The sequence below is a fragment of the Dasypus novemcinctus genome, chromosome 18 (genome assembly GCF_030445035.2).
Source record: "Dasypus novemcinctus isolate mDasNov1 chromosome 18, mDasNov1.1.hap2, whole genome shotgun sequence".
Classification (NCBI taxonomy): Eukaryota; Metazoa; Chordata; class Mammalia; order Cingulata; family Dasypodidae; genus Dasypus; species Dasypus novemcinctus.
The window spans coordinates 65,048,772-65,183,694 of record NC_080690.1 but is presented as its reverse complement, the minus strand read 5'-3'; the positions used below and the strand labels follow the sequence as shown (position 1 = coordinate 65,183,694).

Sequence of the window (134,923 nt, the reverse complement as noted above, 5' to 3'; positions counted from 1 at the left end):
GCGACAGCCATGCCTTTGGCCCTGCTGCTCCTTTGCCTGCAGCGCCCCTCTCCCCTTCTCCAGCTGTCAAAAGGGTACCCACCGTGTCTGCTCTCAGCCCCCAGTGCCTGCCCTCTAGAGAGCTGGTCAGAGCCCTAACAAGTGGGGCCACGGGAAGAGCTCGGATCCTTTAAGACGTGCTCAGGGTACCCTCTGCTCTTCGTCCAGAGGCTCAGAGTGGCCTCCAACTGGCCTCCCTGTTCCCCCACCTCTAGTCCACCTTCCGCTTGCTACAAAATTCTTCCTGTTGCCTGACTCCCGTCATGCAGGCTGCAACGCGTGATACATGGACACTGCTGTTATCATCATCCCGCCCATACCACCCTGCCACATCTTTCTGTGGAAGCTCATACGGGGGGACACACCTCCTTCGTCCAGGTCTCACACCCTTCAGCCCCTCCCCCCCAGCCCCATTGGGATGCCGGCAGGATCAGGACACCCGGCCACCTCGCACAACTCCACAGCCGCCGTTCGCGCTGAGCGCCGTGAGTGGCGCCCTCTGGTGGTGGAGGTGTCTATAGGATAAGGGCGGGGTGAGCTTGTCCGAAAGGACGTCAGGGCCCGGCGTCCTTCTCTGGGGAGTGCCAGAGATCAGGCCCCCACCCGATTACAGCTCCTGCGGATGACAGGTTAGCACACTCGGTGACCTCCTCCGGGAGAATTGACACTGGCTCCCAGCAGGTGGGGCAGGGACCTTGTCCTGGGTGGGGCTGGGAGGTTCCCTCTCTTGGTAGGAAGGGACGAGGCGGGGCTCTTGGAGATTAACAGCTAATGTCACTTCCCGGGTCACCACCTCCCCCACTGGCCCGCTGCATAGAGACCCTCAGGGGCCGAAGATTTAGGGTGCCTACTGTCTCTACAGAAGGGGGTGCACTTGGTAATCTGCTTTTTTTAGAAAATTGATTTTAATGTCTATTAATACAGATTCTTTCTTTTTTTACTCCCCTCCCCCCATGGCTTCCATATCTGTCAGCTCATTGTCTGCTGTCTTCTTCAGGAGGCACCAGGAACCGAACCCAGGACCTCCCATGTGAGAGGCGGGTGCTCAATGGCTTGAGCCACATCCGCTCCCCAGTAACCTGCTTTCTGTCCCTGCAGATTAGTTTGCATTTCCTAGAGGTTTTTTTTTTTTTTTTAAAGATTTATTTTTATTTATTTAATTCCCCTCCCCTCCCCCGGTTGTCTGTTTTCTGTGTCTTTTTGCTGTGTCTTGTTTCTTTGTCGGCTTCTGTTGTCGTCAGCGGCACGGGAAGTGTGGGCGGCGCCATTCCTCGGCAGGCTGCTCCCTCCTTTGCACTGGGCGGCTCTCCTTACGGGTGCACTCCTTGCGCGTGGGGCTCCCCTACGCGGGGGACACCCCTACGCGGGGGACACCCCTGTGTGGCACGGCACCCCTTGCGCGCATCAGCACTGCGCATGGGCCAGCTCCACACGGGTCAAGGAGGCCCGGGGCTTGAACCGCGGACCTCCCATGTGGTAGACGGACGCCCTAACCACTGGGCCAAAGTCCGTTTCCCTCCTAGAGTTTTATATAAAAGAAATGACACCATAGGCACTCTTGACCGGCTGCTTTTATTTTGGCATAATCATTTTGAGATGCATCCATGTGGTTATCAATAGCCCCTTTCCTGGCATTGCTGAGTAGTAGAACATTGAGCGGCTCTGCTTTCTGTATTGGTTTTCATCCATTCCCTTGGTGGTGGGCACCTGGGTTGCTCCAGTTTTGGGGAACGGGAGACACCCTGGCCTGGCGCTATCACCTCTTCTCTGGGTCAGGGCCGTGGCCTCCCCACTGGTCTCCCTGTGCCTGCCCTCTACCCTGCAGTTTTTTGCCCACACCTGGCCACAGGGATTCTGCTAAAACCTCAACCATATCTTGTCCCTTCTTGACTCAAAGCCCTCCCGAGGCTACCTTCTTCCCGGGGAGGGCCTCCTGACTTCCCAGCATGCCAACACTTCTCACCGCCTTTCCTGCTTTCTTTTCTCCATAGCCCTGATCGTCAGCTGGCAGAGCCTACCATTTACCTGTTTTCTAGGTTTGTTGTCTGTCTCCCATAGGTGTCAGCTCCCCGAGGGTGGGGACTTTGTCTTCTTCCCTGCTGTATGCCCAGCATCTGACTCAGTGCCTGGCACATAGTAAGTGCTCACTTAATACTTGTTGAATGGATGGGCCTGTCCAGCATTCCAACTCTGTCAGCCTGTCCTCAGCCCCAGCCAAATCTTCCCTCTCCTCCAAAGGCAGCCCTTCTCATCTCTTCTGGCGATCCCTGACTCGCCCCTCTCTACCCAGCTCCAGTGACTTCTCCTAAAAGGGCCCCAAGCACCTACGTGCTCCCCTCTCTGTGCTCCATGCCACTTTGTTAATAACCATGCCTCCCAATTAAAGCATATTTTCATACTGTAGAACAGCAAACCACAAAACTCCCTCCCAGGAAATGCCAAAGCTAGGTGAAACAGGCTAGTAAGATAGGGAATTAATAGACCGATCTGGAACCTGGCGAGAATCCACATGGACATCAGTAACCCCCAGGATGGCTGCTGGAAGACCCCACCCCCAAGATTCCCAGAACAAAGACTTCTTCTGGGAGCCAGGAAAAGCCCTGGGTATTCCCTGAGGACTTTCTCATTGGGTCCTCCCTGGGGGGTTGATGGCTGGGTGAGCAATCAAAACAGCAAAGAGCTGGAGCCCCTCCCCTGCCATTAGCAAAGGGGTGGAATAATGAAGAGTTTATAAAGCAAACTACAAGGTCTGAGCACACTCTCACCCTGCTCTCTTGCCTCTGGACCCGTTCCTGCCCTCTCTGCGCTGCTCTTGCCATTTTTCCTCTGCCACGTGGCCATGCAAGTAAGCCTGGGCATTTGTTACCTATTATGGGGAATTGTAGCCTATAAACAGACTGCTTTATCACTTTTCAGCCCCTTCCTCTCTGCCTGGGACCCCGTTTCTTGTCCCTCCCTGTCTGAATAAATTACTGGCCTAACACCCTGTGTGCTCTTGAATTCACTTCTGCAGCATAGCCAAGAACCTAGACAAAATCTGGTAACACAGGGACTCTACCCTTGTTCTCCAGGGGCTCAGACTTTGGCCTCACTTGGCTGACCACAGCTTCTCTCTCTCTCTCTTCCCCTCTCTCGGCCTGGGGCAAATACCTCGGCACTTCAGATCCTGTTTCTCCTTCTGTGGAATGGTGAATAGCTCCAACTTCACTCTGTGGTATTGTGAGGATGCAGTTATACAGGACACAGAAAGTCCCTGGCACAGAGGAATATCGTCAGTTCCCTCCCCAGCAGGGGACATCCTGGTGGCGTCAGGCCTGGCTGTGCCTGGGGAATGTGCCGCCCAGTAAAGAGATAAGAGCCCTGTACTTCAGGCGGAAGAGGTGGGAAACTGCTGGGCGACGGAGAGGCGGGGCTGCTTCCTGCTTGGAGAGGGGTCAGAAAGGAGGGCTTGGTTGATTCGTCCATCCACGCCCGGTTCAGCCTCGAAGCGTCAGCGTCAGCATCGGCTGCCTTTCAGCTGGCGGGGGTGGGAGGGCCGGGGAGCTGAGAGGGCGGAGGGTCGGTATTTGAGTGGGTGGGAGCCAGTCTGGACATTTGGCAGATCTGCAGACTGAGTCGCCGGCAGCAGAGGGAATTCTCGAATGCAGAACAAATGGTCTTGTTCTTCTGCTGGAAACCCTTCCGAGGCTCGCCTTGGCCTTCAGCGTTGGGTCCCTGCAGGCCCCTCGCTCGTTCCACAGCACCGGACAGACAGAACGTCCTCTAGCTGTCCCCTGGTGCTCCTACAGCCTCGGCTCCTGCGCTCTCCCCGTTTTCCGGCCCCTTCAGGCCTGGGAGTGGGGGTGACTGTGACCTTTCACCCCTTGTCAGTCCCTAGATGCCAGGACAACCACCGCTGGTTTCCTGAACTCTGCTGGCACCCCTGCAAGCCATGCCCTGCTTTCTCTTTGCACAAGCCTTCCATTTCCTGCCAGAACACTGATTCAGATCCCCAGCCCCACCCCGAGGGCGAGAGTTCCTCTTTCTCCAGGGGGCTCTCTGTGCGCCCCCAGCCCTGACACAGGTACAGAAACGTGCCTATGCCGTAAATACACAGCTTGCTGAATTTCCCCCAACTGCCCACACCCGTTTAGCCAGGACCCAGATAAAAAACCAGAACATTATCCCAGTCCCGCCAAGCGCCCCCTGCCTCCCCCTCCCAGTCATCATCCCCCGCCCCGGGGGCCGCCCCTACTCTTAAGTTTTGCCTGCCTTTGCATTTGCTTGCAAACGGAATCAGACATTGCAGACTCTTAATTTCCCTCATCGGTACGTGGGTGAGACCCTTTCTTGTGGCTGCGTGGATTGCGTTAAGTCTAACCGCACGAAGTTGCTGAAAGTCAGTCATTCCACAGGGTCACCCTCATCGCGTGCAGAATGTCATTGTCGGAGCAGAGCACAGCGTGCTGACCCGGGGGGACTCCGGGTGGCATCTGGGTCGTGTCCTGACGTTTGTGCTGCGCTTCCCTTGCAACAGACTTAAGAGGAAAGAGAAATATTTCTTGAAGCCTTGTCCTTATCAAGAGTGTGGAAACAAACACAGCAGCCAGAGGGCCACGCGCTTCATGACAAATGTGAGAGGGCGAGCTTCTTTGGGCAACTGAAGAATATTCTCGGAATGGATCCTACAGACTGTGACCGGCTGGCTTTGCTTCTTTATGCCCCCTGGCTGGAGAGGGAGCTCGTGATAGCTGCTGCCTTGACCTCTGCACTCCTCGCCAATAGCGGCCCACAGCAGGAAGAGCACACGCACGCGTGCACTTACACACAGGCTCTCTGCAGGTGCGAGGACCACCTGGGGCGCACACGTCTTATAGTGGGTGCTGTGTTTCTCCCCAGATCCCCTCTTCAGGGCTCGCTCACCCACCTCGGGCTCCCAGGAATGCCAGCTGCTGGGGGCTCCCTGCTGAGTCCCTCTGGACTGAACCTGCCTTGCCCAAAGTCGCGCCCCTCCCAGGGGACAAATGATGGGCTGGAACAGGGATGCAGAGGCCGCCCCTTTGCTGCAGTTGGGGACAGCCCAGTCTCGCGGCTCCCCGTGGGGTCTCAGGGTGGCCTCGGTGCAGTCCCGGTACAGGTCAGCTTCTCCCGCTGCCCAGTCCTGCCCTCCCCACCCCCCTGCAAATGTGGACTCAAGACTGCCCCCAGGTGAACTTCCTGCTTGCAGTTCCCTGTCTCAGAGTCTGTTTCTAGGGAACCTAAGACGTTGGGCAGACACAGGGACACAGAAACACCCAGAACCAGCTTTGCTTGACGTCATGTCCTCCCAAGAGGCCACTGGCTTGGCACGCACATTGTGATGACAACCTGAAGACAGGCTGTGCCCTGCCCTGCCCAGATGGTAAAGACCTGCATCCTGGTGGGATGGCCACGGTTCAAAACCCAGTCCCGCCATCTATTGGTGGTATGGCCTTGTGAAATTACTGACCCTCTCTGTGCCTCAGTTTCCCCATGTATAATGGGGATGATAATAATACCTTTTTCTTAGGGTTGATTAAATAAATGAGTCCATAAAGTTCAAATATCTGGGGCTGAGCTGGTCCACAGGCAGGTGTCTCCACACTTCCAAAGAAGGCAGGTCTCTGGGGCCCAAATCTTAGGCCACTTCTAATGACCAGCCAGTCTTAAAGTCAACTCTTTTAAACATATTTACACCTGTCAGAGTGTCATAAAGTTTCACATCACATTTCATGGGTAGTTAAAAATAAATTTAATTTTGTTTCAAAAAGAAAGTGTGCTTAGGCAAATTGCCTCAGAAGTCCACAGAATCTGGCAAAAGTTGCTAAAATACAACAGGAGGGCCATGGGTGTACAAAAACATCCCATCATTCATAACAGCCTGCAAACTGGAAGAAATGTTTATTGTAAATGCAAAATTAAGTCTGAGGGTCACATGGGTTTTTTTTTTTTTTTTGGCAACAGCTTTGTTGAGCTGTAATTCATATGCCATACACTGTCAATTAAAGTGTGCCTTTTCAGTGGTTTTAGTATATTCACAGAGTTGTGTAGCCATCGCCACAATCCACTTTAAAACATTTTCATCATTTAAAAAGAAACTCCTTACAATTTCGCTCTCGCCTCAAACCTCCACTGCTCCCTCAGCCAGAGGCCAGGTCATTTTCTATTCCCACCAGTCGAGTGGGAGAGTTCCTGTTTCTCCACGTCCTTACCACAGGCTGGCCTCAGCATCAAACACTCTGATGTGATCACGCCAGCATTGCATCCCATTTCTCCACTGCCCGGGGCCCGTTCTTTCTAGCCTTGTTTACTTTTCTCTAAAAAAAGCAAAGAAAAATCCTTTCTGCCTAATTTTTTGGGGTCAGCCTGTATCTTTTGACTGGGGAGATTAATCCATTCACATCCAATGATATCACGGTAACTACTTCCACCATTTAATTCTTGGGCTTTCACGTGTCGAATCTTATTTTCGTCTGTCTTTTTATTCTGGTTACCCTTTCTGCTAGCTCTCTCGTCTACACCTTCTGCCTATCTCTTGAGACACTGCAGACCTTATGGTTAAGAGTTTACCTCCCTGCTGCGGTGGCCCTCCTCCCCACTGCAATCGTTCCTTCTTCCCCTTGCAAGAGAGGAGACTCAGGGAGGACCCAGTTACTGTTAAGATTACTCGGACGTGTATTCATTCAACAAACATTTAATGTGCACCTTTTAAATAAAGTCTCTCCTTGCCAAGTCCGGAATTGTTTTTTTGATAGAGAATAAACGGGGTGATGGATTATCTTCTGTTTTCTCTTCTTTTTTTTTTTTTTTAAGATTTATTTATTTATTTAATTTCCCCCCTTCCCCTGGTTGTCTGTTCTTGGTGTCTATTTGCTGCGTCTTGTTTCTTTGTCCGCTTCTGTTGTCGTCAGCGGCAGGGGAAGTGTGTGCGGCGCCATTCCTGGGCAGGCTGCTCTTTCTTTTCACGCTGGGCGGCTCTCCTCACGGGAGCACTCCTTGTACGTGGGGCTACCCTACATGGGGGACACCCCTGTGTGGCAGGGCACTCCTTGCGCGCATCAGCACTGTGCATGGGCCAGCTCCACACGGATCAAGGAGGCCCGGGGTTTGAACCGCGGACCTCCCATGTGGTAGACGGACGCCCTAACCACTGGGGCGAAGTCCATTTCCCTGTTTTCTCTTCTTGGGCTTCTACCCCTCTTCCTCTTTAGGTCCCAGCTGCGGAGGCACCAGCACGACTCTCCAGGGGTGGGCCCAGGTGGAGCGGGCCCCAGCCCTGTGTTCTCCCCTCAGTGGGGGCGTTGCGGGCCTCGGAACACCACGGGGAGCATCTTGCCTGGGGCCTCGCCTCTCCCTCGCCAACCTTCACCCCCTTGATTGCCCCTCCGTGGCTATCTCCTTGGCTCATGCACTGGCAGGCTCTTCTCACTGCCCTGGGAGCTCCATGGGCCAAGGACCGGGTCCCTTTTGTTCCTTGCTGTTTCTTGGGCCTGTAACAGAGCCCGGGACACAGCAGGTGCTCATTACATGTTTTTGAATGAACGCACGTATGAGTAAACATTGAGAGTAACCGGGCGCGCCCTGCGCCGCCTCTCTAGCGGCTGAATGCTCCCGGGCCCTAAAGCTCTTGTTCCCGCTTTCTGTTCCCGTTCCTCTTCCCCCAAGGCGGCCCAGCCGTGTAGTCATTTATTTAGTCCAGAGCATGGAAAGGGCGCTGAGGGGAGGAGGCTCCAGCGCTTGAGCGCCCGCTTCCCGCTTACGAAGTCCGGGATTCAACCCCCTCCCCGGTACCTCAAAAAAAAAAACACACAAAAACAAAACAAAACAAAAAACAAGTGCCTGAGTTACTCGATGGTATCGCCGGGCATCGCCGGGTCCGGGTCCCACCCGGGTCCACAGTGTCCGGAGAGTGAGGCGTCGCTCACCCGAACCGACTAGCCAGTTCATTGGCCTCCTGGCTTGTCAATCATCCTGTCCGCTCACCACCGCCCACAATTCCCTTCGGTCCTTTGCCTCCCAGTGAGGGCTCGCGTGCGCTCCGACTGTCCCTCGGATCTCCAAGGGCCCGCCCACCCCGGCGCCCATTGGCCAGTTCCCATGACTTGAAACTCCCACTTGCAATTCCGTTCCAGTCTGGCGGGTGGGGTCACCGTGCTGAGAAAGGTGCAGGGTCTGTACCTAAAGGTGCCCACCGCCTGCTGCTTCTCTTTGCCCGCTCTGATCCCTGCCTGTCCCCAGCTGCCCCCCGGGAGCTTGCCCCTGGCTGGGGAGACCAGGACTCCAGTGCAGGCAGACGCGGACCCTGGGCAAGCAAAAGCGCTGTCTGTAGACCTCCCACCCTCGCCACCACCCCCCCGCCCCCACCGCGGGCCGTCAAGCCGCGGGCCCGCGCCGCACGCTACCTGGCGCCCTCCTGGTACCGGGTCCCGGCTCCCTCCTGTGCGGTGAGCTGCAGTGGGCGATATGGCCACCAGGAGGCACTGCTGCTGGGAAGCTCGGCTGGGGCCGTAAGCCAAAAAACGAAGACTTTCCATTTTGTTCTCTGCACTGGTTTGTAAAACTGATCTCTCTATGCCATGATTATTTTATAAACTGCACACGCGCCTTACACAACCTCCGTGGGTATGAACTCGATCATAATAAAACAGGGAGGGAAGCGGACTTGGCCCAGTGGTTAGGGCGTCCGTCTACCACATGGGAGGTCCGCGGTTCAAACCCCGGGCCTCCTTGACCCGTGTGGAGCTGGCCCATGCGCAGTGCTGATGCGCGCAAGGAGTGCCCTGCCACGCAGGGGTATCCCCCGCGTAGGGAAGCCCCACGCGCAAGGAGTGCACCCATAAGGAGAGCCGCCCAGCGCGAAGGAGCAGCCTGCCCAGGAATGGCGCAGCCCACAGGGAGAGCTGACACAAGATGATGCAACAAAAAGAAACACAGATTCCCGGTGCTGCTAAGGATAGACGTGGTCACAGAAGAACACACAGCAAATGGACACAGAGAGCAGACAACTGGGGGGAAGGGGAGAGAAATAAAAAATAAATCTTAAAAAAATAATAATAAAACGGGGAACTGAAGCAGATGAGGTTGGCGTTGAGCGTCTCTGGAACCGTCCTCATCCCGGTGCACGCTCCTCCCTGTCTTTACCTCCTGAGGGTTAGAGAAAATGCCGGGTGTTATATTAAAATCAATTCTAATTTTGCGATGGAGATTTTTCCAGTTACTATGACTACCTAACCAATTATCTCAAAATTCAGTGATGTAAAACAACAGCCGTTTTATTTTGCTCACCCTTTGTGGGTCGGGTTTAGAAAGAGCCCCGGAGGGCAGCGCTGGCTTGGGGCCTCTCATGCAGTTGCAGTGCGATGGTGGCCACAGCCACGTCACCTGACGTCTTGGCTGGGCTGGATGTCCACATGGCTGCAGCCGTGCTGGCTGTGGGCCGGGAGCTCAGGGAGGCTGACGCCGTAGCACCTACTCCTGACCTCGCCCGCAGAGCAGCGTCCAGACAGGGCCTTCTTACTTGGCTTCCTCCGGAAAGAAGTCCAAGTGTGGTAGGCACGCGAGGACACGTCTAGGACCTCACCCCAAGAACCTGTGAATATGTTACCTTACACGGCAAAAGGGACTTTGCAAATGTGGTTCAATTAAGGATCTTGAGACAGGAGATGATCCTGGATTACTCAGGTGGGACCAACATAACAAGCATCTTTATGAGAGGGAGGCTGGAGGGTCATGGAAGGAGATATAATGATGGAAGCAGAGGTCAGAGTGATGCAAGGAAAGGGCCACAAGCCAAGGAATGTGCATGGGGGGGGCTTCTAAAACCTGGAAAAATGAGGAAATCGACTCTCCCCGATGCCTCCAGTAGGAACCAGCCCTCCCAAATCTGTGATTTTAGACTTCTGATCTCCAGAACAGTAAGACAGTAAATTTGTGTTGTTTTATGCCGCTAGGTTTGTGGTCATTTGTTAGAGCAGCTGTAGGAAACTAATACATCCTGAGAACCAGATGGAAGCTACACGGCCAGGTATAGACCTCACCAGGGAAGATGCGCTGTGTCGCTTCTGTCTCATTCTATTGGTCCAAGCAAGCTGAAACCCACCCACATTCTAGGTGGGGGGGCGCTCTTCGACCCCATCTCCCCTGGGGTAAGTGTCAAAGACTTTGCAACTGTTTTGCAAAACCCACCAGAGAGATTAATCAAGTGTGTACATTTTCCTACATTGCCATTAAGATCTTGAGAGAAACAGAAAAGAAAGGGATAAGAACGATCATTCTGTGAAAATGCTTTGCTTCTAGAAGCTTAACGGGGCTCCTTGGAGGAGTCTAAGCCCACTTTGAACGTTTAAGAAATTTCTTATTGGACAAATTGGCTTTAAGAAAATAAAAATAGATGAAAAGTTAAAACCATTCAGAAGAAGTGGCTCCTGTAAAGTTCTGGTCCTGCTGACAAGTCAGCGGACATCTCATGACCTGCCAGTCATTATCTGGACTAAAGATACTTTGGTGAGGACTTGGCCATGAAAGAGGGAAGCTGCTGGGAGACCTGAGAAGGTCAATCCAGTTTTTTCAGGGGTTCTGAAGGTCTCTCAGAAACTGCAGGATGGGCCTGGGAACTGGTCTTGACCTTGCTCTCACTTTTCGGCAAAAGCAGCTCCCCACCATCTTTACCTAGAAGATAACCCTGGAGTCTGTCACCCAGCTTTTCCATGTGCCAGTAAGCTGCCCAGCCTTCTGAGCAAATCCAGTTTTGCTTAGGCTAACTAGAGCGGACCTTGTCTGCAACTGAGAATTCCGATTTATATGGTAAAGAAGTCACAAAGTCAGGAGGACAGGCCGGACCATGCCATGAAGCTCAGTGCCACTGAGCCTGTGACATTAGCATGGACAGCCTGTTAAGTCCCAGTGCTGGACTCTGGACAGCACTGGTGGGACTGCTGCCTTAACTCCCCAAATGAAGGATTCATTGCTCTGCTTCTTTGTGGCTCCCAGGGAGCATGAGTGTGGTTGACTGAGCCTAGATCATGTGTCTGTTTTCTAAACTCGAGGGAGGCTGGGAAAATGAGCATCTGGGCTTTGGGGCTTCTATTGGAAAGGGTGAGCTCAGCTTACTTCCTGTGTTTGGAGAAGGGGTTTCAGATGCTAAAAATCCCAACAAATGCCCACTATATCATAGATCAGATTGGTTTGAGTCTTTCCAGAACTCTTAAAATACATTCACATAATCCCTTGGGGTTTTTGTTTGTTTCTTTGCTTGTTTGTTTGTTACTTCAAACTTCCCTCCAATCAGTAGTATGCTTTTATTACATTAGTCCACATAGACCTACCTTGTACTTTGTAATGACTTTCTAATATTTTACATTAGAAACTTAGTGAAGTTTATTTAGCCACTCTGCTTGCCACTGATCCATATTTAGCTTGTTTCTGATCCTTTGCAATTATTAACAATACTTCAGGGATACTGGTACCTATATGTTTGTCCATGTGTATGACTATTTCTGTAGGCTAGACTCTCAGGAGGGGAATTCTGGTTCAAAGGGGGCATGCATTTTAAATTTTTATAATTGTTATTCTAAAGATTTTTATTAGTTTACTTCCTGTGTTTGAAAAAGCTGCTTTCCCCAATGCTGGATATAATGAATATTTCATACATTTTTGCCCATCTGCATATGAGTATTGGTCCCTCAACATTGTTTTTATATGCGTTTCTATCGCTAATAAAGCTAAATATCTCTTCCTAAGTTTATTGGTCATTTGAGGATGATGCCCTTTGCGAATTGCCAATCTGTATATCGTGCCCATTTAAAATATTGGGTTGTTTTTCCTTTTCTTATTGCTTTGTAGGAACTCTTCGTGTTTTGTGGATTTTAAGCATTTGCCCATTTTAAGTGTTACCCAAGCTTGTCAACTCCAGGGCCCTGGGACCTAGGGGGGGCAGTTTCCATGAATGGCCACTAGGCGGCGGAGCTGCTCTCCCCAAGTTGGAAACACTCCATCTTGGAGGTGGCGGATGTTCAAGGAGAGTTCTCCCCTGGCTCGCTCTCGGCTCCTTCCATCCTTTGCTTCCTCCCTTTGAGAGAGTCCCTGGCTTGCTAAAGGGACACCAGTGGGGATGGCCCCTGTCATGTTTCCCTCATCAGGAAAATCCCCCAGTTTAGGGGCAGAACAGTGTAGAGATTAAGAACACAGGATCTGGCGTCAGACACGGGTTCAAGTCCCAGCTCTTCCCCTTCTGAGCTGTGCATCTGGGCAAAGCGGATGAGAATCCACACTGGATTAGGATTAAGTTAACCACTTATCACAGGGGCCGGCTAGCCATCCATTCATGAACTATTGACTGAGCACCTACTAGGCTCTGGGCGTACAACAGTGAGCGAAACAGACAAATCCCTCCCCTCGTGGAGCTGACACGCAGCAGAGACCGATAAAGCACAAACCAAACACAGGGCAGCAGAGAGTACGTCAGACAGGGATGGGTCTGCAAAGAAAAACAAAAAAGAGAGGTGATGCGTATATGGGGTAGTTGGGGAAGGCCTGTCGGTAGAGGTGACAGATGAACCAAGAGCCAAATAAAGGGAGAGGGGTTGCCATGTGCATATTTTGGGAAGAGTGTTGGGAGCAGCAGGAACAGCACATGCAAAGGCCCTGAGGCAGGGCTCTGCCTGGTGTATTTACAAAACAGTGAAGGGACAGGTGAGGTTGGAGCGGAGTGAGTGAGGGGCAGAGGTGGGAGCTGAGGCCAGAGACTTGACGGGGCCAGTTCCTGCGGGTGACGGTGGGGACTTTGGCTTTTATGCGGAGTGAGACGGGAGCCAGGGAGGGCCCTGAGCTGACTTAGGTTTTGACAGGGTCTCTCTGGCCGCGGTGTCGGGGAACGGGCTGCGGGGGTCAGCAGAGAGCCCAGGGGGGAGGCCACTGCCAGGTCCAGGCGGGGTGATGAGGGTGGTGGTGGAGCTGGTGGGAAGCGGTCAGATTCTGAAGAGACCGGGGGCTGAGCCGCGGGATTTGCTGTTGCATCGGCCAAGCGGGGCTCTCGGTCAGTATGAGTGTCCTCTTTGCCACCGGCCCACCCGAGGACGCTGAAGGAAGCTTTCACTCCCCGTCTCTCACCTGGACCCCCACGCTCCGGGCTCCCTGTGCCGTCCTGGGGAAGCTGCTGGCGCTCTCGGGCTTCTGGAGCCAGGGCGGGGCATCCAGCAGCCCCCCCACATCCGCCCCCTGCAGGGATGACCTGGATTAGCCGGGTCGTGAGTCCCGGGCCCCCGAGGTGGTCGAAGTGAGCGGATAACGGGAAACGGAGCAGTGGTAAAGCGAGGAGGGCTGTGCCCCTCTCCCCGGGCCAGTGCCAGTGCCCGCTGGGAGCAGCCGGGCTGTGGGAGCTGACTCAGGAGCCCAGGACCGAGGCTTCGCGCGGGGCTCGCCAGCCAGTTCTTTCTGGGAGGAATGGGGGTGGGAGGCCCTGGGGTTTTGGGGGGCTGTTCTTTGCAGACCAAGGTCCTTCAGGAGGAAGTATCCCCCGGGCTCAAGGACCGTGGCTCGGCACCTGGACGCCCCCCACGGCGCAGGCGAGCCCTGGCCGGGGCCCCTGCTGGCAGGTGAGGGAGCGGCGGCCGGCGACTGAGGGCTGGGGTGGAGCGAGGACCTTTCTCAGGGCTCTGGGCGGCCTTTGAGGCCTGGCTGCCCCCATTTATGACTTGACGAATCTCCCTTGCGCTAAGCAACCATGTCTAAAAGCACGGCGGCAGGACAGGGTGGCTTTGAGTGGCACCAGCCAAGGGAGCTTCCTCCTCCACCCTTGTTAGCTCTGTGACCTGAGGCAAGACACACAACCACTCTGATCCACGCCAGTTCCTTTTACCTGTGAAATGTGCCAGTGAAGTACCTACCTCTTAGAGCTGCGGGGAAGAGCAAAGAGCAGCGCTTAGAATGCTGGGGATGTCGCAGGGAGGGAGTTTGAGGCTGTGATTAGCAGAGGTGGTAAAAGACAGTTATGGAAGGCAGTCCCGGGGCCGGTAACCCTCCGTCCCTCAAGCGCTGCTCGGCTCCGTGGGCTCGGCGTGGGTCAGCTCAGCGTCCTCGCGGCCCTTCCACCAGGGGGCACTGTGACCACGAGCTCCATTTCCGGATGAAGAGAGACGCTGGGAGGCAGCGCCGCGCAGTTGCTGCCCGTTCGGAGTCAGATCCGGTTCTGCGGTGTGCACTGCGCCAGCTTCAGCAACACTTTAACCTCTCAGGGCCTCTGGAAATTTAACCTCTGGAAAATCGAATCTGGAAAATGGATAATCATAACCCCTGCCTTGTGGGCTTGCTGTGAGGTTGAATGGGTTGCTATTTGTAGAACACACCCGGCAGTGCCTGGCACATTCCTAAGTGTTAAAAAAGAAACAACCATACTGCAGGGACAGTTGCTGGACATTGTCTGTCCTGCCATGGTCCACTGGATGGACTGGGGGAGAGTGTAAACTCTAATGTAAACCATTATCCATGTGGTGCAGCAGTGCTCCAAAATGTATTCAGCAAATGCAACGAATGTCCCATGATGATGAAAGAGGTTGTTGATAGGGAGGAGAGGGGTGAGGGGGATGGGGGGTAAATGGGGACCTCATATTTTCTTAATGTAACATTACAAAAAATAAACACACACAAAAGAGATGAAAACAAAAACAAACACAAACAAACAAAAAGAAACAACCCACGAGGTGGTAACTTGCCCAGAATCACACAGCCATGTGAAGCAGGTGCTAGAATCAGAGGTTGTCTCTAGAATCTTCCCCGTTAATCACCACATGGCTTTGCCCATCAAGATCTTGGGGAGCCTGAGAAAATACCCAATCTGCTCCTACAGGTCAGGAAACTTGCTGGAGGAGGTGATGTCGGAATTCAGCCTTGGAGGCTGAGCAGGTGTTAGCCAGGCAAGGGAAGGGATGGCTGGAGGAATGGTGCACAGGCAGAGAAGGAAAGCTCTGGGGAAAAAAAGCATACACACCCCCCTGGCATGGGTTTCATCTGGTTGGCCCGTGGTGTTCCAGAGAGTGATCAGCAAAAGGTGGGGCTGGGGAGCGAGATGAAGGCCAGGTCACCAAGGGCCGTGTGTGTAAAAACGGCACAGATTATTCTCTTAGGTTGAATTCCTGAGAGTAGAATAGTGGGAACATTCATTTATTTTAAACTGTGGTGACGGTTTATAACATAAACATCATTCTAATCATTTTAAACAAACAGTATATTGACAGTGCTGTGTAATTTTCACCACTGTCTGTTTCCAGACTATTTTCCTCATCCCCAACCAAAACTCGTACTAATTTAGCAATTACTTCTCATTCCTGTCTTCCCTCACCCCTCTTAACCACTATTATGCTTTCTGTCTCTATGAATTTGCTTATTCTAACTATTTCGTATAAGAGAAATCAGACAATATTTGTCCTTTTGTGTCTAACTTATTTTACCCAACATGATGTCTTCAAGGTTTATCCAGGTAGTAGCATGTGCCAGAATTTCATTTATTTTTATGGCTGAATAATATTCCGTTGTATGGCTATAATGCATTTTCTTTATCCATTCATCTGTTGATAGACACCTGGTTTGCTATTGGAAATAATGCTGCAGTATACAAATATCTGTCTGAGTCCTTGCTTTAAAATATTTTGGGTATATACTTAAGAGTGGAATTGCTGGGTCATATTGTAAGCCTATGTTTAACTTTCTGAGGAACCACCACAATGTTTTCCACAGTGGCTGTACTATTTTACATTGCCACCAGCAATGTGTGCCTCCTCACTCACCAACACTTGCTGTTTTCAGATTTTAAAATGATAGTTACCCTAGTGGATGTAAAGTGGTATCTCCTTGCATTTCTCTAATGATGAGTGATGCTGAGCATCTTTTCATATACTTATTGGCCATTTGGATGTCTTATTTGGAGAAATGTCTATTCAAATCATTTTTTAATTGTTGTTGAGTTATAGGAGTTCTTTATGTATTCTGATATTAAGCCCTTATCAGATATATGATTTCCAAATATTTTCTCCCATTCAGGAGGTTGTTGTTTCATTTTCTTGATAATGTCCTTTGATGTATAACAGTTTTTAATTTTGATAAAATCCATTTTTATCTGTTTTTTCTTTTGTTGCTTGTGCTTTTGGTTTAAAAACTAAAATTCCATTTCCTATTACAAGGTCCTGAAGATATTTTCCCATATTTTCTTGTAATAGTTTTATAGAATTAGCTCTTATAGTTAGGTCATTGATCTATTTTTGAATGAATTTTTGTATACGGTGAGAAGTAGGAGTCCACATTAATTCTTTTGAATGTGGATTTACTGTTGACTCAGCACCGTTTGTTGAAGAGACTATTCTTTCCTCATTGAATGGAGTGGATTTACCTCTGAACTCTCAGTTCTATTCCATTGGTTTACATGTCCATCCTTATGCCAGGACCATGGTGTTTTTGTTTGTTTGTTTGTTTTTAAAGATTTATTTATTTTAAAATTTCTCTCCCCTTTCTCCCACTGCCCAGCCCCACCCTGCCCCAGTTGTCTGTTCTCTGTGTCCATTCGCTGTGTGTCCTTCTGTGTCCACTTCTATTCTTGTCAGCAGCACCGGGAATCTGTGTCTCTTTTTGTTGTGTCATCTTTCTGTGTCAGCTCTCCGTGTGTGCAGCGCCACTCCTGGGCAGGCTGCACTTTCTTTTGCGCTGGTCCGCTCTCTTTATGGGGCGCACTCCTTATGCGTGGGGCTCCCCTAAGCGGGGGACACCCCTGCATGGCAGGGCACTCCTTGCGCGCATCAGCACTGCGCGTGGGCCAGCTCCACACGGGTCAAGGAGGCCCTGGGTTTGAACCATGGACCTCCCATGTGGTAGGCGGACACTCTACCCATTGAGCCAAGTCCGCTTCCCCATGATGTTTTAATTACTGTAGCTTTGTGGTAAGTTTTGAAATCAGGAAGTGTGAGTCCACCAACTTTGTTCTTTCTCAAGGTTGTGTTGGCTATTCAGGGTCCCTTGCAATTTCATATGAATTTGAGAATCAAGGTTTTCATTACTGCAAAGAAGATTGCTGAGATTTTAATAGGAGTGCACTGAATTTGTAGATAGTTTCAGGTAGTATTGACATGCTAACCATATTAAGTCTTCTAATCCAGGGACAAGGATGTCTTTCCATTTATTTAGGCCTTCTTAAAACATTTTTCAGCAATTTTGTGTGTTGTATGTATGTATGTGAGGTACTGGGGCCAGGGATTGAACCTGTGACCCTGTATGTGGGAAGCCGGCACTCAACCACTGAGCCACATCAGCTCCCCTGAGTTGGTTCCTTTGTTTGCTTAGTTTTTTTGTTTGTTTGTTTTTGTTTTGCTTTGTTTTTAGGAGGCACTGGGAACCCAACCCGGGACTCCCATGTGGGAAGTGGGTGCTCAACCGCTTGAGCCATATCCTTTCCCAGCAATATTTTGGGATTTTCAGTGTACAAGTCTTTTACCTCCTTGGTTAAATTTATTCCTCGGTATAATATTCTTTTAGATGCTATTGTTAAAGGAATTATTTTCTGGATTTTACGTTTCAGATTGTTCTTTACTGCTGTATAGAAACCATCTGACCACTGTATCTTGTATCCTGCATCTTTGCTGAATTTGTGTATTAGTTCTAGTAGCTGTCTTGTGGATTCTTTGGGATTTTCTATATATAGGATAATGTCATCTGTGAATAGGTACAAGTTTACTTCTTCCCTTCTAATGTGGATACCTTCTCTTTCTTTCTCTTGCCTGACTGCTCTGGCTAGAACTTCCAGTACAACGTTGAATACAGTTGTGATAGCAGGCATCCTTATCTTATTCCTGACCACAAGGGGAAAGCTTTCAGACTTTCACCATTGTGTATGATATTTACTGTGGACTTTTCCACAAATGTCCTTTATCATATTGAAAAAGTTCCTTTCTAGTTCTAGTCTTCTGAGTGTTTTTATCATAAAAGGATGTTGGGTTTTGTCAAATGCCTTTTCTATGTCAGTGGAGATGATCATGTGTTTTTCCCCCTTCATTCTAGAAATGTGGTATATTACATCAACTGATCTTCTTATGTTGAACATCTCTGCATTCCCAGACTATATCTCACTTGGACAAGGTGTATAATCCCTTAATGTATTGTTGGATTTGGTTTTGCTAGTATTTTGCTGAGGATTTTTACATCTATATTCATGGGGGATATTGGTCTATAATTTTCAGTTTTTGCACAGTCCTTACCTGGCTTTGGTATCAGGGTAATTCTGGCTTCATAGAATGAGTTAAGAAGTAATCCCTCCTCTTCTAATTTTTTTTCTGGGGGTGGGGGTGGGGGTGGGGGAGATTTTGTGAAGGATTGGTGTTAAATCTTCTTTAAATATTTGGTGGAACTCAGCAGTGAAAAGATCTGATCATGGACTTTTCTTTGTTGGGAAGTTTTAATGTACTGATTCAATCACTTACTATAGGTCTCTTGAGATTTTCTATTTCTTATTGTGTTAGACTAGGTAATTTGTATGTTTCCAGAAATTTGTCCATTTCATACAGGCTTTCTTGTTCAGAGAAATAATTTAATTAAGAATTAATCAATTTAATTAAGAATTATAATTCTTTTAATTTTTGTAAAGTTGAAAATAATGTCCCCATTGTAGTCCTGGTTTTAGTTATGTATGTCCTCTCTCTCTTTTTCTTTATCAGTCTGCTAAAGGTTTGCTGATCTTATTGATCTTTTCAAAAAACCAATTTTTGGTTTTGTTGATTCTCTTGTTTTTCTAGCCTCTATTTCATTCATCTCTTCTCTAATCTTTATTATTTCCTTGCTTTTACTAACTTTAGGTTTAATGTGTTCTTCTTGTTCTAGTTTCTTTAGATATGAAGTTAGGTTCTTGATTTGTGATCTTTCTTTTTTAATGTAGTCATTTAGAACTATAAATTTCTCTCTGAGCACTGCCTTTGTTGTATCCCATAAATTTTTTTAAATTTTATTTTTTTAAATTCATTTAAAAAATATTACATTAAAAAAAATGAGGTCCCCATTCATCCACCACCATCCCCACCCCACGACTCCCCCCACAGCAACACTCTCCCCATCATCATGACACGTCCATTCCATTTGGTGAATACATCTCTGGGCATTGCTGCACCTTGTGGTCAATGGTCCACATCATAGCCCACACTCTCCCACGTTCCATCCAGTGGGCCATAGGAGGATCTACAATGTCCAGTAATTGTCCCTGCAGCACCACCCAGGACAACTCCAAGTCCCGAAAATGCCTCCACATGTCATCTCTTCCTCCCATTCCCCACATCCAGCAGCCACCATGGTCACTTTTTCCACACCAATGCCACATTTTCTCGATTACTAACCACAATAGTTCATGAATAGAATATCAGTAAGTCCACTCTAATCCTTACTGTATTCCTCCATCCTGTGGACGTTGGATTGGTTGTATCCATTCCATATCTATGTCAAGAGGGGGCTTAGATTCCACATGGATACTGGAGGCAATCCTCCTGCTTTCAGTTGTAAGCACTCTTGGTTCCATGATGTGGTGGTTGACATTCTTCAACTCCATGTTAGCTGAGTAGGGTAAGTCCAATAAATCAGAGTGTAGGAGCTGAAGTCTGTTGAGGCTCAGGGCCTGGTGATCATATTGTCAGTCCAGAGATTCAGATCCCCTAGATATATCTTAAATCCCAGCACCAACTATAATTCTGGTAGAGTAACAGGAGAGGCTTGTGAAAAGAGATCACATCTGAGTCCAGCTCCATCACGCAGAAACACCAACTCCAAAGAAGGGCCAAATGACATGGCAGTGAACTCCATCTGCCATGGCCATAAAACCTGTGGGTCTCTTCAGCCCTCAGAAGAACCAATACCCGGGGTTGTATCTATTTTATCTGTCTCTGAGACTCTGCTCAGGTGTGCATAAGGGCAATCCTTCTGGTAACCTCCAGACTCTTTTTTAGAGACTCATAGCCATGTAAACTCATTTGTCCTTTCCATTTCCCCCTTGATTTAGCTCAAAAAGCATTTTTAACTCCTGTTATTATATGTAGACAGGGATATTCTGCTGGTCCGAGTTGAACCTTTTATTCAAGGTCGTTTTCTAGTTACGTCATCAGCTGGTACTTGGTAGTGATCCCTCAGCGCCAGGGAGGCTTATCCCTGGGTGTCATGTCCCACACTGGGGGAAAGGCAGTGCATTTACATGCTGAGTTTGGCTTTGAGACTGGCCACATTTGAGTAACATGGGGGCTCTCAGGAGGGAACTCTTAGGCACAGTGCTGCTCTAGGCCTTGTTCTTATTTCAGGTGTATAGGCTCACAAGCATAGTCATTAGTATCAGGGGCTCACTGTTGGACCCTCATTCCTTCCTGGTCCTTGCCGTTGCACCTGGGGGACTGCTGCTGCTCCCCTAGGGACCATGACAGAGCCCCCCCAGCCAGGAACCCAGCACGCCCCCAGCTGTTGTTTTTAATTGTTTCCACTATGAATATATCCAAACATTTCCATGCACCCTGGACATATGCCCTGTATAACTCCCTGTCATCCATATGTCCCCTGTCAATAACATCCCATACCAGTATTCCTCTGCTGCCATTGTTGAACCACTCTGTGATCCAAAACTTCCTGAAACGTGAAGCCCAATATAATGTCAGGTTCCCTTAATAGTAAAATGGAATATAGCGATGAGTTTAAAGGTTAGATATAGAATACATATTAATTTGGAAAAATTCTACATCCTATCTTTTTCTTTTCTTTTTTCCTAATTATTAAGCTTCTCTTCACAAGAGTTATAGATCACAGTAATTCATATATACAATATACAGTACTCCCACATATCCAACATAAAACCTTTTCCCTTCCACAGCAATAATCTTTTAACATATTCATACCATATTTACAGAAACTGATGCACAGATATTGAGACAATAGCTTTCAAACAAGGTAACATTTGTGTTTACATTGTGGTTTATACTTTAGGCTATATAATTTTCTAAATTTTTAGTTATCCTATGTTTTACATTATGATTTACATTATTAGTCTGTCGGCCCCTATATGTTTTTGGTGTAATATTATATGTTTTATATCCATCCTTGCATACTCTTGTGAAACACTTCTATTGCCCTCACAGTTACGTTGGTTCCATCTATTCAATATCTATTTCTCCCTCCCCTTGGGCCCCACAGTGACAGTCAATCTTCATTTCTTGAGGAGCCATGTTCAGCGATACTTGCAACAGTGTTGAGGGCTTGACTTGCTCAACTGCCCTAATGCCCTGGGAGCCACCATTTCTCTTGAGAGATACAGTTCCCTCTATTTGATGGCATTAGTCCTCCCCAGGATGTGGGTATACCTTCCCTCTCATTATATGGGTCTCTACCCAATGGTATAACCCACTCTGGCAAAATGAGCATTCACATATTCCCTAGGAGCCTGTCCTACATCAGATTATCCCCTGTAAGTATCTTAAACAGGTAACTTTCCTAATTATATTTTGAAAAGGTTTTCTCAGCATTATACTCTCAACCAACACCTGACAATCTCCTATGTTCGTATGTTGCCCCACCCTCCCCCCAATTTCTTGGGCAATATTACCCATCCGCCCATCCCTAACCCCCCTCAAGCCCGCAAAGCCCCACCAAAAGGTAACCCTATGCCCCCATTTTATCCCTTCCTTGTACAAATACTTACCTCCACTTTATCATAGATTTCACCCATGTAGGTGTCAGCTTACATCCTTCCTCTACCCCCCAATTTCCTGTAAGCCTATCATCCAGTCTCTAGCTCTCTGAGGCAGCTTGGTTTACTTATTTCATATCATTGAGGTCATGTAGTATTTGTCCTTCAATGCCTGGGTTGCTTCACTCAACATAAGGTTGTCAAGATTCATCCATGTTATCACGTGTGTTTGTAGTGTATTTGTTCTCAAAGCCGAGTAGTATTCCATTGTATGTATATACCGCATTTTATTGATCCATTCATCTGTTGGTGAGCATTTGGGTTGATTCCAACTTTTGGTGATAGTGAACAATGCTGCTATGAACATTGGTGTGCATATATCGGTTTGTGTCCTTGTTTTCAGTTCTACTGGGTATATACCCAGCAGTGGAATTGCTGGGTCATATGGCAAATCTATGGTTAGTTTTTTGAGAAACCACCAAATTGTCCTCCAGAATGGTTGGATCCTTCTGCATTCCCACCAGCAGTGGATGAGTGTTCCCATTTCTCCACATCCTCTCCAGCATTTGTATTCTGTTTTTTTCATAGCTGCCAATCTTATAGGAGTAAGATTGTATCTCATTGTAGTTTTGATTTGCATTTCCCTGATAGCTAAAGATTTGGAGCATTTTTTCATGTGCTTTTTAGCCATTTGTATTTCTTCTTTGGAGAAGTGTCTGTTTAAATCTTTTTCCCATTTTTTAAATGGGTTGCTTATCTTTTTATTTTCAAGATATAGGAGTTCTTCATATATGCAAGTTATGTCTCTTATCCAATATATGGTTGCCAAATATTTTCTCCCATTGTTTAGGCTCCCTTTTTACTTTCTTGACAAACTCCTTTGAGGTGCAGAAGGCTTTGAGGAAGTCCCATTTATCTATTCTTTTGCTGCTTGTGCTTTTGGTGTGATGTTCATGAAGCCATTTCCTATTACAAGGTCCTGTAGATGTTTCCCTACACTGCTTTCCAAAGTCTTTATGGTCTTGGCTCCCCATAAATTTTTGTATGTTGAGTTTTTGTTTTCATTTATCTCAAGACAAATTTCCTAATTTTCCTTGTGATTTCCTCTTGGACCTATTGGTTGTCTAATAATGTATTGTTTAACTTCCTCATATTTATAAATTATCCAGTTTTCCTTCCATTATTGATTTCTAGCTTTATTCCATTGTGCTTTGAGAATATATTTTGCATCATCTCAATATTTAACTTAATTTCCTAAACTTAATAAGATATTTGTGGGTTAGCAGATGGTTTATCCTGGAAAATGTTCTATGTACACTTGAGAAGAGTGTGTAATCTAAAGCTTCTTTAAAAATAAACATTAAAAATTAAAAAGAATGTGTATTCTGATGTTGCTGTTGTCCATTAGGTCTAATTGGTTAACAGTGTTTTCAAATCTTCTATTTCATTATTGATCTTCTCTGTAGATCTTTTTTTTAAAGATTTATTTATTTATTTATTTATTTAATTTCCCCCCCTCCCCCCGTTGTGTGTTCTCTGTGTCTATTTGCTGCATCTTGTTTCTTTGTCCGCTTCTGTTGTCGTCAGTGGCACAGGAAGTGTGGGCGGTGCTATTCCTGGGCAGGCTGCACTTTCTTTCGCGCTGGGCGGCTCTCCTTACGGGTGCACTCCTTGTGTGTGGGGCTCCCCCACGCGGGGGACACCCCTGCGTGGCGTGGCACTCCTTGCACGCATGAGCGCTGCACATGGGCCAGCTCCACACGGGTCAAGGAGGCCTGGGGTTTGAACCGCGGACCTCCCATGTGGTAGACGGACGACCCAACCACTGGGCCAAGTCCTTTTCCCATTGATCTTATATCAGTTAATGAAAATGGTGTATTGAGGTCTTCAACTATTATTGTAAACTATGTATTTCTTCCTGCAATTCTGTCCATGTTTTTTTAAGGAGGTACGTATTATTGAACCCAGGACCTTGTATATGAGAAGAAGGCACTCACCCACTTACCTACATCTGCTTCCCAATTTTATCAATTTTTGCTGCACAGGTTTTAGAGCTCTGTTGTAAAGTGCATAGATGTTTATAGTCATTATATCTTTTGGTTGAATTGAACCTTTTTATCAATATATAATATCTTTGTCTCTTATAACCTTTTTTTACCTTTTTGACTTATTCTGTTTTATCTTTGCAACTTTTAATAAAAATTATTGTTGATAATAATATAGCCACTCAGCTCTCTTTTTTTAAAATATATTTTTAATTAATTTTTAAAGATACATAGATCACACAAAAAGTTACATTAAAATTATAAAGGGGACCAGCTCTCTTTTATTGTTTCCATGGAATATTTTTCCACCCTTTTACTTTGTCTTTGTACCTTGAGTGAGTCTCTTGTAGACAACATAGAGATGGATCATGCTTTTTCATTTAATCTGCCAATCTCTGCCTTTGATAGGGGAGTTTAATCCATTGAAATTTAAGATAATAACTGAAAGGAAGGATTTACTTCTGCCATTTAATTATTTGTTTTCTGTATGTTGTGCATGATTTTTATTCCTTTACTTCATTACCTCTTTTTTTAAATTTAGTTTCTTTTTTTGTAGTGTAACACTTTGATTCCTTTCCTCTTTACTTTTCTCTATATTTTTAGTCATTTTCATAGTGGTTACCTTTGTAATTACACTTGGCCTCATAAACTAATAACAACCTAGTTCTTCTAGTACCAAACTGGTTTCAGTAGTATACAAGTTCTCTACTGCCATATATCTCCGTTCCTACTATTTTGTATTGTTAATGTTTCAGATTACATCTTTATACATTGTCTGCCCATTAACATAGATTTTAAGTGTTATTCTACACATTTGTATGTTAAGTCATTGTATTAGTCAGCCAAAGGGATGCTGATGCAAAGTACTAGAACTCTATTGGCTTTTATAAAGGGTATTTCTTGGGGTAGAAGCTTACAGTCACAAGGCCCTAAAGAGCCCAACTCAAGGTACCATTAGAGGTTTGTTCTCACCCAAAGTAATTTGCCATGTGTTGAAGCAAGATGATGGGCAACGTCTGTGAGAGTTCAACCTTCCTTCTTCCTCTAAGGCTCAGTGGTCCCAGCTTCTTCTGATCTCAGCTGTAGACTGGCATAAGGCTCATCTCTATCCCTGGAGCTCATTTCTTCCCAGGCTCAGCTGCTCTGTTCTCTTCACAAGGTCAGGTGTAGACTATCAAACTCATCTCTCTTCCTGGGGCGTCTGCCATGTCTAATGAATTGTCTCTTTCTCTGTGTTCTTTTTCTTTGTGTATCTACTTCTGTGTGAGAACCTGTTTTATCACCCCACCAAGGGACTGGGGACCCAAACCCGCATGCCCTAATGATGTGATAGAATCAAATCCCTAATCTTAACATAATTTATTCAAAGACATCTCAGTTGAATCTAATACAATCAAAGGGTATCATGCCCAGAGGAACACACCCATAATCTCTCTCTTTTTTTTGGAATTTAAAAATAATATAGAACTGCTACAGTCATACAGAAGGGGGAAAAAGCAGGTAAAAACCGAAAGTACAATATAGGATTTTATATTTTCCTATTTACTTACTTTTACCAATGTTTGTTATTTCTTTTTATGGCTTCAGGTTACTAACTGGTATCCTTTCATTTTAGGGGACTTCCTTTAGCATTTCTTGTAGGGCAGGTCTTCTGGTAATGAACTCTTTCTATTTCTGTTTATCTGAAAATGTCTTAATTTCTCTTTCATTTTTGAACAATAATATTGCTGGATATAGAATTCTTGGTTAACTTAAAGTGCTTTAAATATGCTATCCCACTGTCTTCTGACCTTAATGGCTTCTGATGAGAAATCTGCTATTAATCTAATTGGGAATCCCTTGTATGTAACCAGTCACTTCTCTCATGCTAATTTCAAAATCCTCTTTTTGTCTTTAGATTTTGACAATTTCACTATAATGTGTCTTCGTATAGCTTTTACAGTCTATTCTGCTTGGAGTGTGTTGCATGTCCTGGATGCGTATATTTATATCTTTCATCAGATTGGTGTCATTACTTCTTCAAATACTTTTTCTGCCCTTTTCTCTCTCTTGTCCTTCTGGGACTCCAATATTCCATACATTGGAATGCTTGATGGTGTCCCCCCAATTTTTTATTAATTATTTCCTCTTTATGCTCCACACCCTGGATAATTTTGATCATCTTGTCTTCAAGTTTGCTGATATTTTCTACTGCCTTTTCAAATCTGCTGTTGGAATCATTAAGTGTGTTTTTTATTTCAATTTCTCAAAAATTTCTATATTTGCAGCTCCAAAATTTCTGTTTAGTTCCTTTTTAAAGTTTCTATCTCCTTATTTTGTTCCTAATTTTTAAGTTTTTTTGTATACAGATCCTTTAATTCCCGGAGCATTTTAAGACAGTTGGTTAAAATCTTTGACTAGTAGTTTCAATATGTGACCTTCCTCAGAGATGGTTTCTGGCAAATTATTATTTTTTTCTGTGAATGGGCCATACTTTCCTGTCTCTTTGTGTGTTTTGTAATTTTTTTAATTGAGTACTTGACATTGAGTATTTTTTAAAAATTTATTTTAAAAATTTTAACTTTATTTTATACATTTAATAACTGGAAATACAAACAATTAAAAAATAAAAAGGAAACATGGTTGAATAAAAACATCCATTTCTCAATTAATGTACTGGATACATACAAAAAATTTTTTGAATCATACAATATGTTACTCAATATATTTGGCTCATGTTAATGCAATCATACAGTATTGTCTTTTTGTGCCTGGCTTGCTTTACTCAGTGTAATGTCCTCCAGGTTCACCCATGTTGTCATATGCTTTACAACTTCATTTCTTCTTACAGCAGCATAATATTCCATTGTGTGAATACAATACAATTTGTTTATCCATTCTTCCATTGATGGACACCTGGGTTGTTTCCAACATTTTGCAAATGTGAATAATGCTGCTATGAACATTGGTGTGCAGATGTCTGTTCATGTCCCTGCTGTCAGTTTCTCTGGGTATATACCTAGTAGTGGTATTGCAAGGTCACATGGCAAGTATATTTTAAGCTTCTTTAGGAACTGTCAAACAGTCCTCTGCAGCGGCTGTACCATTTTGCATTCCCAACAACAGTGAATAGTGTTCCTATCTCTCTACATCCTCTCACCTGTAGTTCTTTTTTTAACATTTAAAAACAAGATTTATTTATTATTCCCCCCCCCCAGTTGTCTGCTCTCTGTGTCCATTCACTGTGTTCTTCTGTGTCTGCTTATCTTCTCTTTAGGCAGCACCAGGAACCAATCCTGGTACCTTCTGGAGTGGGAGAGAGATGCTCAATCTCTTGTGCCACCTCAACTCCCTGGTCTGCTGCACTATCTCTTCTCTGTATCTCTTTTTGTTGTGTCATCTTGTTAGAAAGAAAGCTGAACCTGAAAGAGAATAAATGCTCATCTGATTGTGGAGGAGAAAAGAATTTATTTACAAGCTTGCAAGAATGGGCAAGCAGCCAAAGTGTGATGTCTGGCTGGCACGCTGAATGGCATAGCACAGCAAAATTATTTCCTTAGCCTAGCATGCAGATCCCTCCCCTATTTCTCCATTGGCTGGATACTCCAGAGGTTACAGCTTAACCTGTAAGAAACAAAGGTTAGTTTAGTTTTCACATAAAGGAATGTAACCTGGCAGCCTACTGCCTCAGTCTCCCACTCCCGGGGGTTAAACAGCAACAAAGGACACCAGCTTAAGCCAGTCCTATAGGGAGTAAAAAACAAAAAAGGAAGATGCCCCAGAAAGAGCTAAGCCAATACCAATTCAGTACCACACTCCATTCCTTATTTGGCAGAGGGGAGCAGGTAAAAACAAAAATGGTTGGAATGTGATGAGGGAAGCGGTTAATCACAAACTTTTGCCGGGAAAGTTAGATCTTCTCGGATAGGCTGTAACTTCTGAAGTATCCAATCTATGGAGAAACAGAGGAAGGGCTTGCGTGCTAGGCTTAGGGGTATAAATTGTGTCATTTTTCTTTGTTCGGGGCGCCAGCCATGTTTTCTGGTTGTGCGCCCCTTCTTGCAAGATTGAGAATAAATTCTTTTCTTCTCCACAATCGGGTGAGCCTTATTTTCTTCCAGAAGAAGAAGATTTATTTCTAACAGCTTTGGGGGCTCGTCTGGAATTTTGAGGCTTCAGAGAGCGGACCCCTGGGGTGGACGACGGGGAGGTGCGCCCGCTGTTTAAGGGGTCTTGGACTCCACCGGGGGGGGCCTCGCCTCTGGCAGCCAGGAGGCCCGAGAACAGACACTTAGATCTGCTGATTGTGGACGAGAAAAAGGGAAGGGAAAATCTGCCTCTTGTTGACCAGGTGACTCCATGCATGGACCAAGGTAAGAACAAAGGCTGTTAAGTATTACCTTGGTGGTTGGGAATTCTGATGAGTCTGAGGTTCACTGTGTGTGCATGAGACTCATGACATACAGTGTGGAGTGAGTGCGGAGTCCCAATTTGCATTTCCCTTCTCCCGTGAGGGAAAGGGCCTGAGACGGACAAAGCAAAAGATTCAAAAGAAAGAGACCCAGACAAGATTCAGAATGGGAAATAGAGGCAGTCAGTCGACTGGGAAAAAGGGGAAGGGGGTATCTGTAGGATCCCCCAGAGACATTCCTCCAGATAGTCCACTAGGGAGGATGTTAAAGCATTGGACCGATAGTAATTGGACCAAGGGAAAAGACAAGCAGAGAATGGTTAAATACCGCTGTTGTATCTGGACCAAGGAAAGTATTTTACTGCCTGGCATCTTCTGGCCAAAATACGGGGCAGATGAGGATTGGCTTTGTGCTGACCTTGTACTTGTGTTAATGGAAAAACACCCTCCTCCAAAGAAGAGCCTGGCTATGCCATGTGCTGGTTAAAGGGAAAGGGGCCACTTTCTATCCTATGAAAGCTGAGAATCCAGGCCCCAAGACTAAGCTTGCAGAAACTGAGGCTGCAGAAACAAAAGCTGCAGAAACTAAACCCTGGGACCCCCTGTCTAATCTCCCTCCTCCTTATGTTCCCCCTCCCCTCCCAGGAGAAGGGCTGTTAGACTTGGAGGGCCCGATAGAACCCATTGTAAGCCCTGGGGAACTGGAGAATCAAGCGGGGCCAACAGCCCCACCGGTTACAACCCACCAACAGCTGAGGAAAGAATTGGAACAGTGTAAGAGAGATATACAAAATTTTCCATTCCCCAGAGCATCTGAGGAAAAGGGAGTGAAAGAACAAAACTCCATTGAGCCTTTGTATCCACTGAGGGAAGTACCAGTGGGGCCAGGGGAGATTGGCTATGTAAATGCCCCACTGACAAGTACTGAAGTAAGAAACTTCAAAAAGGAGATGAAATCTCTAATGCAGTGGGGCTGGCTGAACAAGTAGATCAATTCCTAGGTCCTCGTTTATACACCTGGCCTGAACTTATGTCCATACTGAATATCCTCTTCACGGGAGAAGAAAGAGGAATGGTGCAGAGGCCAGCTATGAAGGAGTGGGAAAGGCAGCATCCACCCTGACAGGGGGTAACCACAGCAGAACAGAAGTTCCCAAACACAGGCCCTAATTGGGATAATAATGACCTGGGGGACAGAGCACAGATGAAAGATCTTAGAGACCTCATTCTACAGGGGATCAAATTGGCTCTACCCAAATCTCAAAACTTGAGTAAGGCCTTTGAAGTAGCCCAGGAGAAGGATGAAACTCCCTCTGCTTACCTGCAAAGATTGAGAGACCAAGTGAGGAAATACTCAGGGATGGACCCTGATGATCCTGTGGCTCAGGGAATGTTGTCAGCTATGTGAAGGGGTCTTGGCCTAACATTCAGAAGAAGATTCAGAAACTAGAAGGATGGATGGATAAGCCATTGGAAGAGTTATTGAGAGAGTCCCAGAAAGTGTTTATAAGGAGAGAGGAGGAAAAGCAGAAACAGAAAGCAAAGGTTATGATTAGCACAATCGGTCAAGTGGTTAGGAAAAGACTGAAGATGAGTCAGGGAGGGGAGAGTCAGGGAGGGGACAGGCAGAGGCAAGATAAAGAAGCAAAATGGGCCTATTTAGATAAGGGGACAAGGAGAAGGCAAGGCTCTGCAGGGTGCTATCACTGTGCGATGCCAGGTCATTTCAAAAGGGAATGCCAGAGTTTAATGAAAGAGAGTCAGGTAATTCCCCTCATGAATTTTGAGGATTAGGGGGGTCTGAGGCTCCTTACTTCTAAAACCCACTGAGAGCCTTTAGTAAATCTAAGGCTGGACCCATTTCAGGAAGAAATTACATTTCTAGTGGACACTGGTGCAGCCTGATCCTCTGTGAATCAACTCCCCAGAGGAACCAAATTCCCTGGAAGTTCCCTTACAGTCTCAGGGGTAAAAGGAGAAAGATTTGAGGTCCCCATTCTTTCTCCCACTGATATTTGTTGGGCAGACAATCGAATTGTAAGCCCTTTGTTGAACATGCCAGAAGCCAGGAGTAATTTGTTGGGAAGGGACTTAGTAGTCTTCATGGGTCTGGATTTGGAAGTAAGGGATGGGCTGATAGAAGTAGTCTTAGCCATGCTCACTGAAGAAGATGAAAAAGATATCAGAGAGGAAGTGTGGTAAGAGAAGGGAATAGAGGGGGTTTGCAGGTACGCCCTATAAAAATCAAATTGAAAAAGGAAGGGGAAATTATTTGTCAAAGACAATATCCCATTCCCCTTAAGGGGAGGCAGGGACTTCAACCCATCATCGAAGGCCTCCTTCAGGATGAACTCCTAAAACCCTGCCTGTCTCCCGTCGATTCTCCTATCTTGCCTGTTCAGAAATTAAACAGTAGTTAGAGGTTGGTACAGGATCTAAGGGCCATTAATCAAATCATTCAGGTTCGACACCCAGTAGTCCCAAATCCATACACTCTCCTTAGTAAGATCCCCTGCCATCATGAATGGTTTAGTGTAATAGATCTAAAGGATGCCTTCTGAGCCTGTCCCCTTGACCCAGAGAGTAGAGACTTGTTTGCCTTTGAGTGGGAGGATCCCTCTACAGGAAGAAAACAGCAGTGTAGGTGGACGGTTTTACCCCAAGGCTTCACAGAATCCCCCAACCTCTTTGGGCAGGAACTGAAAAAAGTATTGGAGAAATTTGCAGTCCCACCTGAAGTTTCCCTTTTACAATATGTAGATGAGATGCTATTATCAGGTGAAGAAAGGCAGATAGTGGTCCAAACCAAAAAGAGCTTATTGAATTTCCTGGGGCATCAAGGGCTAAGAGTGTCAAAAGGTAAGCTACAATTTGTAGAAAAGGAAGTCAAATACCTGGGTCATCTCATTAGTGAGGGAAGGAGGGAGATAAATCCAGAAAGAATTCAGGCCATTACTGAATTACCTCTTCCCCAGATAAAAAGAGAACTAAGAAGATTGTTGGGATTGGTGGGATATTGTAGATTATGGATAGATTCTTATGCATCCCAAACCAAAGGGTTATACCAAAAACTGTTGGAGGAGGAGCCTGACAAGTTAGAAGGGAAGGAGGAGGAAGTAAAGGCCTTAGAGGGGCTCAAGCAGGCATTGGTGCAAGCCCCTGTTCTAGCCCTTCCTTCCCTGGAGAGACCTTTCCATCTGTTTGTGACAGTAGAGAAGGGGACAGCCTTGGGAGTCCTAACCCAGATCTGGGGAGGCCAAAGGAAGCCTGTGTCCTTCCTTTCCAGAATCCTGGACCCTGTCTCCAGGGCATGGCCAGGCTGTGCTCAGGCCGTGGCAGCAACTGCTCTCTTCATAGAAGAAAGCAGGACACTGACCTTTGGAGCGGCCTTAGTTGTCAGCATCCCTCATCAGCTCAGGACTATTTTGTCTCAAAAAGCAGGAAGATGGTTAACAGATGCCCGAATTCTGAAATATGAGGCAATTCTAATGGAAAAAGATGATTTAATACTGACAGTTGATCATAGTCTGAACCCAGCTTCTTTCCTTTGGAAAGGCCCCAACCAAGTAGAAACTCCTGAACTTTACATTCAGGGGAAAAATTGTTTATAGATGGGTCTTCTAGGGTCCTGGAAGAAAAAAGGCATAATGGATATGCTGCTGTTGATGGACTAACTTGTGAGGTGAAAGAAGCTGGCCAACTGCCCAATGATTGGTCAGCTCAAACTTGTGAGCTGTATGCATTAAATCAAGCCCTTAAATTGTTAGAGGAAAAAGATGGTACAGTCTACACAGATTCTAAATATGCCTTTGGCATGGTCCACATCTTTAAAAAAATTTGGAAAGAAAGGGGATTGATCAATAGCAGAGGGAAGGAATTAGTCCCCGTGGAACTGGTAAAACAAGTGCTAGCCAGTCTGCTTTTACCAAGGGAAATATCTGTGGTGCATGTAAATGGGCATCAGAAGTGTCACACTTTTAAAGTAAAAGGCAACAGAATTGGTGGATGAAAAGGCCAAAGAGGCTCCCCTCTGTTCCCCGCTGGAACTAATGGTCCTGATACCCTCCATCCCCAAAGAAATTGGAATCCCTGTATTCTCTGAAAAGGAAGTAAAAGAACTAGAACAACTGAGGGCAACCTTAGGTAGCCAAGGGAAGTGGCTCCTCCCAGATGGCGGGCAGATGTTGAATAAGCAAATAATGAGGGAAGCACTAGCGGTTTTGCACCAAGGGAGTCGCTGGGGGTACAGGCCATGTGTGACCTGGTTCTCAAGCATTTTGGGTGTATGGGCCTTTATACTATAGCTAAGCAAATAAGTGAACGGTGCATAATCTGTCAGAAAGTTACTAAGAAAGTTTTAAGAAAGCAAGTGCCAGGGGGCGGGAGCCTGGCCTCAGACCATTCCAGAGCATTCAGGTTGATCACACTGAAATGCCCCCTGTAGGTCGATTAAAGTATGTTCCGGTTATTGTGGATCACCTGACAGGGTGAGTAGAAGCAGACCCTCTTGCTTCAGCTACAGCATCAGGGACTTCAAAAATAATCCTTGAACAACTCATTCCCCGATACGGGTTAGTAGAAAACATAGATTCAGACAATGGTAGTCACTTTACATCCAGGGTGTTGCAAACTATTCTGCAGGGTCTAGGTGTCACATGGGACTTCCATACACCCTGGCACCCACCAGCCTCAGGGAAAGTGGAAAGAATGAATCAAACCTTAAAAAAAGCATCTCTTGAAGTTGGTCTTAGAAACCAAATTACCATGCGTTAAATGTTTACCTATAGCTCTGTTAAGGATCCGAACTGCCCCTAGGAGGGAACTGGGAATTTCTCCCTATGAAATGCTTTTTGGCCTGCCCTTCCCTGGGAAGTCTGGAGAACTCCCCTCCTTTGAGTCGAAGGATCTCTTTCTTCAAAATTATATACTGGCCTTGTGTTCTACTTTGTCATCCCTCAAACATCGGGGTTTGCTGGCTCAGACTCTGCCTCTTGAATTTGCAGTCCACCAACACCAACTTGGCAGCTCGGTCCTAATCAAGTCGTGGAAAGAGTCCAAACTCCAACCGACCTGGGAAGGATCTTATCAAGTCTTGCTGACAACTGAAACAGCAGTCCGAACAGCAAAAAAAGGCTGGACTCATTACACCCGAGTAAAGGGACCAGTACCTGAACTGGACGATAAGTATCCAAAACTTCATCTGAGTCTTGGAAAATAATTTCAGCCCCAGATCCCTTAAAGATTACACTGAGAAAACAATAACTGGGGGGGAGGGGGGGAGGAGGCTGAGCTGGGTATTGTCCTGGTCAACAGTAGCCCTAGTCCTATCAGAACACCAAAGGAAAAATTTAGATTTTAAGTTACAGGTGAAAATAATCTTACTAGCCATGATATTTCAAACCCTAGAAGCAACTAGCCCCATCAAATTAGTCCCATCAAAATAGTCCCAGACGGTGCAGTTTGATGCCTGCCAAGTAATAGACTGTGGGAATTTAGAGCACCAGCGAAGGCTGAGTGGGGAAAACAAATACCTATGCCCAGAGCCAGTGGGGAATGGTTACAGTCGAGCCCCCCCCTTGCCCCTCCTGGGATGATGTATGGTGGACTACCCAGTATAAGGGATGGACCATAAATATGGGATGGGTCTCACCGAGTTCAAGGCCATTAAAGAGTAAGATAACCTTTTATAAAAGTAATACCCCACCAGACTGCAAAAGTCTTTAGTGCAATCCAGTAGTAATGACTATTAAGAAAGCAGACAACGTAGAAACCAGGAGCAGCGGCAGGGACCAAGTGGTGGATAGAGTCTATGGAATGGGAGCAGGTGTTACAAGTAAAGATCCTCTGGGGAGGTTCCCTATCCGAGTCCTTCCTCCCCCTGTAGATATGACATCGACAACACCCTCTCCAGCTGACCCTTCAGAAACACCACAGGAAAACCCACCAAAGGCCAGTTCCCCAATTCAAAATGATCCCAAAGCAGTTAGGATACTTAAGGCAGAAGATTGAAAGCAAACCATAGAAATAGAGACAGGATATGGGGTCATAAATGCCTGGGTAGAATGGATCAAATATATGTCCAGAGTCTAAACAAAAGCAACTGTTATGCTTGTGCAACAGGCCGCCCCACAGCTCATATTGTACCCTTTCCACTCGGAAAAGCATGAAAAGGAGTTTAAGTGTATGATACTCCTCTTTCAAAATGCTACTCCTGGTGAAAATTGTAGTATGTTGTCCTCTCTCTTCCCACCAGTCAAAAACGGAAACATCAAGGCCATACCTGCCTCACGTCTGGGCCCAGGGAATCACTCTGTTTGTCTCTCTAGACAGGGGAAAGGATTCCAAGACCTTGGAACTATGGCCTCGTGTACACAAGGGTGGAGTGTAAGCAGTGATCGTACTGGCAATTTCTCCAGTTTGGTCAGACCTCAAGCAGACCTGTGGTGGTCCTGTGGAAAGGGTGTTCTTCGGCCAATACTGCCTGAGAAGTGGGGGGGGGGGGGGGAACCTGTGCTCTGGTCCAATTGGCTATCCCATTCACCCTGGCATTTGAAAAAGAAGCGAGAATATCATCCCAGGGAGGGAGAGAGAAAAGAAGTTTACTTGGTTCTTTTAATGAGCGGATCTATTTAGACAATATAGGAGTTCCCCAAGGAGTCCCAGATGAGTTTAAGGCTAGAAATCAGGTAGCAGCTCGGTTTGAGTCATTCTTGTTCTGGTGGGTCACCATTAATAAAAATGTAGACTGGATTAATTATATCTATTATAACCAACAGAGATTTATTAATTACACCAGGAATGCAGTTAAAGGAATTGCAGAACAATTAGATGCTATTAGCAGCATGGCATGGGAAAATAGAATGGCCTTAGCTATGATGCTAGCTGAGAAAGGGGGAGTCTGTATTGTGATTGGAGGTAGTTGCTGTACATCATCCTCAATAACACTGCCCCTGACAGAACTATCACTAAAGCTTTACAAGGCCTAGCAGCCCTATCTGAGGAATTAGCAGAGAATTCTGGCATTAGTAATTCACTCACAAAATGGCTTGAAAATTGGTTTGGAAAATGTAAAGGGGTTGCACTGTCCATCTTAACTTCCCTCTTTATCTCAGCTGGGGTGCTTACCACAGTCGGATGCTGGATCATTCCATGTGCCCGAGGGCTAGTTCAAAGACTCACTGAAACTGCCCTAACCAAACAAATGCCCATACGGTGTAGGCAAAATGATCTGTACCCCCTTCAAGAAAGAGATTCTTATGATAAAGAGTGTGAGATAGCACTTAGAAAATTTAAAGAATGGAAATGTGAAAACTTAAAAAAAAAAAAAGGAATTTAAAAAGAAAGAGGGGTAATTGTAAGAAACAAAGATTAGTTTAGTTTTCACATAAAGGAATGTAACCTGGCAGCCTACTGCCTCAGTCTCCCACTCCCGGGGGTTAAACAGCAACAAAGGACACCAGCTTAAGCCAGTCCTATAGGCAGTAAAAAAAAAAAAAAAGGAAGATGCCCCAGAAAGAGTTAAGCCAATACCAATTCAGCACCACACTCCATTCCTTATTTGGCAGAGGGGAGCAGGTAAAAACAAAAATGGTTGGAATGTGATGGGGGAAGCGGTTAATCACAAACTTTTGCCGGGAAAGTTAGATCTTCTCGGATAGGCTGTAACTTGTGAAGTATCCAATCTACGGAGAAACAGAGGAAGAGCTTGTGTGCTAGGCTTCGGGGTATAAATTGTGTCATTTTTCTTTGTTCGGGGCGCCGGCCATGTTTTCTGGTTGTGCGTCCCTTCTTGCAAGATTGAGAATAAATTCTTTTCTTCTCCACAATCGGGTAAGCCTTATTTTCTTCCAGAAGAAGAAGATTTATTTCTAACAAACCCACATGAGTTCCATTCCCCACATCCTGGCCTTTCCTCACCTAAGGGATTGGCGTCAGTTTTAGGCTTTTGTTGGAGGCCTCCCCTCCCCCCACCCCTTTCTAACTGCAGAGCTTTTACAACAGTTCAAAACTAGCTGAGTTAGTTTTTAACCCGGCTGAGATAATAGATCACCAGGCCATTCCGGGGACTTTCTACATCACTTTTATGTGAAAGCTAAACTTAACCCTTTCCTTACAATGTCCCTCCCTCTTTCTTTTAGACTCTTCTTTCACATTCTAGTTTCTCAAATTTGTTAAGAGCTTTTTCATATTCTTCATCATAGGAATCTGCTTCTTTAAGGCGGTACAAGTTGGTCTGTTTATACTGTATGGGCATTTGCTTGGGTAGGGCAGTCTTAATGAGACTTTGGGCTAACCCTCGGGCACATGGGATGATGTATCATCTAAATGTTGTGAGTACCCCAGCTACAATGATAATGGACGTTAAGACAGACAGTGCAATACCTTTTCATTTCTCAAACCATGGAGGATATATATGCCAGTACACAATAAAAAATGATCTCATTTCCCCCCAGTTTGTATAGTTTGAGGCATAGGCAGCAACGAATTATTATTACTCCCCCGTTTTTGGGCCATGGGGCAGCTGGCACTTTAACTCATAATTTCAATGTCTGCATTGGTCTTGCTATTAGCATCTTAACTGGACCTGGGGCTACAACCCACAGGGTGGAATTTAAATTTAGTCCATTGTAAGGATTTGTTATAGACCAGCAATATCAACAGGACTCAGATTCTGAATAAAGTTCCAATTGAGAGCTTTATTAGCTGCGGGGTGACTGCATCCTACACAGAGGATAGAGCAGCCCTGGGTCGTGGGGGGAGTTTGCTTATATAGGCCTTTAGGTTCAGGGTGGGGGAGGCAGTAGCTCAGCAAGCAAGCACGTACAGAAGCAGGTGTTTGCAGTTCATCAAGCGCTGGGAATTCCATCAGGAGACAAGCGGTCATGGAGTTCTTGTTATTTACAAGGGTCTGGGTGGGGTTGGTCTTTTGGCAGGGCTGACGAGACTTTCTACAGGAGGAGGCCTTGAGATAAGGTTTTACAGTTGAGCAAGCTTGTTACAGAAGCGAGATATATGCGGTTAGGGGGCTGTGGAATTTTCCTCTCGGGTGGGGGTGGTCACAGGCTCCTACTTCTCCACAGATTCATTTTCTAGGCAGAAAATAGCTGGCTGGTTACAAGAGTCCCAGTGCAGTGTCTGCAGCAGTGAAAGCATACCTTGCCCTTCCAAGAGCAGGACTGATGTTGCAGTCATTGGAGTGAGCACAAAGGACACTTGGAGGTGATGTCTATGAGTCGTTAGCAAGTAACAGGCAGTTGGAACTACTGGGCTAGGCACCACTGATGTGGGCTATGGTGGAGGCTCTTGGTCTCTTCGGAGATAACCTTAACCTAAGCTGTCTGTCCTGACTTGTGAGTGTGGGATGGTAAGAGGCTGCAGTCCTGCCCTTGGTAACCATGGCAATGACTCCAGTCCCAGGAAACAGTTTAACAATGCAAAGTCTATAAGCTTTAAATATTCAGGGAAAATACAAACCAAATGTGCTAAAAGCTTATCTAGAATGTATGAAGTCCATGCTAAAAGCTTACCTAGGATGTGGAAGATATATGCTAATTCAAGTCTATTGAGAACTGAAACAAAAGGACCATTTGGCCTTTCCTCTCTGTATAAAAGGGACTCAAAAATCTTGTTGAGGGCTTGGGTTTGAAACAGAAAGCTCCCGAGTCCAGCCGTCCATCAATAAACCATTTTTCCTTCTCAAAATCATTCCTGAGTCCTGGCCTTTCTACATGAAAATAATTGAACCTCTCTCAAATTCTACAACATTTTGGGGGGCTCTCCTGGGATAGCATTTTGCTGCCCCTCCCAAATCCCTGAGAAAGCCAGGAGGACTCGGGTGAACCCCAAATCTGGGCGCCCCTGGATTAAGTTTAATCCAGAAAAGATGTGGGCTCTACCAGAATTTTCCCAATGAAAATCAAGGGCAATGGAAAGTCTGAAAAGAAAGATTCTGGGAATGAAAAAGAACTCTGAATGTGGAAAAAGGTAAGACTCCCCGGGTGAACACAGTCTGGAAGGCCCTAGCTTTAATTGCTAGGAAGGGAGGCTGATCACCTCCCAAGAGAACCCTAGTAGCCCCAGAAAATTGGGGGGAAGCCATTTTCTCTAGGTCTGGATAAAGGAGAAAAACCAGGAGAAAGCCTGGTGTTTTGGGTTTGTTTAACTGCATGTTAGAATCTGGTACTGGTCTTATATCCACTGAAGGAGTGGAGGCTTGATTTTAATAGGAAGGGCTTTTTATAGGTTCGAGTCCTAACGTCCTAGAAATTGGTCTGGATTTTAAAAAACGTGGTTACAGGAAAATAGATCGGCTTTTCTAGTGAAGCTTGGTCTGGGTGTAAAGTTAAACAGTGAAAAAGGTCTAGCTGGCATCTTTTGTTATGGTGCTGAATTGCGAATGAATTGTCTTTATACCAGATGTTACTGTTAAGTGTTCTCTCTAAGGTTTGTGATGGCTGTGGGGGCAGCCATGCTGAAAAACATATATAAAGAACTTGTGGGTCAGATTAGTGACCTTTGTGCTTCTGTCTGTGTCAGCTCAATGCTGGTGTTGGAGTTGTTTGGTTATGTAAGGTGGTGGAACTTAGTTGAGCTGGAACCCTCCCTTGCCATTGGTAAGGGGGAGAATTGTTTATGAGGCAAAACTGCGCAGTCTGGATGAAGTCTGGATGTTTGTGGAGTCTGGATGTTTGCGCACGCTCTGCTGTCTTGTCTGAGTCTGCACATTTGCTAGGGCTTGGAGGCCATCTGTGTCTGTGCCACGCACCCGGGTCTGTTGGAGCTGCCCCAGTCAAGGTGGCTGGATCCTGGGAGGGGTGCGGAATTTGAGTAGGTTCTGTCTGCCCATTTTGGCTGAAAGCCGGAAAGGGGGGAGCGGCTTGCCTCTTTCCAATGAGTCCACACCTTCTATTCATAAGCCCCATTCCTATTTGATTATTGTGCACCCGACTGCCTGGAAGTGGGGGAAATGAAGGGTATGAAAAGCAGAATCAAAATAAATGCAGTAAAGTTCCCTCCCTAGGGTGTCAAGGCCAAAATATATTTGCATTCTACCCAGGTTCTTTACTTTTCCGAATCTCCCTCTCTGTAAGACTGTAGAAATACTTTGGAAAGTTTTAGAACTGTAAACTTGCCTAAAGAAAGGAGGCTATAGATTGAAACAATAGACCTATAATCACTTGATAGCCTTTTTAGTGGTCTGGCTGGGAACTTCAGGGTAGTGAGACTACCAAGGAAAAAGAAAAAAAGGAATGAAATGCCACTTTGAAATCTATGTTTGGCTTTTGTCAGATGCTGGTGCCTAAGAATTCACAGTAAAAAGGTAAAAACATAGTTTAAAATGAATCTTTACATGCCAGTACTCTCTTGCTGGTGAATTAAATGCATAACTTGCAGATGAGAATTTGTTCCATTACAAGAAAAGGCAGGACTTCACAGAATTGTTACTAATAAAATTCTTGTAGCTTAATTAATAAAGGTATCCAATTCACCTTAAGGTTAAAACATTAATGAAAACTGTAACTAAGAGTTAAGATCATTTATAGATGCATTTATATTATAAAACAGCATAAAAATAATAACTGAAATTATAGCTGAGTGAATTTAGCCTGAAACTATTATTGTAAGTGTAAATTCTAAACTAAACTTTCCTTCGTTTATGGTTACTTCAAGCCTAACCTCACCCCTTGCCTTTGCCTAGGGTTATTTCACAATAGCTTCTGCCCCTACAGTCCAGAAAAGAGCTGGGACATCCCTGTCTCCTGTCCTGGTATTAGTAACCCTACTTTCTCTCATGAATCCAAGTGTAAACTAAATTGCTACCTGGTGGAATTCTTAGCCCTTAGGGTTAAATGACCACTGGAGTTTTATTATCTCCAAGGACTGGGGGGAATAAAGGAAGTCTCCTGCTTTAACTGTCAGTGTTCCTAAGAGTGGCAATTCATGAGAGAAACCAGTCTGTCTCCCTCAGCAAATGTACATAGAATTAATCTTGTTGCTTATCCAAAATTCTCCTAAATTCAAGGTAAAATATAAAGTTCTGAAACAAAAGAGAATTGTATTAAAACATTAGGAATATTTTGGTTACAAGCCATTAGTTAAACAATTCTTTTTTTTTTAAAGATTTTTTATTTTTATTTATTTAATTCCCCTCCCCTCCCCCGGTTGTCTGTTTTCTGTGTCTTTTTGCTGCGTCTTGTTTCTTTGTCCACTTCTGTTGTCGTCAGCGGCACGGGAAGTGTGGGCGGCGCCATTCCTCGGCAGGCTGCTCCCTCCTTCGCGCTGGGCGGCTCTCCTTATGGGTGCACTCCTTGCGCGTGGGGCTCCCCTACGCGGGGGACACCCCTGTGTGGCACTGCACTCCTTGCACGCATCAGCACTGCACATGGGCCAGCTCCACACAGGTCAAGGAGGCCCGGGGCTTGAACCGCAGACCTCCCATGTGGTAGACGGATGCCCTAACCACTGGGCCAAAGTCCGTTTCCCTAAACAATTCTTGTGTAAAACTGCATGGTCATAGTGTAAAATTGCACAGTCATAGTGCAAATTAAAAAAAGTTTCAGGAGTCTTTGAAATGTTTGCAGTTACACGTATTTTGTAAAAAATGGAAGTTTTAAGTAACTAAAGTTATGTTTTTGTGTCAAACTATTCATGTCTGCCTATTTGCTCAAATTGTGGAGGTTAAATATGCAGTTATATAAGTAATATGTATTTCTGGAACCCAAATTAAGCTAAACATTATATAAAATAATGCAAATTATAAGTAACATCAATGAGTTGTGTTTCTGTGTCTAACTATTTGTGTCTGCCCATTTGCTCAGTGTATGTCTTCATACATCAGGATATCAAATTAACAAGTGAAAATTCCTAAAAGAGCTCTATTCAAATTGTTAAAAATTAAATATGCAGTTATATATGTGAATAAATATTCTTGGAGCCCAAATTAGACTAAGCAGGATGAAAAAGTCATATAAAAATCTGATTATAGGAACTATTGGGAAAGGGCCTCCTCTTTGCAGGAGCTTTAAAGGCAAGAGTAGGTGTAGCAGATTAAACCTATCTACTAGGCTGGAAATTAAGAATCACTTTGCCCTGTAATTTCCCAGTTTAAACCTTTTGCCAGCCATAAAATAAAGATAATTAGTGGCTTTGTTGACAAATTTCAGTAAGTAAAAAAAGTCTATAAAAACAATGGAGAATCTTTCCTGGATTATGATTAAACAGATTAGGTAATTGTGTAATGTGTTTTGAAACCTGGTAGTCAGTATGCTTTTAAAATTATTCATTTTTATAACTTAAACAACAAAAAAAAAGTTTTAGCTTCCTGTAAAGAAAAAAGAAAACATTCCTTGCATAAACTATAATGGTTTCAATTTTATTTAGCTTGAGTGTAATCTCCCATAGTTAACTTATCAACTAAATTAACATTATATGTACAAAATCTTTAGAGTAATAAAAATTGTAAGTTCACATTAATAAAACTCAGCTAAAGAAAAAAGATTGTAGATATGCTCTCTTAAATAAATAAAGTAAATTTCTTTGGTTAGAAATTGTAATTTAATAAGTTTACTGAAACATAAAGTAACTAGTCAATGTGGTTGTAGTCAATTATAAAGAGTTTGTAAAACATCTTCCAAACTGAAAATATTTAAATAATTTTAATTCTAGAAGTCATTGTTAACTAAAAACTTGGATTGGTATTGGTGGCAAGGAATAACTTCGTGATAATAAAACCTGTCTGAAGGCCACTGCAAAGTGCATATTTAAGTAAATGGTAATAAAAAGCTATCTTGGTTCTATGGAATCTTCTGTTTTCAAATTAACTATGAAATATAGTTTTCCCCCCTCTATCACTAAAGTAAAATACCTACTATTATCTTAATGGTAAAATTGTATAAGTAAACAGTCAATTGATATATGATGTGTTGCATTAAATTGTTTAAAATATATATAAAAACAAGGATAAACTTTAATATTGTCAAACTCTTTTGTGCATTCAAACCAGGCCTTGAATACATTACAGGTTGCCTCTCCATGTGAGTTATTGGCTAGGCTGGTCACTGACCCCTCAATTAGAAATATTTGCTATATCAGCCTCTGGTTCTGCTCCTGAAATTGATGGGAACTACATTGCAGTTTCAAGCTCCTGCAGCAGCCAATGGTGACTTGGTACAGCCAAGTGTATAATGGATATCACCTCCAGACTGGCACTTTTCCATAGTGCCAGAGAGCACTATGCGCCAGGCTGGTAGAATACTGGAAACTCTCTCTAGGATCAATGATGCTATGACTTGCTCACTGTGAAGAACATGCTAAGTGGAGCCATGATACCAGGATACTGTAAGTAAAACTTAAACACAATTGGCATTATGGCCTGCTCCCATGGAGAGATAACATGTAAAGTATAACAATCCTGAAATTTAAAACTATTAATTACAACTCAGAATCCTTATGCATTAAGTAATACATTAATTAATATTAAAGGCTGTACTTTTATCCTATACTAAATATATGCTTAATAATTATAACATTATCTTTTCTATTCTGGATCAGGTACAAAAGTATATTAGACATGTTAAAATCCTGGTAACTTTATTTTCTAAATAATTAATAAACATGTCTATAAAATAAGGCAATAGTCTTTGCCAGGCTCAGCCAACTTACTATTCTAATGTACTCTACTATGTTATTGCATTTTGTGTTGTCATTCAACTCTCTGAGCCCTTGCAAATCTTTTCCCATTCTTTTCTCTCTTCAATTTCAGCTGTTCTGCCTTCTGTATCACTTATTCTTTCTTCTATCATGTTGAGCCTGCTGTTTTATGCCTCTCATGTGTTTTTTGTTTGTTTTACATGTGTACTATTGATTTTATTTTTATTTTTTTTCCCTTCCCCCTACCCCACCCTGCTGTTTTTGCTATCTGTGTCCATTTGCTGTATGATCTTCTGTATCTATTTTGTCTTCTCTTCTCATCTTTCTCCTCTAGGATTCACTGGGATTCGATCCTGGGACCTCTGATGTGGAGAGAGGTTCCCTGTCAGTTTCACCACCTCATTCCTAGTCTCTGTTGTGCTTCACCTTGACTCCCCTTTGTCTTTCTTTTGTTGTGTCATCATCTTGCTGTGTGACTCAGTTGTGCGGGCACTGGGTCACCACATGGGCACTCAGCTCGCCACATGGGCACTGGCTTGCCATGTAGGTTCTGGCTCATCAAGTGGTCACTGGCTCACCACACAGGCACTCAGCTTGCCATGTAGGCACTGGGTTCACCACGTGGGCACTCGCTTGGGCACCCAGCTCACTATGTGGGCACTCAGCTCACCATGCAAGCACTCATGCAGGCACTTAGCTCACCTTGCGGGCACTTGGCTTGCTGCATGGGCATTTGCGTGGGAACTTGGCTTACTGCTTGGGCACTCAGCTCACTGCATAGGCACGCAGTTTGCCATGTGGGCACTGGCTCACCATACAGGCACACTTTCCCTTCTTTTTCACCAGGAGGACCCAGGGGTAGGCAGAGGCCCTATCACTTGAGAAATGTCTGCTTCCCTCTAATGTGTTTATCTCACCTATTGTGTTTTTCATTCTGTTACTTTTCTGTTCAGGATTTCAAATTCTTCTTTGTGCTTGCTCAATATCTTCTTGATGTCCTTTATCTCTTTAACCACATTGTCTTTCAACTCATTTATTTGATTTTGGAAGTTTGTGCGCCTCTTGTTGATTAGATCTCTCAAATCCCGCATCTCTTCTGGGGCTTGGGTCCAAGAAAAGAAATATATTCTTGGACCATGTCTTCTATTTTCTTAGTATGTCTTATAATTTTTCCTTATGTCTAGGCATCTGATTGGGATGTAGTTTACTCAGATGCTCAATTTCTTTTGTAGGGATTTAGTGGCAGGAGGCTGTGTGGTACCTCTGCTCTTTGATTCTTGACTTGAGCTGGATTGTTAGGATTTTCCCTGCCAGTTGCTCAAAACTGGGCACTGGACCCAGTAACTGGTTGTAGACTTGCTTCCTTAGGCCTTGGGGAGGAAGACTATAGAGGTGGGAAAAAGCCTTTCCTACTTATTTTTAATTTTCTCAAGTGCACTTCCTTGGTTGGCCAGCAGATGGTGCTCTCTAGCAACTCTCAGTTCAGTGCCTGGTTGGAGTGTATTTGTTACAACACAGACTGGATCAGTGTGACAGAGCTTCCTGCTTGGAGGCTAAGAGCCGTGTAATGCAGACTTTCTCAGTGACAGTTCTCCAGCCTTCTCTGGAGCCCCCTCCCTTTTCCCAGTCAGAAATATTTCCACTCCCCTCTGAGTTCTCAACATTTAGTCCCTGTTGGTAGAGGAGGAAATTGGGAGGGTCATGTATCTTTAGCCCTTGCTGGCTCCAGGGCAAGCAATGGTGCAGCCCACCCAGCCTGGAAGGGCTCCTGGGACACAGCAGACCAAATTTGTCAGTCAGAAGCTGAGTCAGCCTTAGGCTGTGTCCTCTCGCTCCCCTTTCCTGGGTGGTGGATTCCTGGAGCCCCCTTTTGTCTGTAGTCACAGGCTCAGAGCCCTGAGTATTCTGAAGTGTCTTTAGTGTGGGGGACGGTGCCGGCAGCGGCAGCCGCTGGTTTCAACTCAAAGTTCTGTCATCCCAATTCCCCTCCTTTTCAGTCTCCCCCCTGGGCAGTGTCCAGCCTTCATATGCTGTCCTAAACCCTAGAAGATCTTTTTCTAGACTGTTTCAGTCTGTCCTCTAGCTATTTTTCTGGAGAAGAGAGTTCCATGTGTTTCTAGTCTGGCATCTTCCCAGAAATCTCTAAGTATTATATTGTTACAACTCTGGAAAACTTATTCTTCCCCACCTCTGGGATTTCCAGGTTTTGTTTGTTTGTTTTTGTTGAACTCTGGAGTCATCAATTTGTGATTTTCCAAATCGTTTTTGCTCCTCAACAGGAATGGAAAGAGGAAAGAGAAAAGAGAGATAAAAAAGGATTTATTTTTTCTAACCCCACCCTTCATTCATTGTCTGCTCTCTGTGTCCATTCACTGTGTGTTCTTCTGTGTCTGCTTGTATTCTCATTAGGTGGCTCTGAGAACCGATCCTGGGGTTTTCCAGAATGGGAGAGAGGCGATCATTTTCTTGTGCCACCTCAGCTCCCTGGTTTGCTAAGTCTCTTATTGTATCTTCTCTGTGTCTCTTTTTGTTACGTCACCTTGCTGTGTCAGCTCTCCTCATTGGCTGGCACTCCTGTGCAGGGCGGTACCCCTGTGTGGGGCAGCATCACTGGGCAGGCCAGCACTCCATGTGGGTCAGCTCACCACGCAGGCCAGGTGCCTTCACCAGGAGGCCCTGGGGATCGAACCCTGGACCTCCTATATGGTAGATGGGAGCCCAATTGCTTGACCCACATCTGCTTCCCAAGATACTGCCTCTTTCAGACTCTTTTGATGCTTTTGCCCAAAGGGGGTTAGAACAATGGCCACCCTCAGAGCTGCCCTCCATGGAGATCTTGAAGTGACTGATCAAAAGCAGAGATCAGTGATCAGACCACATAACTCCAGATTTTGGAGGACTTAGTCCTTATATCTCCTCCTGGCACTAGCCTGGACCCTGAGCTACAGTCCCACAGCTGCCTGCTATGCATCTGGGCATGGTGGACGGAAGCTGCTGTATGGGATGAAAATCACCCCTATCTACCACAATTTACCAGCCTCTTCCTCCGGCTACTCCCTGAATGCTGCACATGTTCCACTAGATTCCAGAGTTTCAAAATAATTGATTCAGACCGTTTTTGCCAGTTCAAACATTGTTTGGGTGGAGGGACTGATTCCTGGAGCCTCCTACTCTGTCATGTTCCCCACGGTATTCTCCATCATCAATTTTTAAATTCCTGTATTTGGAAATAATTTCGAATTTGCAAAAAATTGCAAAAATAAAAATAATGCAAGAACACACATATGCCCTTTATCCAGTTTCATCTATTGTTATCATTTACCCTATTTATATTATTTATTTGTACTCTCCCCACCTTGGTAAATTACATTATGGTTCTTTATCCTTAAATACTTTGGTGTGTATTTCTTAAGAACAGGTATAGCCGCTCTTATCAACTTAATAAGTTTACAGCTACCTTTATCTAATCTATCACTGTATATTCCAACTTCGTTGATTGACACAATACAGTTCTTTGTAGTATATTTTCCCCACCCAGTACAAGATCCAGGCTCCTTTCCTTCTTCTTTCCTTTCTTCCTCTACTCCTTCTCCCTCCCTCCCTCCTGGTCTGCCTCCCTCCCTTCCTTTCTTTTCCCTTCAGTATGGTTATAGTATTCATTGGAAATACAGTTAGGCTCATTTGCTTTGGTTTGCTTTTCAATTTCAGCTCCCCCCTTTCCAATCTTATTGATTTATTCTATTTTTTTTTATAGACTAGTACCCTACATTCAAAAGTCAAAACTATGCATAAAGGTATACTCAGGGAAGTGTCATTCCCTTCAGTATCTCGAGCACTTCATTTCCTCCCACTCCCTGTGGGGTAGTCAACTTCATTGTTTTCTGGTTTATCTCCCTGGATTTCTTTTTTGTAAAAAGAAACAGATATGCGTGTATTTTCTTATTGCCCCCATCTTTCTTACGCAACAGACAGCATCCCGTATATGCTCTTCTGCACTTTTTTTTTTCACTTTACCGACTATCCTGGAAATCACTTCATGTCAGTTCATATACACCTTCCCCGTTCTTTTTTTTTTTTTTTTTTACAGCTGCATAGTACTCCATTGTGTGGGGGTACCATAATGTATCCAACCACCCTCCTAGGCTTGGAAATTTAGGTGGTTCCAAGATTTTACAATAACAAACAATGCTGTAATGGATACCTTTGTGCACACATATTGTTGGAGATGTATCTTTAAGGTTATTTCCTAGAGACAGGACGGCTGGTTTCAAAAGTAAATGCATACAGTGATTGTCAGATACCGCCAAATTCCCCTGCCTACCACTTTTACCATTTTGTATCCCTACCAGCTATGTAAGAGAATATTTACCACGTTTCCTGTCACAAATGATTGCCACTTGCCTTACTAGTCAGAGGTCCCCAGTTAGGAGATGCTTTGCATTCTCCACACCTTTCCACCTGTAAGGACATTCTCACTGGGCTGTGCCCTGAGATGCCTAACTGCCCATTACTGGAGGGGGATATGCAGCAGCTGGGTGGACCTGTCATGACATGGGGTGGGGGAGAGGCTTAAAACGAGTATGATAAAAACTGAAGTAGTATGTGTTCATTGTGGAAAATGCTTGCATGCAAAAAAAAAAAAAAGAAAAGAAAAGAAAAGAAAAAAAAATCTCTTATGCTCCTACCCCCAAGATAGGCAATTATTAAGATTTTGGTATATTTCCAGATTTAAAAAAAATTCTAAATTTTTACTTTGCTTTTATTATTATTTTTTCACTTTGAAATAATTACATATTCACGACGTTGGAAGGATAGTACAGAGAGGTCCCAATTTCCCCCAGTGGGTACATTTTCCACAAATAACTATAGCACAGTATCAGAACATAGCTCTGTGTATAGATCTGTGCCAACTTACCACAAGTGTAGGTCCACGTGGGCTCCACTGCAGTCAAAACGCACAGGTCTGTCATCACCGCTCTTCCCCGAGTACTCCTCTGTGGTCACGCTCACTCCTCCCCGCACCGTCCCGCAATCCCAGCACCCGCTGATTTGTTCTCCATCTCTTCAATTTTGTCATTTCAAGAATGTTAGAGAACACATATGAGCGGCCTTGGCTGCTTGTTAAAATTAAGCTCCCCGAGCCCCCCAGACCTAGCACATCGGAGGGAATGAGCGCGTGAAGGCGGAGCGTTCTCACGGGCTGCCGAGCTTGCAGCGCCCCAGGCCGCCGCTTGCCCCGCCCGGGCTGCTCCGAGCACTGCGCCTGCGCCGGCGCGTTCGAGCCTCACCACTGCCTCGTGAGAGGCACGGCGGCTTCTCGAACCTGCAGATGGAGGAAACGGAAGCACAGGCAGGCGACGTCACTTTCCCGGGGGCCTGACGCGGAGACCCGTAAGAGGTAAAGCGGTCGTCTTACAGCTCGCGCAAGCGGGCCGGGGAGGACTACGGCTACACGGAGCGCAAGTGGAGGGGCCGGGATTCGAACCCCTGCCGCCTGGCACCCGAGCCAGCTTGCTTGGCCTTCGTGCTTTACTGGAGCGAGCACGCGGTGACAGTCTTAGTTTGCTAGGGCTACTGTGACAAAGTACCACAGACTCATGGCTTCAGCAACAGAAATTTATTATCTCCCGGCTCTGGAGGCTGGAAGTCCGCAAACAAGTTTTCAGCAGGGCCGTGCTTCCCCTGAAGCCCCTAGGGTTCTGGCGGTGGCCGGCCATCCACACCTCAGTCACTTGGCCATCTCTCTCTCTCTCTCTGTCTCTGCATCGGTTGCCTGTGTTGCTGTCCAGATTTCTTCTCCTTGAAGTACTCTAGACACATTGGATCTTTCTCTCACTTCCCCTAGTCTGGAGCCAGTGAACATCCTTCTGTGCCTCAAACTCAGCAACTTCTCCCATACCTCCCCCTCTGCTTATCAGACTCCTCCCTAGGCCAAGCTCTTCATTCTCCAAGGCCCAGCTTTGATGCCCCCTCCTCTAGGAAGCCCTCTGCGGTGCCCCCACAGGGCTCCCACTCTGTGTCTTCACTGTCTGGGGATGGGTGTGTCTTTCCAGATGGACTGGGGGCCCCATGTGGACAGGGCCAAGACAGTCTTGATTACCACTGGGTCCCTAGCACCAGTTGGCACAGAGGAGGAGTTCAGGGAGCACTTGTTAAATGAATGACTTGTGGATGCATGGCTTAATGGTAGTTCACTATGTTAAATCTCCTTGGCCGTATGTTTCCAAAGACCAGCAGATTGTCTTGCCTATAGAGAATTAAAAAATATATATATATATTGAATCTTGACCATGTTCCTTCCTCCAGGAAGCCCTCCTTGCTCCCCCAAGGTACCTCAGGTGCTCCCTGGTGCTCTCCAGCCTTGCCAACTCTGTTCTTCCCACCCGTCTGACTCCAGAGCCTTTGTAACCAGATTCCATATCACATGCATCATTTCAGGTCACTTAATATTTATAGGCAGCTCACTGTGAGCCCAGCACAGGGCCTGTCTTTATTAAGTGCGCATAACCTGAGAGCCGCTTTCATTGTTTCATTATATTATCACTGCCCTTGACCATCCTAGGCCCGCTTCCCGGTCTCATCGAACTCTAACATTCTGGAATTGTCCCTCCATGGAGCTGCTTCTCTCCAGGCTGCTCACGCACCCGGTCCAGGAGGCAGGGCAGGGAGCGCGGGTGTTTTGGGGGGCTTTTAAGTGGACCCAAGGGCCAAAGGGCGGAGCTTTCTTTCTCCTTTCCTGCCCTCTGGGGAAACTCCTGGGTTCCTGGAGTTCCTGCTTTCTGTGCCAAGCAGAGGCCAGTGAGCCAAGAAGAAGGCAGAGGTGAGGCCAGAGTCCCCCATCCCCACCCGGCCTGTCCTGTGAGCTGCCACATCACAGGGCACCTAAGTCTGCAGCGGGCAAAGGGCAAGAGACCGGGCTGGCAGGGCCACGGCCGGAGCGGAGGACAGTGCCAGCTGGGCAGGCAGGTGACCCGCTGGAGCCAGGACCCATGGGGCCCGCTGACGTCCACGGTCCCCTCTGGACGGGCATCCTGCTCTCGGGTGAGCACCCAGCTCCTTCAGAACGGGGAGGGGAGGGGAGTGGGTATGTCCGTTTCTCAGTGATGTGTGTGTGACAGAGGGACAGAAATACAGCGGCAGACAGAAAGAGATTGACAGAGACCAGAGACAGAGAAAGGAAGACACAGGCACAGAGACAGAAGGAGGGAGAGACGAAGAGTGAAAAACAGCAAAACAGGTGCAAGAGAGAGAGGGGGCGGCAGGAGCCTGTGTGGCCAGGTCCACGCATCAGGAGCGGCTGGGGCTGGCGGTGAAATTTATGCCTAAAGGGCATCCGAGGCAAAAGGGAGAAACTAGCATATTTGGATGAGAAAAGCGTTTTGGAGGAGAAGAAATGATTTTGCAATACGTAATGTGCAGAGATGAGGGTTCAGCCCAGCCCCGCTGTGTGGCCCCAAGGCCCGCTTCTCCCTCTCTGGGCCGGAGCTTCCTGGCTGACCCTGGAAGACTGGAGGAGCTCTGGGGCCCTTCCCGGGGGAGAGGGTTGCTGAGAGTTATTAGCTGTGTCTGCAGGCATCTCTGCAAGATTTGCCTCCTCCTGGTGGGACCGAAGGCAGGACCCCTCTGGGGAGGGGGACTTCGTGTCTCAGGAGGGCGTGAGGAGATTGTTGATGATGTCACTGCAGTATTTCCCATGGTCCCCCACTCCAGCTGTTGACCATCATAAGCCGGGTTCCTGGGCCAGTCTAACTCTAATATTCTGGAGCTGTCCCTCCACGGAACCACTTCTTCCCAGGCTGCTCACACGTCCCATCATCGAGGAAGGGACGGGAGCTCGGTGTGTAATTCTCAAGAACGACCCAAGGGCTAAAGAACAAGGTTTTCTTTCTCCAGGGGCAGGAATGGTTATTATCCCATTTTAACAAATGGGGAAACTGAGGCTCAGACAGGGGACATGATAAATGGCATAGCAGAGGTTCCATGGTAGTCAGGCTCTGAGCTAAGGCGCTAACCCCTAACAGCATTGGAGGCAGAGAAATAGAGATCCAGGAAAGAATAATAATTATGATAATGATGCTAATCATCCTGATAATAGCAGTGACCACAGTGACTAGCAGTTACTGCTTAGGCACATTCCATCTCATATTTCAGGCGGACCTCACAGTAACCCGATGAGCTAAATTCTCTTATTCACCCCATTTTGCCGATGAAGAGACTGCGGCTCCTGGAGGGAAAGCCCTCAGCCTGTGAATAGAGTCAGTCAGTCCATATTTGCTCCCAAACATCCTGAGAGCTCAGGCCCTTAACTACTGACTGAGTGGGGGCGGAGGCAATGTCTGGACCCAACTGGGGACCTTTGTGGGGTGGAGAGGGGTGTGATTGCCAGCCTCGGTGAACTGGCCTGGAGAGCACTGAGGGCCTAAATGGCCCGCTGCCTGTGCACTTGACTTCTGGGGCTGAGGACCCCTCTCCCCCATTCCCGCAGGCTCTTCCAGCCTCTAACTGTCAGCAGCAGGACCAAATGGAAAACTGGGAACTTCTGCTACCTTACTCCCCTTTCCTCCCCCATCCGGGAATCTCTGTCTGAGGGCAAACCTGAGAAAGTACCAAGGGTCATTTCTCCTACCAGAGAAGCTCCCGGTTATTGGGGCTGACTCTGTGCTCATCACCGGGCTGACAGGAGGAAGACTGTCAAGTGCAGTCTTTGGGGGCTGGTGGGTCAGGTTCAGGTTTAGCTTCTGCTAAACTGTGGCGTTCTAGCAAACTGCTTCACCACTCTGAGCACCCATTGCCCCTCTACGAAATGGGTGGGGGCACGTACATACCTCACCTGTGGGGCGGCATGATTTAAGAGAGCACAGGGACCACCGGGGGCCCCAATGAAAGCTTGCCAATGGTCCTTCCTGCCCTCACAACCCCGGGGTGCAGGGGATATTATGCCCATTTTACAGCCGATAAAATCGAGGCACAGAGAGCATAAGAGTCATGCCCCAAGCCACACAGTCAACAAGTAGCAGATAGAAATTGCGCCTCCAGGGACAGAGCAGCACATCCATGACCTTAGACCTCCTTGGAAGACCGTAAGGGACACACACTCATGTCCCTGAACGCCTTCTCTCTCCCTCCCAGCCTCACTCCTGATCGTGTGGAGTCCCTTGGCTGCAGCCCAGTTCACCCTAGACCCCAGTCTGCAGAACATGACCCCACGTGGTAAGGACTTGTTCCGTTTATGTTCGGGAACCCCAGACACCCCAGACTCATGGCAGAATCAGAGGCGAGGCACAGACTACAAAGCTGCCAGTCCGATCTCTGCCTTCACACCTCAAGCACCCCCCAGGGCTCCATGCCCGAAGTCCCAGTGGTCTGGCAACAATGGACCCAGTCAGTTGTGTTGGGGGTGGGGGGGAGGGGGGACTGTGGCTCTCTCATGGTGGGAGAAGAACTGGATAGGGGGACGCGTCTGGCATCCCCGTTACAAGTTTGATTCTCTTTGCAACTGATATTAATTGGTGCCTTGTCATGCCCAGGATCCTTTGCTTTACTCTGACAATCTCATTTAATGGGGCTCAGAGAGGGGACATAATTTGCCCAAGATCACACCAAGAATGAGCCATAAATCAAGGGTTTGAGCTCAGGCAGCTCACCTCTAGCGTGTCTTCTGGCAATTCCAACCCATTCCTGTCTGTCTGGTCTCTCTGGGGACCTGGCTTTGTCTTCCTCTGCATCTGTGTCCCTTTCTCTCTCTCCCTTTGCAGAGTCTCTGGCCAAGCCCAACATTTCCGTCAGCCAGAGCAGTGTCATAGAGCAGAGGGCCACGGTGTACTTCTCCTGTGTCACCAGCGATGTCAACATCACCATCCACTGGGTCTTCAACAACGCCTTCCTCGTGCTCCAGGAGGGGATGCACCTGTCCGCGGATGGCAAGACCCTCACCATCCTCACAGTCCAACGGAAGGACTCCGGGCCTTATCAGTGTGAAGTCCGGGGTTTCCTTCAGGTTCAGAGAAGTGAACCCACCTTCCTGGATGTGTACTGTGAGTCCCTTGTCATTCTGCCCAACCTCTCACTGACACCTACTTCCTGGGTGATCGCATTCTGTCTTTTTTTTTTTTTTTTTTTTTAAAGATTTATTTTTATTTATTTAATTCCCCTCCCCTGGTTGTCTGTTTTCTGTGTCTTTTTGCTGCGTCTTGTTTCTTTGTCCGCTTCTGTTGTCAGCGGCACAGGAAGTGTGGGCGGCGCCATTCCTCGGCAGGCTGCTCCCTCCTTCGCACTGGGCGGCTCTCCTTATGGGTACACTCCTTGCGCGAGGGGCTCCCCTACAAGGGGGACACCCTTGCGTGGCACGGCACTCCTTGCATGCATCAGCACTGCACATGGCCAGCTCCACACGGGTCAAGGAGGCCCGGGGCTTGAACCGCCGACCTCCCATGTGGTAGTCGGACGCCCTAACCACTGGGCCAAAGTCCGTTTCCCCGCATTCTGTCTTGTAGCTTTAAGTACCATTCAAATGCAGACACGTCTATCCTTGAACTCCAGAATGTAACGGTCCATTTAACATCTTCACGTGGATTCTACTGGACACTTCCAACCTAATGTAGCTAAAATTGAACTCCAGAGACTCCAGATCATTGGATGGTTGATCAAATCTTGCCTGGGAAGGGGTGACAAAGAGCATTAGACTGCATACTTGAGATGTGTCTTCTAAATCCTGCTTTATCCAGGAATAAGGCTGCCATTTTTTAAAAAGATTTATTTTATATATTTCTCTCCCCTTCCCGCCTGTTGTCTGCTCTCTGTGTCCATTTGCTGTGTGTCTTCTGTGTCTGCTTGCATTATCAGGCAGCACTGGGAATCTGGGTCTCTTTTTTGTTGTGTCATCTTGCTGCACCAGCTCTGTGTGTGTGTGGTGCCAGTCCTGGGTGGGCTGCGCCTTCTTCATACAGGGTGGCTCTCCTTGTGGGGTGCACTCCTTGTGCGTGGAGCACCCCTACGTGGGGGCGCCCCTGCATGGCATGGCATTCCTTGTGTGTGGCAGCACTACATGTGGGCCAGCTCACCACACGGGTCAGGAGGCCCTGGATTTGAACCCTGGACCCTCCATATGCTAGGCAGACACTCTCTCCATTGAGCCACATCTGCTTGCCAAGGCTGCCATTTTAATCTCCAATAGATTCCTGCATCTTCCTTGCAACTCATCCAGAGTGGAGGTGGGGAAGTGGGAAATATTAGCATTTACTGACCCCCTAAGATCCTTATCAGAGAGCAGTTGCTAGTATTATTGTTAAGCTATGATTGTTCCTGTTCTCCCAGATGGTCCTGATTCTGTTCAAGTCAAGTTGGAGCCTGGCCTACCAAGCGGGGAGGTGGTCAATGTGATAGAGAACTCTACGGTGAACTTCTGGGTGGAGACGGAAACCCACCCACTCCCTGACTATTCCTGGTTTTTCCCCAATGGCTCCGTCTCATCTTCCATCAAGAGATTCACCATCAATGCCATATCCAGGGAACATGAGGGCTTGTACAGATGCTTGGTGTCCAACAGTGTCACCGACCTCTCCCTTGTGGGTGCTGTGGAAGTCCGAGTCGTCGGTGAGTTTCCTTTCCTGGTTTTGCTCTGTTGTTCCTTTGAGAGTCAGGAGCTGTCAAGGGCAGAAGGGACCAGGGATTCTTAACCTGGGGCATTTGGACAAGCTGGGAGTGAGGAGGGTCCCCGGAAGGGTGCCAAGTTGCATGGAAAATGTTTGTGCTATTTTCTGGAGAAAGGGTCCACGGTGGTCATGGGATTCTCAAAGGGGTTTGGAACTCTGAAAAAAGTTAAAAGCCACGGGGCTACACCAATAACCTGGTCTGGAGGAGGACCCAGAGAAGGGCCAAGGGAAGGGCTGGGGACTTCCAAGTGACTGGTGGCAGAGCAGGTTCCGATCCCGGGGAAGGACCTGGCCCCTCTCGGCACATCTCCACAAGAGCACCTGGGCTCTGGATGCGGTGGCCCTGGCTTGACTCCCTAGGGGTGGGAGTTGGTTCTCCCCACATCACACACTAACGCAACACACACACATTTCACGTACAGAGACTCACACATGAACAGCCCACTCACACACATGTATGGCACTGTAGACACATATAACTCACACAACATGCAATGCTACATACAACAATATACTCACATGTGCAGAACATAAACATGACACATAGTACATGACATGCATACAACAGATGCTCACAAATATGCAACACACAGTGTCCCATGTATCACAGACACCTGCCACACCTAGAAAATACACATACTCACATATACCATACACACAAAACCCACAATAATATATACCATCCTCTCACAAATATGCACAACATAAATACATATCACATAGCACACACATGCATGTCTTATGTATAACACATGCAAGCATGTAACACCACAGGCACAGAATACACTCTCACACAAAATACATATAGATGCACAACATATACCATGCACACAATACATACATATACACAATACACACAGTGCATACACACATCACCCTCAACAGCCTTCCATACATTATATTCTCAAACAGAAAATGCATATACCATGTCCATGCATTCAATAATACCATTAACACATATATACACTCACATGCAATACACACTCACAATACTACACATACCACACACACAACATAGGCATCCACAAAGTACATATACCACAAACCATGTACACAAAACACATATGATATCACGCACAACTCACTCTCATAGTGTATTAGTCAGCCAAAAGGGGTGCTGATGCAAAGTACCAGAAATCTGTTGGTTGTTACAAAGGGCATTTATTTTGGGTAGAAACTTACAGTTACAAGGCCCTAACGAGTTCACCTCAAGGTTAATTCCTCACCCACATCTGTTGTCCCGTGTTGAAGCAAGAGGGTGGGCAACATCTGCTGGCCTTCAGCCTTCTCCTCTCCTCTTCAGGCTCTGTGGGCCCATCTTCTTCTGATCTCTGCTGTAGCCTGGGGGGCTCGTTTCTTTCCAGGCCTGCTCAGCTGCTCAGGGCTCTGGTCTCTTCAGCTGCAAACTACCAGGCAAATGGCTTGTCTCTCTTCCTGGGCCCACAGGATCAAAGCTGACAAAGTTCTCCCCTCTGGCATCTACGGAGCTCTCTCTATCTGTATGTGTATCTACTTCTATTTATCTCCTTGCTTGAGTGTCCATTTATATAGCCCACGAAGCAGGCAGGGACTCAAACTGAGTTGCCCTAATGATGTGATTGAATCAAAGCCCTAATCTTAACATAATGTAATCAAAGACATCTCAGCTGAATCTAATACAATCAAGGGGTATCACACCCAGAGGAACAGACCAGTTTACAAACATTCTGTCCTTTTGGAATTCATAAATAACATCACACATAGTATATTCACATAATCGACACAATACACACTCATACACAATAGACATACCGGTATCATACACACACGAAGCCCCCACCCACACACCACATGCACATACATTCCCGGAAGAACTTTGTGGGTCCCACACGGGCAGGAGACGGGGATATGGTCCTTGACCTTGACCCTGTATCTCCACGTGTTTCCAGGAATACTGAAGCCCCACATCGTGTTCCCAAACCTGACTCTCGTGGAGAATGCCAGCTCCGTGAGCCTGACCTGCCAGTCCGGCTTCCAGGAGGTGGGCGTCCAGTGGTTCCTGAGCAGCCAGCCCCTGCTGCCCAGCGAGCGTCTGGAGCTGTCAGCCAACAACAGGACCCTGGCCATCCACGGCCTCCGGAGGGATGACACAGGACCCTACGAGTGCGAGGTCTGGAACTTGGGCAACCGGGCGCGGAGCGACCCCGTCAGGCTGAACATCAGCTGTGAGTCGTCCTGGGCCTGGACCTGCTCCTCCACGGCCCTCCCCCCCCCCCCCCCCCCACCTTTTAGCTTCTTCCTTTCAGTCATTCATTGCAGGTATCTATTCCTTGCTCTGTGCCAGGCATGAATCTGGGCCCTGGGCAAGAAAAAGTGCCTGTCCTCATGGAGCTTGCATTCCAGCGGGGGGCAGGCCGTGATCGGATAAGCAAGTGAGAGATGCGGTGCATCGGATGGGACTGCGTGCAGAGAGGGAGCGTGAGGCCGGGGAGAGGGTCCGGGGGGGGGTGCCGAGCGCGCGCTGTGCTGCCCTCCCAGCTCTGCACAGATGAGAAGGAGGCGAGGGGGAGCCCTGCAGACAGCTGAGGGAAGGGCACTCCGGGCTGGGAGCAGCACCAAGACAGAGGCATGTGGCCGGAGCTGCAGGGAGGCCAGGCGGCTGGAGAGGGGTGGGCTAGGGGAAGAGTGAAGGGAGAGGTGGGGGAGGTTGGGGAGGGGGGAGCCGGACCCCACAGGGCCTTGTGGGTCAAGGTGGGAGCCCTGGGAGCCCCAGGAAGACTCTGTGTGTTGGAGGGACAGGGTGGGATTTAAATGTTTGCAGAATTTCTCTGGACCTTGTTTCTGGGGCAGGGAGGGAGGAAGCGGGGCATGGGGTTTTGCAGTGGGCTCATTGGTCCAGGGCCTCCGAGAAGCAGGCCCTGAGAAGTGCCTGGACAGGATCGTTTTGCTTTCCTAGGGCTACGGTAGCAAATTACCACCTGGGTGGCTTAACACAATAGGAATTTCTTGGCTCACGGCTCTGGAAGCCTCAAGTCCAAAATCAAGGTGTGGTCAGGGCCGTGCCCCGCTGGAGCTCAGGGAGCGCCTTCCAGGCCTGCTCCAGCGTCTGGGTCGCAGGGTGTCCTGGGCTCGGGGTGCCTCGCTCTGCCTGTCTCACAGCCCTCGTCTCTTGTGAGAACACTTGCTGTGGGATGCAGGCCCCCCCCACCCCCGGGTGCTGCCGGAAGCTCCCAGCCCTGCTGCCTCACTGAGCTCCACCTGCACAGACCTTCCTGGATGAGGCCACAGGCACAGATTCTGGGCATTAGGACGAGGGCGTGTCTCTTTGGGGGCCGCCTTTCACCCCACTACGGGGATTAGAAATGCACGGGTTCTGGTAGGCGGATCACTTCTGTGGGAAACACGAGGGCGGAGGCTGGGGAGAGCTGGGAGAGCCGCAGACCTTGCTGCAAGTCTGACGGGGAGAGGGAGGGAGGCCGGTGGGGGCGCCCTAGACCACCGTGGGGCCTCAGGGATGTCCACTAAGGTGCCTGGGGGAGCCCGCGTCCCCCGTCGGGCACTGGCAGGAGCACCCACAGGAGCTGGGGGGCTGGGTCCCGGGCAGTTCTGCTGTGGTGGGAGGTCACAAGGCACCTGCTCGGGGCCCCCCCGAATAGCCCAGAGGAGACGATGGGGCCAGGCTGGGGCGGCGGCTCAGGTGGCAATGAGAAGGGGTGGGACAGGGGTATGTTTGAACGTCGAATTCCCAGGATTTGCTGCTGACTGACGTGAGGTGAGGGAGAGGAGCCACGAGAGGTCCAGGTTTCTCGCCTGGGCTCCTCAAAGGCCGTGGGCACGGGGACCGAGTGGGAGGGGGCTGGGGAGGAGAGGTTTCGGCGGCGAGAGAAGTGCAGGTTGGGGAGCAGGAGGCTATAGAGACGGGCTCGGTCTCTCTCTTCTCTCGCCTTCCTCCTTCAGTCATTAAATTAAAAATGCTCACGCTGTGCTCACCCAGCGCCAGGCTCTAGGGCGGGCCCTTGAAAATGGCCGTGACTTGAGACCCACAGTCTGCTTGGAGGAAAGGAGGCAATACTCAGGCAAATAAAATACAGCATTGTAAGTGCTGCCTTGGAGAACGAAGACAGGATTTGGGGAGCTTGAAGGCAGCCCCTTGCCCAGTCTGACAGATGTGAGAAATGGTGTCTGCAATGAGAACCAATGGATGAGTGGGAGTTAGCTGGGTAGAGCAGGCTCAGGGAAAAGCACGCCAGGCAGAAGGAAGAGAGTGCACAATGGCTCTGAGGCACAAGAGAGCCTGGACATCCAATAGATTTTATTCCTGGCTTGTGAGTAGGAGGTATATAGAGGGGAGGGTGGGGCTGGAGGGCCAGATTGTGAATGGCCTTAGCTTTGTTGCAAGGGTACTGCGGAGCCATGGAAGGTTCTGAGCAGGGGAGGGACAGTGCCAGGTTTGTGCTAAGGAAGACCCCTCTGGCTGCCATGCAGAGAAGGCAGGGAGCCCAAGAGGCAGCCAGAATGCGGGTGAGGGATCCCGGTGGCCATGGGATTGGGGTGGGAGAAGCGAACAGATTCCGAGGAGGTTTGGGAGGGGGCACAGGTGAGGACTTTCCTCCTCTCCTGGTGTGACCCAACTAGACAGCTTTTGCATCTTTCTTTCCAGAAGTTCACGTTAATTTAAATCAGACAAGACTCTCAAACTCTTTTTGTTTGAAAGAGAGATCCAGCACCCATTTGGTTTGTTTCCCTCATGAGCGTGCATGGGACGAGAGCCAAGCACCGGTGGTCTCCTTCTGGCTTTACAAATACATACAGGAAAGGCTCCTGCCACGGCCAGGGGCTGTTAAGTAAGATTTCCCATCAGAAGGCGCAGCTCTTTCAAGGTTCAGGGCGATGTTCACCAGGCACGGCTACCACGTCTGAAGCCTGGGTCCTTCCGAGACTCCTTTGTTGGCATTCACTTTCGCAAGAGCAAGGTTTTAAGTTTTTGCTTATTCCTCCATGATGTGGAATACAATCCGCTTGCCGTGCAAGTAAGGAGGAGGAGGGAACCTTTCCCCCTCCTTTGTCTCGCTGAGGTTTCTTTCACCAGCAGTTAGAAAAGCCTTTGCTTTCCGGGCTGCAGTCTGGAATTCCATTAGTTAGAACCGAGGAGAAGAAAAAAGGCAAACCTTCCAATGTGGAAGCGAAGGGGGTGGAACTGGATAATTTGGTGATGTTTGGCCTCTGCACACAGATGGGCCGGACCAAGTGGACATCACCAGAGACCCGGCATCTGGGGCAGTCAGCGCCGTCGAGGCGGGGCTCGGCTCCAGCCTGACCCTCAAGTGTTGGGCTGAGGCCGAGCCGGTCGCCGAGTACCTCTGGAGCTTTGAACACAACGCCTCGGTGTCCGAGCAGGAGCAGCTGGTCATCGAGCCTCTGTCCTGGGAACACCAGGGGCTCTACACCTGCACGGCCGTCAACCCTCTGACCCGCTTGACCCGCTCTGCCTTGGTCCTGGTCACGGTGGTAGGTGAGTCCCGAGGTCCAAGTGGCTTTCCCAAGGCGGGCTGCAGCCAGCTGTTCTTCCCCTCCCACAGGCTGGAGTGCGGCCACAGTGTCCCATGCAATTCCCAAGCCCCGCCCCCTCACCCCCAGGCCCTCGAACCTCTACTTCCCGGCTGTGAGCCCTGGCAAACTGTCCTGACTGCTCTGAGCCTCAGTTTTCTGACTTGTAAATGAGGTTTAGGATGCCTGCCTTTCAGGGTTGTAGAGAATATCAAATAATGTTTATTTTATTTTTAAAGCCATCAATTTCTTTATTTTTTATTTATTTTTATTTCTCTACCCTTCCCTCTCCCCCTGTTGTCTGCTCTCTGTGTCCATTGGCTCTGTGTTAGTCTGTGTCTGCTTGCGTTCTTGTCAGCGGCACTGAGAATCTGTCTCTTTTTTGTTGTGTCATCTTGTTCTGTCAACTCTCCATGTGTGCGACGCCACTCCTGGGCAGGCTGCACTTTTTTTTTCACGCGGGGCAGCTCTCCCTACAGGGTGCACTCCTTGCATGTGCGGCTCCCCTATGCAGGGGACACCTCTGTGGCACTCCTTGTGCGCATCAGCACTGCACATGGGGCAGCTCCACATAGGTCACGAGGCCTGGGGTTTGAACCTGGACCTCCCGTGTGGTAGGCAGACACGCTATCAAGTGAGCCAAATCCGCTTCCCCAAATAATGTTTAGAAGGACAATTGTCAGGAGGCTAGCCAGTGAGGGAAGGAGGTGGGGGCAGCCAGCAACCATACAAAGAACAACTGGCCAGGGGTCTCTGCATTTCTGTCTCAGATTCTTGAGAGTGTGACAGAGTCTTGCTGTCAGCCAGAGATCACGTCCTGGCTCTAGTGATGATCTGCTGTGTGACCTTGGGTAAATTACTTAACCTCTTTGTGCTTCTGATTCCTTATCTACAAAATAAACATAATGGTTGTGTGTATGTTATAGGATTGTTGGAGAAATTAACATTTGTAACATTCTTAGTGCAGTGCCTGGCATATTGTGTTTGACACATAAGCAAATAAAATGACTCTTTATTGAGTCCTCACCGTGTGCTGGGACCAAGCCTTTCTGGATGGAACATCAGCAAACATTTCTTGGGTCCTCTCTGCCAGCCAGCTCTGAGATGCTCCTGTTTGTACCTCCATGGTGTAGAAAGAGAGGGACCCGGAGCCTCCAGCCCTTGTGCTGGGGCGTGAAACCAAGCTGGCCACTTAAGAGCAATGTTCTTAACTGTTGGCTGAGCAGAGCACCCAGTGTGGCTGCCCAAATGGCTCATTAGATCTTCAGAACAATCCTCTGGTCTGGTTAAGCGCATTTGATGGAGAGAGAAACAGGTTCAGAGCAAGAAGCAACCAGATCAGTTGATTCTCCTAGGGAGGTAGGATTTGTATCAGATTGTGGGGGGGTGGGGGGCTCTGGGCACGTAGAAAGAGCTTGGTAGATGGCACTTCCATCATCAGCAGCATCTTTCATCCTCATCGTCATCTTTCATCAAGCAACTATTACGTGCCAGGCACTGTGCTGGTACTTTTCCTTGTCATCTCATTTAATGCCTTCAAAGGCCTATTGGGCTAGGAGTTACTGTCCTCCTTTGGCACATAAAGAAATGGAGGCTCAGAGAATGAAACCGAGGCCATCTTAGTCCTGTGGCCCATTTGCCCCTTTGAGCAAGGTCCTGGGCAGAAGCGGGCTGACCAAGCAGCAGGCCCGTGTGAGTGCTGGCGCCTGGCCAGACGTTACACTCGGGGTCTCCTCCCCATCTCACAACACTTTGCAGATGAGGAAATGAAGTGCAGAAAGGGAAGTCGCTTGTCTGGGCACAATGCCAGAAAGCCTGGTTTCTGGCTGCCTGTTCCTTTGGCCAATGTCTCCCCTACAAGGCGGTGTGAAAGTCAAAGCCGGGCCTGACCTGTCATCCTAGTCAGCATTGACATCACGGCTGGCACTTACTGCTCGCTTCCCCTGGGCCTCAATGCTTTACATATATTAACATGCTTGGTCTTTCCAGCAACTCTGTGAAGTTGGTTCCAAGAGAAAATGGAAGCACAGAGAGGTCAAGTAGCATGCCAAGGTCACACAGCTGAAATTTGAATCCAGGCCATTTGACACCAGAAACTGCTGCCTCCCAGTGTCTGGAAAACAAGCGCTTCTCAAATGACACTGGAGATAAAACCAAAAGCTTGAAGATGGGGTTGGGGGCTGGGGTGAGGCTCTGCCAGGCCTGGGTCCTGATTCTTTCTCTCTCTGCCCAGGTCCCCAGTCCTCCCTCTCTGCAGGGGCCATAGCTGGCATCGTCCTTGGGGTCCTGGCTGTGATTGCCCTGGGCACAGGCCTGGGCTACTTCCTCTTCACCAGAATGGCCAGACGGTAATCCTGGGGTAGGGCAGGGGGTGTGTCCGGCAGAGGGGCCCCCACTTTTGGGGGTATGTGTTGCTGACCTTGGTGCTGAGTTGTGTCCTGGGTAATTTAGAGGGCTTGGGGCATGGGGTATTTGTAGAGCCTGTGGAGATGGCCAGAAGCACCAAAGAATGAGGACTTTGGGGTTTCAGGCCCTCAAGGAATACAAGAGAGGACCCCATCCAGAAGAAGGAGAAACCCACCTCTGAGGAGCATCACCCTGCCGAGTCCACTTCCAGTAAGTGACTCCTTAGCTGATCCTGGGGCAGCAGCAAGGGCTGGGGAAGAGGCTGTCATCGGGAACCCTGGCCTCCAGCCCCAACTCTGCCTCCGCTGTGTGACCTGGGCAAGCCCACACTTCTCTGGGCCTCAGTGTCCCCATCTGGAAAAAGGGTAAGAGCTGAGGGGCTCTGCCTGTTCCAACAGCACTTGGATGGCAAAACAGGACCACATGTGTCTCTACAATAGTAGTGGGAGACTTCAATACACCACTCTAAGCATTGGCTAGAATATCTGGGCAGAGGATCAATAAAGAAACAGAGCCTGAATTATATGATAAACGGACTAAACCTTATAGACATGCACAGAACATGGCATCCTCAAACAGCAGGGTATACATTCTTCTCAAGTGCACTTGGATTGTTCTCCAGGATACACTGTATGTTAGGTCACAAAGCAGATCTCCATAAATTCAACAAGATCAAAATTATACAAAACACTTCCTCTGATCATAATGGAATAAAGTTGGAAATCAACAACAGGAAGAAAAAGGGAAAATTCACAAACATATGGAGATTAAACAACACACATTTAATAATCAGTGGGTCAAAGAAGAAATTGTGAGAGAAATCAATAAATATCTCAAGACAAAAGAAAATGAGAACACAGTATTTCAAACCTATGGGATGCAGTGAAGGCAGTACTGTGAGAGAAATTTATAGCCCTCAATGCTTACATTAAAAAGAAGAAAGAGGTAAAATCAATGACCTAGCAACACAGCTGGAGGAACTAGAGAAAGAATAGCAATTTTTCCCCAGCAAGCAGAAAGAATGAAATAATGATCAGAGAATGACCAGAGCAGAAATAAATGAAATTGAAAGAAAAATATAGAGAGAATTAACAAAACCAAAGTTGGTTCTTTGAGAAGATGAACAAAATTGACAAGCCCTTAGCTAGACTGACAAAGAAAAAAAGAGAGAAGATGCAAATAAATAAAATAAAAATAAAAATGGAGGCATTACTACTGAACCCACAGAAATAAAGAGATCACAGGAGAATACTATGAACAAACTAGACAATGTATGAAATGGAAAACTTCCTAGGAACATACAAACAACCTGACACTGACCCTAAAAGAAATAGAAGACCTCAACAAACCAATCACAATTAAAGAGGTTGAAACAGTCATTAAACAACTCCCAAAACAAAAAGCCCAGGACCAGCTGATTTGACAGGTGAGTTTTACCAAGCATTCAAAGATTTAATAGCAATCTTACTCAAAGTCTTCAAAAAAACGGTGTAAGAAGAAACACTATCAAACTCATTCTATGTAGCTAATATTACCCTAATACCAAAGCCAGGTGAAGATATTATGAAAAAAGAAAATTACAGACCCATTTCTCTAGTGAATATGAATGCAAAAATCTTCAGCAAAATACTGACTAATCAAATCCAACAACACATGAAAAGAATTATTCATCATGATCAAGTTTTATAACAAGCATGTAAGGGTGGTTCAACACAAAAAAAATCAATCAGCATAATATAGCACATTAATAAATCAAAGAAGAAAAATCACGTGACCGTACTGATTGATGCAGAAAAGGCATTTGACAAAATACAGCATCCTTCCTTGATAAAAATTCTACAGAAGATATAAAAGATAGGAATTGAAGGGAAGTTTCTCAATATGATAATGCCTGTATATGAAAAACGTACAGCTAACATTGTACTTGATGGTGAAAGACTGAAAGCTTTCCCATTGAGATTGGGAACAAGACGAAGATGCCCACTGTCACCACTGTTGTTCGATATGTGCTAGAAGGTCTAGCTAGAGCAATCAGGCAAGAAAAATAAATAAAAGGTATTCAGATTGGAAAGGAAGAAGGAAAAGTTTGCTATTCACAGATGACATAATCCTATACTTAGAAAGTCCTGAAAAACTACAACAAAGATGCTAGAGCTAATAAATGATTTCAGCAGTGGCAGGATACAAGATTAATACATAAAATCAGTAGTGTTACTATACACTAGTAATGTGCAGTATGAGGAGGAAATCAGGGAAAAAAGTCCATTTATACTAGCAACTGAAAGAATCAAATATTTAGGAATAAACTTAACCGAGGATGTAAAGCACTTGTATTCAGAAAACTACAATACGTTGCTAAAAGAAAATTTTTGTATTCAAAAATAAATGGAAGAACATTCCGTACTCTTAGATTGGAAGCTAAATATCAAGCTGTCAATTCTACAGCTGATATACAGATTCAATACAATTCTGATAAAAATTCCACCAGCATTTTTTAAAGAAATGGAAAACACAATTATCAAATTTATTTGGATGGGTAAGGGGTCCCAAATAGGCAGAATTCTCTTAAAAAGGAAGGGTAAGGGGCCCCGAATAGCCAGAAATCTTTTAAAAAGGAAGAGTGAAGTTGGAGGACTCTCACTTCCAGACTTTAAATCATATTACCTAGCTATAGTGGTGAAAACAGCATGGTATTGGCATAAAGACAGACACATAGACCAATGGAAATGAATTGATGGTTCAGAAACAGACCCTCATATCCATGGTCAAGTGATGTTTTGCTTTGTTTTGCTTTGTTTTGTTTCATTTTGTATGGTCAAGTGATTTTTTGATAAGTCTGTCAATTCCACACAGCTGGGGCAGAACAATCTATTCAACCAATGATGCTGGGAGAACTGGATATCCATATCCAAAAGAAAGAGAGAGGACCCTTATCTCCCACCTTATAAAAAATTTAACTCAAAATGCATCAAAGACCTAAATATAAAAGCTAGAACCACAAAGCTTCTAGAAGAAAATCTAGGGAAACATCTTCAAGACCTGGTGGTAGGTGGTGGATTTTTAAACCTTACTCTGAAAGCATGAGCAATGAAAGAAAACATGCATAAATGGGACCTCCTCAAACTTAAATACTTTTGTGATTCAAAGGACTTTGTCAAGAAGGTGAAAAGGCAGTCCACTCAATGGGAGAAAATATTTGGAAACCACATGTCTAATAAGGGTTTGATTTCCATTCTATATAAAGAGATTATACAACTCAAAAATAAAAGAGCGAGCAATCCAATTTGAAAATGGGCAAAAGACTTAAATAGACCTTTTTCCAAGGAGAAAATACAAATGGCCAAAAAAGCACATGAAAATGTTCAATATCACTAGTTATTAGGTCAATGCAAATCAAAATGACAATGAGATATCATCTCACACCACACAGAATGGCCATAATTAAAAACAACAAGAAGTGCTGGAGAGGATGTGGATAAATAGGAACACTCCTTCACTGTTGGTGGGAATGTAAAATAGTGCATCCTTTGTGGAAGACCATTTGGTGGTTCCTCATGAACCTTAATGTACAATTGCTGTATGATCCAGCAATTCTTCTACTAGGAATATACCCAAAGAACTGAAAACTGTGATATGAGCAGACATTTGCACACCAATGTTCATAGCACTGTTATTCGCAATTGCCAAAGGATGGAAACAACCCAAGTGTTCATCAACGGAAGAATGGATAAACAAAATGTGGTATATACATATGATGGAATTCTATGCTGCAGTAAGAGGAAATGAAATTGGGACACATATGATAACATGAATGAATCTTGAAGACACTATGCTAAGTGAAATAAGCCAGACACAAAAGGACAATTATTGCATGGTCTCGCTAATATGAACTCAATACAACAAATAAGTGCATGGGGTTAAAACCTAGAGTATAGTTTATTAGGAGATAAGAGGAGGGCTGAGAAGGCAGCAGTTTTAATTAACTTGACTGTAAAAGTCTGGAAATGGATAGAGTTGATGGTAACACACAGTGAGTATAAATGGGGTTGTGGCTGAAAAGGCTAGTCTAGGGATGTAAATGTCAATTGAAAGAAAGCTAGAGAATAATCTAGGGACTGAATTATGTACGGAACCCAGAGGTGGATGAGAATTGTGGTTAATAGTACAAATACAAGAATGCCCTTCTATGGACTAGAACAAATGTATATCACTATTGCAAGGTGGTAAGAATGTGGAGAAGCATGGGAAAAATACAATTAATATAACCTATGGACTATAGTTAACAGCAGTACTGAAATATTCTTGCATCATTATTAAAGATGTACTGTGGTAATAATAGGGGGGTATGGAAAAAATATTACAAATGTATGCTATAGGCCATAGTTAGTGGTAATAGTCTGATGATATTATCTCATAATCTGTAATAAATGTTCCACAACAGTGCCGTATGTTGGTAAAGGGATGTTGTATGGGAATTCCACACATATACACGATTGTTTTGTATGTTCACAACTTCTCTAATAAAAACAAGTTTAAAAAAAAACAGGATAATGTGCTGCATCCTCTCCTTCCCCATGCTCAGAAAAGCTTGTGAATAGGATTCTGAATACAGAGCGCATCAATCCCAGCACTCCTTCCCGCTGAATCCACACCCAGCCTCACTGTCCATCTTGACCCAGTGCTTCCAGCACCTCTGCTGATGGAGGGGCTCTGACCAAAAGCAAATGAGGGAAGCGGATGTGGCTCAAGCGACTGAGCTCCCTCCTGCCACATGGGCGGTCCCTGGCTCCGTTCCCGGTGCCTCCTAAAGAAAACAGTGAGCTGGCACAATGCGCAGGCGTGGCAAGCTGATGCAACAAGATGACACAACAAGAGACACGAGAGGAATAACATAACGAGAGACACAACAAAAGCAGGGGACAGAGGTTCCTGGTGCCTCCTTATAAAGAAAGAAGTCGAGCAAGACCGAGCTGGCATGATGGGCAGGCATGGCAAGCTGATGCAACAAGATGACAGAACAAGAGACACATGGAGGGGAACATAATGAGAGACCCAACAAAGCAGGGAGCGGAGGTGATTAGGCGCCTCCCTCCTGCATCAGACTTCCTGGGTTCGGTTCCCAGTGCCTCCCAAAGAAATGAGGAAGACAAACAGACACAGCAAGTGCAAAACAACAAGGGGGTGGTAAGAAATAAATAAATAAAATAAATCTTTAAAAAAAAGCAAATGAAGCATCTCTGCCACCTCTGGCCAAGATCTGGAAGATTGGGCCTCACAAAATGGAAGGCTCTCTAGGACTGTCCAAGTCAGTTCCATATTACAGAGAGAAATCCAAGGCCAGGAAAGATAAAGGACTAAATCCAGTACCCACTAGAATTTCTGCCTTCACCCATGTCACCAGACAGCTGTTGCTAACGTAGAACTTGACTTCCTGGACATTCCTGGGTCAAACTCACTGAAATGTGATGGGAAGTCCTGGAGAGAAAGAAGGAAGCTTCTTCATGGGGAGACAGGTGCCCTAGGGAGACAACCCCTGCCCCCATGTCTCTTCCTAACTCCAGTCCTGGGCTGGGATTTGCTTTCTCTAGGCTGGCCAAAGCCCGTGAATGACAATGTTCCTGGGGTCCAAGAACAGGTCCGAGCCAAGAAGGTGAGTGATGCTCCCATGGATCTCTGGCCCTGCCTCAGCCTAGCATGGCCCCTTTCAAGGCTCACCTCTTGTGGGTGGGGGAGGCATGTTCTCCTGAGGACACCCAGTGCCAGCCTGGGTCTCCACTGTATTTCCTCATCTGCTATCTCTGGGGATTTTGACATCCTCCCTGGCTTTTCCATCTCTTTTCCTGACTTCTTGTTATTTGACAAGATCAAGAGCCTCTCTAGGAATCAGAAGTGATGTAATTGCCTCTATGGCTGAAGCAAACTTCCAAGGGGTGGTCCCACCCCAAGCTCCATGTCCTTTTCTCCGCCTTTTCTTTCCTCCCCCCAGATGCTGCCACCGGTTTCTCCAGAGCATTTTTATGAGGTATGTTGGCCCTGCTGCATTTGATTAAGGAAGCTGCAGAGAGAGTATGATCTGAGAATTTTCCATTTGACAAGCTTGAGAGACCATTTTGTCTAAACCATTCATTGTGCATCACAAGGTAGAGATGGGGAGAAAGTGGCTCAAGGTCTCACAAGGTACGGGGTTGCATTTTAATAGTCTGGCCTCTGTTTTGTTCCTTCTGCCACGGGGGCTTGGAATCAGATTGAGAATGAGATGGCACTGACCCAGCACTCACTGGGGTGAAATGGAGGTTTCAGAGGCCGTCATGTGAAAGAAGAAAGCCCTGGGTCCTAACTCCACCTCCACTTTTTGTTCTCTTTGTTGGTATCTAGGCAAATCCCTTCCTCTCTCTGCGCCTCTGAAGAGTACAAGTTAGCACCTTCCAGATGCTGTGATTCTAGGGCACTTTGGGAATGGGGGGTGATACCTGATCTCTCGGTTCACCTACAGATAGATCTGCCTTCAGCAACCGGTGGAAGCTGTTCTCGTGACCCTGGGAAGGTACTGCCCATGTATCCATCGGTCCCCCCTCGACCAAAAGGAAACATGGAGTCAAACTATCAGGTATTTTTAATACCATACTGAGTCTTTGGGCAGGTTGGGAGCTGTCACCAACCTACATTTTCCTCCCTGCCAATGAGTTTGTATGATAAACTAACAAGATAATTTCCCTTAAAAACCCCGTTCAATTCTATTCCCTTTCATCCCATTCCATCCCCTTCCATTCTGTCATTTTCTGGTTCATTTCATTTCATTGTCTTGCATTTCATTCTATTCCTTCCTTTCCACTCCATTTTATTCCATTCCACATTTTCCCATTGTATTTGTTTTCATTCTACCCTTTTCTATTCTATTTAACTTTACTCTGTATCTTCCTTTCTATTTCATGTTATTCTAATTATTTGTTTTCCATTCTATCAGTTGTATTCCATTTCACTCCATTCTTACACACTCCATTTCATTCTTCAGTTCCATTTATTTCTATAAAATTCTTTTTATTTCCTTCCCATTCCTTTCATTCCTATTTCTTTCCCTTCCATTCCTTCCCATCTCTTCCTATTTACTCTACTCTATCCCACTTCTTTGCATTCCATTCCATTCTACCCTATTTGATTTCATTACATTCCTTTCCATCTCTTTTTTTTTTTTTTTTACAAGCATAATCCAATATCTATTTTTGGAATTCATAAGCAATGCCAAACTGCTACAGGATTCTAGACAAAATTTTTTTAAATTATTTATTTATTATTATTTTTTTAAAATTACATTAAAAAAAATGAGGTCCCATTCAACCCCACCGCCCCCACCCCCCACTCCCCCCACTCCCCCCACAGCAACACTCTCTCCCATCATCATGACACATCCATTGCGCCTGGTAAGTTCATCTCTGAGCATCACTGCACCCCATAGTCAATGGTCCACATCATAGCCCAGACTCTCTCACGTTCCATCCAGTGGGCCCTGGGGGGATCTACAGTGTCCCGTAATTGTCCGTGAAGCACTATCCAGGACAACTCCATGTCCCGAAAACACCTCCACATCTCATCTCTTCCTCCCATTCCCCAAACCCAGCAGCCCCCATGGCTACCGTTCCCACACCCATTCCCCATTTTCTCTGTGGACATTGGATTGGTTGTGTCCATTGCACATCTATGTCAAGTGAGGGCTTAGATTCCACATAGGTACTGGATGCACTCCTCCCGCTTCTAGTTGTAGACACTCTAGGCTCCATGTTGTGGTGGTTGACCTTCTTCAACTCCATGTTAGCTGAGTGGAGTAAGTCCAATAAATCAAAGTGTAGGAGCTGAAGTCTTTTGAGGCTCTGGGCCTGGGTGTCATATTATCAGTCCAGAGATTCAAATCCCCTACATATATCTTAAACCCAGCACCCACTACAATTCCAATAAAGTAGCATGCAAGTCTTGTGAAAAGAGATCCCCTCTGAGTCCAATTCCATCACGCAGAAACACCAGCTCCAAAGAAGGGCCATCTGTCATGGCAGTGAACCCCTTCTGCCATGACCATAGAACCCGTGGGTCTCTTTATCCCTCAAAAGAACCAATACCTGGGGTTGTATCCATCTCTTTTTAATTTCACCCCTTCCCATTATTATCCACTTCTATTACATCTTATTCATTTTTATTTTTTTCCTATTAATTTGATTCCATTCCATTCATTTCTTTCGTATACGATTACTTTCTATTTTTTTCAAGTTCCCCTCCATGTCCACTCCATCATTTCATTTCATTTCCTTATTTTCCTTCCAATTCCACTCCATTCCTGCCCTTCCCATCCATATATTAAATCAATCCAATCCATTCTGTTTCCTACCACTCCATTCCTTTCTACCCAATTTCCTTAATTAGATTAATTGCTGGTTGGTTGCCTTTCATTTCATTCCACTGCATTCCATTTCTTCTTATTCTATAGATTTCTTTTCCATTCTGATCCTTTTCTTTCCATTCCCTTCTTTCTTTTCCCTTCCTTTCTTTACCTAATCCCCTTTCCCTTGCTTTCAATTCTATTTCACTGTTTTCCATTTCCTTCCACTCCGTTCTCTGCTGTTCTATTCCTTTTTCATTCCTCTCTAATCTATTCAACTCTGCTTTCTATTCCACTCTCCACCATTCATTTCTATTCTCTTCATTTCATTTCATTCCATTCCACTTGTCTTCATTATTTTCCATTCCATAATTTTTATTTAACTTATTTTCAAATTCTTTCTCTCCACTCCTTTTAATTTCACTTAAATTCTTCCAATTTCATTCTCTTATATTTTATGCCATTGCATTCAATTTCATTCAGTTCTGTTTCATTATTTTGGATTCAATGAATTCCATTCCATCCCCTTTTCATTCTTTTCTTTTTTCAAAAAAGATTTATTTTTAAAAAAATTTCTCACCCCCTCCCCCTGCAGTTGTCTGCTCTCTGTCCATTCACTGTGTGTTCTTCTGTGACTGCTTCTATCCTTATCAGAGGCACCGGGAATTGGTATTTCTTTTTGTTGCATCATCTTGTATCAGCTCTCCGTGTGTGCAGCACCATTCTTGGGCAGGCTGCACTTTCTTTCGTGCTGGGCGGCTCTCCTTATGGGGCACACTCCTTACACGTGGGGCTCCCCTACACGGGGGACACCCTGCATGGCATGGCACTCCTTGCGCGCATCAGCACTGTGCATGGGCCAAATCCACACTGGTCAAGGAGACCCGGGATTTGAACCATTGGGCCAAGTCTGCTTCCCCCTTTTCATTCTTCTCAATTCATTTGTTTCCATTCTTTAATTCCACAGTTTTCTTTAATTTATTACTTCCCCATCATTATTCTGTTCTTTTTCTTTTTCATCCTGTTGCTTCCCTTTCCATTTATTTCCTTTCTACTTTTCTCCATTTCATTCTATTCTACTCTTTTCTAATCCAATACTCCAGTTCCATACTCTTCTATTCCTTTCCTTTCCTACCTTTCCTTTTCATTCCTTTCCTCTACAATTTTCCTTTTCATTCAATTCCTTTCATTTTACCTTTATTTTGACACCACCACGTCACTTATTACACCCCATCCTGTCTTTAATTTACATTGTATTCCTTTCTGCCTTATTCTATTCCATTTCACTCCATTCCATTTATGCCTTACTCGTACCCTTCAGTTGCATTGCCAACTAATTTATTGCTTTTAATTCTTTCCTTTACAACCAGTTCATGGCAAGCTTGCATACCAAACTGTAAAATGGTGCTAAATTAGAGATAGGAGTCACAATCAGGAAAAATATTTTTAAAATAGTGGGAGGTTAAGGTATGAATAAAAAGTAGAAATATATTGGAACTACCTGATGTTTGTCCCTATTCTTCTGATCTTTCTTTAAGCCTTCTAGTGGCCAAATAAAGAAGAAAAAAATATGACCAGTTACATCATCGAAAAGGAAGAAAAGTATTAACTCATCTAGGTAGAAACAGAACTTACAATAGCAAGCTCAGACAATACAAACGATGGCTACCTCTTCTAAGAACTAGTGAGATTGCTTCAGAGAACCCAAGTGATAACATTCCTGCTGTCAGGATTAGCAGGATTCTCCCCAGTGTCCAGGGAAGGACTCTAGACTCTACACTCAAGGAGACAGTGACCAATCAGACTTTATCTAAAGGAAGTAGAGAAGGGAAGCCAGAACAGGGACTTAAATCCATGTCCTGTGGATAGAGATAAATGGGGTAATTGGGCTTTTAAAAGAGAAAGTTTAGGGACATAGAACTCCAATAAAGTATTGGCTTCAGGAAGAGGGGCAAACATGTCCCTCGTTGTTCCAGAAGGCAGGTAAGAGTACCCTGGGGATAGACTTTGACCCAACTGATAGGTAAGCCATTTTCCGGAGATGTGAACATCCCATGTATTTTAGCCAGGCATTTTGTTGTTGTTTGTTTGTTTTGAGGTATTGGGAACGGGTATTGAACCCACGACCTTGTATGCAGGAGGCTATTACCCAACCACTGAGCCACATCGGCCTCCCTGAGTTAGCTCCCTCACCTGTTTGCTGCTGGTTGTCTGCTTGTTGTTTTTGCTAGTCATTTTTGCTCATTGTCTACTTGTTTTTGCTTTTTGTTTGCTTATTATTTTTGCTCATTGTCTGCTTGTTGTTTTTGCTTGTAGTCTGTTTTTTTCTTTAGGAGACACTGGGAACTGAACCCGAGACCTCCCATGTGGGAGATGGGCACTCAACTGCTGGAGCCATATCTGCTCCTAGTTAGGCGTTTTTAATATTAAAAAAGATAAGCCCTCTTAATGCAGCTCAGATAAAATGGAGATTGAGAGAACATTGGGGAATCTCAGATAGCTCAATATTAGATAGGATTGCTGGGCCTCATTGGGCTGGAATGTTATCAGGAAGCTGCTCTCTCTCATCACATGGTTTCTCATTTTTAAAATAATCTCTGGATTTGTTCTCATTCTTCTCAAATCCAGATTGGATACCCATGCAAGTCTCCTAGTCAGTGCTTCTTCATAACTTCAGATTATATAAAACAACATCCTATAACTACAGTTTAAATGTTTCTAGGTTCAGGTGAGGAGAATCACATTGGCTCAGCTCATTGGATAGATTGTATTTAGATCTGTCAGCTCTCCAATCAGCTGTGAACTGGTACAAACTCAGCCACTTGGGCCCTTCTCTTCCTCAGGGTCTGGGGAGAGGAGACACGTTTGTTATTTTTCATCAGTGGGGCTAAAGCCCTCCCCAGAAATCCCACCCAGTATAGAAATTCCACCCAGTAAACTTCCTCTTATATTTTCTTGGTCAGAATGGTGTCATAGGGCGCTCCTTGTTGCAAGGGAGGCTGGGAAAGTGAGTTGTAGCCTTCCTAAAGTCGCCAAGAGAAGCAGGCAATGGAGAAGTATGGGTAAGAGTGTTAGGTCAGCCGACTCAGTGTTTGCTACATTCTGGAGGGATGAGAAGGGGCCGTCCAATTAAGGGATCGGGATGGAGCATTCCGAGTTGAGGGTTATCAAATGAAAAGGCCCCAAGGTGAGTGTTTTTAGTTATCTTTTGCTGCATAACAAATTGCCACAAACTCAGGAACTTGAAATAACATACATTTATTATCTCTGTTTCTGAGGGTCAGAAGTCCAGATACCACTTAGATGGATCTTCTGCAAGGCTGTAATCACGTGTCAGTCAAGGTGTGGGTCTCATCCGAGACTCAGCGAGGGAACGATCCACGTCCAAGCTCACGTGGTTATTGGCAGCAGCCAGTTCTTGCAGGTTGTCAGGCTGAGGACCTCAGCTTCTTACTACTGTCACCAGGAGGCCACCCTCAATCCCTTGCCTTGTGGCCCTTTCTGTAGGCAGTTCACAACATTGCATCTTGCTTCTTCAAAGCCAACACAAGTCACCGTGTTATGTGACAGAATTGCATACATGTAATCATGTTCATCCTGTCATCTCGGCCATAGTCTGTTGGTGAGGAGCAAGTCGTGGTCCTGCCCACACTCTTTGGCAGGAGGTTGCATAAGGGCATGAGTACCAGGAGGCAGACCCTAAGGTCTGCCCACCACTGAGGGGAAGTACATGGGCCATTCTGTTACCAGATTTTATTTAGGTTCTTGACTTATGTTGTAGAAATGAATTTCAAGAGTATGTTGGGTGAGTTAGGCCAGAAATTTATTCAGATAGGGAGGGAAAAGAAATGGGAGAAAATAACAGACTAGGGGTCCCAAGTAGAGAGGAAGGGGATGAAAAGTGATAAAGAGGGCTGATTTACAGGATACAATGCCCCGTTATAGATTATAAATGCCCAGGTTTACTTGCATGGCCTCATGGCGAGAGAGCACATGAGAGAGGGAACTCAGGCCTGGCGCCACTTTTTGAACTGTTAATTATCCCACCCCTTTGCTAGTGGCAGGGGAGGAGTTCCAGCTGTTCCTCACTTTGATTGCTTATTTCTCCCATCAATCTCCCAGGAGGGCCCAACAATAAAGTCCTTGGGGAATGTCTGGAACTTCCCCTGGCTTCTGGAGGAATCTTCTTCTGAGTGGCAGAATCTTGGGGAGGGTCTTCCAGCAGCCATCTTGGGGTATTGATGTCCACGTGGACTTCTTGCCAGGTTCCAGATCTGTCTATTGATTCCCTATCTTACTAGCCTGCTTCAATTCCAGGAACAAAGGGGTGCCAGCACAACTGAAGCGCAGTGAGGAAGGATGAAGATCTCAGGAATTTCCGAGGATGGGGAAGGGGAATGCTAGAGTGTTTGGGCCCTAGACTACAGTGAGTAGACCAGGAGGGCCCACCCAGCAATTGGAGCTCAACTTTTCTCTTTGTTTAACAGGTACTTGTGAATCCAGAGTCCAGCATTTACAGCCACATCAGCTCCCAAGCCTAGTGGAAGCAGAGATCCTCTCTCCACAAATCATAGAGAAATCATGTTCAATCATATATTCAATGGAATACAATGAGTGCTTACTGTAGTCCAGCTATTATCTGTCACCTTTGTAGACCTTGTGTTGTTCTGTTTCAATGTGTTTTGTCCAAGCTCTTGGCCCTGGCTCTCACCAACTACTCATTTCTTAAAAAAAAAAAAAAAGAGGTGGGGGGTGGGGGGAAGGGATGGAGGTGAAAATGGTTGTCGTTGACCTAGAATTAAAGGTCCAAGGTTCAAGACTCTGCCACTGGGCATGCCATGACTACATCTACACGGATGGTGAACACTGTGACGAAGGAGAAGCAGAAGTCGGAGTTAACGTCAGGCGAGCAGGGGAAGTATCCTGTGGTCAGACAAGCAGTGGCTTTTTGAATCATGGTACAGGATAAGGAAGATGGAGTTCTTAAGAAATGACAGGAGAAAACATGGAAGGAAGCGGGGCTCTGGCTTCTGGAGGGGATGGGCTTCAGGTGCTAAGAATCCCCGGGGGACAGGCAACCATGTCAAGAAAGGAGCCCTTTCCAGGCCATCTCTGAACGCCTCCAGGGGACCCTGTGGAGGGAAAGCATCACATGCCCCATGTTCTGTTTGTGAGTAACCCTTCTCCACCCCTTTCCTTCTCCAGCTGGCTTAATTATTTTTCTCTTGGTGTGAACTGAATTCCAGTGCTTGGCCTTAAATAGCAACAAGCTTTTCTCATTTCTGTCAAACAAATCTTACTGATATAAAATATACCTCCCCATAACTGTAGAAGAGCAAATACATTTCTGCATCATAAAACTCTTTGTAACTCTTATTTCTAACAACAGATTCCAATAAGCCCCCAGGATTTCAGTGAATGTTGCCGAATTCTGTGAAATCATCCTTTAATTTCTGAAATGTCTGTCCTCCTGATCAGGTGTTTTATTTAATAATATATTTCCCTAAACCCAATGATGATAGGATAGAAGGGAGGGAAAGGGAGGGAGATTTTGACTGACAAGGGCGTCAAGGAGCTTTCTAGGGGAGGCAGAAACACTCCATCTTTTGATCTGGACGGTATTACAGATGTAAATGTCGGTAAAAAGTCATTGAGCCGTAGCCTTAAGCTTAGTGTGTTTACCGTATCTAAATTATATCTCAACAAATATTTAAAGTAAAAAAAATAGTGCTTAATACTTGCAAGACAACTGTCAAACGTGAAGAGGTGCATTAGCCTTCCATTGTCTTCTGTTGGTTTGGGAAGTAAAATGTAAAACATAAAATATTAAACATAAATCAATAAAAATTTTAGAGTTTTAAAATCGAAAACCTGTGTGTAGGGTGACTTAAGGGTAGGCCAAGATTTCTTAAATAGGTGTACAAAGCAATCACCTCAAAAGAAAAGTTTTATTGTTTTTATCTTTCATATTAAAGATCTATTACCTACTTTGAATATATTTTGTGTACATTTTATGTATGGGGAGGTCACGGTTCATTTCCCCCACATACAACGGAATACTCCACAGCACGGAGAAAGTTCTATAGCATGGATGAATTTCAACAACCTAAAAGTGAGTAAAAGAAACCAAGCACAACATTCATACTGTCTGATGACACTTATATAAAATACAAAAGCAAGCAAAACTAAATTATGCTGTTAAAAGTTGTGGCAATGGTTACCCTTGGGGGTTAGTTATCAAAGGTGTTTGAGGGGGTCTTCTGGGTGCTTTTCTGCTGTTTCTTGACCTGGGTTCTGGTTACATGAGTCTACTGATTTGTGAAACTGAATCACATTAGAGCTTAACTTGATCATGTACTCATTATCTATCTATCTATCTATTTACTGTAACACTTATACAATGTAAACCCATTTTCACCACTGTCAAGCATACAATTCGATGGCATTAATTACATTCACAATGTTGCGCTACCATCATCACCATCATCCACCAAAACTTTTCCATCACTCCATACAGAAAATCTGTACCTATTAAGCCTTGATCCCCCATTCTTCCTCTCCACTGCCCTTGCTAACCTGTAATCTGCTTTCTGCCTCTATAAATTTGCATATACTAGTTATTTCAAATAAGTGAAATCATACAAGAGCTGTCCTTTGTGTCTGGCTTATTTCACTCAACATAGTATCTTCGAGGTTCATCCGTGTTGTAGCATGTATCAGAATTTCATTCTTTTTTATGGCTGAATCTGAATAATATTCCATTGTATGGATATACCATATACTATATTTTGTTTATTCATCTGTTGATGGACATTGGAGTCACTTCCTTTTGGCTATTGTGAATAATGATGACATGAGCATTGTGTACAAATATTTGTTCAAGTCCTTGCTTTTAATTCTTTTAGATATATACTTAGGAGTTGAATTGCTGGGTTGTATGGTAGTATTATATTTAACTTTTTGAGAAATCACCAAACTGTCTTCCACATTGCACTATTTTCCCTTCCACCAACAGTAAACAAGGGTTCCTATTTCTCTGCATCATCACCAACAAATGTTATTTTGTTTTTTTAAAAAAGATTTATTTGTTGCCGCCTTTCTCCGCCCCTCCTCCCCTTCCAGCCCCCGCCACCCTTCCCGCCAGTCCCGCCCATATTACCAACCTACAATCTGCCCTCTTCCCCAGTAACTGCTTACCTCAGGTCTATCCATCAGCTTCAGCCTGTCCACAGCCGCCCCTTAGCCAACCCTCCCTTCATCACGCCCCTCCCTCTACCCAACCCTATATAGCTAAGTGTACTTCCGTAATAAAGCAGACCTGTTCTTGCGCTTAAGCGGTCTCCGTGGTTTTTTCCCCAACCGCGCGTCCCCCACGCCTGGAGAACTGGTGCTTCCTTTTGGAGCACCCCCCGCCGGCGGTTCGGCAGGAGCAAGCCCTCCCCGACTCTTGGGCCTGAGCGAGGACGAGACCCTCACGCTCAGCAACAACTGGCGCCCAACGTGGCAGCTCCTCCCCCGGCCCCTCTCTGCTGCTGCTGCTGCTGTGATCGTCCTCCTCTCCAGGTAGGGACCCCTCGCCCGGACGAGCCCCAAGGGACCCCTCGCCGTCATCCCGTCCCTATCCCGTCATGGGCGCCTCTTTGTCATTGCGTCAGGCGCCGCAAGTCAGGGCCCTCGCTGCCCTGCTCGATGCCAATGGAGTCCGCGTCTCCTTGCGGCAGCTTCAAAAGTACTGGGATCTCTTGCTCCCCTTTAATCCGTGGCTCGCCACCTGCCAACTCTGGAGCCCAGACACATACTCGCGACTCATAGATCGAGTCACCTCTGCCATGGAGCACGAGAAACACACCTTCCCAGCAGGCCTCTTACCCGTTCTCGTTGCCATTCTCGCTTGTCTCCTTGGCGCTCCGACCGAAGCCGTTTATGAAGCTTCTCCCAAACGGCCTCTAGACTGTGATCCCGATGAGTCTGCTGACACTGACTCTCTGTCTAACCAACTTGCTGCTGCTCTCGAGCGCGAACCTCCCCACCCGAGCTCCCCGCAGCACACAGAAACCACTCCTGCCGCTCCCCAAGATGGCGAACTTCCGCCTTCTTCCCCCACTTCTGCCCAAGATGGCGCACATCCGGCTTCTTCTCCACCGGTGTCCTCCTTCTCCCGCCTCTACCCGCCTCTTCCTGCCCAGTCAGCATCCGGTTCGGGCCCGGAAACTGCATGGTCGCCATCTTCCGCTAAACCGGAAACGCCCCTCGCGCCATTTTGTCCGCTGCCGGATGTGGCTGCTCCGCCATCTTGGCCGGCGCCTGGAAGGGTCCCGCCGCCATCTTGTTGTCGCCCGGAAGCCGCTAAGCCGCCATTTTCTCACCCGTGTTCCGCTTATCCCTTGCCGCCGCTGTACGGCAATAGTCCTTCACCTGCCTTGGCTGCTCCATCGGTCCCCGGTGCCACACCTTCTCAAACCCCTCAGCTGTATCTGCTGAATCCGCAGCCTACGCCACAGCGACCCCAAACTTGGCTACCCTTTACAGCGGAAGAGGTCAGAACCCTCCGCAAAGCTGTAAAGGAAGACGGAATTGGCAGCCCTTATGCACAGCAACTACTTGAAGAGTTGGGGACCCAACTCGTTCTCCCATATGACTGGATTGCACTAGCCCATGCCATCTTAACGCCGGGTCAATTCATTGAATGGCACGCCCATTACCAAGCGGCTGTTGACCGGCAAATCGTGGAAAATGCCCAAGCCGGCGTCCTCGATCCCTCTGATGCATACACGGGCACCAACAATTATGCAAACCCTCGTTCTTATCTCGAAATTGACCCAGGGTTTTGGCACCGGGTAAAAGTCCTCATCCAGCGGTCATTCTCTCTAGTTTCCACCAAGCAGCCCACCAAGCTCGCGCAGCTGCTTCAGGACTCCAATGAGACCTTCCCAGCATTTGTCGCCCGCGTCCTGGAAGCTTGTCAACGGAAAATTTCCAGCGAGGATGCCCAATTTGCGTTAGCCAAAGAGTTAGTCATTGACGGGTGCCTTGCACTGTTCCGGGCCGTAGTCCTTCCCATACGCGACAAGGCTCTGCACGAATGGGTCCTTGCTTGCCGTGACGTCGACCCACAAGTCAAAACACTCACTACTGCCCTTGCCTCTGCCATGGCTGTTTCATCCGGCCCCACTTCTGTCTGCTTTCGGTGCGGCCAGCCCGGTCACTTCATCCGCGAGTGCTCCCAGCCAGGTCCAGCGCCTCGCTCAGACCCGCCGTTGCGACGGCCAAGGGGCCCTCCTACGCCATGTCCGCGTTGTGGGAAAGGATATCACTGGGCCCGCGACTGCCGTGCCGCCCAAGGTTCCCAGCAGCCTTTAAACTCCCAGCGGGGCAGGCCTCAGCCCCACCCTCAAGAGGCCCCCAGGAGAATTCCCAAGCCATAATGTGGACAATGCCCATCACGCGCCGCCAGAGACCCTCATTAGAACTTAAAATCGATGGGCAATGGCTCGATGGGCTCCTGGATTCTGGCGCTGAAGTTTCCTGTGTTCCCTTCGAAGTCGCTGCGTTCAATCACTGGCCCCTAGAAACCGGCCCTCAAGTCATCGGCACCACGGGAGCCGCTACCTCCTGGAAAACGTCCCAGCCTCTGCATTGGAGCGACCGGGAAGGCCATGAAGGCCAAATTCGCCCACTCGTCCTTTCGTCTGTCCAGACCATCTTGTGGGGGAGAGATGTCCTCAGCCAGTTAAAAGCCCGAATCACCACAGAAGCCTTCTCAGCTGCGCTGTCCCCCCCCCTTCTAGGGGCCACTGCTCCCATCTCAAAACCTGACCCTATCCCTCTGGAATGGGACACAGAGGAGCCCATCTGGGTCGAGCAGTGGCCCTTGCCAGCTCACAAGCTGCAAGCTCTCTCTGCCCTCGTCAAAGAGCAGCTACAAGCAGGGCATATAGAGCCGTCCACTAGTCCCTACAATTAACCAGTCTTTGTCATTAGCAAGAAGAACACCGGCAAATACCGCCTTCTCCACGACCTCCGTGAGATCAACAAACATATTAAGCCTATGGGGTCACCTCAACCAGGATGCCCGCATCCCACCACAGTCCCCCAGCATTTTCATGCGGCAACCATCGACATCAAGGACTGCTTTTTCTCTATTCCTCTTCACCCCCGGGACTGTCCGAGATTCGCATTCACGGTCCCACGCATCAACAACCAAGGCGCAGCTCAGCGATTTCAGTGGCGCATATTGCCCCAAGGCATGCGCAACAGCCCGACTATGTGCCAACTGTATGTCAACCATGCTGTTGAGCCGCTGCGCTCCAAGTTCAATCCGGAGCACACATACATTCTCCACTACATGGACGACCTCCTTTTAGCAGCGAGCTCCAGTGCGCTCCTCAATGATCTGCTCTCGGCAATAATAACGAACCTCTCCAGCCTCGGGCTTACTGTGCAGTCTGACAAAATAAACCTCCAGCCTCCTTTTCAATTCCTAGGCTTTCATTTTCATCGGTTTATCCAGCCCACAAGCCCAAAAATCCACCTCTCTCCGAGGATGAGCTCCAACAGCTCTGCGGGCAAATCAATTGGCTTCGCTCGGCGCTTCCCATCACAACAGCGCAAATGCAGCCTCTCTTCGAGCTTTTGCAGACAAGGGACAGCCCTCCAACGGCGACCACTCGCAGCATCATCATCACTCCTGAGGCTCGAGAAGCCGTCCAACAAGTCAGCGCCGCCCTGCAACAGTGTCGCCTAGAGCGGTTCTCCCCCACTCTTCCAATCTTGGCTTTAGTTCTGCCAACGCCAATCACTCCCACAGGTCTCTTGTGGCAAGATGGCCCTCTCCTTTTCCTGCATACGTCAAAGAGCAAACTCCCGAAAATCTGCCCTTTTATAAGGGCCTGGATCGCGTTGGCCACTGACTTAGTACTTCTCTCCATACAAACGTATGGCATCCCGCCACACACCATTGTTTGGCCTTTAGATGCCAAGGAAGTTACCTCCCTCATCATGAACAATGCCCAAATGCAAAGCCTAGTAGAGCTCTTTCGCTGCTCCTTTGACAACCACTATCCTCATCACCGATTGCTGCAGGGAATGTCTCAATTGGCGTTTTCCAACCCGTTCCGTCCATTGCCCGCACGGAACCCGATCCCTTCTGCTATCACTGCCTTCACAGATGCCTCAAAAACGGCGTTTGCTGCCATCATATACACTCCTGGGAATCCTGAGCCACGGCAACTGCTGTTCGCAAATGACTTTTCTGTTCAAGTGGGAGAGCTTCTAGCCGTTGCTGCAGTCCTTAACCTCCACCCAAACCAGTCTCTCAACATCTTCACTGACAGCCTATACACCCTTCAAGTGTGCCGCAGCCTCCCGCTTGCCACTTTCTTACCGAGTGACTCAAACATTGACCGAGCGCTCGCCTTCGTACAGCGACTGCTTGAGGCGAGGCAGCAGCCTTGGTTCATTGCTCATATTAGAAGCCATTCTGGCCTACCAGGACCGCTGGCTCTAGGGAATGACCTCGCTGATGCTTCTGTGTCCAGCCGCCAGGTAAACCCAGTCCTCCTCCATGAAAGCCCTGCCGACGGGCCGTGACTTGGAGACTTTGTTAATCAAGCCAAGCTCCTGCATTCCCAATTCCACTTCTCCGCGCTGTCCATCCGGAAGCTCTTTCCAGACCTTCCCATTGAAACTTGCAAACACCTTGTGCGCGCGTGCCGGACTTGCGCGCCATTGTTGCCACTTGGGCCTTTGCAGCCTCAGGGTGTTAACCCCCGCGGCCTCCGCCCAAACTCGAGATGGCAATTAGATGTCACTCATGTCAGCGCCTTCGGCCGCCTCAAATATCTTCATGTGGCAATTGACACCTTTTCGCATCTGTGCTATGCAGTTCCTCTTGCGGGGGAGAGCGCCAAACATTGCATCAACGCGCTTCGCCAAGCTATTCTGTTCATGGGAATTCCATGGGATCTCAAGACAGACAACGGACCAGCATATCACAGTGCCGCCTTCGCCAGCTTCGTGCAGATGTATCACATCACGCATCATTTTGGCATTCCATACAATCCACAGGGGCAAGGAATTGTCGAGCGTACTCACCAACAGCTCAAGCTACTCATTCAAAAAGAAAGGGCCTCCTCTCCCCACAAGGCCCCCGTTGACGTCGTGACTGCCTGCCTCATTCATCACAATCTCCTAACCTTCGATGACCATGGACTCTCCCCCACCCATAAACACTGGGGACCCATGTGGCAGCCCTCGCAAGTTCCCCTCGTCCATTGGAAAGACCCTGCCACAAATCGTTGGCAAGATCCAGCTCCCCTCCTAGCACAGGGGAGGGGCTTTGCTTGCGTCTTTCCAGATTCTGAGCCGCAGCCGCTCTGGGTTCCTGGGCGTTGCATTCGGCCCGCCACTGACCCGTTAGTTCCACCGAACGATCAGCACCCTATGCCTTCGGTGAGAGATAACATTGACAGTGGATACGGCCCAGAGGTCGCCCCGTTCACCCGGATCCAGCACCAGCCATCATCAAGGAACGCCCCTTCTTAAAATGTTTCAGACCCTTACCCCGCTCTCCTTACCCCCCTCATGCTGCCCGCTCGCCAAGTGTGGAGAGCGAGGAGTTTTCTCCACAGATGCCGCACCATCAGATGATGCCTCTACACAGCCTCGCAGCCGTTCTCTTCGTCCTGGCTTCCCTCGCTCTCCCAGCCGCTGCCAACCCGAGTCACCAGCCCTTCAATTGGACCCTCTCCCTCTGGCAACAAAAAAGGCTCCTCGCCTCAAACGTAACCGCCTCCGCCCCCTCTTTCACTACTGATGTCGCCAACCTCACTGGACGCACGAACCTTCCGTCTTATGAGTGGGGGGGACACAACCCCGCTGCCACAGGTTTCTCCACCTACTCCAGACCGCACGCCTATAGCTTCTTGTCTTCCTCTCCTTACTTCTCCCCAACTACTCCTCCCCCTCGGGCGAGGGGTACAGGGGCATCACAGGCCCGTTTCGCTGGCAAGGCTCGGTGCGCGCCAGGCGCCGGCGTGCGCCGACCCTAATGGCGGGCACATGCATCCTGGCCAGATGCTATGCTGTCCGCTCACGACCGGCCGGTCCTCGTGGTCTCCCCCCACCCCTCGTCTTATCCCCGTGCCCGTCCCTATAACCTCCTTTTCCTCCTACTCTTCCTCCTAATCCTTGTCTTTTGTTGCTGCGCACGCCGAGCCATTCACACCCACCGTGCGCACCAAAACTTGTTGCTTCAATTTCTTTTTAAAACAAAAGGAACAATTGTTGCCGCCTTTCTCCGCCCCTCCTCCCCTTCCAGCCCCCGCCACCCTTCCCGCCAGTCCCGCCCATATTGCCAACCTACAATCTGCCCTCTTCCCCAGTAACTGCTTACCTCAGGTCTATCCATCAGCTTCAGCCTGTCCACAGCCGCCCCTTAGCCAACCCTCCCTTCATCACGCCCCTCCCTCTACCCAACCCTATATAGCTAAGTGTACTTCCGTAATAAAGCAGACCTGTTCTTGCGCTCAAGCGGTCTCCGTGGTTTTTTCCCCAACCGCGCGTCCCCCACGCCTGGAGAACCGGTGCTTCCTTTTGGAGCACCCCCCGCCGGCGGTTCGGCAGGAGCAAGCCCTCCCCAACTCTTGGGCCTGAGCGAGGACGAGACCCTCACGCTCAGCTACATTTATTTATCCCCCCTCCCCACCCCCCATTTTCTGCTCTGTGTCCATTAGCTGTGTGTTCTTCTGTGTCTGCTTGTATTCTCATTAGGTGGCTCTGGGAACCGATCCTGGGACCATCTGGAGTGGGAGAAAGGCGATCATTCTCTTGCACCACCTCAGCTCCCTGATCTATCGTGTCTCTTACTCTCTCCTCTGTGTCTCTTTTTATTGTGTCATCTTGCTGAGCCAGCTCTTCACATGGGCCAGCACCCTGCACAGGCCAGCACTCTGTGTGGGCCAGCTTGTCTTCACCAGGAAGCCCTGGGCAATGAATTCTGGACCTCCTATATGGTAGATGGGAGCCCAATCACTTGAGCCACATCTGCTTCTCTGTTATTTTCTTAATAGCCATTCTAATGGGTGTCAAGTTATATCTCACTGTGGTTTTGATTTGCTTTTCCCTAATGAACAATGATTTGAGCATCTTTTCATGTGATTATTGGTCCCTGGTATGACTTCTTTGAATAAATGTTGGGGTTGGGTCAAGTTCATTTTTCTGAAAATTGGGTTGTCTTCTTTTTGAGTTTAGGAGTTCTTTATGTATTCTGGATATTAAATCCTTTTCTGATATAGGGCTTCCAAATATTTTCTCCCATTTCCTTTGAGGCACAAAAGTTAAAGATATTTTATAGGAGTGAGAGATGAGTTGGCATTAACTACATTAGAGATAGGCTACTTGAAATATATGGGATTGAAACTAGTGTGAAGGAGCACATATATACTGTTAGAGGTTCCCCCTCACTAGGTTTGCAATAATTAACAAGCTATGACTCAGTTCCCCATGACATGCATTGAGGAAGGACAGACCCCCTCTCCCAAAGGAGCACACCATGGCTTACATGCAAGAAAGCCTGGCACTTCCCACAAAGGCTGAACAAAGAAACCATGTGGAGACAGGAGCAAAGTGAGATAGAGACCTTCACCCCCTCCAGATCAAAGCACCATCAGCTCCTCCAGCATTCCAAGAATGCGTAACTCCCAAACCCACTACCCTCTAGCCAGACAAGGGAAAAAATTCCCCTCTAGGGCTTCCTATTGGCCCCTGCACCTTACTTGAACCCTCAACCCACCCCCCCCCCCACTGGCTATCATTTCCCTGCCTAGGAATGTACAGTATAAATTCATATTCCCCCTTTCCAGCGGCAGGATGAAGTCTATTCTTCAGACCCCCTCTGTTGGGAGAACTTCTCAATAAACTTTCTTCCAGCAATCATCAGTCCTCACATCCTAGTGAGCATCACTTTTCTCCAACATTTACATACACATATATATTTAAGAACTGGATATACAGGAAAAGGAGATGTTAGGACCCAAGTACCTCAAGCTCCAAGTAGTCATGTTGTGTTTAGTAAACAATGATTATAGTTGAAAGTAGGAGCTAAGAGAACCATGAGGTGTTCTAGGTCTGTGTCTGGACTACCTAAGACTCATAGATATTAAGTAATTAACTCCCAAGTACACAGATGGTAGTGCCAGAATTCAGATTTTAGTCTTGACATATGCTTTGTACTATACTATTTTTAATGCCTACCCATCTTCATGTTAACCTTCTCCCCTTTTAAAACATCTTCTACATGTTTTGTCCAATGCAGCAGGGCCTCATTGAATGGTTTCTTCTTACATGGAAACTTACTTCTCCCTGAATAAGAAGTGTTAGCTCCTTCTCCAGTAATGCAACAGGGATTTGTTTATCCTTCTATTGCAGCACTTAATGTAATCAACTTTAATACTAGAACTATTTATTGGTGTCTGGTGCTCCTATTAGATGAAAGATCTCTTTGAGAATAGGAGATATTTTTCAGCCATCCTTAACTCATCACAGTCGGGCTCACCTGGCTGTACATCTCACTTCTCTAGTGCACTGAACTAGTCAGTACAGAACACGTAGTTACCATCACTCAACCAGTTCTTCATTCAGCAAGTGTTTACTGAGTGCCAATTAAATGCCAGATCCTTTTCCAGATGTGCTAGTAATATTGTTAATTCAAAACCTATCTGGCACAAGAAAATTCTTTACCTCAGTCTCTGTTTCCCCTGCTGTACATAGCTGCCATCTCTGTTCACCCTTCCCATTTTTAAAGGATCCCGCTGGATGCTATGTGGAGAACAGATTGTAGGAAAAGAAGAGCACAAGCAGAGAGAACAGTGAGGAAGCTACTGCAGTGGTCCAGGTGAGAGATGAAGGGGGCACGATATGGATGGTAGTAGTGGAGGTGGTGAGATGGGATTTGCAGGACTAGCTGTCGGTAAATGTTCGGTTTCTGGCCAGGTCACTTCATAAGGCAATAAGGGGGGAGGAACATGATTGGGGTAGAGAGGGAAGTGAAGAGTTGGTTTCAGACATGTCAAGGATCCCCTACCACATAATCCAGTATTAAAGGGAATCTCTGACTTAAAAACTGGTGAGAGAGATGAAATTATTATCTGTAGGAGACTGTCTCATTTGAAAAGCCAAGAGACTCAACTGGAATATTAAAAGGATTAACATTTCAGTAGGTTAACAAGATAAAAGTTTTTTTTTTTAATCAACTACAATAACCAATTACAAGATACTTGGGGTGTGTGTTTAGAGATTACAATTTCAAATAGTAACAATTTGTCATTGCTAACGGTCAAAATATAAGCAAAACTGCAGGAGTGTGTTGACAAGAATTTTTGTTGATTATTTATTGAGCATCTATTATGTGCCACGTACAGGATTTAGACACTGGGAATTCAGCAGTCATCAAAATCGACACAAATCTTTTCCTTATGGAGTTGACATTCTAGTGGTGGAGGCAGATAGATAATAGACCAAATAAATACCTAAGATATGTATCTTTCAGAAGATAAAAATGAAGGTGGGGGCAAGGGGCAGGGAGTGTGTGCGGGAGGAAAGGGCTTGTTTCCAAATTCACAACAAGAGGTCGTGGACGGCCTCATGCCAAAATGGCATCTGCCTAAAGACCAGACGGTGAGGACGGAGTGGAGTCCCCAAGGACGAGTCCAATATGACTGAAGCTGAGGCAGGATGGGAGGCAGGAGCTGAGGGCAATGAAAAAAAGCTGGGGGGTGGGAAGATCCTTAAGGCCTTAGAGGCAGAAAAAGAATTCGATTAAAAATAACAATAAAAGATTATTAATCTTTTACTACAATTAAATATAAAAACATCAGATTCTTGAAAGGCTTTGCTAGGAGCGCCCTCTAGTGTACAACGGGGATGTTGCCACCAAAGGCCAAAAGTCACCTGGCGCCGAAGGGTCTGACTGGCAGCAGGCACCCACGAGGGTCCCGCGGGTTCCACCCGGGTTGGCGTTCCAGGGCGAGTCCCGGGCGTCTAAGCCCGGCCAGGGCCAGCCTTTTCCAGCCAGCCATCCCACCATTCGGAATCCTAGTCTCAGCACTCAACTGAGACTCAGGAACGCACAGCTCAGCGACGGGCCCCAGCACCGTAAGCCCTCTTCCGGTCGCCCCAAGGCGCTGGAGCCCGCCCACGGACCGGCCGCGCCGCTGAGGCTTCTGGGAATTGTAGTTTCTGCTCTTGGAGAAAAATCGCTTCCGGGTTCCGCCAGAAGCGCAGCCATTGTCCCGCGACCGGGCTGTGGCTTTCGCCCCGCACCTCAGGTTTTCTGGAGGTTAACCCCCGAGCAGCCTTGCGAATGCTGACTAGGGGAGGGGGCCGAACTAGCCTAACTTGAGTCGGTCGTGCTGCACAATCGGGGTGGGAGGCTGTTTAACCCGAGTTCGTCCTGCCGCGGGGACAGGCCGGACCTGGGCCGCGGCTCGCGGACGCCCAGGTTTGTCAGGGGCAGGCAGCGCTGCGTGTCCAGTGCGCGCATGCGCAGCGTGTAGGCGGGAAGCTGGAAGTGGGAGTGTGGATGGGCGGACAGGTGACGAGGCAGGCGCGGGACGCACTTTAACCTCTTGGTGTGCAGGCGCCGAGCTTGGTGGAGAGACTGCTGCATCTGTGGATTCCGGGACTGTGCCCTGTGCGCATGCGCAGGCGATTGGCTTGGCAGGTGGTACTGTTGTCGGGGGTCTGAGGTTGCCTAGGTTAGTGGGTGACAGGACACACGCAGCGGTGTTGGGGAGGTCCTGAGAGGCCCCACCTCACTGCAGGGCCTCCTTAGTGGAGGGCCTGAGACGTTCAGGTTGGTGAGAACTCAGTTGCAGATTCTTGTTCTTGGATTGGAAGGGCTGTGCGGATGTTTGATTAGGAAGCACGACGTGGGAAGTGAGATTCTGGGCAGGAGGTCCTGGGACCCTGGAGTATACTTGATGGAGGGACCAGATTCTTGTCCCAGGGGAGGTCAGGATTTCTTTGGTGACCCCTGAGTGGGAATCACCCATAGACTGTAGACTCTCAAATTGAAGGAGGGACCAGTGCCTAGAGGCAGGTTCTGGGTGAAGTGCTCCTTGCACAGGCTGGGGGTGCCTGAGTAGGAAGCTGCAACTTGGGTGTACAATCTTAGAACCCACGTAGGATAGTGCAGAGCCTGAGGGCATTCAAATTGGTGGAAGTGCTGGATTGGAGGTAGTGAAGTGGATCCCTGGTAAGCAGATCTCCAGCTCTTTGGGCAGGAAGCAGGATGCTGCCAGCATGGTTATGAAGGAGGTGTCCCTGGGACCTTCTCAGGCTTGCTGTGCTTGCAGGCATGAGGATGCCCAGGTTGGTAGAGGGACAGAGTCTAGGCTACAGATTTGGGTTTGGAATGGCTTGTACTCTGTGTGGCACCCAGGTCCACGTGCAGGAGGAAGGGGAAGGGCCAGGACAAGTGGGGGCAGTTCTATCCTGAGAACCCCCAGGCTTGTGAGTGCCCATGTCCTGGAGCTGATTCTGGACCTCAGCTCAGGCCCCTTCTGGGTGTTCTGGTGTCAGGCAGGTGGTGGGGCATGTAGTCCCAGAACCCATGTGGGGGCTCCTGGATACCTGAGGTGTCCCAGGGAGCTTGAAGCTCAGCGTGGGAGATGCAGAGCCTTTGTCTTGGACAGGAGCTACAAAAGATCCCCATGTTGGTGGAGGGCCCAGGTCCTTGATGCTGATTCTGGGCATAAGCCCACTTCTGTTATGCATGGGTATCTCAGCAGGAGGAGGGAGCCTGGATGGGCGGCCTCTGGGCAGTGGCTGCTGGAGGAAAGGTCTGGAGACCCCAGTTTGGAACTGTGGGTTCTGTCCTGGGAGGGGTGGGGCTGCTGAAGCTGCACATTGCACATGCGCTGGCATTTGGGCAGAGTGGGAAGGCATGGGCAACCCAAAAACCCTGGTGCTACCTGAGGATGCCAGGTGGGTGGAGGGAACAGGTCTGAGCTGCAGATTCTGAGCCACGGTGTGTGTATGTGTGCGCAGGGGTGGTGGTGGTGAGAGAAGGGGTGGGACTGTGCCAGGTACCCTCTGAGCACACCCACAGGTGTTGGGAGTGGGAAACAACAGGCTGGAGGTGGGTTTTGGCAGAGGGTGCTGGGCCTTTGTGCAGATGGTGCCCTGATCATAGGCTGATGATGGCCAGATTAGTGGAAAGACAGGATCTCCCCGAGCTGCAGGTGCCCAGGAAGCCCATTGGGCAGAATCTGGACTGGTGCTGCTCAAGCCGGCATCTGTGGAGGGTGGTGGACGTTCAGGATACAGCTACATTCTGAACCACATTACAGTTTTTGAGTGAGAATCCTGCAGGACTGAGAGGGAGTTAGGGTGAGATTTGTCAGGAATTGCTCTGGTCTCAGACTTAAGAACACTTTGTTGGTAGAAAGACAGAGTCTGAGCACACATTCTGGGCCTGGGAGGGGCTGCCCTGGGTTGGCATGGGCTGGCGTTGGAGGGGAGGCCCCCAGGCCTCTGCAGGTTGTCGCAGTTTCAGACCCGAGGACATCCAGGTTGTTGTGGGGACCAGATCAGAGCTATAAATTGAGCACATACACAGGAGAGTATTGGTGGGAATGTGGGCTGGTCCTGTTCAGGTAGGGGCCAGCGGATCCCAGAATGATGGTGGTGCCAGGTCCTGGGTACAGCTGGCCTCTGCATGTGCTTGGCTGTTTGAATGGAAGTGAGAGGTGACCTGCAAGAGGCTACTCGAGTGTGGGGTCTGGTTGACGGCCATTTAGGATCCCTTTCAGTCCCTGAATCAGCTTCTGGAAGGGGCGGGGCTGTGTCATGAGCTTCATGCATTGAATCAGAAAGCGTGATCCTGGGCTGTCAATCCCAGAGCCCTGCTTGATGCTCTAGGTAGAGGTCCTGATTTAGGGTTGCAGGTTCAGGTTTGCGGGAAGAGCGTGCACTAGGGGTCTGGAGCAGGGAGGGCAGAGGCCCTGTCCAGGCTGGGGCCAGATCTGCCTGAGGGCACCGTATCAGGGCTGTCTCCTCCAATGCAGCACCGGTCCTTGGGTCCTCAGGAGTCCTCAAGACCCTGCGCGTGCCTGGAGGAGAGCATGGAAGAGCAGGACGAGAAGCCCCCCGGGCCTCTGAAGGCCTCTGCCCAGGTGAGTGGAGCCTACCTTCCCCCGAGGGACCCAGAGCTCACTTGCACCCAGCCCCACTCACTGCCTGACCCTCTGAGCAAGGGCGGCTGTCCTGGCTCTGCAGCGTTTAGAGGCTTCTGACTCCTATTGACCCGCAGGTTGCTAACCCTCATACACTGTACATTTATGAGTCTCCCAGCATTTCCTCACCCTTTTAACCCTTTTAGTTCTTCCTGGAGGAAATTTGGCATTTTGTATGAAAAACCCTTAGAACACTGACTCCTCTTTGTGCAGCATCTTTGTTTGAGAATGCACAATGGAAGTGTCCTCAATGTGCAGTGAAAGAGGGTAGTTAAATGAATATGGTAGGACCCCAAGAATGTAATACACTGTAGCCATTGAAAATGATTCTGTAATGTGTATTTGCTGATATAAAAAGATACTTACAATCTCTGTTAAGTAAATAGCATTTAGAAATTGTCACTTTTTTTTAGAAAAAAGGGGATATAATTTGCATATATGTAGAAAGTATTTTAGGAAACTATAAATATTTCAAAAAGTTAATGAAGATTATCTGTGTTATGAAAGACTTTATTTTTTTATTTACCTGTCTATTTTCTTGTTTCTGTACAGTGCATTTTAAAGTAATCAGTTTAAAGCATTTTCCTACAGCAAATATACTTTGGAAACATTTACTCTCTTAAAAATGTCCAATTAGAACTTCCCCTTCCTGAGTGATTCCATCCTTGAAGCCATTGGGTGGGCAGAACAAGGGAGGCGTCTGCGTTGAGGGCGGGCTGCCTGCTGCGGGGTGTCAGTTCAGATTAGGTCGAGGAGGGCATCCACGTCTGGGGGTGTTAGTGCCAAGTGGGGTGAGGAGGACGTCTGCACAAGGTGCCTGGCATGGGGGTCCAAGCCCCAGGAGAGTGAAGTCCTCATCTGTGCAGGGGCCCAGCATGGAGCAGAGCCCACTGGGGCTGAGGAGGGTCCGTGCAAAGAGGTGGCCTGATGTGGGAAGCAGTTTTCCAGCTGGGGAGGCAGGGGTGATCCAATTTGGGGTGACAGAGTAAGAGCAAGAGAGAAGGGCATCCACTTTAAAGCCCACCCATATTGGAGACCAAGTGAGAGTGTCCATGCACAGGGTGGTCTAGCATGTGGTGTTAGAGCCACAGCAGGGTGAGAAGAATGCTCATCTTGGGGGTAGGAGTGCAGCCCGCTGTGGCAAGGCAGAGATTGAGCAGGTCAAGGGTGTCTACATGAAGGGATCCCAGCGTGGGCTGTCAGAGGCCAGGCTGAATGTGGAGGGCATCCACAGGGAAGGGCAGCCTGATGAGCAAGTCCATGAGTTGGGGCAGCCTGGCCTGAGCAGTCATAGGCCAAGGCAAGTGAGGAGGGCCTCTTGGCAGAGGTCAGCCTCGTGGGGTTGACAGAGCCCAAGTGGAGTGAGGAGAGCATCTGTGAGTGAGGGAGTGGAAGCAGGAATGGGAGATGAGACCTGCAGGGGCATTGATCAGATAAACCTGGAGGTGGGAGCAGGCAGATTACAGGTGTGCACAGAGAGAACACTGTCATGAACGTGGTGGGGTTTAGTGGGAACTGGGGATATTGATGTGAACTTACCATTTTCAATATATATAGATGTATTAATAGAAATATAGAGAGATGAACATGTACATCCGTGTATGTTGTGTGTGTATATACATATGCTCATATGTCCCCTAGTGCACCCATTGTGAGGACCTGGGAGTGGTGATATCCCAATAGCAATGTTCACATCTAGTGCCTGGATTTTGACTTCTGAAGACAGGTTTTTGGGGTGTGCTGTTAATGGTTATCTAGTGTTCAGTTTTTTGCTGTTACAAATAGCACTGCTTTAAATATCCTTGCACACATGTGCAAGATTTTTCTTGGATGAATATTTAGTAAGAAATATGTCTGGGTTTACATGTTCAATATAAATTACAACCCCACTAGAAGTGGTAGAGTGGTATCTCATTGTGATTTGAGTTTGCGGTTTCCTGGATTAGTAATGAAGTTGGGCAGTTTTAAAAAATCCTTATCATCTTTATGTATATTATCTTTTCTGTAGTACCCTTGAAATTTCTTCCCTTTCTCTTTCCCTTTCCCTTTCCTTTCCTTCCTTTCAACGTCCCTGTACACCCTTTTTCCTTTGTCTGTGTTGTATAACTTCCCTTAAAGTCATTTATTTTGATGCTATTTTAAATGGTTACTTACAATTTTTATTTTCTGTTTGCAAATCTATAAAAATACAATTTAATTTCTATTGATTTTGTTTTCACAAATGAGTAGAACATAACTATTAATTCATCTGGAGATTTCATTTGTGTTTTCTAGATACACAAGCATATCTTCTGTAAATAATGACAGATCATGTGGTTGTTCCTTTAATTCACTTCTTTAGGTACTCTTGTGATGGGAAATGGCCCTGAGCAGGCATTCCTGTTTGCACATGAGCCTCCTTCACCCTTCAACCCATCCTCCTCTTTTCAAGTAAAAGACATGTGTGAGGAACCCATCACATCTGTTGACAGCTACACCTTGTTCACATTAATAAAAATATGTTTCTGATCATAGAGGTGCCATTTGATTTGGTTCAGATCTCACCATGCCAGAGAAGTAGTTTTAATCAGTGTTAGGGTATTTCATTATGGATGGGATCTTTATCGAAACTATAGTTAAAAGTGTTTGGATATAACCATTGGTATTCTACTTTAAACTAATGACTTTGGCTATTTTCTAGGGATCTTAATGGTTCTTTTGCCATTTTCTATGACTGAATTAGCAATCTGTTATTTATAATCATATATTTATTGAATTAAGCACAGTGAAACCATGGTAAACAGGAGAGACTAGGTCTCAGCTCTTGTGGAGCCCACTTTTTAGTCAAAACAAAAGTCTGATCCTATAGTCCATAATACCTGGGAAACGAGAAAAGTTTCTCAAGAAAGGAGAATGTACAAATAGTGTAGCCTGTATTAAATTATCACCGACTCGTTCAGTTAATTTTTAAATTATTTTTTTATTTTTTAGAGATAGATCAGTTAAGAAACAATGCCAAGAGCTGAAAATTTTTAAATGTTTCTAAATTAGCATGCACTTTTTAAAATTTTTATTTTTATTTTTTAATTTATTTCTCTCCTCTCCCCCCCAACCCAGTTGTCTGTTCTCTGTGTCCATTCGCTGTGTGTTCTTCTGTGTCCACTTCTATTCTTGTCAGCAGCACCAGGAATCTGTGTCTTCTTGTTGCGTCATCTTGTTGTCTCAGCTCTCCGTGTGTGTGGCGTCACTCGTGGGCAGGCTGGACTTTATTTCGCGCTGGGTGGCTCTCCTTATGGGGCGCGCTCCTTGCACGTGGGGCTCCCCTACATGGGGGACACTCCTGCATGGCACAGCACTCCTTGCGCACATCTGCACTGCGCGTGAGCCAGCTCCACATGGGTCAAGGAGGCCCTGGGTTTGAACCGTGGACCTCACGTGTGGTAGGCAGATGCTGTATCCATTGAGCCAAGTCTGCTTCCCAGCATGCACTCTTTAAGAATAAAATTCCAAAATGCTCCTATCTGCCATAATTGCTAAAACAATTTTATTTGGGGAATATGGTTAAAACAAGTGATGTGTCAAATCCTAGCCTAGTCACAGTAGGAGTTTTGAGCTGTGACTTAGTTCCCTGATTATTTCCCCTTTTCTCATCTGTTTTGCCTTCTCAGGACTTGCTTCTTCCACAAGAGATTATTATCAAGGTAGAGGAAGAAGACACTGGGTCACTGGTCATCCCATCCCAGGTGAGTTTCTTTACATTGAGAAATTCGTATGGTTTGATGATGACAGAAATCAGACTGAAATAAGCTGGGAAGTTAGAAGAAAGTGAGGCTATAGCAATTCTTTTTTAACTAAAAAAAATTTATTGAATTATATCACTCACATGTAAACATACACAAACAATAAATGTGTAGTAATAGTTGTGAACTTACAAAACAAACACATATAACATCATACAGGACTCTCATAACTCACCCTACCACCAATACCTCGCATTGTTATTAAAGATTTTAACTAATGATTAAAGAGCATTGTCAAAACACTACTACTAACCAAAGTGTTTTTCCCCCAACCCACTCTATTATTATCTTTATATCATTTATATATGAACATACATAAAAAATAAGTGTACAGTAAAGGTTGTGAACTTACAAAGCAAACATGCGTAATGTCATACAGGGGTCCCATAGATCAACCCTCCACCAAACACCCTGCATTGTCGTGAGTTGTTTGTTATAAATTATGAAAGAATATTGTCAAAATCTTACTACTAATTATAGTTCTTTTCTTACATTTGGTGTATTTTTCCCCCAACCCACCCTATTATTATTTTTTCAATATATTTTTTATGACAAAAGTCATTAACTTATAAAGCAATCATGCACATGGCTACAGCAATTTATATAAAATGTTTGGTTATCATGAAAGATCAGAGAGGATGATAATTGTAAAGAGATTTGAGGTTGAAGGGCTTTTTTTTTAAAGGATTGAAAAGATTTGCCTCTGTTTAAATGGTTGCAGGAAATTGTTAGTGGAAAAAAAATTTAAGATCAGGGGAGAGAGAAGACAAATTATAAAGCTTAGTTCTTGATAAGGTGCCCCAGAGGATTTAGTTCAGAATGCATGTGAATAAATTGGTCTTATGTAAGTAGAAGGACTCATAGGAAGAATGAGGTTACCAGAATTATTAAATTTTTCTCTGTGAAAATTCAGATGAAGTTACCTATTGGGTGGGAATTGGAACGAAGAGTTGTTTGACAAGAGTGAGGAAGATTTGAAATAGTAATTTTGGATTATGAGAGAATACGCTGACCTAGTAAGTATACTAGGGTTTCATGTTGGTCTTAAGGGATCATTCAGAGGTGGTGCCTTAATTTATTATACTCTATACAGCCCCCCCAGTTAATGAAGGTTTTCTCTAGTGAGTTCTATAACTCACTTTCCAGAGATAGCAGACTGACACTCAAATTCATCGAGTTTTGTAATTTGCTGAGTACATGGACTGACGGCTCCATAGGCCAAAGGACTATTTGAAAGAGAATTTTTGACTCTATCAAATAAAATATTAAAATGAACAAGCCCTGGAATCCAAATTGAATAATAAAGATGGAAAAGATAAAAAGGATACTTAAGTGGAAATGAAAAGAATATACAGGAATAAAGTCAACATTTCAAAGGAATAATTGCCCCAAACCATTGAAGAACAGGAGTAAATGAAATAATTGAGCGAGGAATGTGGAGCAATCTGAGGTTGTGATAAGAAAGTGGGTTGTGTTGTATGCATGATTTCAGAAGTGGAGCTACTTTATGGTGATTTAAAGGTTTGAGGTATCATTATGAGAATAGAGTGCTGAAGAGTTGGGTAGGGTGCTGTGAATTGGGTAGCCATATCAATTGATGACTTGAGAACATGGTCTCTTATGTCTTGCATACTTGAAGTTGCATCCCAGTTACTGACCTTAGGCATGTCTCAATTTCTCTAAGCTTCTAATTCATCTGAAAAGTGGTGAAGCTAATATTGTCTCACAGGGATCTTGTGAGAGGTAAATGAATGATAATTTCTGTGACATGCTTAGCACACTGCCTAACAGCACACAGTAAGTGCTTCATTAAAGTCAGTTAATTTTATATTATTCTTGAATGACTATCCAGGTGGATGTTAGATGAGACAATACAAGTTCTTATATTAGAGGATAAGTTCTAGGTATAATTCTTCAGGGGATAGGATTTGGTGGTGTTCAGGAGATGGGTGGAAGAAAGCTCTAAGCAGTGGTAGATTTGGAGGTAAATGACATGAATTGCAGTATAACCGTGGTAGGGCACTCACACACCTCCTCTTGATTCTAAGGCCTCTAGGATGTGAGAACATGGCATCCTTAGCCTGTGAGGACCAAGGAGGAGGCGAGTCCTCAGGGGGAAGGGTGGGCTTCCATTGACACAGTGATGGATAGGGAATCTTTGGTGAAGTATATTGAAGAGGTAGGATTTCATGATAGTAGATGCGTTCCTAAGGGCACAGTTGAAAGGTTTGAGGGAGGAGTTTTCAGGAGTGGGGAGTTTGGAACAGGCAAGAGGAAGATAGAATAAGTAGATATGGGATGACAGAAAAGCTGGTAAACACATGTGGAAGGACTTTTTCAAATGTGTATGTGATATGCCTAGTAAGATTAAGGAGAGGGCTTAACACCAGAATTTGGGCCAGGATTATATTGACATGTTAGAAAGTCTGTTGATGCCATTGATTCACTTATTGAAATAACTCACCAAATATCTATTTAGTGTCTATTATATGCAAACAAAATATGGTGAGTATGATGATAGAAGTCTTCAGAACTTATTTATAGAACACATAAATGGGGGTGGGATGGGAGGTGCTAACCTCATCTATTATTACTTATTTGACATTTGAACAAACTCACTATTAAAGGGACTTACATTAATAGAGAAAGGGGAGTGTTTATTAAAGGAAGCATGGTTTAGAAGCTGAAAAACAGTACCCTAAAGGTCAGTGTTCAACATAATTTTCAAATATTTTTGAATCCCATTTTGGCCTAATCATGAAAACCTTTGAGATTTTGGTGAAACATATATGGGTCATATGCATATACATACACAGCAGCATTTTGCTTGTGGTTTTATAGAATTCAGGAATTCCTGTATCTTTTGTCATGAACCACAAAAAAATATTTGGTCTATTTAAAGAGCGTTTAGGAGCAAGTGGCATTTGACTCCCTGGCCTTTTCTGCCTTTGGGTAAGGACTTATCACTCTCCACACTACTTTTTTGATCATATTTCCTGTCTAGTATTTTGGGGAACAGGTGTTTTCCTGCTTAGAGGAAGCAGCCCAGGACACCCCTTTATATGGCAATAATGATTGTGACTGTCTCCTAAAAGACCTTGCAGTGCAATTCTGATTGTAGTCACAAATAGCACTGTCATCTGAAGACTGAGGGTTCAGGATAAAAGTTTATTTAGTTATTTTGACTATCTGTTCATTGTTTAGGGTTCTCAGACCTGATAATCCTAATAATAATTGCCATTGTTTATTTTGTGAACTCTGGCAGTAGCTTTTGCTATATCATCACAATTCACTCAATAACCCAGTGAGTTTGGTAAGAATAAAACTAATAAATAGAAATGGCATAAACTCTCCATTAAAAGACAGATTGTCAAATTAGATATGTTTTTGAATCCAGACACATACCCTATAGGTTAAAAAACCTAAGTGTCTTTTCTTTCATATCCAGTGCTCTTAATCTATACATACTATAGTTTATTGAGGCCCTCATTTTCATTTTCTATCTTAGGCATTAGCAAAATATAGCCTGCAGACCAAATCTGGCCAACTGCCTGTTTTTTTGTACATGATTTTTTATTGTAATATAGTTATGCCCATTTGTTTACATATTTTTCTATGGCTACATTCTTGCTACAGCAGCAGAGTGGAGTAGTGGTGATAGAGATGGTGTGGCCTGCAAAGCCTAAAATATTTATTATCTGGCCTTTGACAGAAGAAGTTTGCCAACCATTATTCTGTGTTAGTTTCTTCAGAATTTGGAGGGGATTAAGTGGGAATTCGATATTTATCAGTACAAATCAGAATAAACATTTCTTTAAGTGGACAAGAAATAAAACAATGTATATCAGTTCTTACCTGGTATCCCTCTTGAGAGTTGTAAGAACAGATCCAGTATCCAAAACCCAAGGCGTCTCCTAGAAGGCACCTGTACTCCTTGACTAGAAACCTTTGGACACTGACAATCTCAGGACAACTTCTAGGCCATTAGATTTTTCCTTCCTCCATTGGTCAGCCTTTTCTTCTTCCGTGAACTATGGAAGAAAATGATGCCCAGCTAAGCAAAAATGTGTATCCTATTCTAGGAAGATGTGAACTTCAGAATTGTTACTGTGGACTTCACTCAGGATGAACAGGAAACTTTGAACCCTGCTCAGATGACCGTGGACAGTGATGTAATCCTGGAGAACCACAGGGACCTGGTCTCTTGGGGTAAGATACTGACATTGAAATGATTTAACATCCCCATTGATTAATAAGTGTGAGATTCAGCAGCCAGAATCTGACTGAGGAATAAAAATTAATTTTAATTTGTAGGGTAGAAAAGGTAGATAGAGCTTCTTGGGCTTGAGCTTTTTCAATCTGCATAGTTCCTAAAGGCCAAAGACTGGGACCAAATTTTACACTGATTTCTCTTGTCCCCATTGCAGATACCCAATATTTTTGGTCTTTGCCTATCAGCTTTTCAGATGAACCTCGAACTTGGAGCAAAGGAACAATATAAAAATTTTTTCCCAATGCATATGTCCAGGTGAGAACTCAGGCACATAGGAGTCAATACAGGTATAGAAAGTTTGTTTGAAAAATCCCCACAGGGGATGCCACAGTTTTCTCCCATCTCTTACCTCCTGATGGATTATATATATCACCAGCTTTTCCAGGTGTATTCCCTTACCTGGAATCACAGGAATCCATGTGGCCCTATTAACCCCTGAGGCACTTAGGGAACTGGGATAACAGTGTCCTTATTCATTTTCCTGGGTTCACAAATATAGTTTGCTTACACTTGGTAGCAAGTTTCATACCTCCACAAATTCCTAGAAATGTATACACAAATCTCTATTTTGGTGAACATGTGTCTAGCATTAAAGAGAGTGGACAGGACCATCTATTTCTTTGCCAAGGATTGCAAAATTGTTTTGATAGTCTAAAGGTTCTGCACAGGTGATTTTATTTTGGAATATGCAAGTATTTGGCATATAAAATCTTGGATAGTCAGACAAAATTAAGATTAAAATAGTTCATTTTTAATGTCCTTTTTATGATTGGCTATGATAGCTTTCTGATTACTACTTCATCCCACCATTTTGCTTTTTGTCCAGGTTGTAGGACTACATCTGAAAACAAGATCCACATATATTTTATGTGATTTAATATCAGCTTTATTCCACTATTCTAGCTCTGACAGTTTTTAGCTAGGGTGTCTTATTTTGCTTTCTTTCAGACTTGGCAACTGCACTTGGAAGAAGAGAATCAATTTCAAAGCAGAGCATTTTCAATGAAGAACCATCCCATGGAGTGAAGAAAGAAAACTTGACAAGGGATGATCCTTGGTTGTCTTCATGTGGAGAAGTCCAGGATTGTAATGACCAGTTGGAGAAGCAACAGGAAAAACGAGAGAGGCTTTTGAAGGAAGTGGCATTCCCCCGAAGGAAAGCTCATGATAGAATTTGCAAAAGTGATGAATTTGAGGATGAGGGTGGTCTGAATTCCAGTCTTCTTTCACCCCAAATGAAACCCATAAGAAACTATTTTCATAAACACGCCTCACATGTTAAAAAGTTGTATCATAATTCTTTTGTAAACAGTCAGATTAATGACAATGAGAAACTATGTGAAAATAATGAATGTGAAAAATACCCCCAGAGTATTCACCTTATTCAACTTACAAGAACTCAAACAGAAGATAAATCCTATGGATTTAATGATAGTATTCAGCCTTTTAGCCATGGTACCGCCCTACATGTACATGAGAAAATTCACGCAGGAGGAAAAACCTTTGATTTTAAGGAACATGGACAAGTTTTAAACCACAATATATCTCATAGCAAACAACAAAGAATTCCTGTTGAGAAAAGTCAATATAAATGTAGTAAAACCTCACAGAACTCATCCCTTGCTCAAAACATGAGAAATCATTCTGAAGAGAAACCCTTTGAATGTAATCAATGTGGGAAGTCCTTCAGCTGGAGCTCTCACCTTGTTGCACATCAGAGAACTCATACAGGGGAGAAACCTTATGAATGTAATGAATGTGGAAAATCCTTTAGCCGGAGCTCTCATCTTGTTTCCCATCAGAGAACTCATACTGGAGAGAAACCTTATAGATGTAATCAGTGTGGGAAATCCTTTAGCCAGAGTTATGTCCTTGTTGTGCATCAGAGAACTCATACTGGAGAGAAGCCTTATGAATGCAGTCAATGTGGAAAGTCATTCAGGCAGAGTTATAAACTTATTGCACATCAAAGAACTCATACTGGAGAGAAGCCCTATGAATGCAGTCAATGTGGGAAGTCATTTATCCAGAGCTATAAACTTATTGCACATCAAAGAATTCATACTGGAGAAAAACCCTATGAATGCAGTCAATGTGGGAAGTCCTTTAGTCAGAGTTATAAACTTGTTGCTCATCAGAGAACTCACACGGGAGAAAAACCCTTTGAATGTAACCAGTGTGGAAAATCCTTCAGCTGGAGCTCTCAGCTTGTTGCACATCAAAGAACTCATACTGGAGAGAAACCCTATGAATGTAATGAATGTGGAAAATCTTTCAACCGCAGTTCTCACCTTGTTATGCATCAGAGAACTCATACTGGAGAAAAACCCTATGAATGTAATCAGTGTGGGAAATCCTTCAGCCAGAGTTATGTTCTTGTTGTACATCAGAGAACTCATACTGGAGAAAAGCCCTATGAGTGCAATCAGTGTGGGAAATCCTTCAGGCAGAGTTCATGCCTTACTCAACATCAGAGAACTCACACTGGAGAGAAACCCTATGAATGTAATCAGTGTGGAAAAACCTTCAGCTTGAGTGCTCGACTTATTGTACATCAAAGAACTCATACTGGAGAGAAACCCTTTTCATGTAATCTGTGTGGGAAAGCTTTCATTAATAGCTCTAAACTTATTAGGCATCAGGCAACACATACTGAAGAGAAACACTATGAATGTAACTAGTGTGGAAATATTTCAGCTAGAGTATATTTCCTTTCCTTTTTAAAATGGAGTATATGTCATGGGAAAACTAGTATAAAAGCAGTATGTGTGAAAGCTTTCGGTCATCCTCTGTTATTGTGTATCTGGACATTTGTTCTGGAGAAGAAAAGGGGGAAAGCTGTAAGCCATATATTTTACTTAGCATTTCCACATAAAAAATAAAACTTGGCCCTTATGACATTACTACAAAAGTCTTAAATATTGGCACTCTTTCTTGCTGGAATCTGAGATAAAACCTTTAAATGGGCAACCTGCCAGTGAGGTAGTCAGTCTACTCTTTTGGAATAAAAGAAAATGAGGATGCTAACACTGGCAGGCTTTCTGTTGAGAAGATTGAAAGATAGTTGTGGTTGTTGGACTTTAGACTGGAAAACAATATTTCAGTGTTTCATTTACTACCTGATTTCCCCATTAAGAAGCTTCTAGTCATTTCATATAGCACTTCCTACTATCTATGAAAATTTAGTAGAAATGAGGAAAACCTTATGAAGTGAAAAGATGCAGAAGAATATAGAACATTCTTTTCTAGAACCATTATGGTAAAATATTTGCATATGAATCAGAATTGAAAGGAATTTTGGATGTATATTTGATTTTTAGGTTTATGTATAGTTTGTTCCTTTTTAGATTGTATTCTATTTTTTGCTATATTAAATAGTAAAAAATCAGTCAAAAACAAGAAGGAAATATAAAAGTTTCAATCTCCTTTGTCCATTTAGGAAAGAGTGGAAAACCAGACAGCAAGGATCCCTCAGTATTTTCAGATTTCTATTTGGATTAGGATGAGTGTGTCACTTTTTGGGGCTTAAATTCCCAGGAATATTCCTCATTGAAAGTAAAATAATTCCCTTGGAATGGGGAAATGAAAATTTAGGCCAAAAAGGACTCCATTTGAATGATTTAGAATGCATGGGCAATATAGAGAGCAGGTGAGCTTATTTTATTATTTCCAAGGCAGTGTAAAGTTGCTCTATTTTAAAGGAGTTATTTTTTCTCCCCTCATGCCATGTTTTCTCACTTTTCTGGGTTATGTCTCCTAATACGAGAGGCCTGAGTGGGGAGACCCTGCCCCAGTTAAGTGTCACCTACATTAAGCTTGTAAGAATGTTTTTAGGCAAGATTTATAGCTACTCATTGATTGTTAGACTTGGTTAACATCTTTCTGGCCTTTGCCTCTAAATCATGGATTCTAATCCTGTGGACTGCTGTGGGCCTGAAACCTGTACCCAAAGAGGTAGTAAAAATTAAGGTGAGAGATGAAAGTCTGGAGGTGAATTCCCTGGAGGAAGGAAGGGAAACCTAAAATGAATCCAATAGGGGTTACCCTTAGTAAAATTCTATCTCCTTGAGAGTGCAGCACACTCATCATTCAAGGTCTGGGAGAACAGTTGTAGACAGCTGAAAAACTGACCCCCATCCCAGTGAGAATCCTCCAGTCTGTTGAAGCACGGATATAAAAACAGCAGGGGTTCTCCATGTATCAGCTTTTGGAGAACATAAAATTGGGAAATGCCCTAACTTAGCAATGGACCTAAACAGACTTTCCCCCCAATTTATAGATAATTGCCAGTGTATTATTTTGAAGTGAGTGAGTGTATTTGTGTTGAATGTGTGTGTTTGTGTTTCTGTCCAGGTTGAATATGTGAGTCATCTATGTGTAGTAAGACCTAAATATTGTATAGTTTCTGAGTGGTGATTTGTGGTTATCTGATGTTTTGAAGTAAAATAAACTCAGTAATTAAAAATGTTACAGTAATTCCTATCATTTGCTCAATAAATTCCCTTGATAGGATATGTAGTCTTTTAATTAAAAAGTGGTCAACCGAAAATAAAGAGACAAAGGTTTATGTGGCAGCATTCCAATATATATAATTAAACTTCTGAGCCCAAAGTTTAGGGTTTAAAGGGGGAATCAGTGATTTGGTGATATGTATGTGGTTCTTTACATTCCCTGTATAAAAATTTTTATGTGTAAAGTTCACAGAAATCAAATTGTACTCTGCTATATAAAAAAGTTTCAGAGATTTTACAGGCCAAATTTCTTTCATCATACTGCAGGAAAACTAGAAATAAAAAGTGACTAAAATGATTTTAACTACATGGATGTTAAGAAATAACTCCTAGAACCAATTTTTCAAAGAGTAAATTAACACTGAATTTTCACCCCCCCATAGAAAGTATTACATGAGACCACTTAATGCCAAAACCTGTGGGATACAGAAAAAGCTGTTCTCAGAATATAAAGCTTACAGCTTTAAATGGCTTCTTTTTCAAAGGAGAAAGCCTGGAAAAACACGAGGACTCATCATGATGTTCTAAGAACAAATGCGGGGAGTGGTGGAGCTCAGTGCTTGAGTACTTGCTTCCAGGTATGAGGTCCCAGGTTTGATTCCCGGTACTGCCTAAAAAGAAAAACCAAAAAAACCCCAAATGCACTACAAAAAAAGTAACAAATAGGAATACATAAGAGATTAAAGTAATATAAAGCTATGCATAGTCAGGAGTTAAATACTTTTATCATTTTGGAGGCTTTGTATTCACCACTGTTTATTTTTTCCTGTCCTCCTTCTGTGTTCACTCTTGTTAAAGTGTATCCTTTAGTATTCTCCTATTAAGGATATGTATGTGGTGAACTCTCTTAGACCTTGTATGCCTGAAAGTGTCCTCAGTTGGTGCTTATTCTTTTATTGGTTTATTTCTGTCCCCTCCCCCCCGTTGTCTGCTCTCTCTATCCATTCACTGTGTGTTCTGTGTCTGCTCACATTCTTGTCAATAGCACCAGTAATCTGTGTCTCTTTTTGTTGCGTCATCTTGCTGTGTCAGCTGTCCATGTGTGTAGCACCACTCCTGGGCAGGATGCACTTTTTTTGCACGGGGTAGCTCTCCTTGAGAGGCCACTCCTTGTGCGTGGGGCTCCTCTATGTGGGGGACACCCCTGCGTGGCATGGCATTCCTTGTGTGCATCAGCACTGTGCATGGGCCAGCTCACCACATGGGTCAGGAGGCCTGAGGTTTGAATCCTGGACCTCCTCTGTGGTAGGCCGATGCTTTATCAGTTGAGCCAAATCTGCTTCCCAGCACTTATTCTTGAATGGTATTTTGGCTAAGGAATACACCTTTATATTAACAGTTATTTTCTTACAGCATTTGAAAATCTCTTTTACAACCAAAACAGTCTCTTCCCTAAATAGGGCTAACCCAAAGCCTTACATTATTACATCCAATTCCAGGTCCAGGATTTCTAGGTGATGTCCCTTTTCTAGTGAAGTTCTTCAGGTTAGGAAGAGGATTCAGATGCTGGGTATCAAAATAGAGATCATGAAAGCATATCAAATTAGCCAGCTAATATTCAGTAACTTGCTGCCAGTAGATATTGAAACACTCTCTAAAAATGGTTTTATAAAACTTCATACAAGTTGGTGATGCCAGAGTTCTTACTGGCTAAGATGATTTAATCATTTTGGGGCAATTCATTTGGCATCAACTAAATCAATGATTCTTTTATGGATATTGCAGTAAATATAGAATTGTTTCATTTTTAAATTACCACTTTTTGCCTTTGCCAAATTGATCTAATTGAAATGGTAAAGTTGGATTTTCTGTGCTGCAGCCACTGAAGTACTGATATTTCATCCACTGGGGGTGAGATTTTAGTCAAAATAGGTTACTGATTGATAAGTCTTTCCTTAGTACTTATATCACCTCTTCTGGACTCTTCAACATCTTTTGTGTTCTATTGAATTTTCATTTCTGAGGCTATGACAATTTTCATGATCATTTCCTCTCTTCTTCAGAGATGCACTCTCAGGTGGATTTCTTGAAACTTAGATATTCCTATTTTTCCTCTTTCTTGTCCAGGTTCTATTAGTTCATTTCCTATGGTGTTTGCTTAGTTCTGGTTGTTGATACCTAGGCCCCTGGGTCACCACAGATCTGACAGGTTGGTAATTCTTCTGACCGTAAGCTCTTCCTCATGTTCAATATTATTTGTTTTTTCCACATTTTCTCTGCCATTTCTTGCTTTCTGAGAGGATAAGAGCCACACTGCTCTGCAGGATGTTTTGTGGCAGGCTAAAACTGGGGGTGTTGCTTTTTAAATGTTCTATGCTTTTGAAAAACTTCAGGGATATGGCATTAACCTAGATTGGTAGTTTATTTTTAAAAAATAATTATAATGTGAAGATGTGCACATAAGTTGAGTGTGCTGAAATTTTATTAATGGGGTTAAGTTAAAATAGAACCCAAACCTATGGAAAAGCCAGACAAGATTTTTTTCTGATGAAATCTCAAAACCATTATTTGTATTCTCTGATAGTGCTATTCTCTGCTAATTTTATGGGGATTCCATTATTGATACTAGGAGTGCCTTCCATTTGTATTTCTAGATAGGATATTGGTATTTCTTCACTGGGGTAGAATGGGTTGGAATCTCATATATAATCTGAAGCTCTAGTTAGATGCTGTTGAGAATGTTGGTCATCTAGACCAGATACAATACAGCCAATTCCAAGCTGTGTCCCCAAGAAATAGGACACACTGTCATCACAGCATTCCCCTGTGATGCACCTCTACTTTTTTCTTCCTCCCCCTCCACCCCCACCCTGCTGTTTTTGCTGTGTCCATTCGCTGACTATTTTTGTATGAGTGTCTGATATAGTTCCCATGTTCAAATGGGAGTGTGGGATGACTACTGTGTTTGAGGTATTGCTGGATAAAGAACAGCTGGATTTTTTAATGTATGTAAAAGCAAAACTAAAGTTTCTAGTAAACTTGTATGACTTTTGGTGATAATTTGTGAAACATTCAAATTGGCCAGGAAATACTGAATTATCAAAAATAAAACTTGAATAGTAAAATGTGACACTAGGTTTAGAGTTAAATTTGAAACAACAGTGTTGATACCCTTTAAAAGGATGAGCAAAAGGCTTGCACCATCATCTGTGGACCCATCAAGTTATGCAGCAGCAATGCGGGACCATGGGTTCTTTGGTGAGTAACTTATTGAGGCAGAAAAGTAAAAATGGGCTAGTAACTTCTTGTTGCTAATAAGTAAAAATACTTTCAGAGACATCTGGATAATGTCATCATAGGCTGTAGTGGTCACCCCATGTGGGGTTCCAGTCAGCTAGGCAGGGACACTTTCAGCATTGAGAAGCCGTTGGTCATGGACAGTGGGAACAAGGAGGGTCTAGACAGAGCCATGCACCCATTTTGAAATGCAATGCCAGCACTGAAGAAAGTCACAAACTGGGCTTCTAATTGTCTTCATAAAAGAAGCTTTATATTTACTAATTCAAATTGCCCAGCAGACAAATTTTCATCAGCATCCAAGTTTATGACAAATGATAAGAAAGGATAGCACAAAGGCCCAAGCAAGAAATGGAACCTTCACTAGACTAATTATCTGCACACCACAGGTTTGTCTCATCACACACTGAAATGGACTTCCAAAATTCCAGCTCAGGCCCCTCACTAACCCAGTGGCTGGCCTTTTTATTACTTACCTCTCTGGTGGGCAGGACCACAGACTATGGAAGACACATAAAGATCCCATTAATAAGTGGTCCCAGCACCAGGTATATTTGATCATATTTATCATTTAAGGGAGCAGATAAAATACTAATAAGCAACGCTGATTTGCTCTTTCTTAAAGCTTAAGAAGAAAAAAATAAATTAATATGGTCCATCCCATCACATGAGGAGGGGGAAAGAGGTGGGCAAAATGTAGATTAACTATCCAGGAGACAGACCTAAAGAGGAGAAATGCAAACACCAGCTCTAAAGCAACATTAACTGTATGACTGAAGGAGACTTAGGAAAGAAATATCTAAATAGGATTTCAGTTGATTTTTCTGGTATGGTTCCCTTAATTCTGCTTCTAACAGTTGATTCCATTGTTCAAGATTGAAGGACCCGAACTCACTCAGCCCCTGTGCTAGAACCTGGTTGAAATGTGGGCATAGTTCCTTTTGTGAATAACAATAACCCACCAAACACTCATCCGGAACAAGCTAGACTACTTGTTTCCCTGCTGCCTTATCCTGGGTGGGGCATTTGTGGGGATCATCCGTAGGACCATCCTGTATGTTATCATCTCTTCTATACCACTGGCCTCAGTGAGTGTAATTTTGCTGGTGAAATTTGGATCTCTTAACCAAGCCGTAGCATTCATGGAAACATCTGACATTACTCTAAAGGAGCCTGGCTATCATTAACAAGGAGGGAGAAAACTGGACATTTTAATAAAGAATTGTATGTATTAATCTAAGGGAATCAACAGTGTTATTGTCAGTGCCTCTGTAAGGGCCATTGTAATCTTGAAACTGAAGCTCTTATTCATGAAAATAGCTTAATAACTCAAGGATTTGGTATACTTAAGAAATCTATTGCATTAGAGTAGGAGCTCAAATACAGGAATGTAATTTTTAGATCTATTGCTGGGGAAAACAAAAATATAAATGGTATTTATATTTATTTCAATATATCAATGGTACATTTCCAAAACAGCAGGCTTTTCAAAAGAATAAATCAGGGAAGTGGACATGGCTCAACTGATAGAGTGTCTGCCTACCATATGGGAGGGTCCAGGGTTCAATACCTAGGGCCTCCTGACCCATGTGGTGAGCTGGCCCATGCGTAGAGCTGCCGCACACAAGGAGTGCTGTGCCACTCGGGTGCCCCTGCATGGGGGTGCCCCACGTGCAAGGAGTGTGCCCTGCAAGGAGAGCTGCCCCACATGGAAAAAAAAAAGCTCAGTCCACCCAGGAGTGGTGCCACACACATGGAGAGCTGATGCAGCAAGATGACACAACAAAGAGATGCAGTTTCCTGGTGCTACTGAGGGTGCAAGCGGACACCAAAGAACACACAGCGAATGGACACAGAGCAGACAATGCGAGGCGGGGGAGGAATGGGGAGAGAAATAAATAAAATAAATCTTAAAAAAAAAAAAAAGAATAAATCAGAACTGTAAATACAAGTTATAGTATAAGTATTTGACTTCTTATAGTCAGTTTCACAAATCCACTACTATACATTTATAAGTAGAGTTCAGCTTATCATCTATTTCTTTATTTCTATAATTGCATATGCATAATAAATCTGATTTTAAAGGTCATTTAAAATGAGTTATGTTAATTTATACTTTCTTAATATATATCAAACTACAGTTGAACGGTATTATTCTTAGCTAAAGGAAACCCTGGCACATGGTGAAGAGGCCCTAGAATTGGACATTTAACAATAAAAAATAAGAAAAATAAATTCCCAAGTTAGTGACAGTGATAACTTATGAGAGGTGGTATCCACAGCAATGCAATAAAGGTCTACTTTTTTTTTTTTTTTAAACTCAGTACTGGGTGTTATCAAGTTATTTTATTTATTTAATTTTATATTTATTTTAGTTTTTTTTTTTAAATAGGACTGGCCTTCTCTCTCTTTTTTTTTTTTTTAAAGATTTATTTTTATTTATTTAATTCCCCTCCCCTCCCCCGGTTGTCTGTTTTCTGTGTCTTTTTGCTGCGTCTTGTTTCTTTGTCCGCTTCTGTTGTTGTCAGCGGCACGGGAAGTGTGGGCGGCGCCATTCCTTGGCAGGCTGCTCCCTCCTTCGCGCTGGGCGGCTCTCCTTATGGGTGCACTCCTTGCACGTGGGGCTCCCCTACGCGGGGGACACCCCTGTGTAGCACAGGCACTCCTTGCGCGCATCAGCACTGCACACGGGCCAGCTCCACACGGGTCAAGGAGGCCCGGGGCTTGAACCGCGGACCTCCCATGTGGTAGACGGACGCCCTAACCACTGGGCCAAAGTCCGTTTCCCTATTTTAGTTTTTTATTTTAACTTTAGTACCAGGACCAGGGATTGAACATGGGATCCCATATGTGGGAAGCCAGCACTTAACCACTGAGCTACATTGGCTCCCTCAAGTTGTTTTTCTCATTGGTTTGTTTTGTTTTTAGAAGGTGCCAGGGATTGAACCCAGGACCTTCTATGTGGGAAGCAGGCACTCAACTGCTTGAGCTACATCCCCCCCCCCAATTTATGAGGAGATCGCCCACTGACCTCCACATTAACTTTAGCTTGAGTAAAGCCCAACTGCAAAAATTATTCTCTGCCTCAGAGACTATCCTACCTTTTTATTTTGATTTTATAGAAAAATTCTAAGACCAGGTGCTATGGAGCATTGCCAGGGAAAGCCCTGATCAATATACTCATCATAATATCAATTAGAAAAGTTATAATATGTACTTTAATTTGTTCTTTCCATTTCTCTTATTTTTGTTTCTTCTCAGGGCAGGATCTTCTCAACTGGGCTGCAGAGTCAGTTCTACATCTATGACTAGCTGAGGCTATGGACATATTTCCTTTTATCCATAGTAGGGTACTAGAGGATAAGATGTAAGTGGTTCTTCCAAGATGTTTCTACCGGAGTTGGTATTCACCTGGTAGAGTCCTTCTTGCAGTTACAAGTCCTTCACTGAGAACTATCCATATCATTAGTGCTGAAAATCACTGACAGGAATTAAAAACAATGTGGTGTTCATATAGAACCATAGGTCCTAAAATGAAAAGGGAAGTAGAAACATTAATTTATATACAGGCAGTTATTATATGTTGAAAATAAATTTCCAAATCAATGGGAACAGAAAATGTACTTAAAAAGTTGGATGTGGTAGAAATAGTTGAGCACCTGCCTCCCACATGGGAAGTCCCAGGTTTGGTTTCAAGTGCCTCCTGAAAAAACAGAGCAAAGCAAAAATGAGAAAGCCAACTCAGGGAAGCTGATGTGGTGCCAGCTTCACACATATGGAGTCCCAGATTAAGCCCCCAGTACCTAAAAAAAGAAAGTGTTCCCTTGGCTACCAATACAAAGAAAAGTAGATTCCACCATTGCACCATTCATAAAAATCATAATTTGAGATGCATTAGAAAGATAAATGCCAAAGGAAAAGCTACAAACTAAAACCTCATTTTCAAAAGTTTTGTGTTGTAGGATTGAACAGGTGACTACATCTGTTGATTTCTTTGGGATAAGGGTTCTTTGTGGGTGAGAAGGAAGATAGAAATACATAATGGGCAAAAGAAAGAAAGAAATCTGTGACATTGGATTGAAACTGGAGTTACCAGTATGAGATGCCAGAATATAAATACCATTCCCTGCAAAAAGAAACCGGCACGCATTAAAGAAAATGGCTGATTTAGATCAGGTAAATCTGAAATACCCTATTAATTCGAAGTGTAACTCTCTGCTTAGAAAATGATGGGAGTTATAAAAAGAACTCAGAAGGCAGCATGTAAGGACCTCCACTGGTCAAATTTGAGGACATTTAAGCATTAAGTAAAAGCACACATCTCAGAGCATCAAATGATCTTAATTCCAAAAAGTCATAAACTAACATAAGTCAAACTATATAAAAGCATTAACAGAAAAGAGGGAATTGCTTACTAACCATGTGTGATTGTGCCCATTTTTTTTTTGGTCAAGTAAACACTGAGCTAATTGCTATGCAAGGACATTTCCTAGACTTTAATCATCAGTGAGTTGATTGCACCTGTAGCTGATTATACCTACAGTCAACTGAGGAGATTGCCTTCAACAATGAGTGGTAGCTTATTCAGATGTTGAAGGCCTTAAAAGGAGAAGTGAATTCAGCATTCATGGAGAGAATTCCCATCAGACAGTCAGTGTCTCTTAGGGGAACTCATCAAGACCATCATTGGAGTTCCTGGCTTGCAACCTGCCCAATGGAATTTGGACTCATGCATCCCCATGGTCAGATAAGACAGTTTTATAAAATCTCATACTATTTAAAGATATCTCCTCTTGGTTCTGTTTCCTTAGGGGACCCTGACTGAATACAGCTTGGTACCAGGAGTGGTTCTTGAGAAACAGATTATTAAAAATGGGATTTCTTAATTGATTCTGGGGTTTTTGCAATTGGCTCTACTCTGATTAGATTCAAAGGTACTAATGACTTTGTTTCCAGTAATAAATAGGCTATTGATATGATAGTCCATGGCATGAGTTGGCAATAGAGATACAAAAAATATCACCACTGGATACAGCTATTTCCAAACTTGTAAGAAGCTTCACAGCAAATGATGTGTGAGAATGAGCACATGCTCAGGGAATTCACTGGTCTTATCATGTTCTCTACCATCCTAAAGCAGCTGGATTGATAAAATGGTGGAATGGCCTTTTGAAGACACAATTATGTTTTCAACTAGTTGACAATACATTGCAGGGCCAGAGAAATATTCTCCAGGAGGCTGCGTATGCTGTAAATCCGCGTCCACTCTGTGTTGCTGTTTCTTCCATAGCCGGGATTCAAGAGTTCAGGAATGATGGAGTGGAAATGGGAGTGGCACCATTCGCTATTATCCCTAGTGACCCACTAGGAAAAATTTTGCTTCCTGTCCCTGCAATCTTAAGCTCTGCTGGTCTGCATGTTTTAGTTCCAAAAGGAGGAGTGCTTCCATCAGGAAATACAATCTTCAGGAATGAAGGTTTGTGTCACTCCATGAAGCAAAGAATCATGGCCAGTGGATTTGCTTGCTGGAGAAAAAAAAAGGGGGGACATGGAACAGGTAGTGAAGAAGGTAGTGATAAATACGAACTACAACCATGTGACCAGTTATAGAAATGAAGACTGTAATGGTCATGACTATTTCTTCCTTGTTTTGTTATAAGTATGTTTGTTTATATACATAAAACAAATATCTTTGTTTTCTTCCCTATCTTATTCCCTTATCATATGACATAAGTTGTATGAGTTTCATGCCATAGCATTTAAATTATAGGATGCCAAGTTTAAGAGTAAATATTCCTGAAGGTCTTGCACCCTATTCTGGAGGGATTTGGTGCATTTCTGATTGTATGTGAGACAGTTTAGAATTGTTAGGTAAAAATAAAATGTCTCTTACTGTTTTTATTTAGAGAATAAATATGGTTTAAAGTGATGTGTATGACTGCCAGGTTGAGATGGGGTGGACTGTGATGGTTAAGGCATGTGCAATTTGGCTAGGTTATTATGTCCAGTTGTTTGATCAATCACTGGGCTAACTGTAATGCAAAAACATTTCCTGGATTTTAATTATCAGTGATTTGATTGCATCTATGGCTGATTACATCTACAATCAGCTGAGGCGATTACCTTTAACAATGAGTGATGTCTCATCCAATCAGTTAAATAAAGACCTTAAAAGGAGAAGTGAATTCAGCATTCAGGGAGAGAATTCCCATTTGCATTTCAAACAACCAGCATCTCCAGAGAACTCATCTAGGATCGTCACTGGAGATCCTGACTTGAAGCCTGTCCTACAGAATTTGGACTTATGCATCCCCACGGTCACATGAGACAATTTTATAAAATCTCATACTATTTACAAATATCTCCTGTCAGTTTTGTTTCCCTAGAGAACTCTGACTAATACACCATGGAACAGTATGTGGCATTTAAGTAGACTGTGATAGAAATATTTCCACTATTATGAAACTGTCCTTAGTATATAATTAATTGAGGGAAACAGTTTAAACATGATGTTGAAGTGTTCATGATAAATGTTCATGAAGAACAGAAATAAGTCAATGGGAGATTATATATGAACTTTTAAGCCTCAAACTGATAAAACTTTTTATGTCTAGTGATCAAGCTGGTATATGGTATAGCATCATGTAGGGGGACATTTACATTGCTTTACAGTTTAAACATATTTATGCTTAGATGCATTTTGGTCAGAACTGTGAATATTTCCTATGAAAAATACATAGGTTTTCTGATATAGTATGTAAAGAGCTTGGAAGCCGTCACTCCTGTCCTTACAACAAGAAAAACATAGAAAAACTGAAAATTAACAACTCTTCTTAGCTCCATCAGAGAATTGCGGTCACAGGGCAAACCCACTGCCCCCAAAATTGGAGACAGGCAGAAAAAGAAAATAATATCTTACCAGGAGAAGATGAATCTGAAGCCATCATCAAGTAGGAATACTTAAAAGGATAATTAGCTGCTTTCTGGAGACTTAGTGTGAGCTAGCCTGAGAGAAAAATCTCTTGGAGGCATAGCTTTCAAGAGTTTTATTTCTAGGAACCCCATCAGTTTCCTTTGTCCTTCTGGCAGAGGCAGGGGGAAATTAATCATGTTAAAATATACCCAGAGAATTCTGTTCTTCTTAACAAATTTCTGCCCTCCAGAGAAACTATTTTGCCATATCCTAAACAACGTGGATTTTATTAGAGCCTCACTGATGTGGGGAAAGGGAAATATCCAACTCTATGACCCTCTACCCTTCTTTGCATGGAAAGGGAAATATCAAACTTCAGCCTCCTCTAGCCTTCCTCTCTCATGTAAGGGGTGAAAAAGAAAGCTGAGAAGCATTTGTAAAGTTCTCACATCAGGGATAGTCTCACTTTAAGACAGATCTAATCATAGGATTATTTTACCACAATAACAAGGGATTATAGCTGAAAAGAACTGCAAGGCTCAGACCCTATTTGAGAAGGACTCTTTTTAAAATGTTTTTTTTTTATTTTTAAATTTTAAAAAATTTTGTACAGTTAATAATTGAAAATATAAACAATAATTTAAAAATAAAAAACAGATGAATAAAAACATACATTGCTCAGTTAAATGTATTTCTTCTTTGGGCAAAAGTCTATTTAAGTCTTTTGCCTATTTTGTAATTAGGTTGTTTGTTTTATTATTGTTGAGGTGTAACATCTCTTTATATATCTTGTACATTAAGCCCTTATTGGGCATGTGATTTCCAGATATTTTCTCCCATTGAGTCAGCTGCCTTTTCACTCTTCTGACAAAGTCCTGTGAAATGCAAATGTGTTTACTTTTGAGGAGGTTCCATTTATCTATTTTTTCTTTTGTTGTATGTGCTTTGTGTATAAGGTCCAAGAAACCACAACTTACTGCAAGGTCTTGAAGATGTCGCCCTACATTTTCTTCTAGTAGTTTTATGGTTCTGGTTTTTATTTTTAGGTCTTTGATCCATTTTGAGTTTATTCTAGTGTAGGGAGTGAGATAGGGGTCCTCTTTCATTCTTTTGGTTATAAATATCCAGTTCTCCCAGCACAATTTGTTGAAGAGACTATTTTGCCCCATTAACATGGACTTGGTAGATTGGTCAAAAATCAGTGGACTGTAAGTCAACCCAATAAATAAGGGTTTATTTCTGGATTCTCACTTCTGTTCCACTGATCGATGTGTCTGTCTTTTTTTTTTAAAGATTTATTTATTATTTTATTTCTCGTCCCTTTCCTCCCCGACCCCAGTTGTCTGTTCTGTGTCTATTTGCTGTGTGTTCTTCTTTGTCTGCTTCTGTTGTTATCAACGGCATGGGAATCTGTGTTTCTTTGTTGCTTCATCTTGTGTCAGCTCTCTGTGTGTGCGGTGCCATTCCTGGGTAAGTTGAACTTTCTTTTGCGCTGGGTGGCTCTCCTTCCAGGGTGCACTCCTTGTGCATGGGGCTCCCCTATGTGGGGGACACCCTGGTGTGGCATGGCATTCATTGCATGCATCAGCACTGCACGTGGGTCAGCTCCACATGTTTGAACCGTGGACCTCCCATGTGGTAGACGGATGCCCTAACCACTTCCCAGATGTGTCTTCTTTATGCTAGTACCATGGTGTTTTGACCACTGTAGCTTTGTAATAAGTTTTGAGATCAGGCAGTGAAATTCCTCCCATGTCACTCTTCTTTTTTGGAATGCATTTGGATATTTGGTTGCACTTTCCCTTCCAAAAGAATTTGGTAATTGCCTTTTCTAATTCTGTAAAGTAGGCTGGTGGGATTTTGATTTGTATTGCTTTGAATCTATTAATCAGTTTGAGTAAGATTGACATCTTCACAATATTTACTCTTCCAATCCATGAACATGGAATATCTTTCCATTTGATAAGATCCCTTTTAATTACTTTTAGCATTGTTTTGTCCTTTTCTGCATATATATGTTCTGTACTTCTTTGATTAAATTAACTCCTAGGTAGTTGAGGCTTTTTGTTGCTATCATAAATGGAATTTCCTCCCTTATTTCCTCCTCTGATTGTTCAGTACTAATGTACAAAAATATTACTGATTTTTGTATGTTGATCTTATATCTTGCCAATCTGCTGGATTCATTTATTAGCTCAAGTAGCTTTGTATGGGTACTTCACAATTTTCTAAATACAGGATCATGTCATCTGAAATATACGAGTGTATTACTTCCTCTTTTCCTATTTGGATGCCTTTTATTTATTTATTTTTTTCTTGTCTAATTGCTCTAGCTATTAGTTCTAGCTATTAGTTCTACTCCTGGTACAATATTGAATAACAATGGTGACAGTGGGCATCCTTGCCTTGTTCTGGATCTTAGAGGGAAAGCTTTCAACTTTCCCCATTGAGTATGACATTGGCTGTGGGCTTTTCTTATATGTCTTTTATCATATTGAGGAATTTTTTTCTATTTCTATTTTTTAAAGTGTTTTTTATCAAAAAAGGATGCTGGAATTTATCAAATGCTTCTTTTGCATCTATTGAGATGTTCATGTGGTTTTTTTCCTTCAATTTTTTAATGTGGTGTATTACATTAATTGATTTGCTTATGTTGAAGCAGCCTTGCATACCGGGAATAAATCTCACTTGGTAATGGTTTATAATTCTTTTGATATGCTGTTGGATTTGATTTGAAAGTATTTTGTTGAGAATTTTTGCATTTATGTTCATTAGAAAGGTTGATCTGTAATTGTCTTTTCTTGTAGTGTCTTTATCTGGTTTTGGTATGAGAGTGAAATTGGCTTCATAAAATGTGTTGGTAATTTTCCCTCTTCTTCAATTTTTTGGAAGAGTTTAACAGGATTGGTATTAATTTTCTTCAAAATGCTTGGTGGAATTCACCTGGCCCTGGACTTTTCTTTGCTGGGAGATTTTTGACGACAGATTCAATCTCTTTAAATGTGATTCGTTTGTTAAGTTCTTGTATGTTGCAGATTTGGACCCGAAGGGTATGGGGAATGAAAGAAAGTGAAAGAAAGAAAAAGAAAGAAAGAGAGAGCTGAGATCAGGGAGTCTGCGAGTAATGACTCCTCAGACAACTTTATTGTTTACAAGAGGCTCTCTATATACCCCAGTGTACGTGACAAGAAGCAGGTATACGTAGCCTACATGCCAATAAGCATAAACACATAGCCTATGTGTCATCAAGCAGAAACACGTTTTAACTATCAGCATTACCCATAGTCTAAGGAATTTAAAAAAGTCTTATCTCAAGGTACAAAGTCTAAGTTTTCTATTCACTACAAAAGGTATGTGCTCATCTTTTCTTTCAGCCTTTAACAGCTTTATCCCATTTGCCAGGAACTCTTTTTTTTAAAAAAGATGTATTTATTTATTTATTTATTTATTTATTTATTTATTTATTTATTTATTTCTCTCCCCTTCCCCCCTACCCCGGTTGTCTGTTCTCTGTGTCTATTTGCTGCATCTTCTTTGTCTGCTTCTGTTGTTGTCAGCGGTACAGGACTCTGTGTTTCCTTTTGTTGTGTCATCTTGTTGTGTCAGTTCTCCATGTGTGCAGCACCACTCCTGGGCAGGCTGCACTTTCTTTCGCACTGGGTAGCTCTCCTTAGAGGGCGCACTCCTTGTGTGTGGGGCTCCCCTACGTGGGGACACCCCTGCATCGCAGGGCACTCCTTGCGCGCATCAGCACTGCTCATGGGCCAGCTCCACACAGGTCAAGGAGGCCCACGGTTTGAACTGTGGACCTCCCATGCGGTAGACGGACGCCCTAACCACTGGGCCATCTGCCAGGAATTCTTAATTACCGCATTCCTTAGGTTGCAAACTTAGCCATGGAGACAGCACTAGAATGGAGACAGCACGTCTCTCCTTGTGAGGCCACTGTGCCTCAGTTTCCAACATTTGTATTTCTTGTAACATCAGTGTAGGTTGTTTGTGCATTTCTAGGAATTTGTTTATTTCATCTAGATTGTCTAATTTGTTGGCGTACAGTTTCTCATAATATCCTCTTATGATCCTTTTTATTTTTGTGGAGTCAGTCATTACTCCACCCCCTTTCATTTCTGATTGTATTTATTTGCATCTACTTTTTTTCTTTGTTAGTCTAGGTAGGGGTTTGTCAATTTTATTGATCTTTTCAAAGAACCAGCTTTTGGTTTTGTTGATTTTCTCTATTGTTTTTTGTTCTCAATTTCATTTTTTTTTCTAATCTTTATTATTTCTTTCCTTCTGCTTGTTTTGGGATTGGTTTTCTAGTTTTTCTAGTTGTTCTTTTTTAATATAAGAATTTAGAGCTATAAATTTCCCTCTCAAGACTGCCTTTGCTGTATCCCAGGTTTTGATAAGTTGTGTTCTCATTTTCACTTGTTTTAATATATTTTCTGATTTCACTTGCAGTTTCTTCTTTGACCCACTGATTTTTTAGGAGTGTGTTGTTCAGCCTCCACTCATTTGAGAATTTACTTCTTTCCTGTCTATTATTGATATCCAGTTTCATTCCATTCATTCCTGAGAAAGTGCTTTGCATAATTTAAATATTTTTATATTTATTGAGAGCTGCATTGTTCCCTAACATGTGGTCTATCCTTGAAAAAGATCCATGGGCACTTGAGAAGAATGTGTAACCCACTGAATTTGGATGCAGCATTCTGTATATGTCTCTTAGGCCTAACTTGTTTATCATATTGTTCAAGTTCTCTGTTTCCTTGTTGATTTTCTGTCTAGTTGTTCTATCTAATGTGTGAGTGGGGTGTTGAAGTCTCCAATGGTTATTGTAGACATGTCTATTTCTCCCTTCAGTTTTGCTGGAGTTTGACTCATGTATTTAACTCATGGTTAGGTGCATCGATATTTATGACTTATATCTTCCTGGTGGATTGTCCCTTTTATTAATATATAATGGCCTTCTGTATCTCATCACTTTTTTGCATTTAAAGTCTGTTTCATCCAATATTAGTGTAGCAAACCCTCCTCTTTTCTGGTTACTATTTGCATGGAGTGTCTCTTTCCCACCTTTCACTTTCAGCCAGTTTGTATCCTGGGCCTAAGCTGAGTTTTTTATGAGCAGCATATGGATGGCTCATGTTTTTTTATCCTTTCTGTCATCCTGTATATTTTGATTGCAGAGTTTAATCCATTCACATTGAATGATATTACTATAAGTGCATTATTTACTTCCACCACTTTATTCTTTGGTTTTCCTATGTCATGTCATATTTTTGTCTGTCTGTTTACTCTTTTGGTTATCCTTTCTGCTATTCTTTCTTCTATACTCTCCTCCAAACCTCTCTCCTGTCTTTTTATTCAGGTTCAAAGGCTTCCTTTAGTATTTCCTGCAAAGGTGGCTTCTTTTTGCAAACTCTCTTAGTTTCTGTTTGTGAGTATTTTATAGTCACCTTCATATCTGAAGGCAATTTTGCTGGATAAAGAATTCTTGGCTGGCGGCGTTTTTCTTTCAGTATCCTAATTGTATCACACCACTCTCTTTTCACCTCCGTGGTTTCTGAAGAGAAATCCATGCTAAGTCTTACTGGGTGTCCCTTGTGAGAGTTTGCTACTCTCTTGCTGCTATGAGAAATTTCTCTTTATCTTTGACAGTTGACATTCTGAGGAGTATGTGTCTTGGAGTAGGTCTATTAGGATTTATTCTGATTGGGGTATGGTGTGCTTCTTGTAAGTTCATTTCTTTCATGACAGTTGAGAAGTTTTCAGGTATTGTTTCCTCAAATGCTCTTCCTGCCCCTTTTCCCTTTTCTTTTCTTTCTGGAACTCTCACAACATGTATATTGTTGCATTTCATGTTGCCATTCAATTCTCTGAGTTTCTGCTAAAAATTTTCCATTCTTTTCTCTCTTCACTTTTAGCTTTCTATTTTCTGTATCACTTATTCTTTATTCTGTCATTTCTAGTCTGCTGTTATATACCTCTAATGTGGTTTTTTTTCATTTGTATGTATTTATTGGAGTATATCACACATATTGTCTTTTAACTCATTAATTTGATTTTGAAAATTTGTGAGCATCCCATTAATTAGTTCTCTCAAATCCTGTATCTCTTCTGGAGCTTTGATATATACCTGTCCTTAGGCCATGTCTTCCATTTTCTTAGTATGGCTCATAATTTTTTGCTGATGTCTAGGCATCTGATGAGGATGTAGTTTACTCAGATGCTCAGTTCTTTTTCTTTTGTATCAATTTAGTGGTGGGAGACTGTGCATTACCTCTGCTCTTTGATTCTTGATTCAACCTGGATTATTAGGATTGTCCCTGCTAGTTGCTGAAAACTGGGCTCAGGTTCCAGTAATTGGTTGCAGACCCACTTCCTAGGACCTTGGGAAGGGGAGCTGTAGAGGCTGGAAAAAGCCTCTTACGTATTTTTAATTTTCTCATGTGCACTTCCTTGGTCTGCCAGCAGATTGCACTCTTTGGAAGCTCTCAGTTCAATGCCTGGTAGGAGTTAATTTGTTGCAATGTAGACAGGATCAATGTGATAGAGCTTCCTGCCTGAAGACTAAGAGCCTTGTAGTTAAACTTTCTCAGAGGCAGTTCTCCAGCCTTCTCTGGCAGCTACCTCCCTTTTCTTTGGTAGGAAATTTTGCCACTCCCCTCTGAGTCAACAAGAATCAGTCCTGGTTAGTAGAGAAGGAGATTGGGACATTGGCATATCTCTAGCCCCTTGCTGGGTCCCAAGGCAAACAATGGTGGAGCCCCATCCAGCCTGGAAGTGCTCCTGGTTCACAGCAGACCAAATCTGTGACTCAAAAACTGAGTCTGCCTTAGGCTGTGTCCCTCTCTCTCCCATTTTCCAGGGAGGTGCATCCTCAACAAACAGTCCTGGCTAGAAGGAAGGGAGATTGAATGGATTGGATTTCTCCAATCCTGTGCCAGCTCCCAGGGCAAACCACGATGTGGTCCCACCCGGCCTGAAAGGACTGAGTCGACCTTAGGCTGTGTCCTCTCTCTCCCCTTTTCTGGGTGTTGGGTTCCTGGAGCCCCCTTTCTGTAAAGCCCCAGGCCCAGAGGCCTAAGAATTCTGAAGTGCCTTTAGTGTGGGGGAGGGTGCCAGCAGCAGCAGCCCCTGGTTTCAGCTCACAGTTCTGTCATTGTGATTCCCCTCCTTTGTTCCTCTCTCCTCTGTGCAGTGTCCAGCCTTCATCTGGTTTCCTAAACCCTAGAAAATCTTTTTCCAGCCTGTTTCAGCCTATCCTCTATGTATTTTTCTGGAGGAGAAGAGAGTCCCATGTCTTTCTAGTCTGCCTTCTCCCCAGAAGCGCCATATAAAGACTCTTTATGGAAACTGAAAGACAATAGGGGAGAAAAAAATAAGTACACCAAGGAAATTTTAGCTTCTGATACCTACAAATACAGTAAGTGGTAAATATAGCCTAACTGCTATCCAGATAACATAAAACCTCATACTAAAGGCCACCAGTTCCTTTTACCCCATACATCAGGTCTGACCTTCAATTAAAAATTACAAGGCAAAAATATAGTCTGAAGAAAAGGGAAAGTGAGAACCAGAATCAGATATGGCAGGGATTCTGGGATTATGAGACTAGGAGTTTAAAATAACTAGGACTAATATGTTAAACAATTTAATGGTAAAAAAGTGGGCAAAATACAAAAACGGATAGAGAGGATTGTGGGAAGATGGAGGAGTAGGACATTCCAGGAATCAGTCCCCCCACAGAAACAACTATTAAACTGGCAGGAACTGTCTGAATCAACTATTTGGAACTCTGGAGTCTAGAGGAACACTGTACAACATCTGGGGAAGAGCTAGAGGAGAAGTATGGCAAATTGTGGTAAATATCAGTGAATTTCACCAGCTACCAACTGTCATCTCCAGCTGTGTGACAGGTAGCAATGGAACAGAAGCTTAGGGTCTAGATGCAACTTGCTAGTCAGGAGAATTGTAAGTATTTAGTCCTCCAAAATCCAATATTGTGTATTCTGATCACTTATCACTGTTACTGTTCACCTACTTCAGATCGCTCGGGGGGCAGTGGCCCTCAGGTAAAAGTGGCAAAGGAGTCTTGAACAGGAATTGCCTTTTTTTCTCTTTCCTCTTTCCATTCCCCACTTGGGAATAAAAGTAGTTTTGAAAAGTCACAAATTGACAGCTTCAACCCTCAACATCAACAACAACAACATATCATTCCCTGGGGAGTGGGGGAACTAGATTTCCAGAGTAATAACCACACTATACTCAGAAAGTCCAGTTCCCAAACAAAATTATAAAGTGCATAAAGAAACAGGAAAGAATGGTCAATTAACAGGGCAAACGAATTTGCCAGAAAACATCCCTGGAGAAAGTTATTCATCAGAATTATTAGTCAAAGATTATTTTTTAAAATATACTTTTAAAAAAAGATACTTAGATTACATAAATGTTACATAAAAAATATAGGGGATTCCCATATGCCCTGCTCCCTCCCCTCCCTCCCCCCCCCATTTTCCCACATTAACAACATCTTCATTAGTGTGGTATGTGTTACAATTGAGCACATTTTGGAGCATTGCCATCAAGTGTGGATTATAATTTACATTGTCATTTACACTCTTTCCCACACAATTTTGTAAGTTATAGCAAGATATATAATGGCCTGTATCTGTCATTGCACTGTCATTCAGGAAAATTTCTAAGTCCCAAAAATGTCCCCATGTTACACCTGTTTTTCCCTCTCCCTCTGCTCAGAACCTCCAGTGGCCACTGCCTCCACATCAATGATATAATTTCTTCCATTGCTAGAATCATAGTAAGTGTATAGTAGAATATTAAGAAGTCTCCTCTAGTCCATTGTTCATTCCCCAATCCTGAGAATTCTGGAATGGTGATGCCCACTCCTACACTAATTGAGAGGGGCTTCAATCCCATAGGGCAGGTGGATGGGACTATCTTGCTTGCAGTTGCAGACTCTCTCTGTTCCTTGGGATGGTCATTGTCCGTTATCTCCCTGTTAGTTGTCCTGGGTGAGCCCAATGAACTGGAGCAACTCTGTTGAGATTCAGGGCCCAGCTGGCACATGGACAGCCTGAAGATTTAAGTCTCTTAGACACATACCTATCAACTCTAGTACTAAGTATAGGTTCAAATAGAAGGGGCAGAAGAGCCATGAATAGGGAAACCACAGCTGAGTTCAACTCTGTCACACTAGGAAGCATAAATTCCAAAGTAGGGCCTACTGGTAGGGTACCAAACTCCTATAGTGTCTGGATGTCTCCAGAGCCCTCAGGAGTCCCACTGTTTGAGGTAATATTTATTTTGGCAGTCAATGAGATCCTGCTGAGACATGCATAAGTGTAACCTCTGGAATAACCACCCAACTCACTTTGAAGTCTCTTAACCATATAAACTTACTTATCTTTACCTTTTCCCCCTTTTGGTCAGGGTCTTTTTCCAGTTGCATTGCTAGTTGGTGCTTGGTAGTAATCCCTTGGTGCCAGGAAGGTTCATCCCCAGAAGTCATTTCCCACACTGGGGGAAGGTAATGTATTTATATGCTGAGTTCAGCTTAGAGAGAGGCCACATTTGAGCTCCCAGGAGGCAAGACTTAGGTGCCCTATAATATTAGGCTAAGTTTTCATTTCAAGAGAAAATGTTCATAAACACAGTCATCAACATCAAGGGCCTGCTAATGGACCATCCTTCTTCACAAGTCATTGCCCCTCTACTCGGGGGATTCTTGGTGTTCCATTAGAAAATGTGGCAGAGTTCCTAGCATGGGAATTTGATATTCCTTTGGTTATTGTGTGAATCTCCACCCACCATGACAATGCCCCATGAACACTTGAAAATATATATGCCTTATAAGTATGGCCCAGGTGAACCTCCTCCCATGTATCCCCCATCATTGACACCCCACACCAATGATCCTCCCCTGTCATAGTTATAACCCTTCTGTGATCCAAAACCTAAAAAATGAAGACTGCAAAATAACCAATATAGTTACTAAGAAAATGAAATATTAATGATAGTTTTAAAAATAAATAAAATACAAAAATGTTTTTTTAAAATTTTGGAATAATAAATAATGAAAAGTAATGAAAAATACAAAACATTTTTTCATACTATGTCTTTCATCAATGTAAGATTGTATGTACAGTGACATTTTCCTTCATTTAAGCCCCCGTTGTCTTATTTTTTTCATTTTATCTTCAAAGAAGATTTAGGCTACAGAAAAGTCATGTACAGAATAAAGGGGATTCCCATATACCCAACATCCTTCCTCTTTTCCCCTTTCCCCTATTAATAACATTTTACATGTGGATGGTACATTTGTTATAATTGATGTAGAAATATTGAAACATTGTTACTAACCATGGTTAATGATTTACAATATGGTTTACATTTTGCACCATATACTTTTATAAATTTTTATGAAATTTAACATGGCCTATATCCATCATTGCAAGATGATGTAGTACAATTCCATTGACCCCAAAATGCCAATGTTCCATCTATTTTATTCCTCCCTCCCCCTCCCCTCAGGACCCGTGACAACCACCAAGTTTCACTTCTTGAAAAACAAGATTAAAAGTTACTTGCAACGGCATTGAGGGCTTGACATACTGGCCTGCTCTCCCCTATTAATCACTGCCTATGCTCTCAAGAGACTCCTGCCCCTCTATTTCAGAACATAGCATGACCCCAGGATGGGAGTCCAACACCTTCCTGCTCTATATGTGGGTCTCTGCCCACTGATACAACACATTATGAGAAGATGAACACTCACACACTCCCTAGAGGTCTGCCCCAGTTGTGCCCTGTCCCGCATGTTCCCACAACCAGCCCTTTAAACCAATAACCCTCTCCTGCCATACTTACCGAAAGAATATTCCCAACATTGTAGTTTCAATCACATACCCACAAATACCCAGAGTACACCTGCTTCCTCCTCTGGGTTCCATGGAGAGCCCAACCCACCTTTCCCATCCCACCCTCCTCACAAACTAGTAACACCCAACCCAATAGAATCACTGCACCACTGTCATGCCCATCTACTGCACAACCGCACCCTTCCACCTTATCATAGATTTTGACCATATGGGCAATGGCTCACAAACTTCTCCTTTTCTGTCTCCTGTAAACCTATCTTCCAGACTCTAGCTCTGTGAGTCTGCTCAATTTGCTTAATTCATATCAATGAGATCATGTAATATTTGTCCTTCAGTTCCTGGCTTGCTTCATTCAACATAAGCTCCTCAAAATTCATCCATGTTATCCATTGTGTTAACAGTGCATTCCTTTTTACAGCTGAGTAATATTCCATTGTGTGCATATACAACAATTTGTTTATCCATTCATCTGTTGTTGGACATTTGGGTTGTTTCCAACTTACAGCAATAGTGAATAATGCCACTATGAACACTGGTGTCCATATATGTGTTCATGTCCCTGCTTTCAATTTTGGGGATATACCCAGCAGTGGATTGCTGTATCATATGGTAGTTCTATAGTTAGCTTCCTGAGTAACCCCAAACTGCCCTCCACAATGGCTGTACCATTATACATTCCCACCAGCAATGGATAAGTGTTCCCATTCCTCCACATTCTTTCCAACACTTGTAGTCCTCTGCTTTTTTAATAGCCATCAGTCTGATGGGTATAAGATGATATCTCATTGTAGTTTTGATTACTTGCATTTCCCTAATAGCTAGTGATGTTGAGCATCTTTTCATGTGCTTTTTAGCCATTTGTATTTCTTCTTTGGAGAACTGTCTATTCAAATCACTTGCCCATTTTTAAATAGGTCGTTTGTCTTTTTATTTTCAAGGTGTAGGATTTCTTTGTATATGCGAGATATTAGGCTCCTATCAGATATATGATTACCAGATATTTTCTCCCATCGAATAGGCTGCCTTTTCACTTCCGTGACAAACTCCTTTGAGATGCAAAAGTGTTTAATTTTGATAAGGTCCCATTTATCTATTTTTTCTTTCATTGCTCATGCTTTGGGTGTTAAGTTCATGTAGCCATACAAGATCTAGTAGATGCTTCCCTGAATTATTTTCCAAGGTCTTTATGGTCTTGGCTCTTATATTTAGATCTTTCATCCATCTTGAGTTAATTTTTGTATAAGGTGTGGGAGAGTGTTCCTCTCTCATTCTTCTAAATATGGATATCAAGTTCTCCAAGCACCATTTGTTGAAGAGGGCATTCTCTCCCAGTTGAATGGGCTTGGTGGCCTTGCTGAACATCAGCTGACTGTATATGTGAGGATCTATATCAGAACTCTCAATTTGGTTCCATTGGTCAGTATGTTTATCCTTGTGCCAATACCATGTAGTTTTGACAACTGTAGCTTTGTAGTATGTTTTAAAAGTCAGATAGTGTGATTCCTCCAATTTCATTTTTCTCTTTCAGTATTTCTTTGGCTATTCATGGCCTCTTTCCTTTCCAAATAAATTTCTTACTTAGTTTTTCCAATTCAGTAAAAAAATGCTCTGGTAATTTTTATTGGGATTGCATTAAATCTGTAAATCAGTTTGGGTAGGATAGACATCTTAATGATGTTAGTCTTCCCAACCATGAATAGGGAATATTCTTCCATTTATTTAGTTCTTTTTTGATTTTCTTTAACAGTGTTGTGTAGTTTTTTGTGTACAAGTCATTTACATCTTAAGTTAAATTTGTTTCTAGGTATTTGACTCTTTTAGTTGCTATTGTAAATGGGATTTTTTCCCTTTATTTCTTCCTCAGATTGCTCATTATTGGTGTACAGAAATGCTACTGATTTTTGCACATTGATCTTAAAACGTACCACTTTACTGAACTTATTTATAAGCTCTAGAAGCATTGTTGTAGATTTCTCAGGGTTTTCTGTATATAGGATCTTTTACCATCTGCAAATAGTGAAAAATTTCCTTCTTCCTTTCCAATTTGAATGCATTTTGTATCTTTTTCTTGCTTAAGTTTTGAACAAGTCCTTCTAACATAATGTTAAATAAGAGCAGTGACAGTGGTCATCCTTGTCTTATTTCAGATCTTAGAGGGAAAGCTTTTAGAATTTCACCATTGAACATGATATTAGCTGTGGGTTTTTCATATATATCCTTTAGCATGTTGAGGAAGCTTCTTTCTATTCCTATCTTTTGAAGTGTTTTCATCAGGTATTTTGTGGAATGCTTTTTCTACATCTCTAGAGGTGATCATGTGATTTTTTTCTTTCAATCAGTTTACGTAGTATATTACATTGATTTTCTTATGTTGAACCATTCTTGCATACCAGGGATGAAACTCACTTGGCCATGGTGTGTAATTCATTTGAGGTGTTGTTGAATACAATTAGAAAGTATTTTGTTAAGGATTTTAGAATTTAGTTTCATTAGAGAGATTGGCCTAGAGTTTTCCTTTCTTGTGGCATCTTTCTTTGGCTTTGGTATTAGTGTGGTGTTGGCATCATAGAACGAGTTAGGCAATGTTCCCTCCACTTCCATTTTTTGGAAGAGTTTAAGCAGGATTGGTGCTAGTTGTTTCCAGAATGTTTGGTAGAGTTCACCTGTGAAGTCATCTAGTCCTGGGCTTTTCTTAGTTGGGAGGGTTTTGATGGCTAATTCTATCTTGTTACTTATGATTGGTCTGTTGAGTTCATCAATTTCTTCCTTCATCAATGTAGGCTGCTTGTGTGTTTCTAAGAATTTGTCCATTTCCTCTAAACTATCCATCTTGTTGCATACAATTTTTCAAAGAATCCTCTTAATGATTCTCTTTATTTCTGTGGGGTCAGTGGTGATATCCCCTTCCTCATTTCTTATTTTATGTATTTGCATCTTCTCTCTCTTTTTCTTTCTTAGTCTAGCTAAGGATATATCAATTTTATTAATCTTCTCAAATAACCAGCTTTTGGTTTTATTTTTTCTGGTGCTTTCTTATTTTCAATTTCATTTAGCTCTGTTCTAATCTTTGTTATTTCCTTCTTTCTACTTGCTTTGGGGCTAGTTTGTTGTTCTTTTTTTAATTCCTCCAGGCATGCAGTTAGGTCTTTGATTTTAGCTCTCTCTCTCTCTCTCTCTTTTTCTTTTTAAAGATTTATTTATTTATTTAATTCCCCCCTCCCTCCCCTGGTTGTCTGTTCTCTGTGTCTATTTGCTGCGTCTTGTTTCTTTGTCCGCTTCTGTTGTCTGCGGCAAGGGAAGTGTGGGCGGCGCCATTCCTGGGCAGGCTGCACTTTCTTTCCCGCTGGGCGGCTCTCCTTACGGGGCGCACTCCTTGCGCGTGGGGCTTCCCTACGCGGGAGACACCCCTGCGTGGCACGGCACTCCTTGCGCGCATCAGCACTGCGCATGGGCCAGCTCCACACGGGTCAAGGAGGCCTGGGGTTTGAACCGCGGACCTCCCATGTGGTAGACGGACGCCCTAACCCCTGGGCCAAGTCCGTTTTCCCTCTCTTCTTTTTTAATGTAGGCATTTATGGCTATGAATTTCTTTCTTAGCACTGCTTTTGCTGCATCCCATAGGTTTTGATGCATTGTGTTGTCATTTTCATTTGTTTCAAGGTAGTTAATGATATCTTTTGTACTCTCCTCCTTGACCCACTGTTTGTCTAAGAGTGTGTTGTTTAACCTCCATATCTTTGTGCCTAATCTGGTTCTCTGTCCCTTACTGATTTCCAGCTTCATTCCACTGTGGTTAGAGAAATTACTTTGTATAATTTCAATATTTCTGAATTTATTGAGAGTTGTTCTGTGACCTAGAATGTGGTCTATCCTGGAGAATGATCCATGTGCACTATAGAAGAATGTATGTCCTGCTGTATTTGGGTGTAGTGTTCTGTATATGTCTATTAGGTCCAGATCCTCTAATGTATTCTTCAAGGTCTCTGTTTCTTTATTGATCCTCTGCCAAGATGTTTCTTCTAATGTATTAATGATGTATTAAAGTTCACCACTATAATTGTACAGGCATCTATTTCTCCACTTTGTTTTTCCATTGTTTGCCTCATGTATTTTGAGCCACCCTGATTAGGTACATAAATGTTTATGATTGTTCTTTCTTCTGATAGATTGCCCCTTTTATTAATATATAGTGTTTCTCTTTGTCTCTTACAATATTTTTGCATTTAAAATCTATTTTGTCCAATATTAGTGCTCTTTTCTGATTATTGTTTGCATGTAAAAGTGTTTTCCAGCCATTCACTTTTAGCCTCCTTGCACCCCTGGGTCTAAGGTGAGTTTCTTGGAGACAGCATATAGATGGGTCATATTTCCTTATCCATTCTGCTGATCTGTGTCTCTTGATTGGAGAGTTTAATCCATTAACATTCAATATTATTACTGTCAAGAAATTACTTACGTTAGTCATATTTTCTTTAGATCTATGTATGTCATTGTTTTTATTTCTCTTTTTATTTTTTTATTTATTCTTACACTCTCCTTCAACTCTCTCTCCTGTTTTTTCCCTTCAATCTGCAGAAATCCCTTTAGTATTTCTTGAAGGGCTGGTTTCTTGTTGACAACCTCTTTTAATTTCTGTTTTTTTGTGAATATTTTTAATTCTCCCTCATTTTTGAATGCCAGCTTTGCTGGTTAGAGAATTCTTGGCTGGAGGTTTTTTTCTTTTAGCACCTTAGCTATGTCATACCTCTGCCTTCTTGCCTTTATGGTTTCAGATAAGAAATCAGCACTTAATCTTATTGAGCTTCCCTTGTATATGATGGATGTTTCTCTTGTTGCTTTCAGTAAACTCTCTTTGTCTTGAGCATTGGACAATTTGACAAGCATTTGTCTTGTGGTAGGCCTGTTAGGATTTATACTGTTTGGGGTGCATTGTGCTTCCTGGACATGTACATCCATGTCCCTCAATAGAGTTGGGAAATTTTCAGCCATTATTTCCTCCAATACTCCTTCTGCCCCTTTTACCTCCTCTTCTCCCCCTGGGATGCCTATAATGTGTATGTTTGTGCATTTTGTGTTGTCAATCAAATCTCTAAGTTCCTGCTGGATTTTTTTCTATTTTTTTTTTAAAGTATCTGTTCTACTATCTGTCTGAGTTCAGCTGTAATGTCTTCTTTTTTTTTTTAAGATTTATTTTATTTATTTCTCTCTCCTCCCCCCCCCCACTTCCCACTCCCCACCCCAGTTGTCTGTTCTCTGTGTCTATTTGCTGCATCTTCTTCTTTGTCTGCTTCTGTTGTTGTCAGTGGCATGGGAATCTGTGTTTCTTTTTGTTGTGTCATCTTGCTGTGTCAGCTCTCCATGTGTGTGGCACCATTCCTGGGCAGGCTGCACTTTCTTTCGCGCTGGGCGGCTCTCCTCATAGGGTGCACTCCTTGCGTGTGGGGCTCCCCTACACAGGGGACACCTCTGCGTGGCACGACACTCCTTGTGTGCATCAGCACTGTGCATGGGCCAGCTGTACATGGGTCAAGGAGGCCTGGGGTTTGAATCGTGGACCTCTCATGTGGTAGACAGACACCCTAACCACTGGGCCAAGTCTGCTACCTGTAATGTCTTCTGAATTGCCGATTCTTTCCTCTGCCTGCTCAAATCAGCTGTTGTGTGCTCTCAGTGTATTTTTTTTTTTCTTGCATTGTGCCTGTGATGGTTAGACTATTGTGTCAACTTGGCCAGGTAATTGTACCCAGCTGTTTGGTCAAGAAAAGCACTGAGCTAAATGTAATACAAGGGCATTTATGGACTTTAGTCACCATTGACTTTACTGCAGTGGTAAGTCATACATAGCTGATTGCAATTACATCAATCAGGGAGAGTGCCATCAGCAGTGAGTGAAGCTTTATCCAATCATTTGAATGCCTTGAAAGGGGAAGTGATTCCAGCATTGAGTGAGAATTTCCGAGCTCATCTTTGGACAGCCAATGTCTCCCAGAACTCATCAAGGATCCTCACTGGACTTTCTTGGGAGCCCCTGGTTGCAGCCTGCCTGTGGAACCTGGACTTGTGCATCCCCACGGTCATGTGAGAGACTCTTATAAAATCGCGTACTGTTGGCAGATATCTCTTGTTGATTCTGTTTCTCTAGAGAACTCTGACTAATACAGCGCCATTCATCACCATCAGGTCTGTTATCTTTTTATGTGTGTTTACAATTTCTTCAATATGTTCCCCCAGTGTCTTCCTAAATCCTTTATCTCTTCCTTCACTTCATCAAGTTGATTCATAATATTTGTTTGGACATCCTTGACAAGTTGTTCTACATTCTTCATTTCCTCCTGTTGTTTGGTTTGTTCATTAGACTGAGCCATGTGTTCCTGTTTCTTATCTGGCTTGTAATTTTTTTGTTGGTATCTGGATATCTGTTTATCTTGATGGGCTTATTTGGTTGGTTAGCTTCTCTTTCTCCTGCAGGGTTTTATTTTGTTGTTTTTGTGTGTGTGTGGTAAGATTAATTTTTGATACTTGGTTCCTCTTATTCTACATCTTTGCATTGGTCTGTGTTCCTTTGAAAAAAAATTAGGACCAGAGCCAAGGAAAGAAATAAGAAGAGAAAAAAGTATAATAGTAATAATAATACAAAAAAGGTAGAAGAGGAATTGTGCAAGAGCTAGGAAACTAAGCAATATGAGTAAAAAATCATAAAAAAATACAAAGGAATAAGAATAAAAATAGGTGGAATAGAAAAAATAAAACAATAGACACAATAGAGAAAAATTAGAAAGAATTAAAAGGCCAGATAGATGAGAATAGAAGGAAAGAGAATCAAAAGGAGGGAGAGAGAGAAAAAAAGACAAAACCAGAAGTGGTGGAATGGAAGAAAAGAACAGAAGTCAGAAGACAGACAAATAAAGGAAAGAAGAGAAATAAGTAGGTTGAAAAAAATAAGTAAAAGAAAAAAATGGAAACAAAGAAAGGGAAAACAAATAAGAAACAAAATAGCAACAAAGAAGCAATGCAGGGAAAACAACCTTCCCTCTTAGGCCCCTAGAGACCTTCTCAGGCTGCTGATGCCCATCAATTAATCACCCTGCAGCCTGCCCTCTGCAGGTGATGTATCCAGTTTTAGCAGATGAAATAAAGGAGAAAGAAAGAAAAAAAATCCCAGAAACGCAAAACAAAACTCAGTCTATAAGTTCCCTATCATAGGGTGCTAGCTGTATGCCTTAACTCTCCCTGTATCCCTTCTCTTAAGAGATGTCAGGGCTCCAACCAGCAACCTTCTACATGCAGGAATTTCCCTACTGCACTACAGCATCTTTATAGACTAAATAGACTTTTGAAAGCTTATTGGGCTCTTCCTGCCCATTTCCTTTAGATGATTTGGACTTTTAATAGTTTCCAGTGGCTAGGTTAGTTGACTGTCTCTGCCCCCTCGGTGACCAAGTTCCTTTCTCCCAGTGTAGCTGGGTGTGAGAGACTGCCTGAGCAGATTTCCCTCTCCCTTCTCCCTGGGGCCACCTCAGTGCTGGTTGGTATCGTCCCTGAGATTCAAAGAGGGCTCAGGTGCCCAAACCCATGGAAAGAAAACCACTCTCCACCTTTTTCCAGACCGCTCTTTCTCCCAGGGAATGCTCTCTCCTACTCAGCTGGCTGGTGAGAGTGAGGGGGTCTATGGAGGCTATTTGCCTTGAGGGTGGGGCTTAGCCTCCCACCATTTCTAGCCACAGGGGTGAGCAACTCAGTTTTCCCTTGGGCTCTTTATCTTTGTCCAGTTCCCTCCAGATCAATGCCCTGATGCCTCCTGTTCTGTGGATTCCCAAAACAGCTCACCTGGGCAGGATTTTGACCCTTTTCAGCCATTTTATGTGAAAGAGCTGAGCAGTGCCTACCAACAATGATGCCTCCCATGTGGTAGGCGGATGCTCTATCCATTGAGCCAAGTCCGTTTCCCCCAGTCAAAGACTTTAAACTAACTGTTTTATTTATGTCCAATGAGCTAAAGGAATCCATATATAGAGAACTAAAGTAAATTAGGAAAATGTCTAAATAAAATAAAGAGATATAAATGATAAAAAGGAATGAGGGAAGCTGATGTGGCTCAAGCAATTGGGCTCCTGTCTTCCATATGGGAGGTCCAGGTTTCAATTCCTGGGGCCTCCTGGTGAAGGCAAGCTGGCCCATGTGGCAAGCTGGCCCAAGTGAAGTGCTGGCAAGATGACACAACAAAAAGAGACACAGAGGATAGACAATAAAAGATGTAGCAGACTGGGGAGCTGAGGTGGCACAAGAGATTGAGCACCTCTCTCCCACTCTGGAAGATGCCAGTATCAGTTCCTGGTGCCACCAAAAGAGAAGACAAGCAGACACAGAAGAATGCACAGTGAATGGACACAGGGAGCAGAGAATGATGTGATGGGGAGAAATAAATAAATAAACAGGAACAAAATAAAAATTTTGGAGCTGCAAATATAGCAACTGAAATGAAAAACTCACTAGACAGATTCAACAACAGATTTGAACAGGTGGAAGAAAGGATCAGAAAATTTGAAGACAAGACCATTGAAATGATCTTGTGTGAGGAGCAGAAAGAAAAAATAATAACAACAGAGCCTGAGAGACTTATGGGACACCATCAAGTATATCAATATATGCATCATTGGTTGTCCCACGGGGAAAAGAAAGAATAAGTGGCTGAAAAAGTATCTGAAGAAATAATGGCCCAAAACGTTCCAAATCTTATAAAAGACATGAATATACACATCCAGGAAGCTCAATGAACTTCAAGCAGTATAGATCGAAGAATCTATACCAAGGCAGTGAAATTGCCAAAATCCAAAAATGAAACAGGGCTTTGAAAGTTGCAAGAGAGAAGTGACTTGTCACATACAGGGAATCCAAAATAAGAGTAACAGCACATTTCTTGTCATAAACCATGGAAGCCAGAAAACAGTGGGATGACATATTTAAAGTCCTTAAAGACTTTAAAATATGTCAACCAATAATTCTATATCTGGTAAAAATATCTTTCAAGAATGAAAGAAAATTAAGGCATTTATAGATAAACAAAAGCTGAAAGAGTTCATTAGCAGAAGACTTGCCCTACAAGAAATGCTAAAGAGAGTCCTTTAGGCTCACATCATGTCGAGGTATTAAAGTCCCATATTAAAAGGGAGAGATTGGCAGGTTGAATGAAAAAGCATGATTCATTTATATGCCACCTGCAAGATACTCATCTTAGGTACAAAGACAAAAAGAATTTGAAAGTAAAAGCAGGGAAAAAGATATTCCATGCAGGAATACTCATAAATGAGTCAGAGTGGCTATATTATTAAAGGAAATTTTAAGTTAAAAAAAGATTACAAGAGACTAAGAAGGATATTATATATAGAGAAAAGGCTTGACCCAGCAAGAAGATGTAATAGCTATAAACATATAGGCATCTGTGGCAGTTTGATATTATTTATGAATCCCCAAAAAAGAGAAAAATTATGTTTGTAAACTGGTCTGTTCCTCTGAGTGTGATACCCTTTGGTTATATTAAATTCAAGATTTTATTTGATAAAAGATTATGGCTTTGGGAATTGGATTTGGCTCAACTGATAGAGCGTCTGCCTACCACATAGGAGGTCCAGGGTTCAAACCCAGGGCCTCCTGACCCGTATGGTGAGCTGGCCCTCGAGCAATGCTGATGCGCGCAAGGAGTGCCATGCCATGCAAGGGTGTCCCCCGCATAGGGGAGCCTCATGCACAAGGAGTGCATCCTGCAAGGAGAGCCACCCCCCGTGAAAAAAGATCAGCCTGCCCAGGAGTGGCCACACACAAGAGAGCGGATGCAGCAAGATGATGCAACAAAAAGAGACACAGATTCCCAGTGCTGTGGGCAAGAATGCAAATGGACACAGAGAGCAGACAATGGGGGTGGGGGGTGGGGGTGGGGGGGAGGGAAGGGGAGAGAAATAAATAAATAAAAATAAATAAATCTTAAAAAATAAAAGACTATGGCTTTGATTTGACCATGCCACTCCGGATTGAGTCCCCATCCCCTTGGTGGGCTGATATAAACAGACACTCACACAAGAAGAGAGCTCCACAGACATGGAAGAGGAGAGAACTTGGTCGTTTTGGTCCTGCCATGTGACAGAAAGGAGAACGCTCAAACAGCTAAAGCCCCAGGAAAAGAGATGAGCCATTTGTCTGAAAGCCTATAGCTGAGATTGGGAAAAAGCTAGGCCCACAGAGCCACAAGAGGAAGAGGAAGCCCTGAGAGACAAGCCCTATGCCTGCAGCTGAGAGAGAGGAAGCCAAAAGGGGAAGGCTGAACCCTGGCAGAG

At 44.5% G+C, this 134,923-nt stretch overlaps 2 protein-coding genes across 6 annotated transcripts; both read left to right on the top strand.

Annotated features, from left to right (window-relative positions):
• The first annotated feature begins 36,425 nt into the window (after positions 1-36,425).
• Positions 36,426-76,741, top strand: CEACAM20 (CEA cell adhesion molecule 20). 3 transcript variants are annotated; one of them, XM_012521755.4, is made up of 12 exons: positions 36,427-49,840; positions 51,929-52,009; positions 52,555-52,833; positions 54,113-54,391; positions 56,379-56,654; positions 59,663-59,941; positions 62,210-62,324; positions 62,507-62,592; positions 67,971-68,032; positions 68,369-68,404; positions 68,876-68,989; positions 75,235-76,741. In XM_012521755.4, exons 1-12 carry the CDS (start codon positions 49,789-49,791, stop codon positions 75,286-75,288), a joined length of 1,713 nt encoding a protein of 570 aa, XP_012377209.1. In that variant the 5' UTR covers positions 36,427-49,788; the 3' UTR covers positions 75,289-76,741. The 3 variants fall into 3 exon arrangements, 2 of the variants coding, with proteins under 2 accessions (XP_012377209.1, XP_058136375.1); XR_009181612.2 differs by lacking the exons at positions 62,507-62,592; positions 75,235-76,741 and having other exon boundaries at positions 36,426-49,840; positions 68,876-68,928; XM_058280392.2 differs by lacking the exons at positions 62,210-62,324; positions 62,507-62,592.
• Positions 76,742-87,990: 11,249 nt separating this feature from the next.
• Positions 87,991-103,501, top strand: ZNF180 (zinc finger protein 180). 3 transcript variants are annotated; one of them, XM_012521751.4, is made up of 6 exons: positions 87,991-88,244; positions 90,814-90,921; positions 94,629-94,703; positions 98,843-98,969; positions 99,188-99,288; positions 99,982-103,501. In XM_012521751.4, the coding sequence occupies exons 2-5, from the start codon at positions 90,871-90,873 to the stop codon at positions 99,259-99,261; spliced, it is 327 nt and encodes a 108-aa protein (XP_012377205.1). In that variant the 5' UTR covers positions 87,991-88,244; positions 90,814-90,870; the 3' UTR covers positions 99,262-99,288; positions 99,982-103,501. The 3 variants fall into 3 exon arrangements, with proteins under 3 accessions (XP_012377205.1, XP_004483938.2, XP_071065424.1); XM_004483881.5 differs by lacking the exon at positions 99,188-99,288; XM_071209323.1 differs by lacking the exons at positions 87,991-88,244; positions 90,814-90,921; positions 94,629-94,703; positions 98,843-98,969 and having other exon boundaries at positions 99,234-99,288; positions 99,982-101,944.
• Positions 103,502-134,923: the final 31,422 nt, after the last annotated feature.

Excerpts from the sequence above, each read along its gene's own strand:
- CEACAM20 (XM_012521755.4), top strand. The coding sequence starts at position 49,789 with ATGGGGCCCGCTGACGTCCACGGTCCCCTCTGGACGGGCATCCTGCTC. Across the intron at positions 62,325-62,506 it reads TTCACCAGAATGGCCAGACG|GCCCTCAAGGAATACAAGAG; the intron begins GTAATCCTGGGG and ends TTGGGGTTTCAG. Across the intron at positions 68,990-75,234 it reads ACATGGAGTCAAACTATCAG|GTACTTGTGAATCCAGAGTC; the intron begins GTATTTTTAATA and ends TTTGTTTAACAG.
- ZNF180 (XM_004483881.5), top strand. The coding sequence starts at position 90,871 with ATGGAAGAGCAGGACGAGAAGCCCCCCGGGCCTCTGAAGGCCTCTGCC. Across the intron at positions 90,922-94,628 it reads CTCTGAAGGCCTCTGCCCAG|GACTTGCTTCTTCCACAAGA; the intron begins GTGAGTGGAGCC and ends TTGCCTTCTCAG. Across the intron at positions 94,704-98,842 it reads CACTGGTCATCCCATCCCAG|GAAGATGTGAACTTCAGAAT; the intron begins GTGAGTTTCTTT and ends ATCCTATTCTAG.